A 144,179-nucleotide genomic window follows, 5' to 3' on the forward strand; every position below is an offset into this window, starting at 1 on the left:
ATGTGTTAAAGATGGTTTTACAATGTGTATGAAAAACATCAGTCAGCATTCCTCTTACTGGTAGTTTGCATTTGCTTTCATGGTCATTGTATCGATCATAGAAGTAACTTTGAACAAGACTATGAATTAATATTCTTGAGTTGAAAACTTAATAAGTATCATTAGATAAATCAATATAAAAAATAAATGTATGTGTTTTCTTTCGGATCCCGAAGGCAGTCGTTTGAAATATTTTGTTTTATTGAAAAGGAATTTTCAACATTGTGATTTATCCTGAGCTAAAATATTTTTAATAAAACAAAGTCTAAATGGATATATGGTTTCATGGTGTAGTGGTTATCACGTCTGCTTTACACGCAGAAGGTCGCGAGTTCGAGCCTCGCTGGAACCTTTCATTTTTAGCTCTACTGGTCAGAGACCAGAAGAGCTTATGCGATAGTAATGCGTCGGTCGTCCGTCCGTCTGTCTGTCTGTCTGTAAACAATTTTTCAAAATGCTACTCCTCCTACAGTTTTGGTCCGATTTCAATATAACTTGGCACACAAGTAGACTACACTAAGGTACATAATTCTGTGAATCGGTTTTTGATTTCGATGAATGGTGTTGCCATGGTTACTAAAAATAGAAATTTCTGTGAAATTCTTTCAAAATGCTACTCCTCCTACAGTTTTTCTGATTTCAATATAACTTGGCACACAAGTAGACTACACTAAGATACATAATTCTGTGCATCGGTTTTTGATTTCGATGAACGGTGTTGCCGTGGTTACTAAAAATAGAAATTTCTGTGAAATTCTTTCAAAATGCTACTCCTCCTACAGTTTTGTGAAATTCTTTCAAAATGCTACTCCTCCTACAGTTTTGGTCTGATTTCAATTTAACTTAACACACAAGTAGACTACACTAAGAAATATAATTCTGTGAATCGGTTTTTGATTTCGTTGAACGGTGTTGCCGTGGTTACTAAAAATAGAAATTTCTGTGAAATTCTTTCAAAATGCTACTCCTCCTACAGTTTTGGTCCGATTTCAATATAACTTGGCACACAAGTAGACTATACTAAGATACATAATTCTGTGCATAGGTTTTTATTTTGATGAGTGGCAAGGATCTTATTTTTTTATTTATTGCTATTTTAAAGTCTCAAGTCCCAACTGCTGCTTTTCTCTTCCATTGTTTTAAGTATAAAACAGTAGAGCTACAGTCTCGACAGAGACTTCTGGTTTACATCCTGTTGTAAATGATGGAAGAATCATGGTAACATTATATAGATGCATGCAGCGTCTTTATACTATTTATTAAATTTTAACATTAATTGTGACACACGCACAAACAAAAAGTCATTTTAAAGGTCAATATGATGGGTTAAAGAAGAGGATGTTCAGAACTTTGGTACATGGACTCTTTAGTGGGAAAGATTTAGACGAAGTGTTCATGGTACAGATGAGGAATAGTATGGTGAAACATGAAATGGATTTTTGTGTACTATCGTTGTGTCAAATGCTGACCGACTTTCTTCTTACTTATTATTGGTCCATTATTTACTTGTCGATTTCTATGGATTTTCCCTTTATCCGATCACGACAAGGAGCAGACGACTGATGAAACCTGTCGGTAGGAAACACCCACTCCTCCGTGGGTCCTGATTCCTCCTCTGTTGTTTTTTGAGACACGTGTTTGCTCTACTTTGTATTGTATAACGGTTGTGATCTATGAAATATATCATATTTTTAGTTTCCTTTAAGTCATTGAAGAAGAATTACTTATATTCCTATATGTATATTAATAGTTCAATAAGAGGCGTTAATTAATCATCTTGAATTCAGTCTAGCGATGGTTTAAAAATCAGTAAAAATAAAGTACAGATTTCGTTTAATTTTATTTTGTAAGAATATCTAGTGATGGTTTACAAATCAGTAAAAATAAAGTACAGATTTTGTTTAACTTTATTTGTAAGAATATGAAAAAAGTACTTATTCCCTAGTAATATATATCCCGATAAGTGATAACTAGATTTCTAATTACACTGTGTGATATTCACAAGAAAGTAGATTGCATTACAAAGTTTAAAAATAAAATAAAGTTTTTGGAAATAGAATATTGGTTACAGGATAGAGACAACATAAATAAAGGTTTGGTATTTATTAGTACTCCAACGGCGAAAGAACAATAAAATTGTTCTTACTATCCTTTGTCAAACACTATAATTTAATAGTAGAAAATCATTTCTACTTCTGTAACACATAAAAAGAGTTAAAGCGAGGCTCTGCAAATAAGTAGATACTGTTATAGTACAGACAGTATAGAAAAAATAAAACAGTTTTAAAAATAAATTGTTTTCAGCCAAATAAAAATCTATGCTTTAGATTCAAAACAGTTACGGCGCACTTTTAATTATTGTTTGATATAATAATGGTCCTTCAGATCGTAAACAATATTTGGTTGACAAAATTTATTGAAATATCATTGTGAAATAATGTTAATAATTTTTTTTAAAAAAAAATTAATTAATACATGTACGTCGTATGTCAGTCGTGCTATATTTTTGTACAGTCCAATTGTCATTTTATTTCCCTATCGTGATCAGAACCACACAAAATAATTGAAAAAAAAGGTTCCAGCGAGGCTCGAACTCGCGACCTTCTGCGTGTTAAGCAGACGTGATAACCACTACACCATGGAACCGATGACTTCACATATTGTATTAAAGATTAATAAGCTGAGACATACATGTGAGAGTATTTCCTGAGGGAAAATGATTTTTGATTTTTTTGACAAAAATGAAGAAAATTCTAACTGAATTAAATTGATTATATTTTTAAAAAGCTTAGAGATGTTTATGTAAGAAGGAAAACACCGGATAACAGAACAAAAACCCACATAAATATTAATCATTATATGATTGTAGGATTCCTTGAAATGTGATTCATTAATGAAATATAAAAAAAACAGTAATTAAGCTCAAAAGTCCTATATAAAAACGATACAATTTGGGAGAAGAGAGCAAACACAAACCTATAAAAACATAGAGTGGGATCAAATGCCATGTAGGAGTAAGCATTCCCTGTCAAACTTCAGATCAGCAGTATGCTCCTTATCATGATCTGATTGTACAGAAGCAAAAACCCGTAGACAATTCAGTGTGTTAATGATGGTTTAACAAAGTGTACATGTATGAAAAACGTCAGGCAGAAGTCGACCTACTGATAGACTGTATTTGTTTACATGGTATTGTATCGATCATATAGTTAACTTAAAAACAAGACTGTTAATATTTTTGAATTAAAAACTATAAAAAGTTTTATTTAATAACCCAGATAGTTAATACATGTTTTTGCTTTCCTTTTTAGATAAATTTTCAAAACTGTGAGATAAGAAATCATTGACTTTTGTCCCAGATATGAAGTTACCTAAATCAATTAATAAAACATTGAAAAAGTCTGAATGGTAAATCATTTATAAAATTGTGATAATTATCTTTTTTGCACCAGATAAACTTATTCAGGTGTTTCATGACAAGGAAGAAAAGGCTACTGAAGGCAGCCGTTTAAGGTGTTTTTGAAAAGGAATTTTTAACAATGAAATTTATTCTGAGCTAAAATACCTTCTATTCAAATAAGGACTACAATGATACATAAGGTTTCATGATGAACTAGTTAACATGCAAGGAATTTATCAACATTGTAATTTATTCTGAGCTAAAATATCTTATAAAATTAACAATATTACATTATATGGTTCCATGGTGTAGTGGTTATCACGTCTGCTTTACACGCAGAAGGTCGCGAGTTCGAGCCTCGCTGGAACCTTTCAACATTTTTTTTTATGTCGAGTAGTAAAGAAAGGAACTTTCATGGTACCACGTAACCATGTAAATTGCACATAGCATCTTAATATGAATTATTAATATTTTAACATTAATCTTGACTCATGCACATACAAAATTCATTCAAAAGGTCAATATGATGGCGTTACAAACAAGTACATGTATATTTAGAATTTTGGATGTATGGACTCCTGAATTAAAATGAATTGGACGAAGTGTATGTGTTACATATGAGGATTATATGGGGAAATATGAACATCATCTTATTCATTGTACTGAATTTTAAGAAACAAACAGAAAATGAATAAAATTAAAATTTAATATAAAATTGATTTCATTTAAGGAAGTTAAAAATTCAATCCATGTTGTTAAAGTTTATAAATTAAAAAAAAAATAAATAAATAAACATGTGAAAAAAAATAAAAAAAAGAATATTTCGTGGCATCTACATCAACTGACGTGTCATACATGAGAGTGCTTTTCAAATCACAATCTTACTGCGTATGATATGTATGATATGAATTGAAATAAATGGATTATACCGCTTACATGGTTAAACACAACTGGGATAATTTAAAATTTGAATTAAATGATTTCAATATCATTAAAATTCTAACAGTTAAGCACCTATTTTTACAATTCCAAAACAAAAAATAATAATACAAGAGTAGGAAAAAAACATTTTCCCGAAATCAAAATTAAATATCCACTTCTCGGTGTTTTTTAGAACCATTAATTATAATTAAGAATAAATGAGAAGGTTTTTACCATTTGCCTCCTCAATAAAAATGGAACTTGTTTGTAAATTTGCAAATACAGTAAATTGTTGGTTCTAAGTTTGATTTGCATGATTCAAAATCGTCAGAAAAGGCTTACCACTAAATTAAAGTGTTTTCTTGCCTAGTTCACAATTCTTATTGTTTATAGGATTTAAGAGATCGGACTACTTTTTTAAAAATAAACTTTGAAAAGAGCGTTGCATAAATTAATTGTAATAAGCATAAACAATAAATTTCCTTTTCAACTATAAAAAATGTTTCAACTAAGGAGTTAGCAAACAAAAATTAATCTCGATTCTGATACTTACACTAGGATAACATAAGGAGTCCAGTCTTTATTAGGAATGGGATTTATGTTATATTTTATGCATATTTACTTTACTTAGGAATGGGTACCTCTCACCTATGTACATGTAACCTGTATTGGTGATCCCCCTTAATGATTTGTTTTACATTTTACTTTATGTCATTGAAAAAAATATCATATCTGTGTTTGGTTGTTTTTCACTGCACTATCAGGCTGATATTTCTCTTGAATATTAAACACACCCTGATTTGTCTATAATTTTAATATTTAGTTTGGTTTGAGGTTTTGATTTTTTTCTTTCTGTTATCAAAGTAAACTTCTATTCTTTGACTTTGGATAAAAGTTTGCATATTTGCTACAAATGTTAGATCTTCCATCAGTTTTTGGCAAACATTTTCAAAACTTTATCATATAGAAAACTATTGTTTACTATTATTGTAAATAACTAGAGTAAACAACTTAAAACAGGTTTACTGTGGAACTTTCCTTAGAACTTTTTGAGAGATTTTCAAAATTTGATTTTTGTAGGGTATAGTGATAGACATTTACCTGTTAAAATCTTTACTGTACTTATTATATATTAATGAAATGTCATTGAACAAAAACATAGTTTTATAAATCATGTAACTATGTTTTTGTTCAATGACATTTCATTGTTTTAGGAAGCTTCGGCAATGTTGCGAACCTGACAATTTTAAAATTCTTACATCTGTATATATGGAAATTAACTGTATTTACATAATGCACTCACGTATTGTATATGATTGTCCACATGTGCACAATTAAAGTGTGAGAATTTATTGAATTCTAAGAAAATGCATATGAAAAATATTATACATCCATCTAACATTCAAATGCAGTCTCAAATGATGTTGCTTGTCACATCAACATAAATCGTTAGACCTAAATATTTTTCTAGGAAGTACGTCATAAAAAATATTCTTAATATGTTTTCTAAGAGACGAACAAAATCTATCCATTCGCTTCTGGATGTTGACCCGTTTGATTTGTGTTCTAATTCACGCGGCCGCCTGCTCTGCAAATGATAAACTTGAACGTTGCGATTAATAAAGATACGGAAAGACGTACACATGTTCATAACTAGAGCTTCAGAGCCTAAACTAGTACGATGCTGTATAATAAGAATTTTACGTGTTATTTGGAAAATGGATGAATCATTTTAAGATTTTGACAATAAATAGCTTCCGAGAACTAGTCGATATTGAGTGACGTAGGTCTTTGTTATGAGTCAATATCATGTCTTGGAGATACCCCAAAATAATTCACTGAAGTGTAATTAATCTCTGTGATATTAAGCAGATCTCTTGTATAAAACACGATTTTATAGCGCAATTCAATTGCAAAATAATAAAAGTTGAAAGTGGAGACGACGGAGAGAAAAAGAAAAGTAATGATGACTATCTATTGGTCTTCTAATTCTGGGAACCTAATCGGCCAGTGATTGGTAATCAAAACATGAACAATGACGTCACTATCGATTACCAGTGCACAATTAGTCCGCGCCCGCCAAAGCCTTGACGTCTGCGGGCTTATTCAACCTTTATCTGGATACTCTTTATGCATTTGTATTCAATTAATTTGGTAAAAACTGTGACTTACTGGTCAATACTTTTTCCTGTTTCAAAGTAAGTAGTCGAATTTGAAGCCCTAAGTCAAAGCACTTTGCCAGTGATTAGCAACAGCTTTGGGGTTCTAATTGACAGGGTAAAAGGCAACTTTGACTTCATGTTATCTACGTCATATATATCGACAGATTAATCCATGGAAAGATTTTTTCTTGCACGGGAGCTTTCTGGAAATCCGCTATCTATTTATTACATAGTAATATTCTTCAAAGAAATTGGATTTCGATATTTTAGTCCGATTAAATGCTGATGATGACTTTGCAAAAATACGAGACTAAAGGATAAGAACAAGAAGAAATTGCACGTCACAACTGCAGGAAAAGGGGTTTATTTAATATCAATTAAATTACTATCTCAAAGAAAAGCTCCAACCTTTTAAAATGTTCTTAACAAAATAAGACTTAATTGATGCTAATAAAGCTTTCTTTCCAATATTCTAACAGATAAACTTCATCACTCGAACTATGATTTCTCTGTATTTGCTTGCATATTTCCTGACAATCAGCTCTATTGCATGGAATTCTGCTCCTCTTTTTTGCTTCAACCCTATTTTATTTGGAAAATCCAATCTTTTTTTATAATTACCTTAACATTTAAGGTGCCATGAAGGAGTGAGTGTCACCTGCCGTCCAATCACACCCGCCGTGTGCTCCTTGTCATGATCGTAAAAATAACGGAAAAATCCGTCGACAATTCAGTGTTTAAATAATGACATAACAATTATGAAAAACGCCAGTCAACATTTGACTCAAAGATAAATTGTATTTGCTGACAAGGTCATTGTATCGACGATAGAACTTACAAAATGATGACTTTAAATGAAACTGCTGATATTCCTGTTTCATCAACTTGTTTGTCAATAAGTTTGTTTATTTGAAAAGCTGTATTCTTTTTCAAGAGAAAATATTTTAGAACTAGTGAATGTTTGGTGGCATCTTTTAAATGTCTACTTCTCAAGAACCACTGAACAAAATATCATACCCACAGGGGTGGGGTAACAGGGCAATGGGAGATCAAAGAAATATAGGGACAATTTTCAAAAATCTCCTTCTCAAGAAAAGCAAAGTCATGTTTTGTCATATTAGTCATGATCGATATGAAAACATACTCAGATTGCGATATTCAATTTTGTTTAAATCGAAACACCTCGAAGTAGACTGGGATCACAAGGGGGGATAAATGTTTTACATGTATTAGGAAAATGTTTGCGAAAATCTTCTTCACAAGAACATTGAAGCTATGTTTGGTCAAAATGTATGGAATATTTTTAGGTAAACTAGTGTAGATTTTAGTTTGTTCAAATCATGATTTCCTGAGGTAGAACTGAGCCACAATGCACTATCAAAATTAAATACAGTATATGTATATACAGAAAAAATCTTCTCAAGAACGGGAAACATACATTTAGTCATTCTGATATGAAATTATCTTGACGTTCTGAAGGTTCAAGCTTGCTTAAAATATAATCTTTATGGGTAGATCTATAAAAATCTTATAAAAAAATAATGACGGTTGGGGTAGGGTTGGATAACAATAGGAATAAAATAATACGTACATAGGTATTAGAAAACAAACATGCTAAAAAAAAAACAACACAGGGGCATATTGACTCAGATGAACGTTGTGGCCCATGGGCCTCTTGTTCATATATCCACTCACCAGTAATTTTGTTCTCAACGTAAGGACAAAAATTTTTAATCGCATAAGTAAAATTGTCGTAGATGTTCTGTGACTGTAAACCTTGTAACAGTATTACCACGCGGAATTCACTACCTCTACAAATTCAATATCCAGCTTTCAGCCATGCTTTCTCATCTTTCTTCCGCAACATGGAAAAAGCAATATTTTCCTCTCTTTTCAGTCTGGAATCCTTACAGTCCAAAGACACCAATATTTTTTTAAAAAAAAACTAATTTTTATTTAGCTCTCTCTCTCTCTCTCTCTCCCTCTCTCTCTCTCTCTCTCTCTCTCTCTCTCTCTCTGTGTGTGTGTGTGTGTGTTAGGAAATCGACGTTCATGTGATTTATACGTAGGAAAAGATAACCCCTGCATGGCTATTGTTTTACTCCTAGAAAGATACATGTAGGGTACATGAACCTGAATAGTTAACATTGAAGCAACCTTCAGATTATTTTATTAATTACTTTACGCATATATTTACATTTGCTAACTGGTGCTTTTCGATACAATTGTATTTGTCAATGATATATAACAGCTGCATTTTTATCTCTCTCAAATAAATGTTTAGAAATTGAGACGCATATAGATTAATTAAAATATATAATAAGTTAATTATGAAAAAGGTGAAAATAACGAACAGTGATCGATATCAAAAAGTACATAAACAATATAAATATTCAAAGGGGACATTAAACACAGACCCCTTTCCAGAAGTGGGTTAGTTGCCAAGGACGAATGAGCATCTATTGTTTTAACCCACTCCCTTGAGCCCTCTTCCCAGAAATGATAAATATTTCTCAGACATTCCTTCACTATCGATGGCAGTTGTATGTCAATGACAACAACCTATTGCTGTTTGTTTCCCAGAACTCTTCAAAAGAAACCCTGCTGTAATGACGTAAATGGAGTTAAATAATCAAATGACACACATATTTTAAACTAATAATTATCATTTTCTTTTATTCGGATTAAAAAATTGAAGTAAGATTACTGGAAATTACGCATTGATTAGTACAGAACAATACATTTAATCATTATAAAGTGTAGTCCAACGTATGTGGATATATGCATATACGTCATTTCAAGGTTTTTTTTGTTTCATTAATCCCCGCTTTATGCACAATTTAAGAAAAGCATTTAGAGCACGGACACCTTGACATTGCAATCTGGATATTAGATTTATAATATATTTTAACGCTTTCGTCAAACCAAATTCTTATATTATGAAATATTTGGAGATAACGATCGGTATTCAAGCTCAAAATTCCACTTAACGATACAAATTTTTTGGGTCAGAGCAAACAGTGGACCTCTAAAACATCAAAGGTGGGATCAGGTGTCATGGAGGAGTGAGCATCCTCTGCCGACCGGTCACACCCGACATGTGCTCCTTGTCATGATTGAGAAATGACGGAACGGATTTATCAAAGTTTTCATTTCATCATCATCTTGAATTCATTTATACTTTATTTCCATTTAACAGTGATTATTGGATATTATCCTACAATATTCAAAAAGAATAACATACAAAATACATATTAACCACATACATACATACAAATTCGTACACATCTGAAAGTGAAATACATGTGTACATTCATAGAAAATGAAATACATGTATTTACAAAGGCTGTGACTATGCACAAACTAGTGGTCGTTATTTATATATACACTTCATACCCATATTCCTCTATGTGATATCACAAAAAGATCACAGATATAAATTGAGAAGACATTTAAACTATGGATTGGGGTTGGAAGGAATCCCTCACCGGAAGTGAGGCGTCCTTATAAGCAATTCTTTTTTATTTTTATAAAGTTTATTCTATTATTATAAAGAAAAATTCTATAAGAAAGTAAGTCCCTTACTATGGTTTAATATTATCAATTAATATTATCAAATTTTCAGAAATAATAATTCTATCTTATTGTCTTCACTTCCTTCTCTGAGGTGCACAACAGAATTTAACGAATTCACCTCAGAAAAAGTCCCTAAAGGTTTTTTTTTCGTTTTCTTTCTTCTTGATCAAACATAGACTTCCTTAACAATAAATTCTCAGATTGAATCGAACGGTGTATTTTAGAGCATATGCGGTTGTTAATGTAAACATGAAAGAAGTCTGTACTGAAGAGAGTAATTTTTTTTAAAGAAAATGGTTCAGTAATTAATATTTAGGAATATTGTTTTCCTCTTTTAATTAGTTGTTAAACTGATATTATTATAATTGGTTTTACACATTTTGTAATATGAACTTTTATATTTGTTGGAGACAAGAACGTAAGTGTCAAAATCTAAATCTTTTGTCTAATTAATAAAGCGGTTTAATTGACTTTTGCATTGGTCCACTCGTGACTATATGGACTATAAGGTATTCACTAACCACTGCCTTCAATCTCGGTAAACCAATACTTGACGTGGACCATCTAGTCAGGAGTAGACCTATTCAAAAGGAAATTATTGTATAATATTCACTTTTTCTAACACTTTGATTTCATATTTCCCTCGGGAAAAAAGTGACATTTTCTTCTGCTCATTATTTCTTTTTTATATTGGATTTAAGAGCATGATAACTGTTGTATCTTCCTATGATATCGCTCTAAATATTTTGTGTATTCTTTCAAGATTGTCGATCTGTACAATGTGTGAATTATCCAACATTTACTGAAAATGTATCAAAATTGTGAAAAAAAAATGTGTAGAGGATGACTGCATGCGTTTGACTTCAAATATTTTTATATTTAAACATGTCAATATAATTCTATATAAATATTTTTTATATATGTCACTAGTAAGCTTTTGAGAAAAACTCAGAGCCTCTGATAAAAACAAGATGTGTTTGTAAAATACTGATTCCCCCGTATGGCAACATAGCGGAGAATAAACTTTTCTTAAATGCAAATTAAATATGTTGGTACACATGGTCAAGAATCTCACAAGAAATACAATTGTGAAATATGAGAGCCCTAGCACCACATGTTCATAATCATGGCCAAGGGTAAGTTTTTAAAAATGTTGATTAACGCCGGGGTAAAGGTCGAAGGGTTAAAGTTGCTGGTTACCAAGGAAGATCTTGTTACAAGAATTACATATGTGAAGTATGAAAGCTCTAGCCTCAACCCTTCAAAAGTTGTGGCCAAGGTTAAATTAAAAAAAATTGATTAAACTCCAAGGCCAAGGTCAAAGGGTCAAAGTTGTTGGTATGTTGGTATCCAATAAAAGGTCTTCTCACAAGCATCACATATGTGAAGTATGAAATCCTTAGTCCTTACCGTTCAAAAATTATGGCCGAAAATAAAGATTTTTTGTATGTGAATCACAAAGGTTAAAATGTCAAAGTTGTTGGCGTCCAATGGAAGTCTTGGCACAAAGAATACATATGTGAATTATGAATGAAGTCCTAGTATCAAAAGTTCAAAAGTGTGTCAAACTTCAAGGTCAAATTGAAAAGGTCAAGTTTGGTGGTACCGAAAGAAAGGCATTGTCACAAGGAATGCACATGTAAAATATGAAAGTCATAGCGCCACTTAATCATAAGTTATGGGCAAGGTTTAAGTTTTTTTTGCGGATAAACAAACAGACAGACAGACGGATATGACAAAAAATTATATACCCCCGAATCTTCGATTATTGGGGCATAAAAAATTAATAACATATTTGAAGAAACAATGCAAATTATAAAATGTACATTATAAATATTTAATTTGGTGCCACTTTATTAGTGCAAAAAGGTCTCATACCAATAATTTTCACGCATCGATTTGCAACACTATAGATTACACCAGGCTTAAATCAAGAAAACTCTGACGTTGGATAGAGTGATTCACCTTAAATGTTACAGATTAATTGCTAAAAAGGGTCATATACATGTAAATGACACCCTTCTTCAGTAATTATATCCATACTGACAATAAATGCAATGAGTAGATATTTAAACTGTGAGGCATGTGATTGTTACCTGTAATCAGTCAATGAGCTTCTTATTAAACTATCACATTATCATAATGAAATTCTCTACAAACAATAAATTATATCACGAAATTATTTGGTATCAAATGTTATTTTTAAAAAATGCTGAAAGAATACATGCAACTGTTATCATAATTAATTAATGCACAAGCAATAGAACAACTATTGTTCATATGAGGGAGAAAAAAGGGCGTATCCAATTCTGCTCGTATTAACTTGAATTTTATAAAGAAGAATATATGTTTATGTAAACGAATTAGGCGTTAAAATATTTCCTCGACCCGGGGTGTTGATGAACAAAAGTCGAATAATAAATACATCCCTAGAACAAATACAAATCATACGATTGCACGTTGTAAGTATGCGTGCATCAGTATCAGGTGTAAGACATTTAATTTTATATGATTCATGTCACTGTATTCATGATGTCTGGGGAAATTAATTCAATTTCATTGGTTGGAAATGAGTTAAAAAGATTTTCAGGGTATCAAACTTTTTACATAATAACTATTAGGAAAGAAAAAAAAATATACACTGTAAAAAAAAAAAACCGTGACATATCCTACACGTTTTGTGAGGAAAAATTATGACATTCATTGTCATTGGTGAAAATTATACCAATATATAGTGTTCGACATTATCGTTTTTAAAAGTCACGAAATAAGAAATATCAGGATTATTACCTGCCTGGTGGTATTTTGTCTTACTTACTTATATCCCACAGAATGTTAAAGAGCAACGTTGATAATTACTTTATTTTGTTGATAACAAAGAATAGTTTCTCCATGTTTTATCTTTAAAGTACAAATATTAAATTTAATTGAAAGCACAAAAATACCAACCAACCAACCAACCAAACAAACAAAAACAAAAAAAAAAGAAAAAAGATAATTTATAAGTAAAATCAGATTTGATGTCATGAAGACCTATGTGGCCTTTAATCTACATTTAGATATATAAACGTATTATAAATTAACAATTATAATTAAGGTAGGATTCTTCTCTGGTTTCTGATTAAATGAAACATTCAAAGTAAATATGCTTATATGTCTTATATATTTAGGTGTAAAGGATTTAAAAGACCATATTTTTCTTTCCTCATCACAATTGTACAACTTTAAATAGAAATGGTAAACTGCGTTTGAAAACTAGCAGGGACTATATTTTTGGCGGAATGGTGGCGTATGAAAATATCTCCTTTTCTCCCTCTCAGAATTGTAATAGAACAATGAATTAAGTTATAATTTTTACACAATCAAAGACTTGAAGAAATTTTCAAATGTTAGTTAAATTATTCATAAGGGACTAAACTTTCAAAATATATCAAATAAATATGATTTTTAAACAAACTAGAACTATGCTAGCTTTTAAACACTTCCAATCAAAGTACAGATATGAGCCAAAAAATCCATAAAAAGTATTTTTTCTCTCTTAGTAAACGATCAAAACTTTTCGTTTTTGTATCATTTTGTACATTTATAAGACTACTTTATTATATATGAAAATAAGAAAAAGTTATATAGGAAGCATATGAAAATAACTAATATATCCTCAAAAATTAAGAAAAACAGAGAAAATTAGGATTAGCCAATATCCAGTTTAGTTAAATCATTTATGTTAATTTGGTAATATCATGCTATAGACCCGATATAGTAATATTGTTTTATGCAAAAAGAACAATCTTTAAACTTTTGACCTTGCCTCTAATATAAAACGGTCAAATTTAATCTCACTAATACCATATCACTTACTGATATTGTCTTCTTGATTTTGTAAAAATGTCATTGATTTTTAAATACAAGAAATATGAGAAGAATCCTACCTTAAGTCATTGTCATTCATATATCGACAAGATAAATCATACTGATCTTTAAAAAAAAAGATTCCACAGAGTCTGGCACATCTGTTTCATATTTAGATATTTTACTAGAAAAAGACGCTAATGGTTATCTCACAACTTAGGTGTATGATTAATGAGATTTTAGCTTTGGCTTTTCAATCGTCAACTTCCCTTACTAATGCAGCAATATACTCAGTACCCTTATAACCTGCATACGGGGTTTATATCTCTCAGTTAATTCCATATAAAAAGAGGAAGCTCTACCTATGGAAATTTCTAAAACGCAGTTATTTATTGACAAACAAGTTGACGAAAAGAATATCAACAGTATCGTTTATAATCATCACTTTGTAAGTTCGATTGTATGGTCGATACAATGGCCTTTAAGCAAATTCAATCTATCAGTAAGTCAAATACTGACCAACGTTTTTCATTTAACTGTTAGACCATAGTTTACACCCCAAGTTGTAGACGGATTTTTCCATTATTTGGCGGTCATGACCAGGAGCACACAGGGCGTCTGACCGGTCGGCAGAGTATGCTTCGACCTCCATGACACCTGATCCCATCTTCGCTAGCCAAGGGTTTCCGATCCGATACCTACTCTACTGTAGAGTAGGTATCGGATCAGAAACCCTTGGCTAGCGAAGATGTCTGTTCATGTTCTTGAAAAAGACTTTCATATCATCAAGTACACCGTATTCAAATTTTTGTGTAGCATTTTGAAAATGTCTCAATGGTTTTTCTGGATATATCGAACACTTGAAATCATTTTGAAAAACAACAAAGAAAGGACGACGGAAAAAACTCCCCCCCCCCAAAAAAAAAAATTGTAAAAATTTAGATTATGAAAACTCTATCATTAATATTTGTATATGTACTTATCTAAAAAAAAAAGGAGAGAGTCAACTACGTTTTTTTTTCCAGAGCCGGGCAGAACCGGACGGCCCGCGGACACACCGAAGAGGATCAGGTGCCTACAAGTAGAGAGCTTTCCATATCCACCGGTCACACACTCCGTGAACCTGTGTATCTATTAGGTAGACAGAATAATTCGTAGTCTTTTTAGTTTTCAAAAAAGGTCAAATTATTGGTATGAAATAAGTAAGTGAACATAGGACACAAAGATAGGTATATTCGCAAACAATTCATCCTAAAGTTTTCAGTAAAGAAAAGATGATCAAGGACTTTATGGTCCCAACCGATCGACCTTGTTTGTTCATTATTTTGATTGTATCTTAGAAAAACCTAGTTTTAAGAACAAAGAAACTTTTGTGATATTTTAAAAAATACAAAAATACATTGTAACAGATGTATTCCAGCCGAACTGTAAAATGAAGTTAAAGTTAACTGCAAACATTTTAACATTTTGAATAAAAAATAGAAATAAATGCGGTTAAACTGTCACAATAATAGAAATTTTAGTGGAAAAAAATTTGATTGTTGCAGAAAGGTTGAATTTTGAACATCATAAAAAGTTTAAGATTTATATACTTTTTAGAAATGATAAAATATGCTAAAAGACCATTTTGGCCTCCTGTTTTGGGTGTATTTTAGAATAGTGCAACAGTCTTTCAATAAAAACCTGTTGTCACCCATGTCACAAAATCAGTATGGGTGTTAAGTTTTGGGATACTAAAAGGTTACAGAAAGGTCGGAAATTTTCCAATTTTCGAATTTTCTAAGTTTTACATATTTTAAACGGTTTTACAGCATATTTTGTTTCAGAAAACATACAACAGAAGCTTGCCTTTCTACCTTTAGATATTTCTTATTCTAGCTTAAGATGCGTCTTAATTGTATATTTAAAAAGTCAAGCTTGTGCCCTATGTTTCCCGAAGTAAAAAGTATCTAAAATTTGACAAGACTCCACAAGAATGGAGGAAAATTAAATTTCTTTGTCTTTAATTTATCGTGAGAAATATTTTTATAACATCTTAAAAATGCTTTAAAATGTGAATAGTTCTACACCTTTACTATTATTTTACTTCTTTTTTTCTTTTTTATTTTAAACCTTTACAGATGAAACGCAATAGATGAACTCAGTACAAGAGCCGTGCACTAATCGTATTATCATGTCGTATTGATAGCATTAACAAGTTCTTTATTTCGGTAAATAGGAGCTGCAGAAAACTTCAGTTTCCTTTCTCACGTGATAGTATCGTCTGTTCCTCGACCATCATGAGACAGTGTGAAAACACTTCCTGCAAATAGAACTTCAAAGGGAAGGCTACTAGGGCTAACAGGAATTTCATTGCTTAGCAGAAGATACAAGTTGCAGTGTAGTACAAGACACAGAGCCGTTATTTATAGACTACTACAATGATAGACGTCAACACTTCGCTGTAAACAACGTGATACTAAAACCAAATTCTCCCTGTCTATAAGAATGACAATTTGAAGGTTCAGTGAATAATTATTGCAAGGGATCAATTTTTGTTTAGGTCTTCTTTATCTTTGGAAAAAAATATCCAATTCAAATTATTACCAAACCTTAAATTTCACCTAAAAAAAAATAAAAAATAATGAATTCATTTTATTTTAATACTACAAAAACTACAGAAAAATAAATAAGTAAGGATTTTTCTAAAGGTGATCAGGTACAGGTTTCAAAATTGGAAATAAAGGACCAGATTAGAAATACTAGTATATAGATCTGAATCATATATGAAGAGCTGTATTCAAGTTAAACAGACTTGCCAAACATTGTTTTATTTTAAGAATTTTTTCTCAGATAAACATTTAAGGCAAACTAAGAGCTAAACTTTATGAAGATATAGATAACTTATGCCTCCTAGGCTCTGTTTATATCCTGTTTACAGACTTGTAGTGTATGTAGTTTAAAAAAAAAAACAATTCCTTTTCTTCACCTTTTCGGTTTGTTTTTCTTTTGTCATCTTTATTCATATATCAACATATCATTTCCAACTATCTATGGAGTTAACATTTCCAAATTCGATATGAAAAAGCATGTGCTATGCATTTGTTTTTCTTTTTAAATCAAGATTCTACATATTATTCTTTAATTTCCATGTAAAGAAATGCAATATGTCGTTGATTTAATTATTACTGACACTTTTCAAACAGTTTATAGTGTTGTTGTTTATATTTAATCTTTCTCTTTTATTTCGCAGTTACCTGAACAAGTCAAAGAGCACATGGCGGGTGTGACAGGGGTATTTCTCTTCCATGGCCCTTTATTCAATGACTTATGTCCGACATTTAAACCGTCCGTTTGTCAAGTTTTAATTATTTGATGAAATATATGGAGATAACAAACAGTATGCAAGCTCAAAAGTCCATAAAACAATACAAGAGAGGAGTAGAGCAAACACGAACCTCTAAAACATCAGAGATATGATCAGGTGCTATGGAGGAGTGAGCATCCCTTGCCAACCAGGGGATGCCCGCCGTGTGATCCTTGTCATGACCGGGAAATAACGGGAAAATCCGTCGTCAATTCATTGACTTACAATTAATAAGAAAAACATCAGTCTGCATTTGACTCAATGATAAATTGTATTTGCTGACAAGGTCGTTATATCGACCATAGAACTTACGAAATGATGACTTTAAACGAGACTGCTGATATTCTTGTTTCATCACCTCACTCCTCCGTGACAGCTGATCCCACCTCTAATGTTTTGGAGGTCCGTGTTGCTCTGCTCGTATTGTGATTTTTTGGTACTTTTGAGCTTGAATACTATTCGTTATCTCCATATATTTCATTTTAAATTCAGATGTGTATGGCAACGAGTGATCCTCTTGAAGAAGTCTTTTTATATGAATACTTTTGAATAAATTATAATAAGCAACGGATTTGAATAGAAGCATTTTGAAATGTTTACTGAATTTTTATGAATATCTTTATTTTAAAAAATCGAAATTTCAAGGATAATGTAATCTGTAAGTGACCAAACACATTGAAGCAATGATATATGATAGAAGAATTGCAGTACTGCAATTTCAATCTTGTTTGCATAAACAAAACGTGTGTCTTTCGTGTTGTCATATTGAATATATGTATTCCCGTCTTCTCCGCAGTTCCAGTTTGAAAATGTGTCCGTCAACTTGATTTGTTTATAAAATAATTGATATTCCATTGTCATCAGCAGATAGTTTTTATGTCTCCCATCTTATTCGGTACACAAGAGCATGCTCTAAGGACGATAATTTTTTAAATTTTAGTAGGCTACTGCAAATAATATCATGTTACAATCAATGGCAACATCTTAAAAATCAATGTGCTTGTAATTACCTTTTTTACAAAATACAACCTATCACTTCTTCGCATTTTGATTGACCTATTTCACAGAGTTCATAGCTTTTATACTATATTATGCTGAAACTTACAACGGAATATTCAGTATTCCTGGTCAATACTTAAGGTTCACGGATTGTGTGACTGATCTTCAGGGGACTCTGACTCCGACTAGGCAACTGATCCCGTTTCAGAAATTTCAAGGGTCCGATCTTTATCCTCTTTCACGAATTCGCATTGCTTAAAATACAAGTGAGTTCGATATCTGTTCGTTTTCTTCGCCTTTTTATAACTGAAGAATAACTAGTGCAAACTTTTTTCAGATTAAGAAAACAAACTTCAGACAAGAGGAGCAGCAAAAACAAATGGTGGTAATTATGATCTAAAGGGAATTTGCATATTAAGTCTTTTAAAAAATCCACCCTTTGTGCATGATAATGAATTTGCATATTAAGTCTTTTAAAAAATCCACCCTTTGTGCATGATAATGAGCGAATTTTTTCTCAGTAAGCTCTATACCAAAATCAATTACAGAATATAAATAGATGGCAACATTTAGAATAAAATAACATTTTATGAATTTTCTTTTGAATTGACAAGTTCGTTGTTTACAAATCTCGATCTAAATGAACTCCCTCAAATTGAAAATCTTAATAAGAGATTATAACAATCATTGCGGTTTAATTAAAAGAACGAAAATAATGTTTATCAAAAGGCAATATTTTTTTTTCAATAAACATGTTCCTATTTACATTTTAAAAGTTTTCAAATACTTTATGGTGAAAAGTTCTTAATGATCACAGTTCTGTAGACGGTGGAAGACAGTGACTGTTATATATAGACTTAAAAGTGTAAATCTCTTTTTTCCACGTCATCTACATTTGATGATAAGCTCTGCTTAAAAAATTAAATGATAACGTATCCATGAGTTTGTATAATTATGTGATCTAAAAAAATGTCTACGTAAACGTTTGACAGAAACTTGAAGACAGATAACTGCAGCGTCAGAGTAGGTGAAATGATACAAGATTTTATGATATTCTATACATAATCAATGTCATCACATTATGAAACTGTTATCTAGTTGTAAGACAAACATAGATGTAGAAATCTAACACACTTTCTAACACCCGATTTATATTTCACGTATTGAAATATTTACATTTCATTTTCATAGTTAATACATATTTAGTTCAAAACTATTCAAAATTGCTCAAAGTCCCTTTCTTATACTTCGAATACCTCAAAACATGATTTGTACAACAGATTCTAAAATATTCAGTTCTACATACATTTGGTCTGCGCCTTTTGTTTTTTCGTTACATGAATCCATATTAAACTCCAATGATTAACTAGAATCTAGATTTTTGAAATAAGACTTACACAATACAAAAGTTTTAAATATTCAAAAAATGTTTTCCCTCACCTTATCAAATCTTTTTCAACTTTGAATGAAAGCATAACATTGTTGTTATACCGATAATTTTCTACCATCATTAATGTCTTTATTTCTGTGATGTCAACACATGACGTAATAAATAAGTGGTGGTGTAGAAAATGATCTTCTTAGACTAATTGGCAAAGTAGTCTTAATATAGCAATTTTTCTCCTAGGATTAATATTTTTGGCGGCAATTTGCACATTACTTACCTCCCACACGAGGACTTGGAAAATTGTCTGCTAAAATGATATCATTAACGCTAATGATATAAATCGTCTATAATTTAATATAATAACTGTTTATGAAAATGTAGGTCAGCATGTGAAATCCTGTAAAATCACATTTGAGAATAAACCCGCTCCATTTTCATCGATTGCCAAAATAATTTTCTTGCACATTATTTGCGTTTTTATGTATTGTGCAGGTTTATTCCAATGAGTAAACACATTTATAGCTACATGTAGCAATATATCCTTTTCATCTGTATATTGTGTTTATGTCTTCCAGTTAATTATAAAAAATGAGAGAGAAAAACAAAGCAAGCTTTTCACAAACAAGTTGACGAAACAAGACTATCAACAATCTCGTTTATAGTCATCATTTTGCAAGTTCTATGTTTGACACAATGATCTTATCAGCAAAATCAATTTGCCGAATGCTGGTAGATAATTTTATACAGTTAGGTTCTTTATTTTAACACTGAATTTTCTAGAGAATGTTTTTTTTTGCTTTCCCAATCATGACAAGGAGCACACGGCACGTCTGAACTATCGACAGGAGATCCTTACTCCTCTACGGCACCTGATTCCAATTCTGATGTATTTTAGAGTTCCGTGTTTGCTTTGCTCCAGATATACATGTATATTGTTTCAACGGGCTTTTGAGTTTTATTACTTTTCGATATATCTATATTTCTTCATAATTCATCATAGACATTTATGGCAAACTAAGAACTAATCTACATACGTATATATGACAAACTTTATAACAGCTATTCCACCAAATTGATCATACCTATATAACTACTTTTTCACTATCACTACATTATTTTTCTCATCCAATACATTAGAAAAAAGAAGAGCACGTTCTAGGTACAATAAAATTTAAAACCGGGTAGGTCAGAAAAAAACCCTTAAATTTAAGAGCATTTATTTATCTTTCTTAAAGTCGGTGTTTCTGAAATTCTGTAACTGCTATATTGACCTTGTTTGCAGATAAACCTATCGTTGGATCGTATTTGGACTGGCATTTGTAACCAAATGTTTCTACTATTCCAATATGGAGACAAAATAATTCCGGGGCTATAGACTAATGGGTTCAATAGCGAAGACGTGCTTTTTTCACTGAGGCATTTGATCCCATCTCTGGTGTTTCAAACAGTGTATATATATTTATCCCTATTCACTTTTAGTATTTATTATTGCATTATGAGAGAGAGAGAGAGAGATTCTAAATTTATGAGCAATTACGAGTTGTAAACCTTTCAATGATGTGAGTTCTCAAATTTCATGTTATCAGTGTTTTATTATAATGTCTCATGCCATGGATTATTTAGGTACAAACCTCTTGAAAAACGTCTTCCACGTACACACCGGATTAGCGTACTTCTTAGTACTCACTATCGCTTTATCAAAGGAAACTGAGTACTGGCTACAGGAAAAGTGAACACATTGATGTTCTTTTATAATACCTACCAACCGTGGCCATTCATGAAATAAAAATATGAAGTCACTATTTATTACAAAACTTAATTAGAAATCTTAATTAATAATCTGATACTTCATAAGTCTTAACATAATGGAATTAATTCAACAGAAATTACAGTAAGAAAAATTAGACATTTGAACACTCAAGAAATTAACTGTTTTTATATTTTAAAAAATCGTCCATATTCCTTTTAGACATCTGGGAAAGTAAAAAAACTGTTATACACCTTATTTCTTCCGGTGGCTATCCTTAAAGTACAGAAAAAATGTAGATCGATTTGTCGTAAGAACACAAGTCCATACTTTGACGTAAAAAAACTTTAGACCTTAACCACTATAGCCCTGATTACGTCATAGGTGCTGCGCTACCTCAACATTGAGTCACTGAGTGTTAAAATCTCTCTGATTCAGACGGGTAACGCAACCCAAACGAAACCAATACACAATCAAATTCATAACAGTATTATGGTATTAAAAATATCCTACATTCTTTACTCCTTGAACTGTTCTACTTATAAATTTCATTCAGTTCTGTTTTACATTAACCTTTCTTTTGCCCTTAACAAACTTAATCGGCATAAAGGAACACTTGCTTGGCGTTAAAACTGGTCTTGAAATCCAAATGATTATATATGTTCTATCATTATTTGTTTTAAATTGCAAAAGATATATTTTTTCCCTGAATTTTTAAAATATTTTTTTTCTAATTGGATTTACGGAGAGCATGATAACAAAGTCCTAAATGTAAGCAGAAATTGAAAAACTAACCTACAATAGAAAAAATTTGATTAAGTGTGCTACATTTTAAATTCGTTGCTGTACCATTTCATGGACTCTTTGAGTACAATTAATATATCTTTTAAATAAAAAAGAAAGAAAAAATACAAGAGAAAACGCGATAAAAAGGAAAATTTCGTACCCCTATCTTAATTCATTCATTAAAAATGAATTTTCAACGTATTGCGAAATCTATATAGATTTTGAAATAGATAATTTCTCAATCCATGAACATACTTTCTGAATTTCAAATTCACAGACGCTGTTAGGCATCGCTTGTTTACACATTTACGTCACTTTTTAATATTGACAACTAATAGTAAATTTCTGACAACTTATTCAGCGCAAATTTATTGCAAACTCTAACACTAGTACTAGGGCTAGTAATTAAAAATATTGCGCACGTAAATTGATGTGATGCATGCATTCATTAAATTAGTGCTCTCATCAACTTAAATGATGCTTGCATTATCTCAACATTATATGAAATTTGGTTGAAAAAAAATTGATTTAGACCTATTGTACAATAATTTGTTGATCTCTTATTTTTCAAGTGAACATATCTTTAATTATTTCACAAAGATTTGCAAAATAATCCATTAGTATTGAATTATTGTGCGCATTACTTTGCACAATTGTTGATATACCAGTATCACATTAATTTGGATAGCAGCGATTCAATTTCTGCTAGAATATAAAATCATGATATCAACAAATCGAATGTGCGCGCTCAATTAATTCAATATGATAAAGATTTTCCATGTTTAATAATTTCATATGATGTATCCAACAAGTTTTTTAATCCTAAGTCCGGCCATTGATGGGATGGGGAAAAACGGGTTGTGGGAAAAATCGTATCAAATCATAAACCATTAGAGATTCTTTTCTTTGCATGCTTTACACGTAGCTTACAGATATCTGTTACAGTCTTCATAAAAAGTCTTCTAGATTTGTTTATGAATTTTATTTTAAAAAAAAACTATTGTGAAGTCACAACCCTGAAATCATAAGTGCTAAATGAAAGGTTCCTAAGGATTTTTCAAGTTTGATTTAAAAATTCCTTCCTTTAATATTGCTTTGTAACCAAAGCTTGGTCTAATAAGATGTTTCGTGGCATAAATTTTAAGTAAACAAGACGAAAAATCATATTTATGCTGCCTTTTCAGTGAAAATTTCAGTAACTAGTTATGAATATGGGACAAATTGTTCCCTTAAAATCTGAAAACTGTATAATTGTGTTCTTTTAACCTTTTAACTGTGTTCTTTTTCCTGAAAGGAGGAAAATGCGTTTTACAAGTAGAATTCGAACAAGGATGAGGAAAATATTTTGCGTTATACTGAACCTTTTTTTTAAAGTGTATAAGCAACGACGAAACAATTTACATTGTATGTATTCAACAAGTAAAATGACGTCTTTTAAAACTTGCTGTAAGTCGATATTTTATCATTTTCATCTAAGAATAATGTTGGTCTTAGCCCAACCTTTCCAAAAATAATTTCTAAAAAAAAAAAAACTTTCTGAAACTTCCAAAGCCAAACCTGTATCAAGGACTCTGCTCCTATTTTGTATTGTTTTACGGACTCTGATATTGAATACTGTTCGTCATCTCCACATCCTTCATATCTTGATCGAACGCTCTTTAAAATTCAGACCTAATTGACAAGAACTAGTTTCAAATTAATTAACACAGAAATTAACACATTTTGCACTTCTAGCTTGAAAGTAGTTTTCAACTATGTTTTACGTCTTTTTCAAATTTCTTAGAATGTTTTTGTACGTCCGTTCATTAGAATTGGGAGTACCCATCTCTTATGATGGCAATTGATCCCGTCTTTATTGTTTTGGAGGTTCGTGTTTGCTCCTCCTATTTTGTATTATTTTATGGACTTTTGATCTTGACTACTGTTTTTTATCCCCATATGTCTCACACAAGTCCTCCTAAACCAATGAATGAAACATATGGAGATAACGAACAGCTTTCAAGATCAAATGTCCAAAAAAACAATACAAAATAGGATCAGAGCAAACACGGACCTCCAAAACATCAGAGGTGCGATCAGGTGCCATGGAAGAGTGAGCATCCCCTGCTGACCGGGCGGTCACACCCGCTGAGTGCTCCTTGTCATGATCGGGAAATAACGGAAAAATCCGTCGTCAATTCATTGTATAAATAATGGACAAACAATAGGTATGAAAAACGTCAGTCAGCATTTGATTCAATGATATATTGTATTTGCTGACAAGGCCGTTTTATCGACCTAGAACTGATAACTTTAAACGAGACTGTTCATATTCTTGTTTTATCAACGTGTTTTTTTTTATAGTAAAAAAATTCAAATCTTGCGAAACATGTTTCACCATTATTTTGAATAGTTTAATGGGATTGAACATTGTTTAAATAAAAATACGATTATTAATGAAAAAGTAATTCTAGTCATTAGAGTTACCACTGTAATAGTTTAATGTTTTCTCATGAGAAATTACAGGGATGTGGTTTTTTTCCAGCTGCAATCGTAAGGAAATATCACTGAAATACATGTACTTAAAGTGAAAATTGACCTTAAACTAAATACCAAGCCTGATATACATTGTATGTGCGATAGTGTCAACCATGAGCAAATAAAATAAAAATGATGTGAATCGGTTGAATAAAAAAAGTGAGAATTCAGATTACGCGTAGGTGCTAGACTTGCTGGAAAGAGTCAAATACATGCAGCTTTTATTAAACAAAAAGTAAGAGCAATATTCAATTAAAAATTTATTTTAAAAAAGGAAGAACAATAAAGGTTCGGTTTTCTTTGAATTCAAGTGTCTTCCATCTTCTTGTTCAGAAAGATCTTTAAGAATTGAATACAAGTACCAGGATTCGTAACATATTTTAATTTCAATGTATATTATTGCTCTGAAATAGCATGAAAGACACATGGTTTACTTCCAGAATTGACAATCAAAATCATGTGGTCGGTCAAAAAAATTCAATAAGCCATGTCGTTGTTGATAGCGTTAGCAACAAAAATATATATGTAAAATTCTCATTGACATTAATGCAACATATTGTTATTTACCCTTTTGAACTTGGTAACATACACGGGTACAACTAAGTCATAAAAGTCAAAACTTTCATCACCGAACCTTGCGTGGATTTAATATTTCATAACATATATTAGATATCGCATATTTACTCAAGATTTTTTTTGGTTTGTTTTCATGAAGGACCAATTTGTTTTGGATAATTTTACCAAAAACTATTTTTAGCAATGTATCCGCTTAATAAATGCAAGCAAAGATCGTGAAAAGGACTTTCATATCTATTCATCTATAAATGCTTTAAAGTCATGATTAACAGTTTCTATCCTGGGATTTTGCAACATCCAGAATTACAGTCATCAAAATAATAGAAAGTCACGACATTTTATATCTTATTCATGATAAACTTTATTATAAAAATATGACATTTTACAAGAGAAAGATGAGGAACAGTAATCAAGTTCAAAAGTCCATTAAAACAGTACAAATAAAGGGAAGAGCCAACACAATCAATTCACCAGAGGTTAGATCAGGTGCCATGGGGAAGTGAGAATCCATTGTCAATCGGTCGCATCCACGGATGCTCCATAACATATCGGTCAAACGGAAAAAATCCGTGGACAACTCAGTGAGTAGATAATAGCATAATAAAGAGCATGACAAAGTCAGTCAGCACTCGACTTAATTAATGATAGATTTTATTTCCTGACAAGGTCATTGCATCAACCATAGAACTTGATAAATGATGGCTTTTGATATCCTTGTGTCATCAACTTGTTGATCAATAGCTTGCCTCAATTGATACATTGTTCGTACTTAAGCATGCTTTGCGTATCGAATCAACTGGGAGAGACAAGCTCCAATTAAATATTGCAGGTGATAAGGAGTAATTGCAATATAAATTAGGGAAGTTAACGATAGAAAAGTTAAAGTTATATTGCTTATCATCAAGTTTTGTTGGTATATTATTATTAACGTATTATTAATATATTATTATTTTCTAGTAAAATATCCAAATATGTCAATAGATGTGTCAAACTATCAAGTCTACCTAATGAATGAAAGTATCTATAGTTAACTGATAATACGTCGGTATATCTAAATGATGAGTTGAAAGCCTCAACAAGTATTTTCTTTTTCTCATGTTTAGATATTTTAATATAAATTCTGATTCATATGAATACAAAAAAGGCCTGCTAATAGTAGGGCATATTTGGTACCCATCGGAATTCCAACAGATTGTTGGATGGCATGATCTCCAAAACTACACACATACTGTCATTTAAAATCTCAAATATTTTAAAATATCAATCTCAGAGTATTTATGTGTACAACCACAATGTTTAAAGAAAATAATTTTAAAATTAACAAGATTAGTAAATTTACAAAATCCATCTTTATTGAGAAATCATCTGTTTTTATTTGAACTTATCTTATTGTCTATAAACTTCACAAATGGGATCGGGCAAAAGTTCTAAAAAGCTAATATGTCCTTTCCTTAAACATAAATTATACCAAACATATTTACATGTACTGGTCTGAGCTTCTGTTCTGAGAAGTAGTGCTTTGTTTTGATAATTCAAACAGCCATGCTGGCAAAATTTCATCATGTGCTGAGGCGCGTTTTTGTCAGCATACTCTACCATATAATAACGTAACTATATGCACACTTTTAAGCATAAATTTTATTTTCTCCAAACTTCACGACAAGAAACGTTAATTAGAAAAAAATGTGGGGGGAAAACATGTTGTTATGACAAATAATATACCAATTTAATTTTCGTTATTATTTTAAGCAATGAATCAAGATCTAGTAAATGAAAGGTGCCTACAGATTTATCAAATTTAAGATACAATTCCTTTGATGATGCTTTATAACTTTAACTTGGTCGTATAAGGTGTTTCGGGGCATAATTTATAATTAAACCAGATGAAAAATCATATTTTAAACTGTCATTTTCCTTGCAAAATTAAGGAAACCAGTCATGAATATGGGAGAGTTGTTTTTCATATCAGACAAAGAACATTTATCCAGAATGCCTATACAATCTCTCAGAAAACGTAAATCTGTATGATCTTGGCCTCTTCTTTAAAATAATATCAAATTTAATATAGGTATTGGGGTTACTTTTCATATGATTTCAAATTGAATTCCACGAAAATACTTTATTTTCTACATTATTCTATCAAAGAGCCGCAAAGTACGGGAAAAAGAAAGTTGAAATTGGTTATGACGTCATAAAGCATCTAGCACCAAAAGTCATTTAGATCTTGACCTTTTAAAAGTGCTAGCTCCATTATGACGTCATAATTGATTTAAACTCAATTTTTTCCACACTTTACGAGTACCATAATTATATAGAAAATGAAGCATTTTCATGGCATTCAATTCCAAATTATATCAAAAGTAACCCGGCTACTTATGTTCATGTTAATATCAATTTAAAGAAGAAGTCAAGAAGACATGAAAAACCGTTTTCTGAGAGTCTGTAGACAATACTAATTCGTTTCCTTCATCTGAAATTGAAAAATTCCCGTATTTATCCAAGATTTTTTTAAATTGAAATTGGCAGTTTGAAATATATATTTTCATTGATTTCCCTAAAAATTAAGTCCCCTTACATCTTACTTTACCTTGCTACATTTTTAAAGGATCATTAGAAAAATTTGTTTCTCATTTTTGAGAAATTTGTATGCACCCTTCATTTACTAGATCTTGACCTTAACCTCTTGACCCCCTTTCCGTGTTATGGAGTTTTTTTTTAAATTTTATTTTATACTATAGATTTCCACACTCTTTATATGCAAAATATATACATGCATGTGTAAATATAAAGAATTAAAATGATTAAAAGGATTTTTTTTTTTTTTAAAAAATTGCAATTCTGATATTATTTGACAATTGCTAAATTGTGGAAAAACTGCGGTATTTTTTTTTATTAATCATTTTTTTTTTAATTCAAAGATGAAGATTTCAGTTTTATTCAAATATTTCTATGTTAAAAAAAATCATTTCAAATCTTCAGTCGAAATAATTATGAAAGTGTATGGATATCAAATATGAAGCGTGACTCCATAGAACATGCAAAAAAAAAAAAATAAATAAAAAATCCAAACCCTTTTAATTACACAATTTACGCCCTTATTTACACCCTTAAACTTTTAGAAAGTAACGAATCCTGCCGCAGACAGAAACATAAATATTATTGATTTATTTAATTATTCTATTTATTTATACGTGTATCTACTCGCTCACAATAAACTTAAAATCTCAAAATAAAAACAAATAAAATTATTAACGGGGAAAAAATTATGTATGCTTAATCATTTTTTTTTATTTCAAATTGTAATGTTTCAATAGTGCAAGGCACATAAAAAATCAAAAAAAATTTTTACGAGTAAACATGCATGCTTATAAATATACTAACAACTATGCAATTTTTTTTTTTAAGTTACGAAAAATATCAGTATGATGGATGCTATGAAGAAGAAGTCGTTTTCTTTGATCAGGCTTATTTTTGCTTATTATGATTTGTGTATGCATGCATTATCAGCATGATCAGAATGCATTTTGTGAACTAATTTACAAATAGAACAAAGTATTAATCTTGATATTGCAATAAATTTACGAAAACTGATTAATGAAAATTAAAAATGCCATGTTTACATACATCATTTATATTGTGAAATATGCTTGCTCAGCTTTAAAGATAGCACAGGGTAAATATATTTATACCAGTGCGTTTACACAGACGCTAAATGTATTCTATTTATAACTGTGTATTCCTTGTTCCTAAAAGCTCGTCTTTGTTTTATCGAGAGTGTGCATATCATTAAACAAACTGTGAATTTACGTACCGGTAAACAAGAAGAAACTGTAATGTAATTGATTGACATATCAACCAAAATACGTCATAAAAAATTCTCTCCCTAGCAACCGTGGATACGAAACTTTCGGTAGGAATAACTAGTCAATATCTTGCTTGAGGTTTGACGTCACAATTAACGTCATAAACCGGGTCGCACTAAAACTCCGCCATGAAAACAAGAAAGAAAAGACCATTTGACTTTTGGAAAGGTGTTTTAAAGTTGTCGGAAGTCGGGAAGAGTTACAAGGATTTTAAATATTAATTATAAACAATGGTCATGGCGGATAGACCAACGAAGACCCCAGTTCGGGTGGGATTTTACGATATCGAAAGAACAATTGGGAAAGGAAACTTTGCAGTAGTGAAATTAGGCAGGCATAGGATTACCAAAACAGAGGTAAGCTCAATGTTTATTTTATTTTAATTTTAAATGCTATGTGCAGCATTTATGTATGACTGTTTATCTTTATTCGTGCACATTGTATATTGTGCAGCATGTCAATTAATTGGGGCAGCGAGGTGACAAGCCATTCACGCACCTGTCTTTCGCTGACCGGTGCACGTCTAGCCCCGGGCACTGCTCTACATGTGCAAAGTATGGTGTTACAGGCTCATTGTTTAGAGTTTTGTAGGGTAACATTCCACGAGGAAAGTCGGCATGCCTGCGTCACCCCACACTTCCTGTTTGCACATTCTTTTGATAAATACACAAACTGTGTGGATTCACATAGCGTATGTTTGAATGCATTGTAGAGAAACACCATTCCGTATGATTCACAACAATTTGCAATATACATCATCACTCAGTAAGAGTTAAAAGGGAAAAAAAGACAAATTAATAAATTTTGCAGCTGTAAAAAAAATCAATGATGCTTATATATTGTATTCTTACAATTCTTGTTGAATTGAGGCTAAATTATAGAACTCGTAAAAATAATATGCAGCAGGTTGTACATCTGTGTATCTTAACATGCTTATTTAACATTTATGATGCATGAATACGACAGACAAAAAGACATTGCAGTCAAAGAATTTCATCATGTTCATTAGCGTTAACAAGAGTGCTACCAGGTTATCAGGTTATGGGGTGTTATCTACAGTAAACAAAAATTATTACATTGCAAATTGAATTAATTCCCCCAAATGTTTTGATTTAAACATTACAACTAAAAGTTGAGGCATTTTCTAACCATATTTTATGTATGTTGTAAACAACTTCCCTAGCCTGCTCTTCATATAAGCTTAATATGTGAAAATTCAACACATTCACATAAATAATTTTCCAGGAATGCTATTTTAGATACTCTAGCTCTTTGTAACCGCTATGATAGATTGAGTATGTCCCTAGAAATAAACATTGTAGAAATGTTGTAAATCAAGTCAATACTGATCAGGATGGACTGGTAACATGATGCATGTTACATGAACCTGTTTATACCTACATTCATAACAAAGGAAGAAAACAAGCTGACATGCTCTGCATGTACTTATAACAAGCTAAGTCATGGTTTAAGGACATCAACAAGGCTGTATGATGTAAATACAAAAAAACGTGGGATAATGAATTGGGCAACAGCTGCCTCTGTGAGTAATTTCTTCCTCCCTGGTTACTGGTGGGGAAGACTGGTGACTTACAGCTCCACATACTTGTGTGTGAGATCACCAGTGTGGGACGTCAACAGAACGACCACCATCTACAGAACCAACCACAAACATCTCGAACTGCATTGTTTAAATTAGTTTGTTTTTTTTTAAGTCAAAAACTAAAGATGAGTAGATACACACTGATAGAATGATAAATTGAAGTATGCTTTGCATGTTGTACAATACACAATCTGCTTCAGAATGATTCATCATAGTTTTAAAAAATGGAAACGATAATTGTAAAAAAGGGAATTAATCATTTAGAGAATTCTTAATAATATTAGAGTATAAACGTTGTAGTGTACATCTCGTTAACTCGCAGTTTATGATGTAATTTTATTTAGACTAATGAAGATAATCACTTCACTATTTGACAATTAATGTTGTGTTGTCTAACACTACACAGAATTATGTCGCAGATAATTTCAGAGAAAGCAACATAAATATAAGCTGTTATGCTTAAAGCTTGCTCTAAAAAGATTCATCATAGAGAATTCAACCTAACATGCTTAATGTTTAAACAAATCAAAAATATTTTTATAATGTGCTTTGTATGTTAAACCTGCATTTCCCTCCAATCCATTGTTTTAAGAGCTAGAAAAACAAATTGCGTAGTAATGTTGTGGTTTGGCCTTTTCTAATGTGAGTTTGGTCAACACTATTGGGTCATATGGTCAAGGTAACAAGTGACTGATGATAGCTATATGTCAGGGAGTTAAGATGGATAGAAGCATATTTTACTAACAGTACTTGAAATTTATAAAATTTATACCAGATCTGAACCCAAAAAATGCATATAGATAGAAAATATTTTCCTTAATCTGGACTGGGGAAATAATATTTGTATGATGTTTTATTTTATAACAATTTACAACACGTGTACAAATATATAGATATTGTGATGACATCATTAAATTAATAAATATCATTTTTGTTCCCTATTTGACCTTGTAGTCATGTTAAGGCTGTGTGATTCATTATGTTACTGAAATGTCTGGACTGTCTTTGAATATGTAATACATGTACTTACATGCCTAGTGATATGCACTTGCACTTGTAGTAGCCCAAGTAATTACTCTTTAGTTGTTAAAGTAGTACTTGTGGGTTAATGTCAGATGTTCCTTCACACACCCTGGTTCAAACTTGAATATTACTTGCTTAGCATTTACTGATCTAATACCTTAGCTAGTAATAAACATCAAGCCAGTGTGAACATTTAATTAACTGTTAAACATTTAGTACCCTGGTAATCTTCAAGTCAGTGCAAACATCGAGTTGTTCAGCATTTAGTACCCTAACTGGTAAGCTTCAACCAAAATATGAACCCTGAGTCTGCAGTAGTATTGGGACACCACCCTCAGATTTTGTTTTGATTTGTTTAGTTACTGATGGTATCATTAGCTTAATGATCAGCATGGTTCCTTTTGATTCATGGTGGAACATTACATGGTCTCAACAACAGTAAAAGGAATGTGTCTGCCATATTCAATCGGACTCTCGCTATGTCTGAGGACCCCAATATAAAGCGGCTGACTTATTTACTCTTCAGTGTAATCAGTCGTCACCAGTATAGCGGGATGTATGCTATACAGCACTCTGTAATAACAAAAAAATAACTGTATACTTCATCTCGTGCTGGAAAGTAAGATACCAAAGAAACTAACAATAGTTGCACAGGTCAGTGCAGTATGCAAAGCAATAAAATATAAACAAAGATAATGTGAGATAACCAGCATGTCACAATTTTCCTATTTATTCCTCGATCTCATCTCGTCAACAAATTTGTTGAAATTTTATGGAAAAAAGATTTTCCCACATACCTATCACCCCAATAATTTTACCCTGAGTTGGGAGAGGGCAAGCAAACATTATTTTAAAGATCGCCTAATTGAATTACTTTACCACTAGAATTTTAGAATTTGACTATTTATCAGATTACTGGAATATAACCATTTGAATTAATTTACCACTGTGGTATTCTACATGCACTACTTATCTGAATTACTTTACCACTAGAATATCATGGTAATTTATCTGAATTACTTAGGCAGATGCATACTTTGTCCACCTGTTACTTTTATTAATTTATATTTATTTTCCCTTTTTTCACCTTCCAGGTTGCCATAAAAATCATAGATAAAACCCATTTAGATGAAAACAACTTGAAGAAGATTTACAGGGAAGTGAATATAATGAAACTGCTGAACCATCCTAACATTGTAAAACTCTACCAGGTAAATAGCCAATCAAATATCTTATCTGAAAAAATTATCCAATCAAAAGCAATTACTTGTAATAGTAAGATATCACCCAATCAAACACCATCATGTAGGTTGCAGATAGGATGTTAATTAGAAAGGGAAATGTGACTTGTTTGGAATTAAAGTTGACAGAATGCATGTTCCAGTCTAGGTAGATGTTAATGAATTCCTTAATAAGACCTTGTCACTGGCATTCTTCACTGCATATCACGGACGTGTTATAACCAATGACATGCAATCTTGTAGTTTCTTAAAGAGGAATAGAAAAAATGATATTAAAACTCAGCCTTTTATTAGTTAAATCTAATTTAAGGAACTTTAACAAAAGGATTATTGTAATATTGCATGTAGAATTAGAAGTATCCAGGCAGTAGGAAAAGGGGACATATTTCCTATACTTTTGCCCCTTTTTCTTGATCAATTTATCAATTAATTTACAAAGGGATCTTATCCTTTCAAGTATATTTGGAAACTGAGTATAATCACACTCCAGTGAATATATTGTGCAGTATCAGATGATACATAAAGCTAATTAAAGCAGTTCCTATGGTGATGGAATTGATTTTTCTACCGTTTTCTTGGGAATTATTTTTGTACAGTTTAGACTAGCTGTTTTTCGAAAAAGTGTAGGAGGAGCTTTATAAATTAAGGAAATACCAGATAACTGACAGTCAGCTTTGTATAGATTACTCAGCAGGCTTACAGAGTGCCTATGACGTTTATTTATGCTCACTTCAAAGGTGTGCAAGGGGCTATACAAACAGATCTATCTATCTGGTACCAATAAAATTTATTGCAAGTCAATTTTAGTACACTCTCAAGACACATTTTAAACATCCAAGTTTGTGAACTTTATCTAATATGTAGGCTGTTAACATTTATTATACTCTTAAACTCTGAAAAAATTACTTGTCATTTAGTCATGTGAACATATTACTAGAAGGAATGAAAAGCTTTGTCAGGCCCTAGTTAAAAGTTCGACCTGAAACAAAAGAAAATGAAATAAAGAAGAAATATATGTCAAGTAACAGTTGACGTAATTTGCATGTATTAATTTAAATGAAGTTATGATAATTAACTTAATGGCTGTGTTTTGCGGTAGGTTTTCTCATTTAGATGATTATGTACATGTACCTATCTCTGGGACAGTGTATGGACACTATAGGTGTATGGTGACTAAATGAACCACTGTGCGTCATATGTGATGCTTCTGACCTTTATACAAGATCTCTACAAACATTGAGGGAATTTGATTTCATTCAGTATTTGAACAAAATTTCTCTAAAGGTCAATTGCCTGACTAAAAGGATTATATGATATCTTTATATAGACATGCTCATTTCTTAAGTATTGATTAAAAAACAGGGGAGGGGGTCAATTTTCTTTTAATGGGCATCTTGAATTTTTTTTGTTTGTATTCCATAGTTTTGATGCCCTCATTGTCATTTAGCCCCCAAAGTAAGTGGAATGTAAATGGAGCCCTGTAAGAATATCTTAGCTAGTCCCGATTGTTTTATTGTAACATAAGGACATTTATTATCATCAGACAAGATTTCTTCAATCAATAGTCCCTGTTTCTAAGTGCCAAATTACATCTTCATGATCAGGTCGGGGGAAATTTGTTCAGGTAAAATGATCTTTTCACAGAAATCAGGATGTATCTTAGGTAAATAAATAAATGAATTTGAAAGGTTAGAATATATATTAAAAAGAAAGTGTTTTGCTCTTTATTTGGTATCCTTGTGTTAACCATTTACCTGTCCATGTACAAATGGCATTTTACCTGACTAATTGACGTGACATGTTTGGTTCTCGGAGTTTTTCCAGATCAGTGACCTGTTCCACATGACTTACCCCTAATTTCTTTTTGTCTGAATGATGAACGAGATCTTGTTTTCACGTCTTTCATTGACTAGACAGATTTTTAAAAAAAATGTCTTCTTATTTTGTCATTAATATGATAATGAACAAAAACATCATTCAAAGGGTGCAAGAACTCACATGTTTCAATGGATTATTGTTATATATTAAATTGTGCATTGTGCTCTATGGAGTCAAAATTTTCAGTAAAAAATAAACTTAACAAGGAGTTTCCCTAATAATTTCTGTTTCAATATGTTATACATGCAGAGATAAAGACTGAAAATATACAATTCTGAAAGTTTGAAAATTAAGGAATTTAGTTTACTGCTATATAAAATGAAAGTACAAATAGTATATAATTTTAGTATTTAGTCCCTCTAAAAGAGGTAGTCTATACAGGAGCATTTTATGGGAAATGGTACCCTATTCATTGATATAAATTGATATTTGTACTCTATTCATCATGTTCATAGATATATTGGTATTACATATGTAGTACCCTATTCATAGATAAATTGGTATAAGCATCCTATTCATTGATATATATATTGATATCTGTACTCTATTCATAGATATATATATTGGTATTTGTACCCTATTCATAGATAAATTGGTATAAGCATCCTATTCATTGATATATATTGATATCTGTACTTTATTCATAAGATATATTGGTATTTGTACCCTATTCATAGATAAATTGGTGTAAGCATCCTATATATTCATTAATATTTGTAGGGCCATATTTGTACCCTATTCATTGATACATTGGTATTTGTACCCTATAGATAAATTGGTATAAACATCTTATTCATTGATATTTGTACCCTATTCATTGATATTTTGATATTTGTACCCTATTCATAGATACAGTCAATTCTCGAATTATCGCCATTCGATTCATCGCCATTTTCGCTATACCGCCATGATTTCCCAAGAACGTTTTTCCTGCTATATATATAACGCCAAATTCGCATACCGCCATCCGCCACCCTGTTTTCACAACAAACGTCCATTTTTAAGTGTCAATTATCTCGATATACCGCCACAGGTGCATGTGGTCAGTGAAGCGCGGCTAATTGGTTGACACTATCCCTGTTGTAAAGCATGCAAAGGCAGACAAGGTACATGCAATTAAGTAATTAAATAAGAACAAAATAAACAATAATTTTAACATGAACTATTATAATAATTTTGTTTTCTGTTTAATAAAAATATTTAGTCACGGTTTCGCCACGAAAGCGGTCGTTGTTAAAGTACGCCGATAACGATAATATTTTGATGATCTCTACTTTTAACAATGAAAAGTTTGCTGAAAAAATAATTATACGGTATTATATACCGTATAAAATGTGAACGTTTCACAATAATGCCATAAACAGTGAATTTATTCAAGAATGCATTTTACATACTATCGGCAATATATCACGACGATCGACCCAGCATGTTTTTTTTTCAATATCAGGCGTGCAGATTTACATGCATACACATGTACATGTACTTGTTTTTATTTCATAACTGCACGTTTTATTTTAGCGAAATTTTACATTAAAAAAAATTACTTGAAGTATTTTCAACCAGAAATATGTTTTTATATACATGTATATGTATTATTAAGAATAGAAACGCTAAATGGTATTTCTAAGAACGGTAACTCTACTTGTTTTCTAAAAGATGGGAAATTCAATTCATCGCCAAATTCGTTATACCGCCATGATTTCTAACTTACAAAAGGTGGCGGTTTATCGAGAATTAACTGTATATTGGTGTACACATCTGATTCTTTGATATTTTGTAGGTGATGGAGACCAAAAACATGTTGTACCTTGTATCAGAGTATGCTCCTAACGGGGAAATATTTGGTAGGTGTCATTTCTATTATGTTTTCAAATAGCTACTCATTCAATAAGGAAACAGGACTTGTTACTTAATCTAGATTTGTATTTTTCACAAAGGAAGTTTTTTTTTCAAATTAAGGAAAAATACAACAATTATTTTGTGGTTACAAAACCATTAATGTATGATTTGCTGATATTAACACAAGCTTGTTTGAGATTGGAGGTTGTTAACCTGTTTATTGTATTATTTGTATTACGTCTATATATTTATTGTCAGATTACATTCGTACACACGGTCGAATGACGGAGCCTGATGCCAGGAAGAAGTTTTGGCAGATCTTGTTAGCTGTGGAGTACTGTCACTCTCACCATGTCGTTCACAGGGACCTGAAGGTAAAACACCCCGACTTCCCATACACACATCATCAGCTCCCCTCTCTAATTCATTCTGAAGACTTGGGGAATCCAAAATAGTTTTGCAATACTCTGTCAGGAATTTTTTGGTGCATTTGTATGATGGATGGGGGTTGATAAAAAGTGGAGTAATGGTACAGTGAGTTTTATGTTTCTTTCTCTCTGTGAAGTGAGCAAGAGGAAGCTCTCTGGATTTGCTTATGATGTAATTATTTCACCTACACAACAGGTTGTTGAGAGAGATCTTTGTTCTACATTGTTGTTCATGCAAATGAATTGCATATTTGAAAAGACATGGTTCTCAAGAAAAAAAAATGCCAAAAAATTGCATATGTAAAACATGACATTAATTATACAGTTTTGTTAAATTAAATCCATACACTGTATTTTGCTTAATACACCCTGTCCTCTAAAAGTCCAGTAATATCCACTTAGTAAATCAATGTTGCACAGACTTCGATTTGTTTCCTTTTTCCAAAGTCTTTGCAGGCTTCAACAATTTAATCCTGCATTGAACCAAATACCAAATAATAAAAACAGGAGGAAAATTGATTGCACTGTTTATAAAAGGTACACATTTGTTTAATTGCCACAAACCCTTCTCTGACGTAAAAGTTAACCTTCTTAGGATCATAAACATACACTGGAGGGAGGCCGGGAAAGGGTGATTATGGAATGCAGTAGAACAAGCTTTGGTGTGATTAAAATCGTGATAAGACAGGGGGTCATTGTTCTCGCACCTACAATAGTTCTTCTTTATCTGGCATGCCTCTAACCTGTCAAATTCACAACTTCAGCTATGTAAAGAATGGATTTTTAAAAGTTGAGTTCAGGACTGTGTACATAGAAGTGCTTCCTGATATTGGAGTAACCATTGATTTTTCAGACCTTTAAATGTATACTAATTCTGATTTCCCAGTGCAAGCAGGGGGTTTTCTTTTTATCATATGACTTCCAATATGTCCTTAAGATCAGTAAATGTTAAGCACGCAGTTTGTTCTGCTCAGCGTTCTAGAAATGGGTCAAATTCCCGACCTCCAGCAGACTTAGTTTAATGCGTTCTAAGTATTAACGCTGTGACGTCATAGGAACTTGTCCCTGATTTATATGCAATACAGGAGACTTCCTCACATAATTTGATTTCAAAAGCCACAAAACTCTATATCAGACTCATTTCATAATCAGGCAATATATATACTGTCCAAATAGGTAATTAATTATCGCTTGTTTGATCTCCTCAATTGGAAATGCCTCATTGTCTTTGAACTGCTAGAAGTGGCCAAAAGTGGCAGTACTAAAACAAACTATTGATGCAGGCTATCATGAGCTGAGGAATAAAAATTACAATGGGCAAATTTAATCTCCTGGCTGTCATATCTTTCCTGTTTCCCATTGTTTCCAGAAAAGGGAAAGTGTAAAGAATAAAAAGATAAAATAAATTAATCTCTCCAGAAAAGAAACGCAGTTAGCGTTGAATAAAATTAGTTTAAAAAAGTTATTTTATCGATGTTTTATTATTAGATGCTGAAAATCAACTACTGTTAGTTTTTAACAGAGAACTGATTCATAGGTTTTGATTTATAAGGTTGATTACAATTTCTATGAATAATATTTTGAAGTCATATCTGATTGCACTGAAACACGTGTTAATATTAAAGACGAGATTTCTCTCCTATTACCCTGTGCTGTAACAAGGGTCATTTGAGTGTACAGAATCCATTAGGATTTCTGTAAGAAGCATTTTGAGGCATTGGAAGCAGTTTTACTTGCGCTGAGTTGATATATTTATCACAAAGGCATTCATAATTGAATTTACACTTAACATATGTACACTGTTGATTTTAAATGTAATGAAATCTGTTAGGGATAATGTTTGTTGGCAGAAACAGAGTTTTTCCTTAGACCAAAAATAAAAACCATGATGATATATATTATAGATAACCTTGTTTTATATATTAACCTAATTAAATAAGTTTTATTAAAAAATTAATTAAACTTTATTAAATTTTGTATTCCATTTAGGCGGAGAATCTTCTCATGGACGCCAACATGAATATTAAGATTGCTGACTTTGGGTTTGGAAATTTCTTTAAAACAAATGAACACCTAGCAACATTCTGTGGCAGTCCACCCTATGCAGCGCCAGAAGTGTTCGAGGGCAAGAAATACCTCGGTCCGCAGATTGACATCTGGGTAATGGTTAACTCCGATTTTGTTATTGTGATGTACATGTATCAAGTTAGGAATAAAAGCCATTTTGAATGCAAATTCTCAAATATGATGATAAAATTCCTGCATAAATTTACTTTTTGCAAGACATTTAGATGTGAAGTATGTATTATGTTTCAAAAACATTTGCAAAATTTGATGAATGATGTAATTAATATAACATAATATGTGTGTATTATGTAAATGTGTCTTTGTGGTAGATGATAAACATTAAGGTTGCCTGTTTCAGAGTTTAGGGGTGTATAACGTAATGTGTCTTTGAGGTAGATGATAAACATTAAAGTTGCCTGTATCAGAGTTTAGGGGTGTATAACATTAATGTGTCTTGGTGGTAGATGATAAACATTAAGGTTGCCTGTTTCAGAGTTTAGGAGTGGTGCTGTACGTCCTGGTGTGTGGTGCTCTGCCCTTTGACGGCTCCAATCTACAGATGTTGAGAGACCGAGTCCTACAGGGCCGATTCCGAATCCCTTTCTTCATGACAGAAGGTAGCCACTCATAATCCCTCAATCTCCTGACAGTAAACATACAGCAGAGAAAGAGGGGGATCAATTAAATCCTGTTTTTTTGGTTGTTCATAATGATTTTTCTGAATTATTCCGTGGTATCAGCACCTGCACTTTGTTTGAATTAAAACAACTTTTATTTCCATAATGTCTTTGAAAAGCAGTCTAAGTAGTTTTAATGACAAAGCTTTATCTGATAAAAACTGGGGACAATTTAAGCTGATGAAATATCAGTGGAAGCTTACTATCGGTTGACGTGTGTCGTTAAGTAAGCAGATAGATACCTGTAATTACTGATCTGCTGCAGTTACATTTCTACCTGGACTTACTTGGGGCTCAATTTAATACCTCCTAGAGTTAATACAGTTGCTTCTTGATCAATATTATGTCATACTTCAGCAACTAAATTTAAATTGTACATTAAGCTGTAACAAAATGTTAACACAAAGATTATTAAAGTTCATGCAGTCAAGAATGGCATAACACAGAGATTTATTGTGTAAATTTTCTATTTTGGGGTCTGTTTACAGTCTCCTAAAACTTCACAGAAAGTAAAATAATGATTAAATCTTAGATTCATCTTAAGTGCATGTACATAAAAGAAGGCTATTAAATTAATAGAATATGTCTATGTGATATATTAATAGTTTAAAATAATTATCTTGATATTCAAGAGATAAAAATAGAATCAATGATATGTTTATATTAATTTTCACAGCATGTGAGAAATTGATAAGGAAGATGTTAGTACTAGACCCATCCAAAAGGTACACCATCAACATGATCAAAAAACACCCCTGGATGCAGGAGGACGGGGGAGCCCCAAAACAGGCCCCTCCCAGCCCCGTCATTGGTCAGAATGCTAAGATGGGAGAATATAATGAACAGATACTCCGGCTCATGCAGGGAATGAAGATAGATAGGAATAAAACTATAGAGGTAGACAGCTCAGTAATTTCACGTCAATTTTATTAGTAAACATTGTTGACATTGGTCAGTGCAATCACAAATATTTTGAATTTGGATTCTGTCTTGTGCTAATCCACAAAAGATGTAAGGATTAGCCATGATAGAATCAACTGTCTCTTACTTTTCTTTTGCTGTCATACAGATCAGAGCTTACCTTGCAAAGAAATTACTGAACTTTATTCAGCAGTCGTTATTTTTTCTAAATTTATTTTCAAGTATGTCAATAAAGAATAAGGTAAAGTTATATATTTTCCATTTTTCAGGCCCTACAGAAGGATGCCTATGATCACTACACAGCCATATACTACCTTTTAGTGGAACGATTACGGCAACATCGCAGCAGTTTTCCTCCCGAGACACGAATCGATATACGTAAAAGACGCCCTAGCACTATAGCCGATCAGGCCATGATGCACATGAACTCTAGTCAAGCAACCCCAGCTCAGGGGCAGCAACGCACAGCATTAGTCAACGTAAAACAAGGCAATTCAATGTTCAGCCATACCACGGACTGTGTAACAAGTACCAGTGCTAACACTAGTAATTTATACCAGTTATTTAACGACAGTGACGTTCAGACGCCCTGTGGTGTTACAGGGTGTCTCCCTGACATAATGCCCAGCCCTGTCAAACCCCCCATCCCCACTAACAATCTTCACATGATCACCACCTCCATCGACGAGGGGGTGGAAGCAGACATGACAGACTCCGAAAGTGAAAGTGGAAGTAACGGTAAAAATAATGTTCAATTCGTCAGGGATGGGTATGGTATTGGATTAATTCCCAGTTGTGCTTTTGGTGACTTTTCTCAGTTGAATAGGAATACAAATAATAGTTCTTCATCTATAAACACTGCCTCTCCGTTTACTAGTTTTGACTCCAGTTTGGAACCTGACTTTTCTTCTACTGTTTTAACTTCATCACAGATGAACTTTTCTGGTGTAGAAAGTCCATCTTTTTCATCCATATCCAATACATTTACATCATCAGCAGGTGCTAATTATTCCATGGGACAAACAAACCCAGAGTCAGAAAATGAAGAAGACCCTGTGAGAGATCGCAGTCAAACAAGATCACCGGTGAATTTCAGGGAGGGACGCAGAGCATCAGATGGGCTGGTCACCCATGGGATCATTGCTTTCCGTCAGAGATTAAAAGAAAACATGCGCGCCCCTGGAATGACAGAATTACGCAAAGAACATGACACATTACAACAAATGTTCTCACCCAATATGACTCCAGAACAAATTCAAGTTTTTCAACAGCAGCATACAGCATACATGGAATCAAGTGGGCATCAGTGGCCAACAGAAGAGCAGAATCAAAAACCTAGACCTCGACCGTTTCTGAAACGGATGAGTTTACCATCAGAAAACTTCGATATTCAACCACATAAACTGTTAGCTTTGAAGCAAAGCATGCAGGTCGAGCGGGCCATGGATCGCGTATCTAGTCACGAGGAAGTCGCCAATGATCCAAATTCATTTGAATACATGAATAAACCACTTCAACAGGCTCTTCTTCAAAGAAATCTTCAGCAAAAACGGCAAAGCTGGCAACAAAAACATCATTGCCCTCTAAACCAACAATTTCAAAAACTTCAGATTGATCAAAATACATTTCAACCTTATCCTAGTCCAAATATTCAAATGCTTCCTGAGCAGGCAAGTCAGCCTATGTATGGAAATCAATTTGCTTTGGGTGCCAACATCGGAAACCAACGAATTAGTGGGCAGTGTGAGGATCTCAATTCCATGGGTCGACCACCAGTCATACGAAAAGTTTCATATAAGTTAGCCCAACAACAGCCAGTGATGCCCCCTTATCTAGAGGAAGGAAACAAAAATTTACCTTTCAGCATTGGCCAGCTGCAAGGGAACCAGCAACTGATCAATTTTGGTGGAACACCAGTCTCATTTCCCCAAGTTTCCTTGCAGTCGGACACACCTGTCGTCCAAACAACACCTGGAAGAAAAAATGCATTTATCCCCCGTGGGATGGACCTGTTAATTCTACAGCAGCAGATCGCATATCAGCAACAACAACAGCAGAAGACACTGCCAAGCATGCCCGGGATGGACGAATCCGACCAGGAGAATGAACTGTGTGAGTTGACGGCTCCGTCAGAATATCAGACGGAGTGTTACCAGGAAAACAATCCCCCGACAACGGAGATACAGAACGGGGAGTATCAGGAAAACTTTGTCAACAACCAGGCGGTTCAACCCGAGACGTGTCAGACAGTGAACGAGGAGCAAATGGACTTCTCGTGACCGAGTTTGTTTGTTTTACCCTCGTGATTCAGTGTGTAGATCTGTTTTTTTTTCTTCTTTTTGTTTTGTTTTTATTAATATTTCTGAATTCAGAGTAAGATTGAATTTTTTGAATAATGTTTCAGATCAAATGTTTGAGTGAATATTCTTTTTATGAATTCAGAACTGAACAGTCAGTTGTTGCTTTAAACATGTTAAAGGGTAAAAATCTCAGAAATTATGAAATTTGTTATGAAATTCTTTCTGGAAGTAATTCTGTCAGAAATTTTGATGGGAAGTTTGAAAAGAGAAATACAAGTCTAATGTTGACATTAGAAATGTTGATTGTTTTTTTTTGATTCTCAGCAAGTTTGTGTGTGGGTTCTGAAAAGTGACTGTTGTTTGAAGTCGTTACCATTAACAATAATCTGTTTTGTTCTCATGCACACATGTAACTAAGTGCTTATCAACTGAGAATTGATGTCTTTCAGGCAAAGGGGATTTTTGAGTTTGTGCATGTATACATGTGTTTTATAGTAATGTCTTTCACTAAAAAGTGACCATGATCATCTGTTGTACATTATTTAAGGAGTTTTCTCTATGCATCATAATCAATTTTTGTCATTTTCCAAGAGTATTGGAGAAACCATTTGTTTATAAACCAAGAGATTTTGTGACTTGTATGTTTAGAGCTCTTGAGAGTTTTTATTATAACTTTTAGAGTTTTTCTCTGTACCCTATTTGTTCAAGATCTTTTACTCAAAATATTCAATCAGTAACTTGTAAAAGATGTCCATGGGATTTAAAGCTTGACAGCATATTGATTTGTGGATTATTTTTCTTTTTTTCCCCAAAATTATTAATGAATTTGAAGAGATAAGTCAAGGTCATCATATCTTTCAAGGTCAATACATATTTTATCCTCCCTTTATAGATTTACTTCTAGGAAATATATTTCTATTGAAAAACTTTTGGACCAAACTCTACTTTTGCCCCCTTTATAATATAGCATAGTTTTTCTTTTACATTAAAAAAAAAAATTCTAAGTAACTCAAATAACTTAAAGTTCTCCAGGAAAAAGATTTTTTTTGGGGGGGGGGGTCCATTGATGAAAGTTTAGGACTTGAAATAAAGTGTAAAATGGATTTGTATTCAGTACTGGTATGATCAAAGATAAACTTGCCAAAGCACAGAAAATCTTTAAAATATTTTTGTTAACACTAACAGTGCTGAATGGAGTGACTGAATAAGTGTATTATGTATGGTTGTATGTGAGTGAAATGTTATTAAGTGTTGTGGTGCTATGTAGATTGTACAAATATCATTCATTGTACACTGGGCAGGACTCAGTCAGTCCAAGTTTCCTCTGACACAATTACAAGGGACATGTATTTGTTAGAAGTCTTGTGTGAATGTAGCAAATGTCAGATTACTTCAGGATTTATGTGTATTAAAGGCAAGTGGGGGCTTAATGAAATCATATCAATATAAAATGGGCATATGACGGAGAAGTGAATGATTTTATTGAGTTAATTTGGTTAGATGTTTTACATGTAATATGATTACACCCACAACAGTAGATTATCATTGAATTCTCAGACAGGTTATATCAGTATTGCTCGTCAGTTATAACAACACACAGAAAAACTCATCTTTGTAGGAATAGAATCAGTTCATTTAAAACAGCTAGACATTCTGCTAATCAATTTTTTAAGAGTTCTAACCGTTCTTCACAAAGATTGTTAACATAAAATGACTCAGCTTTACATTTTATAAAGTTAGGAAATGGTAATAAATTGAAATCTTGCGTGTCTAAAAAAAAATATTTATTATTTGTAACAAATCTAATTTTGAAATATAATTATAAACTTGATCAAGACATAATGGGGTCCATAAATGTTGACTGGAAGTTGTTTTCTGTGTACAAACGGATTGCTATAACTTGATGCTAGGAATCAGGTTAGGGCTTGGTTGATGCATTTTAACCTGACTACATGTACATTGTGCAGCCCAAAGGGCAAAAACTCTGTTAGTTATTTTTGACATGAACTTGTTATTGTATGAATGTATAGATAACTTTATCAGTCATTAAATTGTTATAAATAATTTAATACTTTGTTTTCTTTCATTGTTTAGTGTTTATTTGAAACATTGGAATGGAATTGAAGATCTTCACCTTTGCATTACTTATGCTTAATATGCTGTGCAAATACTCAGTTATAGGTCTGTTATTAGATGAATAGGTTCTGCTACAATAGTAAGACAGGTACAATGTCTCATTGGCAGATTCTTAAAGCCGATTCCTTGGAATCGGGTTCAAAGTAGGAACACTCTCAAGTCAGCATTTAAATTTTATGTATCTTAATTTTCAGTTTACGGATATGATTAATTGACAGGTTTATAAAAAATGTCAATAGCAATTAATGTGAAATATTTTGTTTTATTTTCAAAATCACTTTTACATTTTTAGCTCACCTCAACGAAGTTGGGGGAGCATATGTAATACCCTCGGCGTCAGCGTCCCAGGTTAAGGCTAATTTTTTTGGAGCAGTTTTCTTTTTAAGTACTTCTATGTCCTATATTGATTAGACATGCATGGAAGATGCTTCTAGTGTGTTTCATTGTACCAAAGTTTCAGATGCTGCAATTTCAGCAAAGGAATGACCAGGTTAATGTTTTTGGAGCAGGTTAACATTTCTGGTGCAGTTTTTGGTGTATGTCTCATTTTCCAAGGAACTATAAGCCCTATGTTGACCAAACTTGCACGGATGAGATATCTAAGGATGTACACTACCACACTTGCTTCGGATGCTGAATCTGACCTACATTTTCCGGTTGAGTGAACAGGTTAATGTTTTTGGTGTAGGTCTCATTTCCAAGTAACTACGAGGGCTGTTCAATAAATAATGTCCTGAACTGTATGACATACAATACCGAAATCATATGACATTAAACTTCACTTTCTCTGATTATTGAATCTTTACTGAATTTATAACAGTTTATGTGACCACTTTTCATCACATAGTTTCATCGTGAGAAGGTGGGAACCAAGGGCTGTTCGAGACACTGCATTATAAATGAATGGTAAAGAATCGGTAAACTAGAGTGAAAATATAAGGTACATTAAAGCTGCTGTAAAACTTGTTAAAATCCCGAAGAAATATTCACTGAAATATGTGACATTTGCAGCAACCAATGCCTGTTTTATAGATAAATGAGCAGATGGATTTCAATGATGAGAATTTATATAGTGGGCATCAAAGATGGGTACCCTCCTTGCCAACAAAAATTATAACAACTTATGTACTATTGGCCAAATTTCAACAAATAATATTTTATGATGTATGATTGGCTTTAAGACACATAGCAAATTTGATAGACATCATATCGGGAGTAGTTTACACTGTTTTTAAGAAATGTTTGACAGTAAAAAAAGCTTGGTACTCAAAGGTCACCCTATATTTTGAAAAATAAGTGAAAACGACAGCGTGTTCGAAAGACTTAACAATTATTTTAAAATATCAGTAATTGTAGTTATCCACGTTTGTTTTATATTCAAACAGATATTGGAACATGAATCTATTGCTTAAAACCATCAAAACAAAATTTACCATAAGATGTACATGATAAAAACGGCGAAGGTCGGACAAGAGCAAAGGTATGCAAGAGCACAAAGACAGATTAATATGCAATGTTCTTAAATATTGGTGGTATAGTTGTTCAAATTCGTATTTGGGGAGACAGTTTAATATCTGGAGGAGTCTAGAAAGCAATTTTTTTGCAAAAAAATCAATAGTTTTATTAGAGGAAGGACCTTAATCAGGAATCCACTACACTGAATTTCTTCACGACAGCGTCCAAACCCGCATGTTCTGAAAAGTAAAGGGGTTTTCGGGATAAACAGAAAGTTAATGTTTATTCACATTAACAATATTTGCCAGATCTTGAACCTTTTGACTTGTTTCTATTCCCAAACTTTAAAAAACACCTTTCAGAAGGAAAAAAAAACCAGTCCAGGAAATCATTGGATCTGCCATTTTCCAGTATACTAAGGGTCATTCCCAAAAATGAGTTCTAAAAACGATCAGAAATTGGATAAAAAAATGTTAAGGACATGTGTTTGAATTAAAAGAGATTAATAAGTAAAATCATAAAGACTAAATCATTGAAAAGCGTCGTTTGCTTCTTTCTGAGCACTGAGGACATTATTTATTGAACAGCCCTCGTATAAGCCCTATGTTGACCAAACTTACATGGATGATACATCTAAGGAAGTGCACTACCAGACTTGCTTCGGATGCTGAATCTGACCTACATTTTCCGGTTGAGTGAACAGGTTAATGTTTTTGGTGCAGGTCTCATTTCCAAGTAACTATAAGCCCTATGTTGACCAAACTTGCATGGATGATACATCTAAGGATGCATATACTACCAAACTTGATTCTGATGCTGAATCTGACCTACTTTTTCCAGATGACTGAACATGCTAAAAGTTCTTGGTGCAGGTTTCATTTCCAAGTTACAATGAGCCGTATAATAACTAAACTTGCATGGATGATACATCTTAGGATGCATACTACCAGACTTGCTTGGGATGCTGAATCTGACATATTTTTTTTTCTGGATGAGTGAAGAGGTTAAACTTTTATGCAGATTTTATTTCTAAGTAACTGTTAGCCGTATGTTGTGCAAACTCGCAAAGATGATACATCTTAGGATGCACACTGATGGACTTGCTTCAGATGCTGAATTCGACATACATTTTCCAGATAATGAACCAGGTAAAAGTTTTGGGTGCAGGTCTATTACCAAGAAACTATAAAGCTTATATAAACCAAACTTGCCCAAATGCATCAAGGGATGAGAGCTCTCAAACTTGCTTTAGATGCTGGATTTTAATCACATTTTCATGATGAAAAACTAGTTTGAAGTTTTTTAAAGGTCTGTTCCAAAGTATCAGATCAAAATTGCATAAATTTTGCATTTTTTGATGTACAGATTTTGTTGGGTAATTGTCTGACTTTGCCTTACTTAAAGACAACATTCGTTGAGGTGAGCTCTGTAATCTCTGATTACCTATGTTTGTTCCAAGTGGTCAGAATTCATCAGAATTACAATACCCAGGAAGAAAACACTTGCAATGGCCTTCAACTCGCCATTCAATAGATTTATCCAAGTGGACTTGAAATAAAAGATGCTATAGAGTCTGCCGCATCTGTGTCATATTTGGATGTATTACTGACTATTTAAAGACGACCAAGGCCAGCTAACAAATGGCTTCAACTTACCCATCGTCAACTTTCTTTATTTTTGTAGTAATATTTTGCTATCACCTGTTTATATATTGTTACTTAAGAGCATGCTCTGAGTACGGTTTTTAACCGAGGAAGGCTACTGACACATAAGCAGATGTTACAGGGATTTCAACAACCTCGTATGAAGCTATCATTTCCTAAACCTACATTCTGTCGTTATCATGACCTATACAACCTTTCACTGGGTCGTATTTTGACTGACTTGTTTTTACCATACTGTTAGGTCTTTATTTTTATACCCACTCTTGAAAAGCGGGAGGGTATATAGTAATCAGGATGTCCGTCCTTCTTTTAAGCTTTGTGGTACCCATCTCTTATCCGCAACTCCTCTCATAACCATTGAATGAAATTTGATGAGACTTTCACAGAATCTTTATTACATATTGCCATTGTGCAACTCCTATTTTACTTTTTGAGCCGACACTTATTTTGGGTTTCCCATAGCAAAACATGGACACTGCCATTATATTCATATGGGAGGCGGGGGTATCATTTAGTGAGCTTATTGCTCACAGTACCTCTAATTTGTATTATACTTTACGGAATGTTCCATACATATTTAAGGCACCAAACGGTGGATGTGAACAGTCAGCGGATCCCACATCTGATGTTTTGGAAGTCCGTGTTTGTTCTGCTCCTTTTTTGTATCTTTATATCAACAGTATTTGAGCTTGAATACTGTTCGTTATCTCCGTATATTTCATTTAAGAGAAGATATCTTATTCACCTAAAATGAATAATCACACAAATAATGTAATTGATAGACCAGTATATATACTAAAATCATACATTAATCTATGCATATGTATGAAAATGGTTTTACAGTCTTTAATTGGCACACTTTCAATTGATATTGAATGTAATTAATTTTGTGATGAGATTAATGGCTATAATTTTCTTTCAAAAGAACAGGCATAGAATTGAAGTTATTAATTTTTTTTATAGAATTTACACATAGGATTGTTTCCGACGGACATATATATATATATATATATATATATATATATATATATATATATATATATATATATATATATATATATATATATATATATATATCCTAGCATGTAAAACTATGTTTAGAACGAGGGCATTTGTCGTACATTGTCGCACTTTCATATACTAAAATTATACTTTATATTAAAGAAGGGGAATCTGCAAAGTACATTAAAAAAATAAACTGAAGTTGAAGAAAAATAAAATTTGAAAACGTTTAAATTGTTTATGTCTGTTGATTTGTGTACACTCTGCAATTAAAACACAAAATTAATATTAAAGCCTTAATCATAAAATATAACGGGGATTGTTTACAAACACCGCGGTACAGGTGTTAATTGTCAGATGTGAAAAATATGTCATTATTTTAAGATGAAATTTTTATTATTCATCAGTTCTCAGGCAATTAAGTAAATCAATTTTCTGAGTACAAGATAAACAAGTTTGTTGATGTTTGATCGCACTTTTCACCGTGTTTGTGAGCAACATACTTCTATCTTCCCCCATACATTTATTTTGCTATGAAACATCCCCCCCAAAAAACAACAACAACAAATCAAGCTCAAAAGTCCACAGAAACAATACGTAAACACAGACCTTTACAAACATCTGAGGTGGGATCCAGCGCCGTAGAGGAGTAAAAGTACCGGGGTATCCCCTGACGACCGATCATGCTTGCAGTATGCTTCTTGTCACTTGTGACAAAGTCATTGTTTATACCATAGATTTTTTCGGGATGTTGACTTTAAATGAGACTTATACCGCTGATATCCTTGTATCAACAAATTATTTTTAAAAGGAATCACTGTCTAGTTAGTATAGTATGCTAGGGCTCCAACGATAGTGGGAAACATGAGAATTTGCATAACGGGCGAAGCCCATTATGCATAAATTATCCCATTTTTCCCACTATCGTTGATGTCCCTGGCATACTATTTAGACTTCAAAAATGTAGACATAGATTTAAAGTACACGAGGAAACCCATACCAATTTCAATAGTTCTCGCCCACTGAGGTCAAACACAAAGGCAACCGCACAAGATTTACATGCATATTTGGCCTCCTTAGCGTCAGACACAGAGACAGATACGCACGAGATTTGCATGCATATCAGGCCTCCTTAGCTCCTGACCTATCGACCTGCCTAATTTACATTCCGGTAGAATTATCAAGGAATCAACTCCGCTAACTTTCAAAGAGTTATCACAGAGAAAAAAAAAATTAGAAATGGAAATATTTGTCAATAGCCGGCCTAATTTTAAAATTCATTCGTATATACAGCATGTTAATGCATATAGAATATTAATTCCATATGAATATGATGTTGTTACATGTATATTGCTACATGTACATGTACATAAATAGGGGAAGTCGACGATCGAAAAGTCGAAATCATCACTTTATAAGTTTTCGTTGTTAGGTTGCCATAAACATTACACGTCTTTTCGAAGTAAAATATCCGAAAAAAAAATTTCAACAGATGTGTTAGATTCCGTATTGTATCGTATTTTAAGATCAAATGGATACATCTAATAATTAAAGGTTAAGGGAAAATGAATATTGTCGATAATCTAAATGTTGAATTCAGGGACGTAGCAACAGGGGGGGCCAATGGGGGGGTAGCCTGCCTGCCCCCCCCCCCCCACTTTTTTTGCCAACATTACTTTTACTTTTGGAAATGTTCATTGAAAGGCTGGTTGCCCCCCCCCCCCCCCCACTTTATACTAAAGTAAAGTAATATGAATGAAATATAGTATTGTAAGCTTCAAAATGGAATATTGAAAGGAATTGGTAGTGAAAAAAGTTTACCTTTACCCCCCCCCCACCCCACCCCACCCCCCACCACGAAATAGGATTTTTGAGTTTGGGCAATTTTTTTTTTTTTTTTTTTTGCTTGTGAACTTTTTCAGGTAATTAAAAAAAATTTTCTGTGGCTGCCCCCCCCCCCACTTTCAAAATCGGTGCTACGTGCCTGGAATTGGAGATTACATCAAGGGACATGTGGAAATTCTGAATACTAGTACATTCTTCTGTTAATGAAGGGGCGTACAATGTAATTATTACCCAGAGAAAATCAAATATTTATTGGAAGACGAATACTCGAAAATGTCAATCAGAAACTCAAGCATCATTTTGATATCAGCTTCAGAGTACTTTTGTATGCAATCAGAATGTATATGTATATTTTTAAAATCATCTTCGGATCTTTTGAATTCTATAAAATCCTTTCGAGGGTTGTGTCCGTTTAAACCCCCTGGGGCTCTTGTTAAGTCTTGTGCGTCGTAACTTCTCCCTGTTACATACTAAGGATTTCAATACTAATGCAATAATAAAGTAACATTAGTACACTATGTACTTTCAGTGCCTGACAGGTGAACAAATTTGCCATGGAATGAGCTTGGAAGGATGTCTAAGGTGGAGATGATTGTTTTTAGAACTCATTTACAGAATCTAAAGGGACCAGCGTCGACTCTTGAAAATCTGACATGTCTCACTTTCCCTTTGTCCTTGCTTCTTGTGTGTATAAAAGCATTAAGGACAGATGATACAAACAAAAAAATGGATGCCTGGATTGGTATACATTTTTTGGCCTAATTTCATTGCAAATGATGCAAATGATAAATTTCTAGAAAATTAAGAAATTGTAAACCTTCTGTGATGTTCAAAAGTATGCCCATCTGAAACCATCCTTATTAATCTATACAAATGTTTTTCACTTCAAATTCCATTTTTGTGCAAATTTGAATAAAAAATTAAAAACTATACGCGGTGAAAGTTATTCATGTTACTCGTTTAAACATGACCCAACTTGTTATTTTCAAATTCTTTGACAAAATTTTGTTTGTATCATCTGTCCTTAAGCTAGACCAGACAGATAAAAATGCCTATTGTGTGAAAAACAAAAATTTTTTTTTTAAATGTGATAATTTTTTGTCTGATATTTAATTGATAAATACTTTATATTAAATCTCCGCAATTTGCAACAAAAAGGATTGAAATTATTTGTCTACAGTATGAAGTAGCTTGTTCAAGATCAATGAGTATAGATGTTGGTAACGAATATGAAGTATGAGCACTGTCCCCCAGAAGCTCATCAAAACACGACCTCAGGATCGAAGTGGTGGAAGTCCTATGTGGAAGATGTCAGACACCAGACACACGTTTCCTTTTCTTTTTATGAAAGACTATACTAGAAATAATCCTAAAATAAGTGATAGTATATTTAAGTCAAGAGTCGAAACACACGCGATTTAACGTTTTCAATAGCCTAAAAAAGTAATATACAACATTTTTATCGTAAAAGTTCGGACCCAAAGAATAATATGTGCTTCTTTAAAGAAAATCAAAGAATAAGTTTTGCTGAAAGGTTAGAATTTTCTGAAAAGTTTTGTTTGTCATAGGTATAAATCTTTCAAAATTGAGAATATTTTAATTTCATCAATTGAATATGACTTTTGTGCATTCGAAGCTATAAACATTCTGCACCCTTATTCGCCCTCCTCCTTTGTTCGCCGCGGTGGATACAACATATGCGAAACAACTCTTGCTTTTTCTTGGAATATTTATTAATTGTCTTACTTACCTTTCTTTCTATATTTAATAAAGATATTACAACTGGATTATTCCGTTAGGAACAGAATATTAATATCTTAATCTATACTTAAATATACACGTGTACGGGAGTGTACATTTAAATTATTATATAATAATTTTTTCAAATTGACAATTCTTATTATAAATCGTGACTTCTTAAAGCCATATAATGTTGAAAATTATATAATAATTTTGTATCATTAAATTGACGTAAATTACAAAATCTAAGTCAATTGGGTTATAAATCGTGAAAATACAAAAGATTTAATAACACATTACAGAGAAGATAAAATCGTATTATTAGATGAAACGAGGTGTTCTCCGTGTTCAGAATTGTATGAAAAGCTTTAATTTAAATGTACTAACTATATTTCTTTACTCAATTTTGTATTTTTCAAAAATATATTTTTTGATCAGTTACGCCATATATGGCTTTAATCCTACCTATATCGTGACTTTACCAACTTTATAGTTGGCAATTCCAACTGATTTTATCTTTGTTTTCTCAACAATAAAGTTGATTTTCGATTGTAACCTTGGCTTTTCCGCTTTTAATTTTTATTTTTCTAAACCTATTCAGTGTCGTCATCTTGTCATCATCAATCAACCTTTTAGTTTCTCATCAACGATGTTCACACGTCTCATGCTCATTTGGAGCGACGAAGATTGTTTGTTTGTTTATTTATTAGTAAGTACCTCTCGAGATTTTTTCGATTACGTGGAGAAGCCACCATTGTCCTGTCAAGGGCTTCACATGTGTACCTATACTAGGCCTCAGGACCATTTAGCACTAAGGAGTCTTTTTCGTGTCAGCAACTACATGTACTTCGACACGGGACCAAGTTTACTAGTATACGGTCTCATTCGAGAAACCTGTCTTCCCGTCCCGAAGTTGATTCGAACTTGCGACGTTAGGATCAGCTCCTTACTTCGCGACTCAAGAGCAGACGCTTTTACTACCGTTCCATACAAGTCATTTTCGCACTGTTGAGATGTAGTGCTCAAGGACCTCACCCTTGAAATATCCACTGGTTCGCAATAAGTGACATCATCAAGCCAGTCAACACACGTGCCTCACCTGTCCATGTCTAGTTTTGACCTTTTTGTACATTGCTTGGGGGACTCCTCAGGACTATTCCACGAAGAAATGTGACCTCTTGGGCGTACAGTATTCGCTCGGGTGGCACCGTGGTTAGAGTGTCTGCTCTAGAGTCGCGAAGTAAGGAATCGATCCTTACGTCGCGGGTTTGAATCCCACTGTGGAAAGTGTGTACGCCCAGGATTGATTGATTGTATATTTTTAACGTCCCTCTCGAGAATTTTTCACTCATATGGAGACGCCACCACTTGCCGGTGGAGAGCTGCAAATTTTGTCTTTTACAGCGAGGGACCGTTTTCGTACGGACGTGTCTGAAATCCATCTTTTACTTACTAGTGTTTAACTTTCAAATCCCCTATCATCATTTCAACAGCTCTCCGAGTGTTGTCGAATAATCGACATACCCAGCGCACACTTGTGTATCACAGACCATGATGTTCCTTGTAGCTTCCTTTTTGTCATTTGCTCCCTCTCTTTCAGATCAGATTACACCATTAGCAAGGTAACAGTACTGTATTCTTCTCCATATTCTAATCTGGTCTACGATGTGACTGACATCTTCTACATAGGTCACTTCCCGAGATCGCGTTTTGATGAGCTGTTATTGGTTGCTGAAAAAATCCGTATCATAAGGACGAAGCAAAATGGCAGGTTACAGTGTATACCAGTAAAGAATAGGAAAATAAAAGGAAAACTACAAATATCAGAAATATTCTGTGTTAAGGTGAAGACAAAGAGAGTAAAGGAGAAAACTGCAAAATGTCAGAAATACTCTGTCGATAGGTAAAAACTAGGAGAATAAGGAAAACTGCAAAATGTCAGGCATACTCTGTCTACATATATATGTAAAGACAGAGAGAAAGGAGAAAACTACAAAATTTCAGGAATAATCTGTTTAATCATAGATAAAGACAATGATTGATTGATTGTTTGTTGTTTAATGTCCCTCTTGAGAATTTTCAACTCATATGGAGACGTAACCAATTGCCGGAGGAAAGCTGAAAATTTGTCCTATACTCGGCACGTACGGCCATTGAGCAGCGAAGAATTTTTAATTTTCGTGCCAGCATCTACCGGGACTTGGTTTATACAGTCTTATCTGTAAGAACCGGTACCCACGTCCATGCACAGTGGGATTTGAACCGGGAAAAAAGAATCAAGTCCTTAATTACTTTGCGACTCTAGAGCAGACGCTCTAACTAGTGCGCCACGCGGGTGACTAAAGACAAGGAGTATAAGAGGATAACTACAAAATGTCAGGAATACTCTGTCTATAGATAAAGAAAAGGAGAGAAGAAGGATAACTACAAAATGTCAGGAATACTCTGTCTGTAGATAAAGAAAAGGAGAGAAGAAGGATAACTACAAAATGTCAGGAATACTCTGTCTGTAGATAAAGAAAAGGAGAGAAGAAGGATAACTACAAAATGTCAGGAATACTCTGTCTATAGATAAAGAAAAGGAGAGAAGAAGGATAACTACAAAATGTCAGGAATACTCTGTCTATAGATAAAGAAAAGGAGAGAAGAAGGATAACTACAAAATGTCAGGAATACTCTGTCTGTAGATAAAGAAAAGGAGAGAAGAAGGATAACTACAAAATGTCAGGAATACTCTGTCTATAGATAAAGAAAAGGAGAGAAGAAGGATAACTACAAAATGTCAGGAATACTCTGTCTATAGATAAAGAAAAGGAGAGAAGAAGGATAACTACAAAATGTCAGGAATACTCTGTCTGTAGATAAAGAAAAGGAGAGAAGAAGGATAACTACAAAATGTCAGGAATACTCTGTCTATAGATAAAGACAAGAAAAGACAGAGGATTACTAAAAGTATCAGGAATACTCTGTCTGTAGATAAAGACAAAGAAGAATAAAAGGATAACTACAAAATGTCAGGAATACTCTGTCTGTAGATAAAGAAAAGGAGAGAAGAAGGATAACTACAAAATGTCAGGAATACTCTGTCTGTAGATAAAGAAAAGGAGAGAAGAAGGATAACTACAAAATGTCAGGAATACTCTGTCTGTAGATAAAGAAAAGGAGAGAAGAAGGATAACTACAAAATGTCAGGAATACTCTGTCTGTAGATAAAGAAAAGGAGAGAAGAAGGATAACTACAAAATGTCGGGAATACTCTGTATATAGATAAAGAAAAGGAGAGAAGAAGGATAACTACAAAATGTCAGGAATACTCTGTCTGTAGATAAAGAAAAGGAGAGAAGAAGGATAACTACAAAATGTCAGGAATACTCTGTCTATAGATAAAGAAAAGGAGAGAAGAAGGATAACTACAAAATGTCAGGAATACTCTGTCTGTAGATAAAGAAAAGGAGAGAAGAAGGATAACTACAAAATGTCAGGAATACTCTGTCTATAGATAAAGAAAAGGAGAGAAGAAGGATAACTACAAAATGTCAGGAATACTCTGTCTGTAGATAAAGAAAAGGAGAGAAGAAGGATAACTACAAAATGTCAGGAATACTCTGTCTATAGATAAAGAAAAGGAGAGAAGAAGGATAACTACAAAATGTCAGGAATACTCTGTCTGTAGATAAAGAAAAGGAGAGAAGAAGGATAACTACAAAATGTCAGGAATACTCTGTCTGTAGATAAAGAAAAGGAGAGAAGAAGGATAACTACAAAATGTCAGGAATACTCTGTCTATAGATAAAGAAAAGGAGAGTATAAGGATAACTGAGAAATATCGGGAATACTCTGTATATAGATAAAGAAAAGGAGAGTAATAAGATAAATACAAAATAATAGGAAAACTCTGTCTATAGGTAAAGACAAAGGGATTAAGAGGATAACTACGAAAAGTAAGGGATACTGTGTCTATAGGTTAAGACCGGAAGAGATAAAGGATAACTACAAAATGTAAGGAATACTTTGTCTATAGATAAAGACAAAGGGGGTAAGAGGATAATTACAGTGTAAGAGGATAACTGCAGTGTAAGAAGATAGCTATAAAATGTCAGGAATACTCTGTATATGGGTAAAGACAAGCAAGGAAAGATATCGGATAACTTTGAAATGTCAGGAATACTCTTGTCTATAGGTTAAAACAGAGAGTGTAAGAGGATAACTACAAATCATCAGGAATACTCCGTATATAGGTAAAGACAAGGAGAAAAAGAGAATAAATATCACATTTCAGGAATACTCTTGTCTGTAGGTAAAGACAAGGCGAACAGGAGGAGAACTACAAAATGTCAGAATCGCCCTTTCCGTTGTGGCTAGAGCGTCTGCTCTCTAGTCGCGAAGTAAGGAATTGATCCTTATGTCGCGTGTTTGAAGCTACTGTGGGACGTGAAGACCGGTCCTTTGGATTCGACCGTATAAACCGAGGTCCCGTGTCGCAGTGGATGCTAGCACGAAAAATTGCTCAATGGCTCTGAGTACCAAGTATAGGTCAAAATTTGCAGCCCTCCACCAGCAAGTGGTGGCGTCTCCCTATGAGTGAAAGATTCTCGAGAGGGACATTAACAACAAAACAAACATAACAAACAAGCAACCAAGAATTTCAAATTTCACATTTAACCAGTTTAAACCATATCTTGTCATTAAACTATTACTTTTCTTGGATTATGAAATTGCCCACTGCACCTTTATTTGTCACATTACGAGGAACACGCACCTCTCAAATTTATGTTATACAGGTACTTACAACCAACGAAATTGAATATCGGTGATATCTGGAAAAGGTAGGGAATTTAAAATCCCCCCAAAAGAAAGGGAATTCGTGTAAAGTTAATCTTTATATTCCAAATTCTAGTTACTTCCAGCCATCAATCTTATCGGTCAGGGTAAACACATGCCTTCATTTGGCGAGGACCAATACCATTAACTGGAGAAGTCAATGCTTTATCAAACCCGTTTGGCCACCATGTATGTATGTCAGATCACGTGATTTCTATTCCTCCTTTTGCGTTGAATGAAGAAATAGCAGATAAAACTAATGATGGATTAAGAAGTTAGTTTTTGTAAGTACTTTTCTTTGAGGTGTCAAATTTTGAATTCTTTGATTCATAATCTATATGACAGTAAACGCCGAGGAAAAATAGTTTGTATCCCATTTAAGTCATTTTCCTATATCGTTACATATTTTTGTCATTTAGAATTTAGAACTTGTTTTTACTTCATTAAAGAAGGTATTTTCTTCATAAAATTACCACTTAGATGTTTGATTTCTACTTCGATACCTAAATGTTCAACTAAAGTTCGAAATCCAGAGAAAACTTGTATCATTTTTCGTGAAATGAAATACAATAATCGCAAAACAATAATTTTTGTAAAGTTAATTGTTTTTAGCTTTTTATGAATTTAAGATTTTGCTTTTTGGCACATTTCTGGAAAATATATATGGACATATTTTTAATCCCCATTCTTGGTTGAATGCAGAAAATTGGAAGGAACATATACATGTAAAATAAATTTAAGAATCTTAAAGTTGCTTTAGGAAAAAAACTTAATCGTTAAATAAAAAAAAAACCCAGAAAGATACAGTTACAGAACCATAAAGTATTTTCTCTTTTTAATAAGGATTTTTTTTACGTAAATATAACTGACGTTCCGAGTTACAACATACATACACCTCAGCCAAAGGACCAAAACAACCCCGAAAGTACAGCATCACAATTTTCGAGCTCTGAATTTGGCATGCTTTTTCTCAATATGAAATACCCACAATAATGTCTCAAGTAGTGTATTTTTCTTCATACTGCTGAAACTGACCGAAAAAAGAAAGTTTTCTTAGACCACCAGAAATAAAATAATCTTTTTATATATATTTGGGTACAGAGTAAACATAAAGTAAAATATGACAAAATTGGTATTGGAGGGAGGGTATAGCTACATGTATAATGAATCGGAGCATAAGCAACTGTATATGTATTGCTATTGCAATATACTCTATCTAATTGAACATCAAGGAGTGCTAATACTACTGGATGTATTGTACAACGGTTGCTGCCTTTTTAAAAATATTTTATTTTTATTGCTGATAACTTTTAAATTCTTATTCTTGTGCCCCACACTGTCCTACAATATGCTAGTTAATATTCATTCTCTCTTAATTAAAACTAGAATTTTATAAATTAAGAAAATATCCCCCTGTCTCTATATTGTATATTTTGTAGCTTTACCCCGTCAAATATGAGTTTCTACAATACTGAATATTGCTTTGTTATTTATGCTTCGATAAATTGTATAAATGGACATTTTTTTAAACAAAGTACTTAAACAATAACAAGCAGAAAAACACGGCCAAGATAAATTTGCATGTTAACATTTTTATCTATAAATTTCCTCTCTTTGAGACTTTGGCAGGGGAGCGATTTGGGTTAAAAATTACTATCGACCACTTCAACAGGTAAATTGTTTTGTTTGCATTAATTGACAAATTCCACGACTTGTTGACTTTCAATTCTACAGATCATAATAAAGAAGGCTAATTCTATGGGTTTATAAAACTTAGTCCGCATTTTCACGTTGTTAGTTGGACGGAATCGTAACAAAGTTTTTCTGTAACAAACAGCTGTTAAACTTTTAGGAAGATTAAAATACATCAGTTTTATATCTCTATACAATTTTAATAAAGTGTTTCATTATAAAATCACATTTCTTACTTAATTTTTTTTCTATTTGTTTTCCTTGAATACTAGCTATTTTTGGGGGATATCTTCAAATTCAAATAAATCGTTAAATGTGCTAACCAAGTAAAATCAAAAGTAGTGTGACAATTAATAAAGTCTGTTTTGGCCAAACTATTTTCTTTCAAATGCAAATGGTCTGCTGTTGGCAAGAGGACCTATCCTCATTAATAAAACTGTCTACAAGAATTAAATATACCCCCCCCCTAAGTTTGACATTATATTAATGATTAGACCGTAAAAATTGTAACTATTCAAGTTCAAATTATGATCCCCTTGGGGGTTCAAGCCTCCCCCCCCCCCCCCCCCCCAACTGATAGATCAATATATTTCCATTTTATATAATATGAAAATGTCAGATAGAAACTGAGGATATTGCATGAAAAGAATAATAAAAGTAAGAGGAATCATAAAAAAACGATAAAATAGAAACAATGTTGATAATTGGGTTATAAATTGTAACTATTATTGCTTTTTTACTTAAATATAAAATAAAAGATACAGTCATAGTAATTAACTTCTTCCTAATATTAATTTTTTAAAAATATTTTTTTAATTTTGACTCTAAATCTAGTGAAAAACCGAGATAATTAACGATCAATTGAATTGAATTAATCAGTAATCAGGCTCACATTCACTAAAACAATACAAGTAAGGAGTAGAAGAAACACGGACCTCTGAGAACATTAATGGTGGGATCAGGTGCTATGGATGAGTAAGAATCCCCTCTCGACCGATCACACCTATCGTGCGCTCTTTGTCATGATCGGGAAACGAAAAAATCCTCAGTTTTTTGTGAACATATAAATTGCGAAATGATGACTTGATATCCTTGTTTCTTCAACTTGTTTAGAACATGATTTTGTGTATCGAATCAACGGGGAGACATTGAGACTGCATGTAGGTGATGATGTTATATCGCATAAATAAGGGACATTGATGATAGAAAAGTTAGACTCATCATTTTATCTTAAAGTTTTGTGGTTAGATTATATATCCCATTAACGTCTTTTTCTAGTAAAATAGGGACAGATGTGTCAAATAAATTGTAATGCGGTATCTTTATAAAATATATTTCAAACATGTGTTTAAGGTTTATTCAACGACTGTCTTAAACTTAGATTTTTAGAATTCCTTTTTAAAGATATTAGAGGTGTTTGGTTGGTGGTCTCTGAAACAATCCAAACGTGACGTATGCGAGTAGCTTTATCATCATTCATATATTCATTCTGACGTATTAGAAGAAAATGTTTTAGGTCCACTCGAAAATTAAATGGAATCTACATTTAATGAGCACGCACCTGTCTAAAAAATTGCATCTCTTGTCACTGTTGACAGATTTTAGAGATTAGATCTACAAAGCCCCTTCGTGTCTCAAGTACCTTGTATCAATATTGGAACCATTAACCATCTTGTAATAAAATGTTAAAGTATGGGAGAATTCTACAGTCGCCTCGTTTTTTCTTGATCTCATAATGAAACACTAAACCCATCTTTGAGAATAATTTTGATAATAAAAGTGAATAGTTCTGTCATATACTGCTTTTGAGATCATTTTATATTGTAATCCTTTGGCATTATGGGAGTAGAAGTAAATATTTAGTCATACGGTAATAGATTAAAATAACGATTGATGATTTTCAATATGCTTTCGTTTTCCACTGGTAAAGCACGAGTGTATGCTTACCTGATCCCACCTCTGATGTTTAAGAGGTCCGTGTTTGCTCTGCTCCTGATTTGTATTGTTAAACTTGAATACTGTTCGTTATCTCTATATATTTCATGTTCCTTACTGCTTAATTTTGTTGACCTTGGTGTCTTTTCGTTACAACACTGTACAATAGCAAGATTTTGTGCTTCAATTCGCGGGGTGTAAAAATTTTACTAGTGTATCGTTGAATATCTCCGAAGACAAAATATACAATCTGTTATAGAAAATTGACTTTGTTGCTTCCAAAATAGCATGTAAATATTGCGATATTTGATGAGTTCCATTTGTATTTTGATTTTTTTTTTTGATTTGAGTTATATGATTTCATTTACATGGTATGATTTTCTAAATGTATATGTATTCGATAATTTTCCATTGTATTGTACAATTTTCAATTGTAAATATTGTCATCCGTATTTTACAAATTTTTCATTTGCATTTTATAATTTTTCAGATAAATAAAAAAATAAATAGAAATTAAGAATATAAATGGAAAATCGAATAATACAAATGGAAAATTCTATATTACAAATGGAAATTACACAATGCAAATTTAAGAAAAAATATGAAAAATGAAAAAAAATGAGAAAAAAATACAATACAAAAATATATACTCGGGTAACTAAAATAAAAAAAAATGTAAATTACGTAGTAAAATTAAACAAGTCTACAATAAGTTCATTTTTTTAAACTAAAGATTGAAGATGTTCACACATCGCTTTGATATATATGAAGATTTAATTCCTTCATCAATATTGAAGGTTGTCACTTCTCCAGATAAGATCAATCTGAGGAAGAAAAGTAACATTTTAATGAAATTGACGTCTTGGAATAGTTTTTTCCCATTAAATTGCACCGGAGGAGATCTAATTTTGTTTGCATCATTGCCTTTTCCATGCTGTTAGAAGATGTTCATATAAATCTAAATTTCAAATGACTGAATATCGAACTTGTTAATTTTATTACAAGAGACTCAGAGCAGTTGGACTAATACCTGACTACAATGGCGGAGAAGTCTAAACTGCGGTACACAGAAATAGACGGCGTGGAAACCACCGACATAGAGAACTTCCCCTACTCCGCCATTAAAGCCCTGGGGGCCGTACAGATCGGCCTGGGTGTCACGTGTCTGGTCCTGGGGCTGCTGGATATATTCCTGTATCTCTTTCTTGACGACGAGCTGGTAATGGCGGGAGATACCACGCTGATGACGCTAACAATAACCTCCTCCCCGATCTGGTGCGGCCTCTGGGTAAGAAAGTTTTGTGTCTAAATTTTATTTGATACTTTTCTATGGCAAAAGAATGCTAAAGATAATAGGAGATATTTTATGTTAGAATCGATAACATATTTCAAAATATGCTATACAATCAACAGCTTATTAGCTTTGAATAATTTGTATATGCTTCTCAGAGAATAAAATCTTTCTTGCAGTTCAGCGTTGCTGGTTGTATGGCAGCTTGTATGAATAAAAGAAATAAGTCCAATTTAAACTATTTTGTAAGTATTTGTAAGATACATTTTATGCATATTTTGGTTCATCAAATTTTATTTAATTTAAACAACTAAATCCTACAACAGGTTGTGTATGTATTTGTATGATATGTGTATTCCCTTTATTTGATGCAAAGAAATTGGAATTTCTAGTCTCTGTCTCCCGATTATGCAAGATTGTATGATAAGCAACCTGAATGGGCTTCAAATTGCATGAAGTGAACATTATCGAAATTACTTTCGAAATTGCACAACATATCCATATCGATCTCGTTTAAATTCCTACCAAACTCCAGAGATAAATTTCTGCAGGTTTTATTAAATTTAGCTTTATTGCTATAACAATCTCGTTCTTGTTTCCACAGAGATCATCCTTAATCTATTCCACTTTATCAGGTGTGACAAATTACAACGTCTTTGAACGGTTTCCTTAAATGAGAAAATTCTATCATAGCAATTCCTTTTTCATTTTGAATTGTCCAGTTGCATTTAATAAAATTTGATAGCATTGTTTATGCTCAAATCTTGACTGTTTCCTGCAATAAATAGGTCTGTCAGTTTAGTATAAGATCACTACATATTATCTGGGAATTTTTCTTTTATAGAAAATATTGTGTTTATCAATGAAATATAGGGTTATTTAAAAAACCTTATGCATATAAAAGGCAGTTTTTTCTTGCAATGGTTGAAAAACACATGTTTAAAATAAAGATAAAACAGGTTTTGTGGTGACACTGTCCTCAGTTTACGAGTTAAATGTTGGAATTAGAGTACAATTGACCGTTACAAGTAACTTTAAATTGATTTCCAATCATATTCATGCTACTAAAAGATTATATGTAATCTTAGTAAAACCCACTGACGCCTCAAAGGGGATAAAATTATTTACAAACTCCAGTGTAAAACATCAGATATGGCAGAAATATGCTTACATTATACGTACTTTATAACTGATTCAGCAAACACCCGTATTAAAAGCGGCAAAGCTGGTAAATATGAAATGTATTTTATTTCCAGAAAATGACGTTTTTGGTGCTTAGCATCCTTTGTTCCGCGTTGTTTGCCCCCGTGTGTTGTATCCTTAATATCGTCATGGCCATCCTGGTAAGAATTAAATCATGTCGCAATATCAGAATTATACAAAAAACTGTGGGCCAATACAAAAATACTAGTAATGTATAATAGACGAGTAAATATTTCTCTCTACATGTATTCTAATAGTAATTGAACATACGGATTTATTTTTAAATACATATTCACAGTAGAATCTTTTTTAGGCTTTAAATTTGTCTCTTTTCTGATTTTAGCGTCACGAATTAGAGCCTGATTCCTATCGCTGGATGGTGCCTATTCTTATTGCTTTCTTTTCCTTCAATGAGCTGATCTTCGCCATTGCTTCTGCTTCCATTTGTTGCTGCTGCGCTCCAATCAGGACCACACAGGCAAGTATATAAGTCCCCTCCTTGAAAAACCCTCATAACATCAAAAGGGCATAGCAGGTACAAAGCAAACATGAAAAAGTATACAAGTTAATTTTGGGCATACATGGTTACTCAAACAAATGTCAACTCTAAGTGTTACCACATAAAACAAATATACACGTCAACTGCTACCGCAGGAACAATTAAGAATACAAGTTTCAAATGTTGCCACATGTATTCATATGAAGCAGAGTTTGTCCAAAATCTTATGCATGAAAAGAAGAAAACACTTGCTGTGGCCTTCAACTCGACTTTCAGATATACCGATGACGTATTGTCAATAAACAATGGTAATTTCCATTATTATGTCGATAAGATATATCCTGGTGAGCTTGAGATAAAAGATACCACAGTGTCTGACATATCTTTTTCATATTTTACTTTAAAAAGGCGCCAATGGTAATCTAACAACCAAGCTCTATGATAAACGTGATGATTTTAACTTTTTAATTGTCAGCTTCCCTTACTTATATGGAGCAATGTACCTTCATCACCTGCATACAGAGTTTATATATCTCAGTTAATTCGATACGCAAGAGCATGATCTACGTATGAACACTTTCTAAAACGAGGTAAATTATTGACAAACAAGTTGATGAAACAAGAATATCAGCAGTCTTGTTTAAAGTCATCATTTCATCATGGTCGATACAATGACCTTGACAGCAAATACAGTTTGTCATTGAGTCAAATACTGACTGACGTTTTTCATACTAATTATCAGTTCATTTTTATACACTGAATTGAGGACGGATTTTCCTGTTATTTCCCATCATGACAAGGAGCACAGGTGTGACCGGTCAGCAGGGGATGCTCACTCCTCCATGGCACCTGATTCCACCTCTGATGTTTTGGAGGTCGGTGTTTGCTCTGCTCCTATTTTGTAATGTTTTTTTTTATCATGAATACTGTTCGTTATCTGCATATTTTTCATAAATAAGTATACAAGTTTTTGTTACGACAAAAAACAAGTAAAAATCTCAGGTTTACAACGAGTGTACACGTCAAGTGTAACCACATTTAAAAAATTATACACACCAACTGTTACCACCCAAATACGAATACGTGTTAATTGTAATCACCTAAACAAGCATACACTTAAACTTTAACCATATCTACAAGTATAATGTTAACTGTAACCAGGCAGGCAATTATACACTTCCATAACTACCATACAGACAACTACATTATTGAAATTAAATACCGTTCGTTATCTCCATATACTTCATCAGCTTTAATCATACACGATACTACACTTCAGCTGATATATCACGGGCTGAAATTGCACGTCAGCTAATATCACACTAGCTACTGATACATAACATCAATACAACATGTAATAAAATACATGTATTATACAGTTAAAGTATATCGTTGAGGAACTTAGCAAGATTCCAGTTCCCCAAGTCCAGGACTTTCCCGGAAATAGACCTGGTCGAGAGGAATTGGAATCTTGCTAACTCCCTCAATGATAGCCTTTTTAACTGCTTTATTATACCGATACATAAGTAAAAAAAAGAGAGTTTCAAAAGTCGGGGGAAAAGATTTTCAGAGCGGGGATTAGCTCACTTGGCTAAAGCACGGGGATTAGTCCATTAACATATTATACCGATAAAAAAGTAAAATCTAGAGAATACAGATAATTGGGAATTAGCTTCCAAAGCAGGGATTAGCTCATATGACTAGCGCAAGGGGATTAATTCATTAACAGTGATTTCAAGGGAATTATTCTCATTTACTACCTAATTTTTATATAGGAAAAAAATCAGTAGAGGTATAATAAATGAGATAACGAATGTTATTAAAGTCCATTCAAACAATCGGGAGCATACTAACAGACTCAATGGTATCATTAATTTCAAACTCGCTTAATGTCATCACATATCACATGTTATTGCTATCTGTCAGATATCTGTCAGATGTCAATACAAACTGATTCATCCCCTGTTGACTGGTCACACCCGCCGTAAGTCCTATGTATCAACCGAGTAGACGGAACATTCCTTAGTCATATTTAGTACAAAAACAAAAGTTTAACAAGTGATATGATACAGGTCAGCCGAAATACGACCCAATGATAGATTATATTACTAACAAAGTCAATATCGACTATAGATTTCACTAAATGCCGACTTTAAACGAGATTGTTGAAATCTCTGTAACATCAACTTATCTGTCAGTAGCCATACAGAATTTGACTGCAGCAATAAGGATGAAAATTTTTGCAAGTTAAGAACTTAATGGAATCAATTAGTTACTTATACTCATTTTCATTCACTTTTTTATTACATGTAGTTTGAAGATTTATAATTTATATTCTTACAAACTCCAACTATGTCCTTTTATTTTACAACAGATTCGAGTCGTAATGGCCAGACAAGTCACGGACGCTAAGATGAATTCAGTCGGGGCTTCAGGAAGAGAAAAGAGCAGCGACTCCTTGGAAATATTTACCACTACAGATCGGCATGGAAATCCACTAAAACCGCCCTTACCGAAGGACAAAAAAGAGGAACTTCACCCAGCAGATCCCCCAAACGTCGTCCTCCCCCCTAAAATCTCCAACAAAAAGCCACCCGACGAGAACGACTACAGACCCATTACCAAGGAGTCCAGCTACGAGAAGATGAAGAGACTGGTGTTACCGAGTGCCTCCATGCCGCGAACTGAGGAGATAGAGCCCAGAGATCAGTTCTGATAATGTACGCCAAGAGTCATATTTATTTAATATTTAAATTGGTATCTAATTTATTATCATCCGAGATTTACTTGATGTACAAGAAATACTGCTTTTGTGTCCCTTTACCATAAACCGCTTATACATTTACAGTGTCATGCTTTTCGTGGTAAACCAACATAGGTATACAGCTGTACATGTATGCAGCCAAAGTCTTCATACACACATACAAGCATATGTGTATTGTAATTGTATTGTAACTGAAAAATGCACATGTGATTTCTTTGATATTCTAGTAATTTCTCCCAAAAGCAATAGAAGCTGTCCATTCAGTCGTTTCTCAGTTGTAAAAAAAAATGCATAAATAATTGATTTAAGATCTGGATATGTATCCATCCATGTTATTTTTTAACTTATGCATGTTTTACAATGATCATCCTTCAGCAGTCCTGCATGAAATAAAGTTTTGATAAATCATGTCTTCTTATAACGACCATAGAATTTATGAAATGTCGACTTGAGTGCACTTTTCTATGACAACGAGAAGAATATTGGATTAGAAAACTAGATACAACCTTTCCCTATAGATGCAATGTGAATGTCGTTAGTGTTGGGAATATTTCCAGTCCACAGTGTAAGAATGTAAATATGATGGGACTTTTTAACCATACACATAGACGTAAGCGTAGTCATGGGCATCAGTCTTACAATAAACCTTTAATACACAATGTCTTTTTTGATTCATTATGTAAATGAAAATTTGGGTCTACATCGCATCAAACTTTATTCTGTGCCTATAAAACTTTTAAAAAGTCTACTTGAGCAGGTCAAAGAAAGTCCATTTTTAATATTTCGAAAATCAGAATACAGGCTCGGATCTGTGGTTGTGGATATTGCAAATCATAAGGTATCTAAACCGCCACGTTTAACAGAAGAAAATGCAGCTAAAGCAACCCGTTTTCCCCTTAAACTCCAATATATGCCAATCAAGGAATTGACGCGGTTAATATTGGCAATACATCTAATCACAAAAGAGTCCATCTGGAGGCCTGTTCAGCAGAGCGAACGTTCGCGAGCGCTCGCTAAAATTCCTTATACCTCCAATAGTAATTTTGGCGAGCGCTCGCGAACGTTCGCACTGCTGAACAGGCCTCAGTCTTGCATTCCACCATATTTCAAGTTAAAGACTACACCTTGTATTTCCTATAAATGTACATTGACTGTTACTTTCAAACTTTTTAATTACAAGAAAACTTAACAGACCTTGATATCGAATATCTGAAACACAATCCTCCTTCCTGTTTATGTTCTTCTTCACCGTACAATTATAGTCCTGCTGGTCATGTTATTACTGGGGACCTAAACATAGTTAATAACGAGGACATTAGATCATTCGTTTTAAACAGGCCAATTTTTTGGGAACCCCGATCTTTTCATTGGCGTCATAATTTCACAAATATAATGGATTCTGATGAAGATTACACCAGGCGATGGGCAAAACATGAAAAAGAAGACCATGAGAGGTTGTCAGAATGGATGAAATGTATCAGATGTATGTTAAAATCTCGCATTAAATGATTGAGGGGCGAAATGAAAACCAACTATTCTTCTCTGTTCAGTAATACAGAAGTGGAAAAAGAATTGGTTGAAACATATGGAGATAACGAACAGTATATATTCAAGATCAAAAGTCCATCAAACAATACAAAATAGGTGCAGAGCAACACGGACCTAAAACTTTATACGATCTGTAGATAGATAGATCATTGTATCAACTGCTGACAAAGCAGGTATCAACATTTTGTTTGTAAGGCTCATTATTCGAATAGTATTTTTAGAGGAACCGGGATATAATTCTACTACATACAGTGGTAATCCAAGTTATTCCATAGCTCTAAGGAGGATATTCTTCAAAATTATGATATCTAGTTTAATAAAAATTTGTGGGAAGGCAATTCCTTTTCCAAGGAAGAAATTCTTCAAAATCATATGTCAGTTTTGAAATATTTTTAATATTTCAAACAACCAGAATGAATTTGAATTACCATATTTTTATCAGTTTTGAATATTTTTAATATCCCTAACAACTAGAATGAATTTGAATTACCATATTTATATTGGATTCCAAAACTTCATAAAAATCACTACAAACAAAGATGCATAGCGGGTTCCAGTTAATGTTCTACCAAGCCTCTTTCTTTACTCCTCACTAAAATTTCAGGAGTACTGTGGAACAAATATTTGAGAAGTGGTCTAAATCAGATGTGAATACCAAAAAATATTCCAATAACTTTTGGAAAACTTGATACTAGTATCACGAAACTTTCCAAAATCAGCAACATTAAGACACGACTTCTCAACTTTAGGTCATCTTTCAAATAATGTTTCCTTACACTCTCCCGACTCAGAGTAAATTCATTGGGTCAGTAGGTAGGAGGGAAATTTTTTTCAGTTAATTTCAACATATTTGTTGACGGGATAAGAGGAATAAGCTGGAAAAAAATAAATAATTCGTGTCCTGGAATGCAAAGAAAAGTTTTGAGTCGGACCATTTTTAGTCTGTCGGTCAGGAGAGGGCAACTAAACAATTTTTGAAAGATGGCCTTATATACAACCATTCCCCGCGATATATTAAAGACCAGGTTTTTTTTATATCATTCACAGTTGCTTTTTCAATAAATAAGGAGCTCGTACATTTACTCACCTTGTCATTTGTCATTCTCAAAATTATTTTGTTAGAGAACATTTTAATTATAAACACAAATACTCTAAAGTTGATATTAAAAAGATGCTTGAGTTTCTTACTGACAATATCTATGTGGTTATTGGAGACCCAGGTTTTCCAACAGGCTATCGAATTACCATGGGTACCAATTGTGCCCCGTTATTTGCAGACATATTTTTGTAATTCATATGAAGCAGAATTTGTTCAAAATCTTTTTTGCGTCAAAAGAAGAAAACATTTGCTGTGGCCTTCGACTCGACATTCAGTCGACGACGTATTGTCAATTAAAAATGGCTATTTCCATTCTTATGTTAATAAGATATACAGTGTGTATCTTGGTGAGCTTGAAAGAAAACATACCACAGAGTCTGACACATATGTTTCATATTTAGATATTTTACTTGAAAAAGACGTTAATGGTATTCTAACAACCAAGCTTTAAGACAAAAGAGATTATTTGAGTTTTCAATGGTCAAATTCCCTTACTTATGCAGCAATCATACGCTGTTTATATCTCACAGCTGATTCGATACACAAGAGCATGCTCTACGTATGGCACGCCAAATTCACAAAAATGAGCTAAACATAGTTTTACAGTCGATAAACTAGGTTTATCGACTGTAAACTATAGTTTACAAACCGTGAACTATAGTTAACAATTCGTTAACTATAGTTTTTCATCTGTAAAACTATATTTAACGGTTGTTAACTATAGTTTAGGAATGCTAATCTAAGTTTATCTGTCTGTAAAACGTTAATATTAGATTTTGTTGATAAACATAGATTCACATCTGTAAACTATAATTTACAATCGTTAACTATAGTTAAGAGTTGTTAATCATAGTTTCACAAATCGTGAAACTATATTTATCAGATCGTTAACTATAGTTAAGAGTTGTAAACCATAGTTTACAAATCGTGAAACTGTATTTATCAGATAATCTATGTTTTACAATCGCAAATGATTGTTTTCAGTGTTAACTATGGCACGCCGAATTCACAAAAAAATGAGCTAAACCTAGTTTCACAATTGATAAACTAGGTTTATCGACTGTAAACTATAGTTTACAAACCGTGAACTATAGTTAACGATTCGTTAACTATAGTTTTCATCTGTAAAACTATATTGAACGGTTGTTAACTATAGTTTACGATTGCTAATCTAAGTTTATCTGTCTGTAATAAAACGTTAACAATAGATTTTGTTGATAAACATAGATTCGCGTCTGTAAACTATAATTCACGATCGTTAACTATAGTTAAGAGTTGTAAACCATAGTTTACGAATCGTGAAACTGTATTTATCAGATAATCTATGTTTTGCGATCGCAAATGATTGTTTTCGGTGTTAAGTATAGTTTACGGTTGTGAAACATAGATTATCGCGTTAACTATGGTTTACAAATGTAAAATATAGATTAACGTCGTTAACTACAGTTAACAGTCCGTTAACTATATAGTTTACAACCGATAAACCTAGTTTATCTTCTGTGAAACTATGATTAGCTCATTTTTGTGAATTTGGCGTGCTAAACCTAGTTTCACAATTGAAAAACTAGGTTTATCGACTGTAAACTATAGTTTACAAATCGTGAACTATAGTTTCAATTCGTTAAATATAGTTTTCATCTGTAAAACTATATTTAACGGTTGTAAACTATAATTTACGAATGATAATCGAAGTTTATCTGTCTGTAATAAAACGTTAACAATAGATTTTGTTGATAAACATAGATTCACGTCTGTAAACTATAATTTACGATCGTTAACTATATCTAAGAGTTGTAAACCATAGTTTACAAATCGTGAAACTGTATTTATCAGATAATCTATGTTTTGCAATCGCAAATGATTGTTTTCGGTGTTAAGTATAGTTTACGGTTGTGAAACATAGATTATCGCGTTAACTATGGTTTACAGATGTAAAATATAGATTAACGTTGTTAACTATAGTTTACAGTCCGTAAACTATAGTTTACAACCGATAAACCTAGTTTATCGATTGTGAAACTATGATTTTCTCATTTTTGTGAATTTGGCGTGCCATAGTTAACTATAGTTTACAGTCCGTAAACTATAGTTTACAACCGATAAACCTAGTTTATCGACTGTGAAACTATGTTTAACTCATTTTTGTGAATTTGGCGTGCCATATCTATGTATGAACAATTTCACTGACAAAAAAGTTAAAGTTACTGAAACAAGAATACAAGCTGTTTCGTATAAAATTATCGATCATTTCATAAGTTCTACCTATGGTCGATGCATACAATGACCTTGTCAAATACAATTTATTATCGTCAAATGCTGACTGACGGTTTTCATACTAATTATCAGGCCATTATACACACTGAATTGTCGACGGATTTTCCCGTTATTTCCCGATCATGACAAATTTTAAGAGAACACAGCGGGTGTGACGGGTCGGCAGGGGATATTCACTCGTCCATGGCACCTGATTCCACCTCTAATGTATTAGAGGCCCTCCGTATTTGGTCTGCTCCTATTTTGAAAAAAAAAATTGAACAAATTTTACTAACACATTGTATTTATTGGCGCAAACACAATACTGAACAATAATTGATAAAAGGCACAGCATATAAGAATCATAAATTGTTCAGGAATTTAAACAATATCCTAGTACAGAATGTGAGGTAACACTAAAATGAATGTGTTAATGTTTCAATATTTCTGGACACTGACAATTAAAGCAAAGTTAAGTCTTTTTAGCATAAGATATTTCTCAAATTTTTCCTTAACGGTACTTGGACACAGATTTGAAGTTAATATTTTCTCATTTTTTCTGTATAATATCACGAATTATATATTTTAATAACATTTCAAACAAAAATTAATTAAAAATCTTATTTCATTTAAAAGTTATTAAAACTTTTAATTTTTTGGCGGGTTTGATTGACACATCCTTGCACTTTCACAAATTTTAACTTTATTCTTAATCCTTAGGAAAAGTGGCAATTTTGATGTGTTTTAATGAGAAATATTAAAACTTTTATCAAGAAAAATAATTTTATTCAGAGTAGAAATGTTAGAAAGCAAAACACCTTCACAAGTATCGTCATTCTGAACTAAGAGATGCGTACAGAGTTTAGCAAATCGAGCACACTCGTGTTATGTACACAGTTTTTGTAAACAGGGCTCGAGTTCTGTTATTGTTTATATTTAGAATTCACCGGGTGCGTTCAATCGTCACAGTCTGCTTACCACAACTGCACGGACTGACAATATATTGTGTGTTTGTTTTGCTTTCGAACGTGTCTACTCTGAATTTTCTGGATTATAGTATTAATATTTTTCATTTATACAAAACGAGATTGCCACTTTTCCTAAGGATTAAGAATAAAATTAAATTTGTGAGAGTGCAAGGATATGTCAATCAAACCCGCCGAAAAATTTGAAATTTCAATATCTTTTAAACGAAATAAGATTTTTAATTAATTTTTGTGTGAAATGCTATTAAAATATATAAGTCGTAATATTATAGAGAAAATAATAACTTCAAATCTGTGTCCAAGTACCTTTAAAATTCAACCATGATTTTTGTATTTTTGATCTACTTGTATTTCTTGAGATTTTTTTCTGGGTTTAAATGCAAATTTGAGAAAATGGTTTTGCATTAGTTACAGTAATGAGAGAGAGAGAGAGAGAGAGAGAGAGAGAGAGAGAGAGAGAGAGAGAGAGAGAGAGAGAGAGAGAGACTCGTTTCGTAAACGGGACACGCCTACTTAAGTAGGGGTGCCGTTTTCGAAACAAGTGCCTGTGGATCGGGATCGATATTCGTAATTTGTTTGTTTCTTTAAAATACAAACCGAAAGTAGAAATCTAAAACAACGTAAAGAGGAAAATCCAATGTTCTTTTCATTTGAAGCATTGACAGGTGTTTTTATCCAGAGGACATAAATCCCGGAGACAAGAGAAAGTTGACCCCCACTGTCTTCACACAGATTTGTGTCTAGAAGCTCTATATTGCAATATGTCTTCTGCAACTCCAGAAGTTATTGATCTACAACAAAAAGAAAGAGAGATAAAATTGCTTGAGGAACGTTTAGAGGAATACTTTGTTCCAAAAAATGTTGCCATTATAGGACCATCGGGTGTCGGAAAATCGTCATTCATCAACTCTATCATAGCCAGTTTTTCCTCTAAGTGCTGGCGAGAGCGAACCAAGGTCGGGTTCACTGCTGGGGAAGGGGGGCAAGGAACGTGTCATCTTACGAAGTATGTTGTTAGTGGTTTATCAGTATTTAATACAACATATATGTATGTTTTATTTGTACAACAAACCACAAGCAGCTGGGATCGGTTACATATATTTTTGAAAATCTTCATACTCAGATTTTTGCCATGGTTTCTTTATAACATCTTCAATTTAAATGTAAAAATTCAACCATTACCTACACTGCATCATCTATATGGTTTTAAGCCATGTATATTGTTTTTTTAAAGAAAGGGGGGGTAGCAGTTACCAAGATAGGAATTCATTTACAGAACTTTAAAAAAAAAAATATTTTTTCTGAAAGGATAACAAAAGATGAGTACCTGGACTCAGGGAGACAGAAGGAGTATCCATATCCAACACTGATTGACATGAATGGGTTCGAGAACCAATCCACAGAGGATATAAAAGAACTACTCAGATACATTTTGTTTGGCTTGATTCCACATGAACACAAGTTAAAAGATGCTCTGAAGATATACACGTAAGTTTTCCTCTAAACTTGAGATTATACTTGGTAGATTTAGTTAAATTTATCAAAAGTGAATAAAAACCAAGAATGGCAAAGTCCATGTTTTGTTATGGGAAACCCTTAATACCGTTTAATCCCTATTAAGCGCCCCGTGCGCTTAGAAAATTGTAAAAAGGGGGTGGTTATTTTGGTACTCTATTTGTGATATTTAATGTCATATTTTAACTTAAAAAAAATCTTTTGAAAAAAAAATAAATACAAGATAATTGCCTAACTTTACTTAAATTAAAGATAATCCACCCAAATTATGCTAAATTATTCATTTTCCACTGAAAAATTATATGATAGACAAGTTTAATTTTCACTTTCTTCAATATTTTGATACAGTTCTTGTTGATTTTAATCACTGTACAGGGGGCCCTTATTTCCTGACAATTGGAAAAGACCTAAGGGGGCGCTTACACGGGCAGGGGCGTTTAATAGGGATTACACGGTATATCTATGATTGAAGTAAAAAGATAGATCATGCACAATGGCACTATGTAATTAAATTCTTTAAAATCTCATTAGATTTTTTTAGTCGTATTGGAGTTGCTGAGGTTTTTAGAAGGAATGACAGTGTCTTTTTTGCTATGGTTAATCCCCAAACTCCCGGCAATTCTACTACGATTATTGCCGAGATCAAAGAAATGCCGGGGACATTATTCTCCAATAAATCACGAACGTCATCACAAAATTATCAGATCAGAAACGTGTATCAGACCTGTGCAGTTGAAATGTACATTTGACTTAAGAATGAAATATACATATTTAGACCACATTGATGTGTCGTTCTTTGCAATTTAAAACACTGTATATTGCAGAAAGTAGCTGATGAATGTAGGTTTCAAAAGCCAAGCCGGGCTGTTTCACGAACCTCCGTGATTTTAGTGATAAAGTGGTAAAATAGGAAACTGATTTCGTTATTGTATATTCAAAAAGATTAATTTAAATAAGCTTTAAACATATTTATAATTAATAAAAGGCTAATTTTAATGCAGTGAAAGCACAAATGTCTGCATTCTATTCACAGGTAAACAAACAAATTTACACTCTGGTGTTAAATGGAACAGCATTACCGCAGCATGGTGACCTAATTCGTTTCTCTATAGAGAAACGATCAGTCATATTTTAGAGCTGCTAGCACATGTAGTAGAATAGAAATAAAGTCCTTGTTGTCGTGAATGTTGCAGAATAACCTCCTCTGTCTTGAAATGTTGTTTGAAATATCCTATAAATAGAATTTTTAGCGAGGATTTAATTTTGGCATTATAAGCAAGGGTACTGACATTGCTAAAATTGAATATTGCTAAAAATTAATCGCGTATTATTTGTAATAGCTTCTTTAGTTAGCATTTTAAAATCGCTAAAATTACTTCTCGCTACAAATAAGATACCAGATTTTAGGTAGAAATCGCTAAATTTGCGTCTTGCTAAAATTTCCACTTATACAGTATAAAAGCCTCTGCTTTTATCTTTCAAACAACATTTCTCGACTTCGGAGATTATTCTGCAACATTCATGGAAACGTGGACTTTATTTCTTAAATATGTGTCAGGTCAAAATGTAAAATATGAGATACACTATTACTATGTAATAAAGTGGAATTTTCGTTAAATCCCTAACTATCATATATATTTAAAACCAGGCAGGCTATTGACAAATTAGTTAAAGTTACAGGAGTTTTGGCAATCTTGTTTAACTATGGATATTTAATTTACCTGAACAATGTAGACTGTGAGAAGGTTCAAAAGGGAGGGGGGGGGGGGGTGTTGACTGTTCAATAGGGGAAGCTTATTCCTTGTGATCCTGATCCCAACTTTGGTGTTAGAAAGTGTCTGTGTTTTTGCTCTGTACCTAATTTGGTTTCCTTACAGGATTTAGGAGGTGGATCACTGTTTATCCTCGGCTTTTTCATTCCATTTAATTCTTTGTTGTATGTATGGTATGATATTCAATAGTTGTGATTTTGTGGTAGGATAAAGTGAAAACATCAAACTTAATACGTATATTTAACATTGGTATGCTGAAAATCCTGCCTTAGAATTGTAGTTAGAGTTCCTTTTTTGGTAAACAAGATATTGTATTTTAATTGCTAAAAAATACATTGCATTAAAACCTTGACCATGGAATCTCTATAATTCACTAGGGGAAATAAAGATGGATTTCTAAAAGTTTTTCTTAAGTATTGGAAATCAGCCCACAATCTTACACAATAGCAAAGTCCTTTGAAAATCACTGATGAGTATTTTGACTTTCTTTCAGAGATGGAGGGCTGAAAGGAATGAAGGAAGAATATTATATGAACCAGGAGGCACTGAAAGTTGACTGCCTGATTTTTGTTACTTCAACAACTTCAGTCCTTCCAGAAAATCTTATGGATGCCGTGGTTCAGGTGGCACAGAAAGAGGAAAGAGGTAAAGGCTGATGAGATATGATGAGGTGCAGGAGATCTCTCAGTAAAGAAAACAAAATTTAGCAACCCTGAAACCAAATGACATTGTGTAAAAATCATTTTCAGAGTTTCTGTTATATTCTCTGAATTTAGTTCACCTGAGTCAGGGATGAGAATTTATTCTTAGTGAATTAACTGTTTTTTCCCACTTGTCCCATTCCTTATAATTAATCCTAAACTTTAAAAAAAATGTACTATATACATAAACTGGCTGATTTCTTTGGAACACTTGTCCACATAAGACAAGTCTTTGCTATATGTTAACCCTGTTAAATGTAATTTGCAGTCATTCCACTATTTGGCGTGCTAACACAGAAAGACAAAGTACATGATGAGGAAGCATACTTGACAAAGAAGAAAGATTTCTGTTCTAAGCTTGGCCTTCCAGAGAACCGTTTCCTTCTGTGTACAAACTACTGTGATGACTATGATAAAGAAAAGGGGCATTCTCGCTGGAATCAAGTGTACCCAGCACTAGATGTACCAATTCTGTCCTTTATGAGACAGGTATTATAACCTTAAGGCCTTATTCTCTGTCAGATATTGTATTTTTTTCCAAGCACTGTCAATAATATGTAATTGTAATAATTGTAAAGTATAAGCAATAAAATATGTTCAAATCAAATCAATAATATGTAAGTATGTAATGCAAAAATTAAGTATTGTTTAAAATTTCTAGGTTTGTGATGTTGGAATTAAAGTTCTACAAAACCATGCCACACTTCACAAAGGTCCCTCTACCACTCCCCAATCTCAGCAAGATCCACCCCTTGCTGCCGACCCCCCACTGAGAGTCCCTCCCCCACCTGTAGATAACTCCGTCATCAATGTCCTGGCCTTCGCTTGTAAGGGTTTGGTCATCGCTGTACTCCTATATTGGATTCTTACTCCACCTTTTGATGGACAACAGATGGTTGATGCCTGTGCCCAGTTTGAACACAAATCTCAGATGCTGAATTTCTCCATTCCTGGAATTAAGAACCTGTGTGACAGGATTGGAGATATAACACAGAGACAACTCATGACTCCACTGATGTCTTTTGTGGTGGTTATTATTGGAATAGATTTTGTGATGCCTCAGATTATCAGAATGTTACATAGGCTTGGAATTTAACTATACAGGCTGTGTTGTGGGAATCAAAGTGTTGTGCAAATATTTGATGAGATTTTTAATAAATTGGGATGTTGCAGCAACAAAAATAAATTTTTCATGTAAGATTATCAATTTAATTTTCCATTTTAAAAAAAAAAGTATTAATTGTAATGTTGAATTAGAAATGTAATAATATTTTATCAATAATATAATTATATTTCTAAGTGATTAGTGTTATTCTTTTAAAGTAATGCTAATATTCAGTGACCTAGAATGAAAAGGTTGTTTTGTTTCTTTTCTGACAAATTGGAAAAAAAAAAATCAATCTCTGATGTCTTTCTTTTATTAATTATATTTTTAAACTTAAAGATGTGGATTATAAGGATTTTACAGGTATACTCCAGTATTCCATTCCAATTAACACAAATTAATGTCCATTTGCTTCATGTGTCTTAAGAGTGAGTAGATGCATTTTATAAAATGATGTGTTGTTTCAAAATGTGATAATTATTTGTAACAAGAGGCCCAGGGGCCACAGCGCTCACCTGAGCACATCAGCTAGGAAAAAGCACATATCATGATTTGGACAAACTTGAATCTACACTACCTGAGGATAATTCTACATAAATATTACTAATCATGGCTTTGAAGTACTTGAAAAGAAGATTTTAAAAGGTTTCCCTATATATTCCTATGAGAATTAATTTTTGGTCGGCCATTTTGGTCCCAACCTACCCCCAGGGGTCATGATTTGAACAAACTTGAAACTACACTACCTGAGGATAATTTCACATGAGTTACATTTTTCCTGTCTAAATGGTTCTTGAGAAGAAAATTTTTAAAGATTTTTCCTATATACTCCTAGGTAAAGGTTTGATCAGCCATTTTGGCCCTACCCTACCAGTAGTATAAGGCGTCTAGCCGGGGGGTTCAACTGAGTGCACTTTTTATGCAAATGAGGTCAAAAATACTGGATTCTGATTGGCTGAGCCTCTGGGTGGGTCAAGGGAGTGCACTTTTTGGGGCTGGGGGATAGGTGGGTCAACAGAGTGCAGCCCCTGTGGGGGAAATAGGGGGTCAAGGGAGTGCAGCCCCTGTGGGGGATAGGTGGGTCAAGAGAGTGCAGGTTAGGGGGGTCTGTGGGGATAGCCTGGTCAATTCATTACATATAGCCCCACTATATACGGGGTGTGTTTACACTGTGTTTACATCGTTACGCTGCTACTACGACCTGTTGCATCATTTTTTTATAGCTGTTGCATCATCTTTTTTTATACCTGTTGCATCATCTTTTTTATACCTGTTGCATCATCTTATTATACCTGTTGCATCATCTTTCAAACTGGATTTCCTCAAAACACTAACAAATAACACAGATTTTTGATTTTTTTTTTTTTCAATTTTTTATTCACAATGAAAAAATACATACAACAATTTTACCAGGCTGTCTTTTAATCTAAAATACCCTCCAAATTAATCATCCAGTCCAACACATTCGAAATTAATCGTCCAGGCCGAATCATCATAAAACTTCAAATCATCATCATCATCATTACCATAGTCTCGTGTCCACCAAGGAATATCTTTTTCATTTGGAAAATAAGGAATTATTCCATGGAGATACTGTGCAAAAGGACCCCTAAATCCCGGTCTCTTTAAGGGTTTTCCATCTCTCGTTTTTCCTTCTCTCATTGTCTGGAGTAAATCTTCAATACACTTTTCTAAATTGGAGGTAAAGTAATTAGTTCCAATCAAAAAATCATCATAATCATCCTCAGCTGTGATCTCCCATTTGTAGAGATGATAACCCTTCATTTCCCCCTCAAAAGAGCAGTGCTTTCTTTTCACGACATAATTTTCAGGAAATTTCACTCTTTTTTCCAACCATATTTTTTGTTTAGTTTCTTCAACTTTTTCTTTAGATTGTTCCGGAATCATCATATCCAAGTCCCACATTTGTTTAGAGTATTCCCAATAAGTCCATGGTTTTTGATTAGATTCCTCTGAATGGGTTTTATGGTAATCCTCCCTGGCTTCTTCTAGGGTTTCCATCCAGGGTCCATTCTTGTCAGTATTCTCAATAAGCCACCGATACCTTGGTTCCATACCTCTGACTTGACCACTGAAACTTTTTTTTTTACCTGTGTTCACTTCCTAGTACTCACACACAATGATCGTCCATGTCCAGCTCCGCTTTATATACCTTTACTGTTGCATCATCTTTTTTTATAGCTGTTGCATCATCTTTTTATAGCTGTTGCATCATCTTTTTATAGCTGTTGCATCATCTTTTTTATAGCTGTTGCATCATCTTTTTTTTTTATACCTGTTGCATCATCTTATTATACCTGTTGCTTAGAAGCTTTGTTAGTTTTTAAGAAATAAAATTAAAAAATCATGTAATACTACATCAGTGTTATGTTATTTTTATGACTTCATCTTTATACAGTCGGGTTCGGGTTCAGCGGCCATGGCGAATCTCGGCAAAGATTTTACCCCAGTGAAAAAGGCTTGTAATCCACCTTGTAGGACGTTTAAAGTTGTTTCACATTGTTTATGATTGTGATTATGTTATCCCTCACCTATATGTTTAATGTCAGCTATGCTAAATAACCCATTTCTGTGTAATTTGAGAGAATGTTTTTGTCATGTGCTTAAAGTATGGCCTACTATTCATGTCATCATTTAAAAAGTCTATCCTAAATAAATCTGTCTTTAAAAATAATACATTTTACAAATGACATTTAATATGATTAGAGTATAGGAATCCATATATATATGAGATATTATTTTTGCATTACATTTATAAGAGGCATTGTCTCATGTAATTTAATAATAACAAAAAATGGGTTTTATTTTCTGTACAGTCCTCAAACCTGGAAGATATGTTTTGTTCCTAACCATCTATATTCCATTATTCCATTATTACATTAAGTGAAGCGTGCTGGCTGCTGGTCTTCCTTTGGGAAATACACAGTGAGTCAATTATGATAAAAACAAAACTTGAATCTAAAAAGTTTTCAATGAGATATCATTTTAATTTATTTAATTATTATTATTAAGATAATTATTTTAAATGTTTAAATTTTAAAAATGGATAAAAAAAGATAAATCTGATAATGAAAAATCAATACCATAAAGATAGCAAGTTTTGACTCCAATTACTGATAAATTTTTGAATTTTCCATTAAATTTTGACATTATATCACAGGGGAAAGAAAAAAAAGGGATCTGCTTATGAGTGCATGGGGATTACAGTGGACTTTCATCTCCTGTTTAAAACAGACTTTAGAGTATGACAGATAAAAAGGTACTTTTTTTTTTCTTCTTTATTTTTACATCACATGAAAAACACACAATTAATGATGATGATGAAGAATGTACACATGTTTTTCATAAGTGTGTACAAATTGTTCAATATAATGTCTATAATGAATCCAATTTCCTTGGGCTAGTCCACAGCCAATCTTGTAAGGAAAAGCATAAGTCTGGTAAGGTAAACTTTCCCCCATTTCTTGTAAACAAGTTTGAAACCATTGCTCTCTGTTTTGTGGGGTATCCTGATAAGTGGAAATTCTTTTAGGTCGGTGACTTGCTTTTCCATAATCCCATTGAGCTAGTAAACAAATGACCACAGGGGTTTGTGAGGGAAACACCTTAATAGTGCCTGGAATTCCTCTATCTTCTTCTACGGCTAAATTTCTAGTCCCTAGAGGTCTGCGAGTGGCATAGAGATTAGCTTGTGGGAATTTCTCTGCAATACTTTGACTCAATCCATGAGCTTTTACAGTTAAACAATTACATTGATGAACAATAGCTTCTACCTCACAGTTGAGTAAATCACCTTGTATCTCCTGGAGACTCATGATGTAAAATGAATCTATTTTTTAAAACACCCTTGTTTTTATAGAACAACAACAAAAATTTTTAAAAAACAAGTTTTTTTATTCAGGTAAATCTACAATCTCTTGGAACTAATTCTTTGTTTCTCACATCAGGTTTTAGAACTCCATATTCTTCATAGTCACCTTGTCTATAAAAAGTTCTTTCCAATGCTGGGGTGCTGTGAGACATCTCAAAACAGGTTAATTTATGAATCTTTCTGTACATGTATCTCCCTTGAACTCTGTTTTTCATTTGAATGAATCCTCTCACATGATGAAGTTTTCCAGTTTCTGGATGCCTTTCTTTTTGTAAGATCAAGTATTGATAATCACTTCCAATGATTTGATCTACATCTTCCTGTCTGCACCCAGTTAAATTAAATATCCAATTATTGGATATTCTACCTCTGTCTTGTTTTAAGTAAGCAATATATCCATTGCCTGTATTTTCTTTCTGTTTGTTTTGATAATGAGCCTTAATATCCTCCAAGAGTTTGTTTGGTCTTATGTTTTCTTTTTCCTCCTCCTGAGGTTTATATTCTACAGGATGTTCTTCCATCAAGGGAGGTGGTATAAATACTGCAGGATGTTCTACCATCAAGGGAGGTGGTATGATATCTTTTCCTCCCTCCTGTATAAGTAACCATTCAGTTTCCTTTAATCTAGTGTTCTGACTCATTTCTTTGCTGGATGTGTTACCCATAATGAAGCCAGTCCACAACTGAGGTGTGTTTTGTACCATGTTTACTATTTATACTTTTTTTTAATTAATTGTATCTATTCCCCCCCCCCCAATCTTTAAAAAACCCTCAACACTTTTTGTTTTGGTGTTTTGAAAAAATCTATGGTTAAAGGGAGATAACCTATTTTTTAAAAATGACAAAAAACCCACAATTTTTTTTCTTTTCTTTTTTATTGAGATCTAACAATAAATAACAGTTCAAATTTTTTTTTTTTTTATTCACATCTTGACCAGCTCACATTCTTTAAGAACTGTTTCTTCCTAGCTTCTCTAGCTGCAATAGCTTCAGGTTTCTTCCAAGCTCCTATTTCCCATTCTATCCAATCTCTGGGCTCCAATTCCTTGTTTCTCTCCTCCGGTTTCAGAACACCATATTCTTCATAGTCACCTCCTTGCTTGTAAAACATACTTTCCAATTCTGGAGTACTGTGAGACATGGCAAAATTGGCAGCGATATGAAGTCTGCACATAGTCAGTCCTCCTTCTGGTTCCTTCATTTGAATGAATCCCCTGATTTGATGCAGTTCTCCTGTCCAGGGATGTCTTTCCTTTTGTATAATCAAATACTGGAAACCGAAGAAGAAATCATCTTGGTTGCTCAGAAACATGTCTATATCTTCTTCTTCTTTAGGCTCTTTAATGGTGAAAGTCCAATTAATGGCTACCCTGTAACATCTGTCTGGATCATTAGGATCCTTCACAGGCTCATGCAGGGGTAAATATTCATTCTTAGGTTCCGGATCCAAGGTTTTCAACTCCATTCTTCTTTGTTGAGGAGCGTTGTGATCCCCCATAGGTTCCGAGGTCTGCGGGTGGCATAGTGGACATTTAGGATCCTCATGCATGGGTAAATATTCATTCTTAGGTTCCGGATCCAGGGTTTTCAACTCTATTCTTCTTTTTGTTTGAGGAGCTTCGTGATCCCCCTCCATAGGTTCCGTCATTCTCTTTTCTAATAAGGCAAATTTATCTTTGTCCATCTCCATGTCTTCTAATATTCTTGGAATTCGCTTGCCAAACTGTCGTTTACTCAACCACATGCCCCCAACTGATGAGGATCGTCTTTAACACCTTGTTTTTATACCCCCACCTTGAATTGCATCATCTTTTTATACCTGTTGCATCATCTTTTTATATCTGTTGCATCATCTTTTTTATACCTGTTGCATCATCTGTAAGGGGGCCGTGTGCAAAAAAAATTAGGACCTGTTGACTATACAGGTAAATACTTGGCAGCGATTCAAGATTATGACGTCACGCTTCACAGTCAAAAGCTCAGTCTAGCCTAACCAGTTCAAAACTGGATTTTTTAACTGAAAACACTAACACATAAATAATAAGAACACAGATTTTGATTTTTTTTTTTTTCATTCTTTATTAACAACAACAACAACAAACAACAACAACAAACAACTCATTTACAATACATTTTGATAAAAACATTGACACTTTTGTCCATGACCCGTAGGTAATTTATGATAAGTGTTTTTAAACCAATTCGCCACGTATCTGTCCCTTTGTAAAGCCGTACTCTGGTCAAAGGGGAATAGCCACTCGTCGGTTTTCTTTCTTTTCTTGTCTCTTTGATGTAAATAATACACGCAATATTGTCCACACACATCGGTATTCCAGTCTTGATAGCGATACGGATTATAAATCCATTGCTGAGCATGACGCTGGATAAAATCTTGAATTTCTTTTTGTAAGGGAGGAAATCCATAAGAATCGAAATATTCCACCACGGGATTGCTCACATATAGACACACCCAATGTTCTCCAGGTCGATCTTGAGGATCCGTATTGACCACGACAGCTTTTTCTCCAGGTCTTAATTGATCCGGTAATAAATCTACAGGATACACGCCTCCAAAAGAACTCTTGAATTCTCTGGATAAGACTTCTCTCAATTGTCCCGTATCCATTTTTTTTTAGTAATCAATGCTCACTTCTCTCTGTTTGTTAATTTCTAATAAGTTATCGAATTCTGCATACACCACACAATTGATGGTGGTAGCCGTATTGTTGGTAAACTGCACTTCTACTCTCAGATTTCCTGTTTCTATGATGTGGAATTTATCCGATTGCGCTTCTTGATCTTTAGTGAAATCCCAGCCCCATAGAGTGTAGCCGCTTTTATACTCTTCTAGGGTGATGTCTGGAGCCCAATCTTCTCCTAATTTCCCCAGAGCTTGATACAGACTGAGATATGATCTCAGATATAAATCGTCGTTGAAATTAGGCTCAAAACAACGAGTACTCATGGTCTCTCCGTTGATACTGACATCTAATTTCTTGATCCCAAAGTTTTGGAAATGAAAGGGATTTTTAGTTTTATCTCCGTTAAAGGCCGCATTCTCCACAAAGCCTAAAATGAGACGTTTAGGCATCTGACCTTGAAACAGATGATCCGTAATCTTAGACTGAGTTCCTGAGCCAATGGTAAAGGTTTTCACTTCCACTCTTCTCAAGGGATATTTGGCTCTGTGGGTATTCAAACTCTGATTAATGGTATTCATCATGACTGCTGTGGGTTTGACTTTTCTCACCCACAAGATCATACTCAATATTTTCACTTTTCCTGTACTTCCTCCTTTGATCATCATGTAGAAAGAGGGTCTAGCTCGATTAAATCGCAAACGGACGTCCACTCCATTGGGTAGAAATCGATCTTGTTGAAACAAATCCAAATGTAAAGTATCCAGCAAACTGATTTTCTTACTGTCAGCAATAGCTTGGTGTCTTTTTCGGAATCCTTCGTTTTTAGAATTGGCCGGTAACGCTGTGAGGATGGGTTTGTTAATGGTCACTGTGTCGGCACCACCATTTTGACCCGGAGTTACATTAAAGGTTTTATTTTCAGCTAGACCAAGGTCCTCTAACCCCACTTCGTCCATGTGTCCTGCCGTATCTTTTTCCCACAGACTACAGGCCCTGGTCTGTGTCTTTAAAGTTCTGGGTTGGTATGACAATAATTTCTCCAGATAAGCTTTGTAAGGATAAGTATCCGTCCCCGGGGTGACTATTTTGCCATTCAGACTGACATCGATTTCCGTAAACATGGAATGTAAGATATTATTCACTGGACTGGAAGTGCTGTTCGCCCCAGTCAGATTACTTCCATCGTCTTTGGTAAATTTACATACCATTTGAAGATAAGTTTGAGATAAATCCAGATAGTGATCTCCTTGTCCTTTGATTTCAAATTCGATGGGAGCGGTGTCGGAATCTAAAGTACTGGAAATGGGGTAATATTCTTCCCATTTCGAGTCTTCTAAAGCAATATTAGTCGGAGGGACTTGGAACAATTGTAAATTGTTCATCCCACACGCACAGGAATCGGGCTGTAACATGATGTGTCTACTAGGATTCAGTTTTCACAAATGAACCTTCTGTTCCCTGGACTGGTCTATTTATACTCTCTCTCTCTCTCTCAGTCAAACACATCTAAAGGACGTTTTCTTTTAGGAATTCCTCCTTGTTTTTTCCTTTTTCTCTTAGGACCTCCTCGGGCTAACATAGGGGTCTTTTTTCTTCTGTTGTTACTACTTCCTAGATTCATTCTTTGTTTCACCATTCCCGAAGTATTTTTCAAGGCTTTTACGCCGTGAGTTTTGACTGCGTCTTTTAAAGATCTCTTATTTTCTAATACGTCTAATCCCGTTCTAGCAGCGGCAGTCAAGGCGTGTTTAGCTCCCGTTTTCAGTAAATCAGTAAAAAATCCTCGGCCTCTCTGTCGTCTTCTTTTTCTTCTTGCTATTTTAATCACCATTCCCGATCCCCTCTGTTTTTTCATTCTCTTTCTTCTTCTTCTGTTCTTAGTACCTCCTAGATTCATTCTTTGTTTCACCATTCCCGAAGTATTTTTGAGGGCTCTTACGCTGTGAGTTTTGACTGCGTCTTTTAAAGATCTCTTATTTTCTAATACGTCTAATCCCGTTCTAGCAGCAGCAGTCAAGGCGTGTTTAGCTCCCGTTTTCAGTAAATCAGTAAAAAATCCTTCCCCTCTTTGATAGTTTTGGGGTGGATAATAGGCTGGTGGTGGTGGTGGTGGGGGTTGTTGTTGACCCAATAATCCTCCTACTAGATTGCTGACTAAGGGAGCTGCTACTTTAAATAGGGATCCTAAAAAACCGTGTCCTTTTTGACGTAATAATCCTTTATGATAGACAAACTGTCCGTGTCCTCTTTGTCTCAGTAATCCGGGATGATACTGCATGGTTCATGTCTCTTGTTTAACTGACCTTTCTGTCATCAGGGACTTCCTTTTATACCTTTACGGCTGAATACAATACAGACAGCAGACCAGGCAAGCCACCACGCCCAATAAGATGGAACACAATAACGGTACATTCATCTCAGTATACTTTTCTGAAATGAAGTTTCACCACTGATTTACCACTTACAAAGGGCATGGGAGTCCCTAAAGGAGTCATGATGTGAATCTCAATGGTATCGAAATGTTTTTTACTTAGTTTCAAATATTCCGCTCGAATGGGTTCCCATTTGGCTTGTTTTGAATCCTCCAAATGAAATGTACAAGGCACCACTCTTAAGAGTTTCAAGGCATTGGAGCCTACCGTCTGGGGTTGAATCAAGTCACAATAGACATACATGGATTTCAGATTTTCATATAAATCCACAGTTTTGTTTCCCAAGTAACTAATGTTGATCCATTTGGTCATGTTTTCTGTATCGTTCTGAAGAATGACTTTCTGACTGTCCATGCCTAGCTTATAAGCTAGGGATGTGGGGAAACGAATGCATAAGGGAGTAAGATTTTTTCCATTAATTTGATACATCACTCGATCATAGGTCTCGTAATATACTAATTTCATAGAATTTTCTTCATCTGGATGACCAACGGTTTTCCATATTTTTCTCAATGATCTCTGTAGTCCTAGACTTATTTCCTCTGTTAAAGCCTTGGGGTGAACGTAAGGCCCGGGTCTGAAGTGAATTCGTCTAATTTCCATCTTGCCATCTAGATCAATGAGTGAAGGTCGTTTATTATGGGCCCAATCTATCAGTACAGGACATTGACGTAATGGCATTGGGTCTAAGGTTTTCATTTTAAATCTGCCCGATTTAAAAACATTTGGGTCTTTGATATCTTTGTTATGGGGAGCAAAAGACTGAGGGATCAGGATGTCAAAATAAGCCTCCTTTTCTGTAATGTTTTTCAATGAATTGGGATACAACATTTCTGTTAAAGCCACCTCCCATTCTCCGTCGGTTAAATCCACTGTTTGTGGTAATAAGGTTTTAAACTGAGCGGCCGTATTGCTAGAAAAAGAGGTCATAGACCCATCACTGGGTAAAGTCATGTAAAACCCACTGCTCTCGGCCATGTTCAATCTAAGACTGAGACCCTAGACCTTAAGACCTTTGTATTTATAACAACACTTTTTTTTAAAATTCAAAAAATTTATTCAAAAATTTACACATCTATTTCTTCTTCTTCTTCGTCTTCTGATGATCGGTCCTCAATCAGTCGCTTCTACACCCCAAGTCCTTTCTTTTCCATCCAGTCTTTAATCCGGGTAAAGGGGATGCGACAATACAGGTACTGTGTATAAGTGTCTGGAAGAACTCTTTTTAAGGCTTCTTCTTCTTTCTTGGTCCTCATTAAATCTTCAATACACGCTTTTAAATGCATGTACCAGAGACCTTTAGCTAGAGTTCCAAGATCATCGTGGATCTCCCATTTGTATTGCTGATAATGTTGGTTGGTTTTTACCCTCACTCTATATCCTTTGAGGGGGCAAGGGATTTTGACTCTTTTTTTCCAACCACACTTTTTTTTCTGGAAATATTTTTGCAAGAAATCCCTGGTCAGCCCATGATTCTTTCCTGAAATCCTTCATGAATTGTCCTGGATGATGTTCAAAATAATCCATCACCGCTCCCAGTTTAGTTTTCATCCAAGGCCCAAAAGTTTCTTCGTCAATAGACCAGCGATACTGCATCTTTGAAACAAAAACACGTCTGACTTGTTCCGTGTCCTTTTTCAAAATTGGGTACAATGAGCGCAGGGTACTCCCAGCTCCGCTTTATATACATATCTGTTGCATCATCTGTTTATATCTATTGCATCATCTTTTTTATACTTGTTGCATCCTCATGTACAAATATTCTGTTTCACAAGCACAGTCCATGATATCGTATCCTTTTACGACCACTTCTTTCAAATAGTCTTTTATACAATCTCCAGCTTTTTTCATCCATTTTCCTTGAATCAAAGTGCTTTCAGGTCCCTCTCTTCGGTGAGCCAAGACGTAATTGACTTTCCATTTAAATTCTCCATATTTAGGTGATCTGGGTCCTATTAAGAGCATGGTTTTTATACTTTGGCGGTCTGGTAACTTGAATCTCTTATACAGATAGATTTCATTGAGACCTGTTTGTCCTGGATTCTTATCAAAGAAATCTTGAATACATGTCTCTTTGTTTTTCATCCATTCTCCTTTGTGACTAGAACCTACAGGTACTACTATTTTCCAACGATACTCTGAGCTTAAAAAATCCATGATATGTGCTCTGTCCCTCACTCAGATCAAAAATGATCCTCTTGGGGTTATGGTGTCTCCTTTTTATATAGAGGGGTGTATCTATTTTTAGATTCCGGGATTAACTGGGTGAATTGGTCTTCTTGACCCTATGGGTATGATGTATCATGGTAGGACTAGGCATGATGTAACCGACCGAAGAACTCACACAGACCATCCAATATTCTCGATTAGAATCGTGTAAAGCTAACATGACCACACTGGTGATGATGAGGGAAATACAAATGAATAATTGTGCAAAATACACAATTTCTTGTCGAGGAATATTCTCTCCACAACATTTCCAATGAGGTGTTATTTGATGAGATCCGTTTGGGGAATCCATGAATCGAAACTAGGGGGATATCCTTTCCACCGGACTTTGACTTCTTGAATGATTTTCTTCCCGACTCGTCGCTTTTTATACCCCAAGATTTCCTCTACTTCGTACACGTCGTCTTTTTTAATGATCTGTTGTAATTCTTTCTCGTAAAAAGTCCCTTCTAATTCCTCTTGGTTGTAATCTTGTACTCGATACACGTAAGGATACCGACCGGGGACTCGTTGAGCAATGGTAAATATTTCCGTGGTCCAGTTCGGTAAATATCCTTTTTCAAAAGTGCGTTTAGCTTTATTGATGCGCACTTTATCTCCTGTTTTAAACTTGGGGGGTTTTGGTTTTAGGTGATGATTCTTCCCCATATAAAGTTTTCCAGACTTTTAACACATTCGAGGGCTTCACTTGAGCTGGGGATCTTTGGATACTGCGATGATAGGTATGATTGTAAGCATACACTAAATCCGGTAAGATCTCTAAATACCGTCTGGTTTTATTCCGAGTGAAATATCGCCACATGCGTGCTTTGAGGGTTCTCTGAAATCGTTCCACGATACTGGCTTTGGTGTCCGTATTGCGAGTGGTAAAGAAATGAATGGATTTAAACGCCTGTAAGAATTCTCGATTGGTAAATTCTTTGCCTTGATCCGATTGAATGCGGACGGGACGTCGACCTTCTTGTCGGAAAATCTCTTGTAATCCTCGAATCATTTCTTTCCCCGTTTTCTGTTTTAAAGGCACCACCCATGCATATTTAGATAAGACGTCAATGGCACACAATAAAAAGGTATAACCGTCATTGTGTTTCTTTAAACTGGACACATTCGCTAAATTTAATTGCCATTGTTCGTCTATATCCGTCACTCTGGTCTGTTGTCTCCGGAATTTTCGGTGAATGGGTTTATGTAAGGTATAGGTATCTTGCTCTTTTAACCATTCTCGTATGGTGTTCAAAGAAATCTTATGTCCCAGACTTTTGACCTGACGATACAAAGTCTGTATGCCTCCATACCCTCTCTTGGGATCGTAATAAATCTCTGTTAAAATGTCCCCCACTTCCTTCTTCTTCTTCTTCTTCTTCTTCATGTCTTAGGCAAATGAAGCCAATTTTCCTCGATTTGTTCTAATTTCTTCTTATTATTGGCTTCTTCTTCTTGGGTTTTTAATTGCTTTTGGGCTCGATAGGGACTATATTTAGGTGTGAATTTTTTTAACACCCTTGATCTTGCCTCTACAGGTCGACTAATAGGGGTCAGAAAAGAAGAGGAAGCATCCTGAAATCCGCTCTCTTCGTCGTCGTCGTCACTCAAAGCCCCTTTAGGAGTACTGATTTTTCCTGGTTTCTGCATGGCTTTTATAAGGTCTCGATTTTGCAAGTAAACCATGGGAGTACGGGTCTCTTTTAAAGCTTGAGCAAATTCATCTAATCCTTTAGGCACCGGACGATTTTTCAAGGATCTGGTTCTCATGTTTTCGGCCATTAAATGTTAGAATCGGGTACTTTTTGACCTCGATAACTGATTTCTCCGTCTTTATTCCAAGTCAAGACGTTGGTTTTCTTTAAATGATTTAATAATAATTCAGCTTTCCTTTGCATGGGTTTATTCACACTTTGAATGATTTGTTGATCGATCTCGGGGTCTGGAGCTGCTGCTGCTGCTGCTGCTGCTGGGGCTACGGGTGCAGGGTTTTTTTGGTAGTCGTTGGTTCTCTCGCTTGTTGTAAATAATTCCTATACCGATGAAGTTCTTGACCGTATAAAGCCACTTTTTCTTCTGGGGTTAAATCTTCACGTCTGGTAATCTGGTCCATTTCTTGACCTATACTCAGAGTAGATTGAAATTCCGGAGGTTTGGGGAGTTTTCCTTTGAGTTCATTCAACAGAACTTCAGGTACTAACACCATTTTACGACTCATTTTAGGAGGTTCAAAAGTAAAGGAGCAGCTGCTGAGATTAAAAAAGGAAAAAAAACACCTTTTTGTTGTACTAATAAAGCTCTTCGTCTCTGGACAGATTGAGGTCGGACCAGTCTCCTTAAGATGTGTTTCTTAGGAGCTAGTTTTCGTTTCTGAGCCGAATTGAGAGGTAACACTCCTTTTAATAGGTTGTAGACGATCTCACAAATTTTCAGAATACAATCTCCAGAACAATGTTTTAAAATCCCCGTTTTTAAAGACGAGGAATAGTGAGGGTCTGATAACACTCTTAAAAGAGGAGCATGCGCTCTTAATCGCGTACAACATCCCTTTTTCTTCTTGGCCATCTTTGAAAACAATGAAGAGAAGTCTCCCATGTCACTCCCTTTTATAGTGTCTCTCTTAAGGAGGGGCATATCCTCCGTGTTTGTCGCTCTCGTGTTTATCTCTCGCTTTCTCCCTGACATAAATTTTTCCGCAATATCGACATTTATATCTCAGGCCTTTAGGTAGTTGAGGTGTCGAGGCCGTCAAGGGTTGAAAACGTGTGATTTTAGGGACATGAATGGGAACTTTAATTCCAGGGGAAGAGGAGGAGGGAATGCCCACATTCACTCGAGGAAACACTTCTAAATCACTGGCTCTTTGACTGCCTATGGGTCCCATAGCACGATCCATTCTCAGTTCTGCTTGTTTCTTGAGCAACTCTCCTATGGTCTTTTGTCTTTGTTCCTTATAATACTGATTGATTTCGTTTTTTAAACTTTCGGGCATGGCTTTACGTTGAGCTAGAGTTTGAGGAGCAGATTTTCGCCTTTTCGCTGTTTTCTTGGGTGGGGCTTTTTTCTTCTTAGGAGGGGCTTTTCTCTTCTTCTTTTTTCTGCTCTTTTGAGCTGCTCCTCCGACACGGACCATCCAATCCGGAAACACTCTTTGTTTCTTATTATCGACTCTTAATACTACACTCTTTAAACGACGAACCCGCCGTTTTTTAGGACTATTCCATTTAAATAAATGACGAATGATGACTCCACCTAGAAATCCAGCTCCTCCGCGTTTTAAAATAGCTGTTTTTCTGTCTTGATCACTGGCCGATTGATCGGCAATGATCTTTAAATCTTGACGATGATTATTAATAAACTTTTGGGTCTGTTTATTGATAGGTAAGACCCCTTTCATTAAATTGCGAGCTCCCATGGCAAACCAATTCAATAAGGCTTTACGCCCTAATTCGATTAAATGGGCTCGCTTCGCGGGATCTCGTTCCCGCTGTAAACGTCGTAAGGTTCTCACTAATTTACTCTTGGCTGATAGAGCCATGATGAGAGTGAAATGAACAATGACCCAGAAGAGTGTGAAACACTTTTATTTATACTCTTGAGGCATGTGTACAGTCAACATTTCAAACATTCGACTTCTCAATCGGTATTGGTCTGGGGTATGGGGACTCAAGTCCACGAGAAGATATCCGTGAGGTATCTGGGTGGCTTCTTGATAAGCAGACATCAAATGAGGTAAAGCTAGCTGACGACTCAACACATTGATCTGAGATTTGTCTCTGGGATTTTTGAATAAGACTAAATAATGAGCATTCAAACTAATGGTGCGATGAGAAGCAGCTCGATCAAATAAATTCTGAGTGATGTAAATCACACTGGTATTCCGATGATGGGCTTTACGGTAAACCAATCCACAATAGATTCGATGGCTTTTCCTCCCATCATGTCGTCAAAAATGAGTAAATGGGGCACACTCAAATTGGCTACTAATTCCTCGTCGTCTTCTGGAATATTTCGGATGAAAGATACTTTATCTTTTAAAGAAGTGTAAGCGGGTTGCCATTCCCGATATCACCAGACGATCTTTTCGGGCATGGGGGTGATCCAGTCTAGATTGTTCACTAATGTCTTGACGAATTCTGTTTTGCCTGATTTCGAGGATCCAGCAACCACCATGGTAAACTCGTGTTTTAATTGAAAAGAAGGGAGGGGTGTCTCCTCGGAATACATGTTGATCAATGAAAGAAAAGTTGGGTTCAGGGTCTTATTTATACTTAACACAGAAATAGGCGTTTGGACTGATGAATCTCGCCTCGACAGATGGGGCAAAACTTAAAGGAAGGAGCACACAAAGCACAGCAGCATACGTGTCCGCAAGGTAGAAAAACGATTTGTAATTCCTCGTCTAAACAAATGTGACATTTTCCTCGAGCCTGGACGTCTGGTTCTGGGTTCAGTAGAGGTTTAATCTCAGGTAAAGGTTTATATCCCTGCTGATCTAAACCCGCAATAAACACATTCATTACCCACCCTCGTCCCTTATACAGATTGATGTAAGGACAATTGGGGTTCCAATAAGCATGTTCTACACAAGGATCGTCCTCGGGATCCCAATTACTAAAAATCATTCCACAATGAAAACAGGTAGCGTTATCTTTTACTCCCTTGTAGTAAAACCCGGCTCGAGCTAGGTCTGGTATTTTTCCTAAGAGAGGTTCTGGCCATCCCTGCTCAAAAGTAGCTTCTCTCTTTGTGAGCCGAGCATACTGGGGATAACGCATGGGTTGATCTAGCAATTTGTCAGTCATCACTGAACTTTTGATTTGTATTGCCCCCCTTTTTATAGAGAATAGGAAGAAGAAAAACAACAACACATAAAACATCAATTCAATTTTTTTTATTTGTAATAACAAACAAACAAACATATCAACATATTAATAACCATAAGGAAAAGTGTTATAATTCTCTACAATTTGTCTCTTATCATATACAATTCTATACGTTTTCTCTGAAGGTTTGTTCAAGAGTTCATGATCACGGGTCCTCTGGATTTTGTCGGGATAAGGGACTGTCACTTCCTCTATTTCTCCCTTGAGCATTTTTTCTAAAGTGTCTGGGCACACCAACTGAGAGGTTCGATGGTTGAGAGTGATCCCTTTGCATTTAAGGGTCTCGGTTCCTTTGTCCGTCCGAAAACCATAATTTTTAGGACCTGCCGACATGAATTTGGTGATGTGATCCCCGTCTAATTCGTCGGTCCATTCTCCTAAACTATGACCCAAGGTAGGATTAAAAGCTCCTTCCCTATGTTGGTAAATGATACTGTCCGTATCGAAATAAAGGCCTCGTTCTTCTAAAGGTTGTAAAGTCTCGTAGAGATGTAAGCGGGCATAGGCGGTGGTAAAACAAGCCAGGATCACGTTTCCAAAGGGACATTCTTCGACGAATTCCTCTTTGTCTTGAAAATTCACTAGAATCTTGTCTTCATTGGAATCTTCTTTATTGACTAAGAGTCGCACACCCTTGATGTTGAGAGTCGAATTTTGTAAGAGTTGGTGTAATTCCTCTACTTCGTCCAAGTATCTGACTTTGGGTAATAACAACCGTTGAGCAAATTTTCCCCACAGACAATTTAAAAAGAGTTTAGCAATGGTTCTTCTCACTGGATTCTTCTCGATACTGATCCTATCCATCATGAATCCTTCTTTGTCGAAGATTTGTCGAATGTAATTTTGTTCTTGTTCTGAGGTCTTACAGTCGGGGGGAAATCCGGACGCTTCCTGTTTGATCTTGAGGAAGGTATTGATGTAGTTTTTAAATAAGTCTTGACTGCTTTCTTTGAAATGCCACACTTCGTAAATTCGTGGTAAGACCCGACAGTGAATGAGACCGAAATAATTTCTCACGTCCTGGAAGTCGTCTGTGATGATCTCGGGATGCCCTAGGGGAAAGGGTCTGTGTTTCAACACGTAAGGGTATAAGGAACAGACGTCCACGTATCTCATGTCCCCTTCTTCACAATATAATTTAGTGGCATTGGTCCGGCCTCCGTACAGCCCTTCTCGAGGTTTCAAAGGATCCGGAATGTCCAGATCTCGTACAAATTGTTGTAAACTCTCATCTTGTTGCACTTGTTGATCGAAATCGTGCTCCCAGATACTACACACGGTGTACCCCATGTCCTCTAAATCCGCAGTCCTTCTGAGGGTTTTCTCGTGTAATTGTTGGTAAGTAAATTGGGTCCGGTGAGGATGAGTTTCCGTCTGTAAACTGGGATAGCAAGTGGGGCATCCGTGCCAATAACACCCGTAAAATTCGTAGACGGTACGAGTCGCTTCCTGGTATCCGTCGACGGTATAATTTCCGATCGGGACTTCGCCTCCGTTTCTGGCATGTCGTATGTGACATCCACTCTGATGACTCATCCAGGTGAGCCACCGACAGGCTTTGGCCGAATATTGTCGTGCCGGTTCATACCCGAGGTTCGGAATGATGGCAATGGTGTCTTTAGGCATGAAATTTCGACGGTAGGCTAAATTAGCAGCACTGGCAAACGTGATGGATTCCTGAAAAGGGTCCACGTTGACCAACTTCTTGAGGGTGCTTCTAAACTGTGCACAGCATTGGCGTAAAATGTCGACGTCCGAGATACAATACCCTACAAACTCTTTCTGGAAATCAAACACTTTTCCCCTCTGTTGGTCGTACCATTAGAAAAAAGCTTGTCGTCCGCTGGTAGACATTTCCTCCGGTTTGTAGAAAGCTGCCGGTGGATAAGGTCCCACGTAATTCTGGTTCTGTTCCGTATTAAAAAAGTGAGGGAAATAACCTTTCTTCAATTCGTTCAATCCGAAAGCGGAGGGCATCTTGGCCAAAGGAAACGTTAAGAAACTATACGAGTCGATGAATTTGAGTCCAGATATTTCCATGTACAAGATCTTACTGCCGTTCATGATCACGTTAGGTTTCAGGGGGGCAGAATGCACTATGTAATTCAAAATGAATTGTCCGTCGTATCCTTTGAAGTTATGGGCGATGACGATGGCCTCGTCGTGTACTAAAGTGGAATTCTTAGTACCTGTAGTGGGTTGGAATAACCAGTCCATGAACTTCTTTAAGGTGTCTGGTCCTTGAAATAGGTGCTGACGGGGTCCCATGTGTTGACAATGAGGACAGGGTTGGTCTATGGGTAAGTCATCGCAATGTTGACAGACGCGATGTGCCACACACAGATTAGGAACGTGAATGCCCGATTCCTGAGTGCATTCGAAATCGAAATAAATGTAAAACTCTAAGGTGTCTTTTCCCTTCTTCTTCTTCTTCTTGGGCTTCAGTTGTACGTAGCACCGATGATCGGCATCGACGATTTTCTTACAGATCTTACACTGTTTCTGATCTCCGCATTTGTGATGAGGTAATAATTTCTTAGGTATCCAGGACTGACACTTCTCGCATAGCCCCATTAAATTGCAGACAGTAGTGGTGGTCTTCTTACTATGAGGTCTTAAATGATTTTCGTAGCAGGTCCTGTTCTTAAACATTCCTTGGCATTCCCGACATTTAATGTCGATCCCTTCATCGGGACATTTAGGGTGTTGTCCTAAACAATAGGGACAGCGATGAGGGCATTTGGACTGATGGTCTGTGACATGACTGTACCCCACTTCGCAATGATCACAGTAATAGGGGTTCCCCGTTACTCCCGGCATCGATATGATGGCATCGTAATGACGGTTGTCTAACAAAATGTTCAAACAAGTTCCATCTCCCCAGCCTTTGAAGATGCGCTCTAAACAGAGTTTAGTGGAAGTAGATTTGAACTGAAATATTTTCAGTCGATACTGAGGAGCTAATACCTGTTGTAATTTCGGCCACTCTAGGGCTCCACAGGCTTGAGTGATATCACATCCGGCTTGTTCCATGAGGGCTATGGCTTCTCGTTTCTGGTCTAAGGATTCCTTATCTCCCTTCCGCATACGGCGCCAACGTTTTTCCCATTCGGGGTCTGGATGTTCGGGTTTTTGACTGTGTAATCGAGTGACGACGATGGCTCTAGCCAAACAAAATTTATCCCAGGGATTGACGATCCGAACGATGGATTGTTTATTGTTCTTGAAAGTTTCTTTATTCACTTGTAGATGTTTGGTTCTGTCTCCACTACTCCCCTGGGGATTCTCGATATGAAGCACTTGGAATTCCGTGGAGCCGTCGCCCAGTTTGAACTCCTTTTTGGATTGTTGCACGTCTTGTATTTTTTTTTAAAATGACGTCTTCGTTTAAATCTTTACATTGGGTAAACTCGTACGAAATGTCTGATTCCAGAGAATCGTGATGAAGGTTCAGGCGGAGGTAATCGTTAGGATTACACTGCATTTCAGATTTGGTCTTGTAACATGTTTCTGAATAATCGCCGAACGAATCCTGTGTTTTCTTCTTCTTCTGGAAATTCATCGAAATGAACGACATATCTATTTTCATGCGCTTTAAATTTTGGAGAGGTCCTTTCTTGAGCTAGTCTCATATGATAATACTCAGAAATGGGTTTAGGTGGTAAATCTATTTCTTTCTCGGTACTTTTTCGTTTCAATATTCGTTGAGCCTGTACCTGTTTTTCTCTAGTAGAATCCATGACCCAAATAGGAGCTGGCTCTGACTGTAGAATGAGCCGAAAGTCGGAGAAAACCTGTATTTATACAGTGGATGACGTCACAATGCATAGGTAAGTCTATGGTATTTTTGCACACGGCCCCCCTTACAGATGATGCAACAGGTATAAAAAAGATGATGCAACAAGTATAAAAAAGATGATGCAACAAGTATAAAAAGATGATGCAACAGCTATAAAAAGATGATGCAACAGCTATAAAAAGATGATGCAACAGGTATAAAAAAGATGATGCAACAGTAAAGGTATATAAAGCGGAGCTGGACATGGACGATCAGTCTTTGTGAGTACTTGGAATTGGACACAGGTAAAAAAAATGGAGCAGACAAAAAATATGACAGAGGAAACGGAGTATTGTTGGTCTATTAACGGAGAACATTTTGGAAAATGGATGAAAACTAAAGAAGAAGCCATCCAGAATTTTTATGAAAGCAACAGAAATTATTTAAAATGGCCACCGAATTTAAAGTACAAAAAATTTTGGTTGGTAAAAAGAGTGGAATTGGATCCTGAAGATTATGAAAAAAATCATGACACCAGAGAGGAAAAATACTGTCTGAAGGAGAGAAAAAATGGATATTACGGTTATCAAAAATACCAATTGGAGATCATGAGTGGACCTTATTGTGGGGAGAAGAGTTCCTGGAAAATTCAACTTGGATTGTGTTTTCATCAATTGATAGAAAAGAGGTTTCGAGAAGAAAAGAAGCTTATAGGAATTTTTACAGATAGGCCTATTTATAAGGTGTATGTATATTGTCGCATCCCTTTATCGCCTGAAGAAAAACAATCTCAAGAAAAAGGAGAGGTAAAACAAGAGGAAACTATCCCTGATGACTGATAAGGGACAGAAGAAAAAGAAAATGTAATTGGATGTATGTATTTTTTCATTGTGAATAAAAATTGAAAAAAAAATCAAAAATCTGTGTTATTTGTTAGTGTTTTGAGGAAATCCAGTCTGAAAGATGATGCAACAGGTATAATAAGATGATGCAACAGGTATAAAAAAGATGATGCAACAGATATAAAAAGATGATGCAACAGGTATAAAAAAGATGATGCAACAGCTATAAAAGATGATGCAACAGGTCGTAGTATCAGCGTAACGATGTAAACACAGTGTAAACACACCCCGTATATAGTGGGGCTATATGTAATGAATTGACCAGGCTATCCCCACAGACCCCCCTAATCTGCACTCTCTTGACCCACCTATCCCCCACAGGGGCTGCACTCCCTTGACCCCCTATTTCCCCCACAGGGGCTGCACTCTGTTGACCCACCTATCCCCCAGCCCCAAAAAGTGCACTCCCTTGACCCACCCAGAGGCTCAGCCAATCAGAATCCAGTATTTTTGACCTCATTTGCATAAAAAGTGCACTCAGTTGAACCCCCCCCCCCCCCGGCTAGACGCCTCGGGTCATGATTTGAACAAACTTGAATCTACACTATCTGAGGATGATTCCACATGAGTTTCATCTTTCCTGGCCCAGTGATTCTTGAGAAGAAGATTTTTCCTATACACTCCTATGTAAAACTGTGATCGGTCATTTTGGCCCAACCCTACCCCCGGGGGTCATGATTTGAACAAACTTGAATCTACACTATCTGAGGATGATTTCACATGAGTTTCATCTTTCCTGGCCCAGTGGTTCTTGAAAAGAAGATTTTTAAAGTTTTTTCCTATATACTCCTATGTAAAACTTTGATCAGCCATTTTGGCCCTAACCTACCCTCGGGGGTCATGATTTGAACAAACTTGCATCTACACTCTCTGAGGATGATTCCACCTGAGTTTCATCTTTCCTGGCCCAGTGGTTCTTGAGAAGAAGATTTTTAAAGATTTTTCCTATATACAGTCAAACTTGTCTTAGCGGCCACCCGAAATCAACGGCCACTCGCGGTCAGCGGCCACTTTCAGTTCCCCCCGACGATTTTTCCTATATATTTTAACTGGAATAAACGGCCACCTGTGTAACGCGGCCAGCGGCCACTCAAATCCTCCCCCCACAGCCTTATTGACACTGTAATAGGCGGCCATTTCGTCACTTGTTGCGATCCTATCACATCTTTTAAACGCATTGGCTTGGGTAATTATTTCCTTGATAGTCAATTTAACCTATTAATGCAATTAAACAAATTGCTTTTAGATACGCTGAACTCTGTTTGTGTTTATGAAAAAAAAATTTGTCCTGTTAGATCAATTTGTAATTATTTTTTAAGATCGCCGATTGAAAAATTAAAAGAATTTAATTACAATTGATACTTTTCTCTAGCTAAAAAAATTCACACCTTTTAGATTTTGATTCCATGTAGAAGCCCTAATTGCTACTCTTGTGAAAACAAAGTGCTTCATATGCCATGATCATCTCGTGAATTTCACTATCAAGAGACGATCGATAGGGATTAGTTACGCTCTACTGCACTTGACACCTGTGTTATGGTATGATTTTCAACTGCGTAAATACATCTCTCTGGTCAGCTGGTTAATTTTATTTGTGTGTCTGTGTATGTTACATAAAAATTCTTTTTTAAAGCTTTATAAACAATAAAATTAATAAGACTTTAAAAACATCAGCAAGTAAGTTAATTACCGATTAATTAAGTTGGGGGGGGGGGGTTATACTGCTGACCATTTTTTTAATTCATGAAAGTGAACATATTCTTAATTTCTATGCTTTATTTTATTTACCATTAAACTGTATTTTTGTGTATTTTTTTTCTTTATAAAAAGGATAATAGTCGGGCACTGTATGTATTTCTTCAAATGAAAATTAAAAGAATTTTATATTTTTATGTAACAAATGCACACTGATGAATGCAAGAATTTTAACTATTATGTAGGAATAGAAACATGCACAAAACCTAAACATTTGGAATTCTTTAATATTCTTTTTAAAATTCTTTTTAAATGAGCTTGAATTATTATATATACACATAAAAAGCTGTTGTGAAATTGACCTGTTTAATTATGATTGATCAATTTAACTGTAGTGCTTAATGTTGTTTATTTATTGACCGAATGTCCTTTTTGAGGACAAACTGGAATAAGAGATCACCTGTCTTAAGTGGCCAGTTTCCAGACTTCCCAAAGGTGGCCTCTTAAAACAAGTTTGACTGTATTCCTATGTAAAACTTTGATCGGCCATTTTGGCCCCACCCTACTCCCGGGGGTCATGATTTGAACGAACATGCATCTACATGATCTGAGGATGATTCCACTTGAGTTTCATCTTTCCTGGCCCAGTGGTTCTTGAGAAGAAGATTTTTAAAGATATTTCCTATATATTCCTATGAAAAACTTTGATCGGCCATTTTGGCCCCACCCTACCTTTGGGGGTCATGATATGAACAAACTTGAATCTACACTACCTGCGGATGAATCCACATGAGTTTCATCTTTCCTGACCTAATGGTTCTTGAAAAGAAGATTTTTTAAAAATGGCATTAATTTTTCTAAATTCATAATTATCTCCCCTTGGAAAAGGGCGTGGCCCTTCATTTGAACAAATTTGAATTCCCTTTACTCAAGGATACTTTGTAGCAAGTTTGGTTGAAATTGGCCCAGTGGTTCTTGAGAAGAAGATGAAAATGTGAAAAGTTTACGACGACAACAACGACAACGACGACGACAGACAACGGACAAATTTTGATCAGAAAAGCTCACTTGAGCCTTCGGCTCAGGTGAGCTAAAAAAAAAACAAACTAATTACCAAAAAAAAAACAACATTTAAAAATGGCCAGTGATATTGTAAGAGATATGCAACACAACATTATAATGTATATTTCTTTTATTTCAAAAATGGAATGCCTTTTTGTATCCTACATATTGTTTAGGAGTAATAAAATTGTTATGTTAGAATGAAAAAGAAAGTCTGTCATATTTTGGTATTCAGTAATAAATGCTGTATTTCCTCATACATGAGTTCTTAATTCTACAATTCACCTGTCTTTAAAAGAAAAGAAATTGTGTATGATGTAAGAAATATCCCCTTAATTTCTTATTTCAAAGGTTATTCAAACCAAATACGTACACATATAATGTAAAAATACATCTATATAATTAAGCAATTCTTTGTTCTTGTTTATCAACAAGGTACTTTATTCAAAGTCAAAAGACGTTTAGTCCATTGAACAATATTTATAAATATATATATAAATGTTTTTAATCCTGTCAGGTCTAAATAGTAGTTCAATCTCCTTTTAAGAACTATTGTCTGTGCTGCAAATACTGTAGAAAAAGGGAAACGTAACACTTTAATTTATTAAAATATATCATACATGTATAAATGAATTCGTTATATAAAATTAAAATAATGGTTTGATAAATTAAATTTGTTAAGACCTGTGGCATGCACAATCTCAAAAATTGGAAATATGTGGCCACAGGATTAATGGTTCCTGTGGGGCGGGGTGCCCAACTGGATATAAAGTGAGAAAGTACCCGGTACACTTGTATGTAGATTCCTAAAATTTTAATGATTGATACTTAATGACCAACAAACCCGACTTTCAGTTTTAACTACCACTCAATCTAACTGGATGAAAGAAGCTGGTACAAAGTGTTTAATATTGATAAAAAGTATTTTTTAAAAATCAATAAATTCTCTTCTTGGTAACCATAGCAACAGTGTCGTTTTCTTCATCAAATTTTATCAGTATATGATACTCAACTTTAGGTTTATGCGATAAGTACTCAAGGTGAGTCAGATAATATTTTTCTTAATTAAAAGGTAAGTAAATTTGTAAAGCAGCAAAAAGTTATCACTTTAAGCACTTGTACAGTGTTTCCATGCCTACCATGCAAAGAAGCAATCTTTTTTTTCTAAAGTTGCCGGTGTTGCAAAGTCCTAAGGATATATATTTGCCAGTCCTGACTTTTTATGTTTCTCCCAAAGATGCTTACTTACTTATCCTCTCCGCGCTCCGGAGGACGCATGAGGCCGTTCAACAACGTACGCCACTTACGGCGGTAATTGGCAACAACTTGCCCCTCTTTCCAACTCTTCCAGCCCAGCTCTTCCCTTTCTCTCTCAACAGAGCGTCGCCAGGTGTTCTTTGGCCGTCCTCTTCGTCTTTTTCCCTCAGGGGTCCATGTAAGACCTGTTCTAACATGTGACTTCTTTTCCCTTCGGAGGATGTGGCCTATACATCTCCATCTTTTTCTTTTGATAGTGCTTGATAGAGGTATGGATCTTGTTCTTTCATATAGTTGTTGGTTAGATATCTTTTCTGGCCAGTGTATTTTAAGGATCCTCCTAAGGCATTTTAGGTGGAATGTATCAAGATTTTCATCATCGTTTTCTGTTGTTCTCCATAGCTCAGCACAATACAGCAACACAGATAGAACGTTCGTGTTGAAGATCTTAAGTTTGGTCTTTGTGCTGTATTGTGCTGACTTCCATACCTTGGCAAGGGATGCAAAGGCGGTCCTGGCTAAGCTAGCCTTCTCCAAATATCTGCCGCGGTTCCTCCGGTCTTGTCCATTGTGGCACCCAGGTTGGGAAATGTTTGAACCTCTTCTATTTCTTTATCATTCAACCTGATGGCATCCTTCTTCTTTACATTTATTCTCATGCTTTTTGTTTTATCGACGTTAATTTTTAGGCCTGTATATCCTGCGACAGCATGTAATCTCCTGGTCTTCACCTGAATGTCGCTGTTTTTGCTGGAAATACTTAAGTGCAAGGTCGTCTGCATAATCCAGGTCTTCTAAAGTGGACATAATTTTCCAACGTATGCCTCTCTTCATATTGTTGGTATTTCTCATTTTTCAGCATTTTCCAGTCTACCACAATGATGAACAGGAACCCAGACAAAACACAACCTTGTCTCACTCCTGTCTGTTCTTTGAACCAGTCTGTTGTTCTTCCATTCTCTACGACACAACTAGAACTACCGTCGTATAATTATACCCGCACTTTCTAAAGAAAGTTCGGGTATATTGTTGTTACTCATGTCCGTCCGTCCGTCCGTCTGTCACACTTTTCTTCCCTGAACTCCTCCTACATTTTACACAGTAGCTTAATCATCTTTTGGGAGATGGTTTGTGGGGTCATGTAGATGTGCAGTAAGGTTTTGGAATTTCGATTTTGCCCCGGGGGGTCAAATGGGGGTCGAAAAATGACGTTTTTTGTCCAAAAAGCCCCGTCTTCCCTGAACTCCTTCTACATTTTACTCAGTAGCCTAACCAGCTTTTGGGAGATGGTTGGTGGGGTCATGTAGATGTGCAGTAAGCTTTCGGAATTTTGATTTTGCCCCAGGGGGTCAAATGGGGGTCGAAAAATGACGTTTTTTAAGCAAAAAGCTCCGTCTTCCCTGAACTCCTCTTACATTTTACTTAGTAGCCTAATCATCTTTTGGGAGATGGTTGGTGGGGTCATGTAGATGTGCAGTAAGGTTTTGGAATTTCGATTTTGCCCCGGGGAGTCAAATGGGGGTCGAAAAATGACGTTTTTTGTCCAAAAAGCCCCGTCTTCCCTGAACTCCTTCTACATTTTACTCAGTAGCCTAACCAGCTTTTGGGAGATGGTTGGTGGTGTCATGTAGATGTGCAGTAAGCTTTTGGAATTTTGATTTTGCCCCAGGGGGTCAAATGGGGGTCGAAAAATGACGTTTTTTAAGCAAAAAGCTCCGTCTTCCCTGAACTCCTCTTACATTTTACTCAGTAGCCTAATCATCTTTTGGGAGATGGTTGGTGGGGTCATGTAGATGTGCAGTTAGGTTTCGGAATTTTGATTTTGCCCGGGGGGTCAAATGAGGGTTGAAAAATGACGTTTTTTATGGAAAAAGCCCAGTCTTCCCTAAACTCCTTTTTTGTTTTAAACAGTGGTCTTATCATCTTTTGGGAGAGTTCACTCTTTTGAAATTTTGTTAAAACATCAAGGTCAAGGGGTAAAAAATCATAGCATGTTGGGAGCCTCTTGTTATGGGTAATGTTCACTTGAAATGTCAAATCTCTTCTCAATGAAAAGGAAATACAACATTAATGAAAACTAAGTTAAACTTCAAGGTCAAGGTCACAGAGTCAAAAAGTCATGATACATTTTGGAAGGTCTTATCACAGGTAATATGAATGCCCTTTCATTTATCTTTCAAAATGATCAATTCAAAGCAATTAATTTTTTAAGGAAATTAGGTCAAACTTCAAGATCATGGGTAATGAAAATCATAGTGTATGTAGAATGGTATTGTCCCATTTAATACTAATACACATGTTTAATATAAAAGTCCTATCTCTTCTCATTCAAAATATACGACCATGATGACCAAGGTTAAATTTATTGTGACAGATGGGCAGATTGACAAACAAATGAGATTTAATGTACCCTACCTTTAGCAAAAATGGGGACAATAAATGTCTTTGCTGTTCTTGAGAAGAAGATTTATGTTGGAACAAGATGTGTTTGTGAAACACTACGCGCCCGGCGGCAACAAAGTTAAAAAAATCTTCTTTTAGCATATTGATCACAGTCAAGGTCACAAGGTCATTGACCATGGTGTCATTCGAAAGAACTTAATCAGTGGAGTATGCGTACTAAATATGAAGTCCCTATCTCCTATGGTTCAAAAGTTGTGGCAAAAAGTGTAAAGAGCTATTTTTAGCATATCCGTCACAGTCAAGGTCACAAGATCATTGACCTTGCCGTCGTTTGAAAGGACTTTATCGGTGGAGTATGCATATCAAATATGAAGTCCCTATCTCCTATGGTTCAAAAGTTATGACAAACAGTGGAAAAAGCTATTTTTAGAATATAGGTCACAGTCAAAGCCACAAAGTCATTGACCATGGTGTCATTTGAAAGAACTTAATCGGTGGAGTATGCATACCAAATATGAAGTCCTTATCTCTGATGGTTCAAAAGTTATGGCAAAAAGTGTAAAAAGCTATTTTTAGCATATAGGTCACAGTCAAAGTCACAAGATCATTGACCTTAATGTCATTTGAAAGGACTCTATTAGTGGAGTATGCATACCAAATATGAAGTCCCTATCTGCTATGGTTCAAAAGTTATGACAAACAGTGGAAAAAGCTATTTTTAGCAAATGTCTTAGTCAAGGTCACAAGGTCATTGACCGTGAAGTCATTTGAAAGGACTTTATTAGTGGAGTATGCTTACCAAATATGAAGTCTCTATCCCTTATTGTTCAAAAGTTATGGCCAAGGTTAAAGTTGACAAACAGACAAACAGATAAACAGACAAACAGACAAACAGACAGGACAAAAACAATATACACCCGGGATCTATCGATCCGGGCGCTTAAAAAGTACCCTGCACTTTTAAATGTAAATTGGTTGAAATTAGCCCAGTGGTTCTTAAGAAGTTAATGTGAAAAGTTTGCAGATAAACAGATGGACAACAGAAATCAGTACATTTCAGAAGACAGTATGCTTATAAATAGTTAATCAAGGTGCTTTGGGTAGCAAAATAAAGCTAAACTGGTATATCTAATTCATCCACAGAGCTTAGTATATTTCAATATGCACAACCTTTTCAACTCTTATAATTATTTTTTAAAATTTATATCACCATGTCTCATTCAAGGGAGAACTAGAGATATGACCAGATGTATATCTGTTGAATATAAAATATGTACATGTATTCTGTGTTTTTTTTTAGTAATTTGTTTGTTTGTTGTGACAGCAACTGTTATGGCAGCTTTTGGCAAAGGTTGAAGTTTCTCAAATGTAAGTCAAACTCCAAGGTCAAGGTCAAAGGGTCTAAATTGTTGACTGAGGTGTGACACCCCCCCCCCCTTTCTGAAAAAAATTCTGGATCTGCGTCTGTTATATACTGAATGTCCGCAACGGGAGATAACTTGACAATGTGAAATTTGTCGACTGTGGCATGCGATGATCTTTGACCATGTTGAACCTTTTTGAACTTCAACCTAACCATTTGCATTTATTTATTTTTATGCAATCTATACTAAATCTTGTACTTACCGAATGTCATAGGTCGTGACAACGAATTCATGAAATATAATCCATATAATCCAATTAAAACACAAATGATTTTAACTGACCACACTGCATCGTCAGCATACATGTGCTAAATAATCTCATTCGACAAACCTTTGCTGATTCCGTTGCCAGTATGAATTGGCCGAGGTGTGCCGAGAGGTGATATCTATAAATATGATAATGGGTGACGCAAACCCAATGTGAATGTAAAAAATAAAACTGTTTAGTACAAGAACAAATTTCAAACTATCATAATAAACTAAACTATGTTTTTTAAAAAAAGTGAGAGTGAGAGAGAGAGAGTGTGTGTGTGGGGGGGGGGGGGGGAGATAGGCATTGACAAATTAATCGGGTTGTATTTTCAATGGGTTTTTTTCCCGACCAAATACTAAAATCAGTTTGCACATTTTGATAAATTCATCAAAAACGCTTTGTACTAAAATAATATTTTATGTCTTTGAGAAAGTAAATTTAAAAAGTTCCAAATTATGGGAAAATTATTTATTTGAATCTAATTAAGTAATTTACTTCAATCATTAATTAAATTCTGTTATTTCAGACTGGTTATGAATTAAGTATTTTAAAATACATATGTGAGGCTCAGAGTTGATATGGTCATCTGAAAATTTTATGTTCAATTTGACGAATACATGTACGGTGATAATTATAGAATTATTTTGACTTCTTCCTTGGAAAGTCCAATATGAATGAGTGTATATTTAGAGGCAAACACCATAGTGCGGGTATTACTGTCTCATGACAGCATCTAGTTTCTTGATGATATCCACGTACACGCCCGGAATTCCATACTGCCTTAGTATATCCCACAGTTTCTCTCTTATTATGCTGTCAAAGGCTTTTTTTTTTAAAAATCTATGAAACTTATGTACAATGGTGCTTGCCACTCTATAGATTGTATATCCCACACTTTCTCTCTTATTATGCTGTCAAAGGCTTTTTTTAAAAATCTATGAAACAATGGTGCTTGCCACTCTATAGATTGTTCTAAAATATTTCTTAGAATGTAAATCTGTTCTGATGTTCCTATTCCTCGTCTATATGCAGCTTGCTCTGGTCTTAGTCTGTCCTCTAATCCATCTCTAATTCTGTCAATCACTATTCTGCAGAACACTTTAGATGGCACTGATAGTAGTGATATTCCTCTATAGTTGTCACATATTGTCAGATATCCTTTCTTGGGTATTTTGACAATGAGCGATCTCTTCCAGTCTGTTGGTATTTCCTGCTCACTGATGATTCTGTTGAATAAATTTGTTAGCTCTGAGTTGAATATGATACGCTTTCCTTTAGTAGCTCCGCATTGATGTTATCTATGCCTGGACTCTTTCCCCTCTTCATTTTTTGGATTGCCTTTTTAACCTCTTCCTCTCTAATTGATGTTGTATCAATTTCTTCAATTTCATTCTCTTGATGGTGCATCCTTCAGGTAAATCTGTTGTTTCTGTTGGGACATTAAGGACCTCTTCATCTCTCCAATCTTTCCATCTCTCCAATATTTTTCTATCCTCAATGATAAGTTCACCATTCTTGGACCTTATGCCACTTGTCCTGTTTCTTTTTCTCCCACAAAGCTGCTTGGTCTGTTGGTAAACTTCACTCAGACGGTTTGTGTTTGCTGCATTCTCTGCTTGATTAGCTACATTCCAGATTTTTCCTTTTATCAGCTCTTGCTCTTCTTTTCACTTCTTCGTCTTTGGTCTTTTATTTTTCTCTCTTAATTTCCTTTCATTCTCTCCGAATTTGATCTTCCTATTTTTTCCTTTAGTTTTCTCCTCTCATCTATGACTCTGTAAGTTTCTGCAGTTAGCCAGTCTTTGTGCTTCCTTTTCTTCTGGCCCAGGATCTTTTCTGCTGTTTCATTATATGCTTCTTTTACAAGAGTCCATTTTTCATTAATTGTGCTTTCGTCATCGACCAGTTGTTGAAACCTATTCCTTAGTTCAAGTTGGAATCCTTTGCTTATTTTTGGATCTTTCAGCTTGTTGACATCATACATCTTCCTTTTGCTTTCCTTTGGCTTTAAGTTTCTGCAGAGCTTCATCTTTACTTTAGCCAATACTAGATGGTGATATGAATTGGCATCTGCACCACGCATAACTCTTACATCACATACAGACTTCTTGTATCTGCCGTTCACCATTACATGGTCAATGTGGTTCCTATCTCTTCCATTCCCATATAAGCTTGTGTATGTCGATGTGCTTAAAGAGGGTTCCACAGATGATTAAGTTGTTAAGAGCGTACATTTCTGCTAACCTCATGCCGTTTTCATTCATAATCCCAATGCCCTCTTGTCCCATGACTCTTTCCCATCCTTCATTTGACTTTCCCACTTTTGCATTTGCATCACCCATTACCATCAGTATGTCATATTTTGGCACTTTTGCAATCTCTCTTTGAAGCTGCTCATAGAAGGTGTCTTTATCCGCTTCGTCTGCTTCGTTTGTTGGGCTGTATAATTGTATTATTGTTAGCTTAGCAAAGCGAAGAGAAGGCGTGCGCTGATGATTCTGTCATTAACAGGATTCCATTCCATCAAGCTTTACCGGCTTTTTCTGCTAAGTATAAATCCTACTCCTCTATGATGCTCTTCAGCTCCCGAGTACAAGATGGTCTCTGCATAGGTTGTATTAAGTTCACAAAAGCCTGTCCATCTCACTTCGCTCAGTCCCATTATATCCAGCTTATATCTGTTAAACTCTCTTACGATGTTAACTGTTTTTTCCAATCTGGAACATTGTTCTTACGTTCCAACATCCGATCTTGGTGATGTTTTTAGTTGTTGTTTATATGACATCTGCGTTCCTTTCAGGCCTTTAGGGACCTCTCGGATTTTCCTAATTGTCGTCATTCTCTCGAATTCCCAAAGAAGGTAATCCTCATCCGGAATCTCGCATGTCGCACTTGCCCTTCCTTCAGTGCAACTAATTGTTGCAACGGTTTCCGTAATCAATTGTTTTTTATGGAAGGAGGTGATTAGCCTCAAGTCCAACCCCCAATTTTATGTCTTGGGATCAACAAAGTAGTTGCTAACGGTCTCGTACTAAATCCGGATTGTAATCAGAGTTTTTTCTCCTAGAAAAGTTGCCGACCAAGGCTTTCGAGCCTCATTATCCCGTGTGCCCTTGCATAGTTAGCCTGGGGCCGAAAGGTGCCAAGTATCCGTCTGCTTCCACATGGAGGCATCGCATAGGACTTGTTGTGGAGAGGCTATGTACTGGCAGAGGAAAACTTACAAATTGCTTCCTTTTATGCATAGCTGCCAGCCAGCGGTGAGGGCTGAAAGCGAGAGGTGACAAGCACACAGACACCAACACACTAGAGGCATCACACAAGATTTAGCAGACTGTGTTACCATGGCAACCATGAAAGTTATCTATAGAATAATATTGCTTCTACCTTATGATTTAAGGTAAGATATATTTATTGTTTTTCTTAATTTTGTTTTTGAGTTTGATTATGTAACACCTATCATGAGTGAATACGATCGTATTTCAGTATATTTCTGCATTTAAAATGTATTCCAAACGTACCCATGGTTACCACTTAATTAGAGATGAATTCTCAATCGTATCTTTATAGCATAAGTGGCAACAAGGTGTCATGTTTTTGTGAGAATGTTTTTTTTAACAAGTCTTTATTAAGGCTAAGCAGAAATAACTGCGAACGATAGTTTTGTTCTCCCGCCAACCTCAACCTCAATTTTCAAAAGTTAACATATTCGATGAATTTTTAATATTTTTTTTTATAAATAATTATATGGATTTTCATAAAACTACGGAAGCCCGTTGAGGCCAGTTCAGAGAGAGAAATATTTTTTGTTGCGTTTAATCGCAAAACTTTGCGTTTAATCGCAATAATTATTGCGTTTAATTGCGTTTAATCGCAATAATTGTTGCGTTTAAACGCAAAACTTTGCGTTTAATCACAATAATCATTGCGTTTAAACGCAATAATATTGCGATTAAACGCAATAATTATTGCGTTTAAACGCAATAATTATTGCGTTTAAATACAATAATATTTTTGCGATTAAACGCAATAATTATTGCGTTTAATCGCAATAATTCTTGCGTTTAATCGCAATAATTTTTTGTGTTTAATCGCAATAATTTTTTGCGTTTAATCGCAATAATTTAAATGCAATACTCTCTGCATTTTATCGCAATCATCCTTCCTTTTAAGGATTTATTTTGAATTTAAACACAATGATTCAGTGCTGTAGTTTGAAATCAAACATCGACTAGCCAAAAATTATCATGAATACTACGGTCTGATTCTTCAAAGAAGAACCGTTTGGTTCTGTGTCTTGTTGCTCAATGTTGCAGTTTGTGAGATTTTAAGTTTAACAATGGCATCCCAAGTGAAAAAAGTTTCTTAAACCTATTAAAACCCAACACTTTTAACACATTAATAAATTCCGTGGGTATCACAGCAAATTAAAAATGTTTCAGTGGTATTAATAGCCATATCAATTTTGTAGTACACATCGATCAATCCGTTTTCATTTGATTTATTTTTGATTTCATATGATTCCATCTCCTAAATTCTCGTGTTCTCGTGTTTACTGTATGTGATCAAAGGAAAGGTTGTGAATATACATATACTTTTTTTTCTCTTTTATTGATAACAAACAATGATATAAATAACACACAGATAGACTACATTACACATTGACATTTGATGATTCTTTTCACACAGAATAAAGAAAAAAAGAAAAGCATTGACATTAAAATTTGGATGATTCTTTTCACATAGAATAAAGAAAAAAGAAAAGCTATATATAATACGTACACAGATAAACTGATTCTTTTCACGTAGAGTAAAGAAAAAAGAAAAGCTATAATCAATTTGAGACAATAATTAAAATGATAATTATACTAATGATGATGATAATAATAGATAAGATATGAGAAGCTATGACAAATGTGTAAATACTTGTATAATGGAATTATAAAGAATATAGTACGTTCCTATGTTAGCATGATAGGCCACCTTCCACACTTTCAAGAGAATATACATATACTTAATATGTACATGTACATATACATAAGTCTAAACATTTTATCAGTTGTTTCCCAAAGCCCTTTATAAAGGTACATGGTGTAAACTATGTGACCACAACGTGGAGTGATAGTTTTTCCATCATTATTTCTTCTCTAGTCTTTTATTCTGAAATTCCTTTAAAATTGTTTGCATAGTTTTGCATGCTAAAGCTTTGTTTCTTTCTAAGGTTGTCTGTTTTTACAGACCGACACTTCCTTCTCCTCTTTAAATCCATACCATGATTTAACCATTCAGAAAGTGCTTGTTCAGAAGAATCTGATTCTATGAAGCTTAACAATACATAATTCTCATCATAGATTAATGTACAAAAGAAAAAAGAAACAAATATCAGCGTGGATCCATTGCCCTCAAAGACCAATAGAAATACTTGCTTTTAAATACAAAGATTATTGCGTTTAAATGCAAAAAAATTATTGCGTTTAAACGCAATATTATTGCGATTAAACGCAAAATTATTGCGTTTAATCGCAATATTATTGCGATTAAACGCAAAATTTATTGCGATTAAACGCAAAAATATTATTGCGTTTAAACGCAATAATTATTGTGTTTTATCGCAATATTATTGCGTTTAATCGCAAAAGATTGCGTTTAATCGCAATCTTTTGCGATTAAATGCAAAATGTTTTGCGTTTAAACGCAATGATTATTGCGATAAAACGCAAAGTTTTGCGTTTAAACGCAATGATTATTGCGATAAAACGCAAAGTTTTGCGTTTAAACGCAATAATTATTGCGATTAAACGCAATAATTATTGCATTTAATCGCAAAAGTATTGCGTTTAATCGCAATATTATTGCGATTAAACGCAAAATTTATTGCGATTAAACGCAAAAATATTATTGCGTTTAAACGCAATAATTATTGTGTTTTATCGAAATATTATTGCGTTCAATCGCAAAAGATTGCGTTTAATCGCAATCTTTTGCGATTAAACGCAAAGTGTTTTGCGTTTAAACGCAATGATTATTGCGATAAAACGCAAAGTTTTGCGTTTAAACGCAATGATTATTGCGATAAAACGCAAAGTTTTGCGTTTAAACGCAATAATTATTGCGATTAAACGCAAAGTTTTGCGATTAAACGCAATAATTATAGCGTTTAAACGCAATAGAAAATATTTCTTTCCCTGGATTGGCCTCAACGGACTTCCGTATAAAACATTACTTAACTTTAAAATTTTGGTAAACCTTGTGTTTTTTTTACTATAGAAATAAACGGAAAACGTAAAATATTTTTAACCCCCCCCCAACACACACACACCCTGTGACACAAAAATTCCTTTTTTACAGGTAATGTGGACTGTTATTTCACAAATTTATACCAATGCTTTTTGTGTGTCATCGGAAGGGGGGGGGTATATTTATTGACAAAAAACGACAAAAATGCTTATTTTCCACCAGTTACAAAGCGATTTACAACTGAAATATTAGATTCTATTAATATATTTTATTTATTTGCCTAAAACATAAGAAAAAATATAAGGATAATTTAATCATATCCAAGGCTGTTTCAAAGTATGGTGATGCTTGAAACTCCGATTTCAATATGAAATATAGTCTACCCCCTTTCTCAAAAGCTGGAATTATGAACAATTTACTATCTAGCGCTGGTATTAAGACAATTCATCAATTATCACTGAACTGTTCTTTGTATTAAATGAATTAAATGGTTCCAAAATGCGGCGGGAGTTAGCGGGCGTATTTCTTGAAAGTAGCTAATATTCTCAATTTTCAAACTTTTCTAGCTGTTACCATGGCAACAAAACACATAGCAACCAAATCTTATTTCATATTTGTTTCCAGTGACAGGTTGTAACAATGGGCAACGTTTTATCAAAATCGGTGATCATGCGTGCCAAGGAAGTTTAAGTGGACTGAATAAAAATTGATTGACTAATATAGCTAATTACATTTACTGTATTTAGAAATGGTGAAGCTAAAAATTTCCTTAATATATTAGAGAGTACGGGTTTTTTCCGAGTTTATTTTAATGTTACAATGATCTTTCCGCAATTATAGACAGAAGGATAAAACGTACGCTCAACTAGGACCTTAGGTCCCCTGCTCTGAGGTCCTAGTTGAGCGTACGTTTTATCCTTCTGCCAATTATAGCATATAATTTGACACGTGATATCAAACAAACCAATCATAAAGGTCATTACAAAGTATGAAAAAAATACAGTGTACTATAAAAAGACTCCAAATATGAAGAGATGTATATTTATTGACTAATTGTAAAGAATTTATAGCGCATGCGTCATATTCATTGTTGTCAATGACTTCACAACCTTAAGATGTCATTTGGTGAGTACATGTACATTTATTTATCCAGAGTGAAGATGTGCTTGACCGCTTTTTCAATCTAAGGAAATTTTTCCATATATCTATTTATGAAATGCCTTTCAAATCCCCTGTTTAAAAAAATAAATTTAAGTAAGCCAGGCGATTTAATTTTTTTATTGAGGAAGTTTCAAAGCTACGATGTTTGCACAACATAGTACGAGGTTTTTTTCGATTACAGTATGAGCTTAGGCGAGTTAAATATGTAATTTATAACCTATTTGTATATATCTTATTTAATGATTGTTCACGTAGCTCAAAAATAGCTTAGAGAAAGACCTTTGAACATGCGGAACAAATATATTGTTGCATGTCATGCCAAAATGCACGGAGCACCATTTTTTGTGAGCCCCTAGTTGGCCCCAAGGGTGATAGTGCAATTTCGAAAACATTGCACATTCATACGAGGGTTGTCCCGTAAAATCGTGGACAAAACGTTTTTCTCGAAAAATAATGGGCGCACTAAGCTGAAAATTTCAGTAAATGTTTATTTATCATATTTAAGTGCATGATAAATTTTTTGATAAAATATGGGCAAAAATAAAGATTTTATTATGCTTGAATGTGCACGGGGTATTGTCCTAGGGCGCACGGACAAAAAACCAAGGTTTTATTGAAGAATACACAAGTTTGAATTCAAAATAAAAGTTTTAAATACATAAGATTTGGATTAAAATTATCCTAATTCAATTCCACAATCAATTTTGTAGTCTTTGTAAAAATTTTAAGGCATTTGGTTAATTTTTGGCAGTTTCTCGAGCATTCGAAATGGGAAAGTGGTAAACACAACACACGAAAAATGGCGACGTTTTATGACGTTACGGCGCACCGGAGAGCAGTCCCGTTTTAATTCGATGTTGTAATGACACCTTTAGAGATTGAAATGACCATAGAAGAAAAAAGATTATAAAAATATCACCATATCTTAAGTATACAAATGAAATAGGAGTTTTCTTAGCGAAGTCTTATTTGATCGAGTCCCTGGGGAGTACAAAACATACGGACAACTCCTAATGTAATAGCAAAAGACGCTGTCACAGTAGACCGCCGATATGAGATTTTCTATTAATGAATGATGGCGAGAATATTGTCCGTAACTTACTGATTAATCTTCAGAAGATCTCATTAGGGTGCCAATAGGTTCTTCGACTGTTTATGGAGACTAAAGAATGTGTATCAATGAAATTCGTAAATTTAAGTCGGACTCATCCAACTTCATTTTCAGCAAAGATAAAACGTGACGCTGTTTTAGACACTTTGACGTTATAATCCATGCGCCGTAAGGTGATACAATACATAGCATAAAATCACATAATTTGTTTATTTATGCATATATTTATCTGAAATTTGCTGTGTATATTACTAAAATATCTACTAAATAATAGTGAAAATTTCAGAACGCAGTGATGTTTATTTTTTACACTAGACAACTTGTCCACGATTTTACGGGACAACCCTCGTATTTGCCAAAATTCATTCCAATACCTGATCGGACTTCTGCCTAAAATGTAAGATGAGTTCTAGGAACCGGGTTTCTGTATTTAAAAAATACTATTTTTGACCCCATTTGACATTTAGGGTAAAATTAAAAATTACACAAAGTTCTTCATATCTACAGGAAAGCCTTTATCATTTCCAAAATTTTATTTGGTTACTGCTATAAATAAAAGGTGAGGTTAGGGAAGAATAAAGATTTGACAAAGGGACGAACGAAGAAGACTAACAACAATATACGGTTTGATATATATTTCATTTTGCAAATAGGATGTTGTCGTACTTTTGCATGTCAGTAAAAATCTAATGGATGATGATAATTTTTAAAGTACTAGGCTAGTAAAAATTTACTTCTGAAATTTCAGATACTTTAACCGATGACATCGATTACCAAAGTCTTAAATTTGAAGAAATACAAAGACTTGAGGAACGTTTAAATGAATACAAAGTGCCAAAAAATGTAGCTATCATAGGACCTCCAAGAGTTGGAAAATCTTCCCTTATGAACTCGATTATAGCAAGTTTTTCCTCCAAATGCTGGCGAGAGCGGACTAGGGAAGGATTCGTTGATCAGCCAGGGGAACAAGTGACGCATCATCTTATCAAGTATATAACAATAAGCCCTAAAACTGAACGTTGACTTCTCTCACATTTTCAATATGCTTAGCTTATGAGTTCTATCTGATTTCAAAATGAAAGGAAACTTATGCTAGTGTCCGTGGGTTTACATCAGTTAAAGCAAATTACAAAATACCGGTAAAGTTTTTAACAACTTTTACATTTTTATTTATTTAATAAAGGTAGTATTATCCACACTTCAGCTGCCTTTTCTTTAACATGTTGAAATTATGAATATTTTGCTCTTGGTGTGTCTGTCAGTTCTATCGTTTTTAAACCTGTCACACTATCGCTTAATTTTACAACTTTGCATTGCTGCTAATAAATATGCTAAAATTTGGCTTAATTTTTCAACTTTGCATTGATGCTATTATTAAATAAAACTTAAAGCAAAATTATTCTCTATAAAGAATTACAAAGAATGAATATCTGGGTTCTGAGAGACAGAAGAGTTATCCATATCCAACTCTGATTGACATGGATGGGTTCGATGACGAGTCCTCTGATGAAGTAAAGGAACAACTCAGATACGTTTTGTTTGGCGTGGTACCAAATGAGGAAAACATAAAAGATACTATTAGGGTCCATACGTGAGTATACTACTTTGATTATAATGGTTACGATGAGGCAAACGAATACTGGTAATTAATATATTAACTAACCGACATGAATAATCCTACAGTACGAGGGTTGCCCGAAAAGTTCGAAGACGATATCAATCTTCGTTATACTTCTTTTAAAAAATTTAAAATAAGCGTAATATCATGTGTAAAAATTTTTGCTTTGTTGTAGTGTGGTTTCTTTTCATTCAGAAATCATTTTTTTACCTGCAATGCAGCGTCAAAAACATAGAGTCGAGAAATTAAAAAAAATACTATCCCTATACATATTACAAAATCTAATCCAACACCCACTCATTTAAACTTTTTTCTTTAAATTTTTATTTCACAGAATGTCCTCGTCAGATACAAAGTGTCACATGAATACTGCCTGTACCTTTTTACACATGTCAGTACCACTCGGTTGTGACATATGTTTGATTCATCCAACATATTTAGAGTTTATTCAGGATTTTTACCGAGTATAAGACGAAAATGCTTCGTTATCTACCGGGCTCCAAGACATTCTACGTACAACGTCATCGATACTTTTTGAAGACATTTTTCATGAAAATCAAAGAATTGTAATGTCAGATTTTACATATTTCATTTATAAAGACCTCTTTATAGTCAACTCAGTCGAATCTGTTTTACCGTACAAATGCTGTTCTCTAGTTTCTATTGCCAATATCTTCATTAATCATTTGTAATAGTCTTAAGAACATTTATACTCAGCTCCTTTAAACGGTATAAATTCAGATATTTCCATCTCATAGGCGTTGGAACCAGGGGGCTAGGGGAGGGGGGGGGGGCTCAACCCTCCCCACTTTTTTTTTCCAAAGATAGACTTAGGATAGACACTGAACACTGCTGCGTAGGTTTAGCCCCCCTCCCCCACTTTTCACAGACACGTTGCAGTATAGGTTTAAAATAAAAATTTCGGTACCGAAGTTCACCTACCCCTCCCCCCCCCCCCCCCCCCAAGAAATAGGATTTTCGTGTTTGGACAATGGACATCCTTTTTTTGGCTTGTCATGTTTTTTTGGGAGGTCTAAAAAAATTCTTACCCTTACCCCCCCCCCCCCCCCCCCACACAAACACTCTTAATTTGCTTCCGACGCCAATGCATCTCTTAACGTGTAAGTTTCTTTTTTATATTTTAAACAATTTATTTCCCAGACCCTACTCAAAAACAACATATAAACTAACATCACTAGATAAAAATAAGGCAGCTGCCAGGGATGCGGCCCTGACTAAGCTCCCCCTAAACACTGATAATTATATCCCTATGACATCACGCAGGATGTTATAAATTAAATAGTAAAAGTTCTGAGTATATTTAATTATTTTCAAAAAAATATTTATTGTCAACTGAGGGAGCCATAATTAATCTTAATGTGTACGTAAGTTATTTAATTGTTACAGAAATTTCAGATGCAGAATTCTTTATAAACTTTTAATATTTTGTTTCACTAATAAGTAAAAAATATTTTCAAGGGCGATGATAGAAAGATAACTCTTGTTGATGGATGCGTATTATTTTACAAGGGCATAAAACAATTTGATATTCTCATTTAAAAAGCAACGCTTCAGTATGTTTTCTAATGAAAATTAGATAGGTATGAGAGTAAATATTATGTTCATATTTAAACTTAATATTTCTAATTTTATTGTGAGATAAAAAATAATTGATCTTTCCATTTACTATATCTCCACAATGTCATCATATTTGAGATATCATTCATTACTGAAAAAGTTAGCAACGCTTCATACTTCAAACTATTTTCCATTTGAATCTAATGGTATTATTGTTGATGAAAACCATTGTTTGAAATTAAACTAGAGGTACTGTGAGCAATGAGCTCACTAAATGATACCCCCCGCCTCCCATATGAATAAAATGGCAGTGTCCATGTTTAGCTCTGGAAAATCCAAAATATATGTCAGATCAAAAAGTAAAATAGGAGGTGCACAATGGCAATATGTAATAAAGATTCTGTGAAAGTTTCATCAAATTTCATTCAGTGGTATGAGAGGAGTTGCGGATAAGAGATGGGTACCCCAAAGCGTAACAGACGGACGGACGGAAGACAGACGGACGGACGGACAGACGTACAGACGGACGGAATTAACGATTACTATATACCCCCCCGCTTTTCAAGCGGGGGGTATAAAAAATGGTGAATTTTGAAACAGAGGGATATTTCACCTTAATTGCTGTTTTTATATTTGCACGGAAATACAAATATAGTTCACGAATCTTATCACAGATAACAGTTATATTTTGATAAATTAATCCTTATAATTTTTTAAAAGAATGATTTGCTGTATATTGAATTCGCGGAATCTCTATTTTCGCGAATATAGCAAATGTTAACTCCGCTAGTTATTAATTTCCTGCTGTATAATAAACGTGCAATGTCTCTATAACATATACTACAAATAATTTGACGATTTTATTTTATTAAGATCTGAAGGAGTAAGGGGATTAAGGGAAATTTGTGAACAAGAGCAGGAGCATCAAAGGATGGACTGTCTCATTTTTGTGGCATCATCAGTAGATTTACTACCATGTAATCTGATGGAAGCAATCAAACAGATAACACTAGAGGAGGAAAGAGGTATAAAATGAATTCATTGAACTTTTGTTTAGGTTAACCTGTATATTATGAAAAATATGTATCGTCTTTTAAAAACTTTCCATAAAACTCAGCTACTCAACATTTTCATCTAATTCTAACTGAGACTTTCAAGGGTAATTCTGGAATAAATGTGTTTCAATATATCATTGATTTGAGTATGTAGTCTGACGTTTTCCTGTCCTTTTTTTACGATTTTTATAAGACAAGAAAAAGTCAGGTATTTTCGACTATTGAGTAGGAAGCAAGGTATAGACTTAAACAATTAAATCGGGTTTAGAAATACTATTTACTTAGGGACTAAGCAATTGGATATATTGCGTAAGGCTATTTCATCTTCAGAATTAAATCCTTTTGTTGCAGATGTACCAGTATTTGGTGTGCTAACAAAGAAAGACAAATGTAATCCTGATGAGACAGATTCAAAAAAGAAAGAATTCTGTTCTAAACTTGGCATTTCAGAAACCCGCTCTCTTCTTTGCACAAATTACTGTGGTGATTATGACAACTACAAAGGACAGTCTCGCGTTAATCGACTTTATCCAGAGCTTGATGTACCCATCCTAACCTTTATGACACAGGTTTAATAATGATCAAATCAACATTCTTCTTTATATATATACATGTATATTTCTAAGCTGACCTGGGTTGAAATCTTTGTTTGCGCTTTTCTGATCAAAGAAAGTCCGTCGTCTGTCTGTCTGTATTTTAACTTTTCATATTTTTTTACTTCTTTTCAAGAACCACGGGATCAATTTCAACAAAACTTGCCATAAAGCATCCTTAGGTAAAGGGGATTTAAGTTTTGTTTTTTTTTAAATGAAGAGCTATACTCTCTTTCAAGGAGAAATCTAAAAAAAATCTTCTTCTCAAGAACAATTTAGTCGTATTTGAATGGAAGCATCATTTGGAAGTGTAGATTTGTTCAAATAATGACCCCAGGGATACGATCATAGACAGTGTTATGATAAATCTCTACACTAATTTCATTTCAACATATGCAACCTCTTCTAAGAAAATGAACGGAAACTACTGCAGTACAAATAATTGGAATTTTTCTAAGTCCAAGGGGCATAACTCTGTACGAAATGGTCCGATCGTACCCAAAACAAAACATGATCTAGATATTCTTATTATTAACCTATTTTACAAATTTCAAAAGAAAATGAACGGAAACCGATAATGGACTGACAGAAAGACAGACAGACAGCAGCAAAGCAATATGCCCTCTCTTCTTAATTCGAAGGGGGGCATAAAAATTAAGAAACACGTAGGAATAAAAATTTTCTTCTCAAGAACACTGCCACAATTGGTTTTGTCTATTTGGAACTTGTATCTTCTGGTATTTTAGAATCAAGTCAAAATTTGACTATAGTGATTGGGTTGGGCTACAATTCATTCGCGGAGTTCTACAAAAAATACGTGGTAATTATTTAAAAATCTTGTAGAATCAAATTTGTGCAAATCATTGCCCAAGTAGGTAGGTGGGGGTCAAAGTTATGCAAAGTAATATAAGGGATATATCAATAAAGAAATCTTCTTAAGAATAGCACACCCGTGATTGTTAGTAAAATTAATTCAGAAGCATTCTCAGGTATGCAGATACAGGTGTGTTCAAATCATGTCTGTTTGGTAGGCAAGATCTCAAAAGAATACAAAATGACGGAACAACTTTTATATTTGAAATTTTCAATGATGAATCAATTTTTGCTTTTTTGAAGTCAGAATGCCCAGATGATCGATGTGGGTCCTCTTTTTTTTTGAAATTATGTATATATGTAAATAATTAAATGGAGCATTACTTTGTTGGTATATACATTTGTGTTATTGTGTTATTGTGCATATTTGTTTTCAAGGTGTGTGATCCTTGGATCAAGGTTATTCGCGACAAAGCTTTGCCTGTGAGATCTAAATCTAAATTTTCTGCAAAGACTGACTCCGTTTCCACAGGATCTAGATGGAAAGTCGTTGGATGTGGATTGATCATCATGGGGGTTGTCATTTTTACCATGTACAAGTATGTTAAGATACGATGACTTATTCTTTTACAAAGTTTATTCATAAACTATGAATTTTTCCATCCCTGGAGTAAAGAATTCGTGGTGTAACACAAAGATAACTCTTGTTTGTTGTGATTATCATAGGCATGGACTTAGTGATGCCTCAGATTATCAGAATGTTACTGTAGCAGCAATCAAAATAGTATTATTCTTGCAAAATGTCTTAATTTTTTCACATTTTCTTTTAACAAACAAACATTTTTTTAAGTATTTTCAAGTAATGTAAGATTTTTTGATACAACAGTTATTTACACAATTTAATGAAAAGTTTAAATATTTGAATAGAACACATGTACAAATCATGCTACTACTGAGTGAGGCTACTACTCAGTGACCTAAAATGAAAAGATGTCCTGCTTGTTTTCTTACAAATTGAAAAAAGTGAATCAATTTCCAATGTTTTTTATCGTTATTTTATCTTTATTTACTATTTAATTTAACTTATAAATACAGATTATGCTGAAAAGGTAGGTATTTTGCATTGCAAGCAACACATTTAATGTACTTTTGCCTAATATGTTTATACAGTGAAAAATTATGTTTTGTTTTGATATGTGATCCCAATTATATGTATTCGTGAAATACATCAAATATAAAAATATATTTCAAAACTGTTTTAAAATAAATAAAGTTTTTCAGGTTTTGATATCCAGTACTGAATGCTGCATTTCCCCATGCTTGAGTTCCTAATTTTACAATTTTTCAGTTTATTCGAATGAAAGAATTTTGTATGATGCGAGATATAGATCTCTCTTTTTCCCATGATAAGATGTTTAAAACATATGCACAATACACTCTCCGATGGAGCATCTACAAATGCTTAGTTTCACGCACGTTTTAGATGCTGCATCTGACGCTGATTTCATTCTTGAGTAAATTTTTAATTTGGTTGTTATGTGGTAGACGAAATTTACTATTATAATTTTTTTATTTCTTAGGTATTAATTCGTTTTGGGATCATTCTAGCTATTTTTCGTCCATCTAAAGTAATCTTAAATATTTTCATAATATCTTCAATTTCATTGGTTCATTTAATATTATCCTTATAGTATAAGTAACCGTTCAAAGTAAGCAAAATTATGCAGCGTTACATTTTAAAGAAGAAATTATATCCAGCTGATATCCGATGCATCTTGTGGTATGTAACTTTTACATTTAATTATTTGTTACTTTACTATCAAAGATTTGGGTATAACATTTTATTTAAATTGCGAAGTTTATACTTTATCGTATTTTTGCAATTAAAGTTGTCTGAGTAAATTCTTAGTTTAAAGTTCATTTTGCTATAGAACATTTTTCTTTCTTAAATATGTATGCTGAATAAACGGTAACTTATTGTCAATGCTTATGAAACTATATGTAAATATGTATTTTTTTCTAATGTATTATTTATATTTGTTATAGGTCAATGTCTTTTTTTCCCATATACTCAATAAATAAAATGGATACTACCATCTTATTCAACATTTTCCTTAACTGCTCGGTTACAGTTAGGCTCTGCAATTTTTTCTTGTTCTGGTGCAAAGTACTTACTTCAAAATCCATTTTTATATATACAAAGAAACACGCTTATAGTTCGATTCATATTAGTTTTAACAGTTACTCTCAAGACCTTTCAATTCTGTCTCTAAACCTAAAAAAAAAGTTTGGGTTTATTCCTTTGAGTTCAAGAGGAACTCTTGTCAGTGTGACATGTGCTATTAAAATAGGTTCACCATTCATATTTACTCAAATCATCCATTTAGTTAAAATTTAGTGCCATTTCTTGCATTCTTTTACTGATATATCTCACTGAAGTATCCTTTTGATTGCACATGTTAACAAAGTATTGGGTGGTAGTATTGATATTTCAAAACTACCATTAAAAATTATTTTTAGATCAAGTTGAGACAAGTCACTTCTTGTCATTTGCATCGTGTCTTATTTAACATGAACATCCGTTATTCATCAAATCACAGAAAGTAGACGTGAGAAAGAGTGAGAAATAAAGTGACCAGTTTCATTTTCTTACCGTCAATAATTGTTCTCTGGAGTCAAGATATAATTTTAAAGGAAATATATGGAGAAAGCATGCAGCATTCATACAAGTCCATTAAACAATACAGGTCAGGAGCATAGCAAACACGGACCTATTTAATATCAGAGGTGGGATCAGGTGCCATAAAGGAGTTAGCATCCCCGGTCGACCGGTCACACCCGCCGTGTCTTTTTAGTCGCAATCGGGAAACAAAGGAAAAATCCGTCGACAATTCAATGTGTAAGTGATGGTCTATAAATTAGTATGAAAAACATCAGTCATTAATTGTATTAATGATAGATTCATCAAAATGTCAAGAACTCTTTCTTTTAAGGAGAGTGGGAACTAATTCATAATGCACTTACTATGATCCATGCAAGAATAGGCCTATATATTAAATATTTCTTCCAGAAGCAGATGTTTTAGAAGCTCTTGAAAAATGTTTTGTCTTACTAAGTTGCATGCATCTTATGGTGGAAGGAAATTTTAAACTTTTACTAGGAATTATGTTCTTGGATTGCTGCAGACCCGTCTTGGACTTTTAAGAGAAGCGCTGATTTTTACCTTCAACGGCTTATTTTTTCACCAGGAAAATATAGGGAAGATTTTTTACTGTATAAATGATTAGCTAATAATTAATAAAACAATAATTATGAGCAATTTCAAGGCCCATATAGAGTTATCAAGGAATACTCCTATCCTCAACCCCCCCCCCCTTTCAACCTTCACCTCCATGGCACCTGATCCCACATCTGATGTTTTAGAGGTCTGTTTGCTATGCTCCAAAATTTGTATTGTTTAATGCACTTTTATGCATGAATACTGTTCGTTTTCTCCAAATATTTCACCTATAATATTATCAACTGCATTTATGTCTCTCATTTGATTTGATACAAAAGTATGGCACGCAAAAATTCACAAAAATGAGCAAAACATAGTTTCACAGTCGATAAACTAGGTTTATCGGTTGTAAACTATAGTTTACAGACTGTAAACTATAGTTAACAACGTTAATTTATATTTTACATCTGTAAACTATAGTTAACGCGATAATCTATGTTTCACAACCGTAAACTATACTTAACACTGAAAAAAATCATTTGCGATTGCAAAACATAGATTATCTGATAAATACAGTTTCACGATTTGTAAACTATAGTTTACAAACCGTTAACTATAGTTAAAGATCACGATTTGTGAAACTATGATTAACAACTCTTAACTATAGTTGACGATTGTAAACTATAGTTTACAAACGTGAATCTATGTTGATCAACAAAATATATTGTTAACGCTTATTACAGACAGATAAACTTAGATTATCATTCGTAAACTATAGTTAACAACCGTTAAATATAGTTTTACAGATGAAAACTATACTTAACGAATCGTTAACTATAGTTTACGGTTTGTAAACTATAGTTTACAGTCGATAAACCAAGTTTATCAATTGTGAAACTAGGTTTATCTCATTTTTGTGAATTTGGCGTGCCATACAAAAGAGCAAATATTACGAAACAGTTTCTAAATCGTATATATAGAACGGATGTGACAGGAATTCGTACACCCTCATGGCATCTGATCTCATCTCTGATGTTTTACATGTAGCTACAGTGCATGCCTGCTCTTTTCCCAAATTCTGAATTTCATCCTTTCTGGTCTTATTATCTACATGTATCAATTTCACATCTTTTATAAAGACGTTTTTTTTTTTTAAAAAATTTGATGCATGCAATCATTGGTGCAAAAATGTATATTTTTCCATAAATGACCTTAACCATTTTGAACACTTCTGTCAGTTCATTAGCTTTGATCTGAAATCAAGCATTGATTATTTTCAATTTGTATCTGATACACATCGCATGAACAAAATTGAATGTTCAATATTTTACAGCGAATTACGAAATAGCGGTAAAGTTTTCAATAGCCTGCTGGATAGCTCAATAGGGTATTCAATTTGGTCTAACAAGTATCACATTAGGTTTGAATCTAGGTCATGAGGTTACTCAGATGTATCATTGGAATTTAAAGGTACAATGAAGCGCATTGAAGCGGTAAAATTTTCCGTTTGGATGAAACGTTCTGACTCATGTTTTGAACGTCAATTATAACATAACGACACGCCCAATTCTTTAGAAACGAGAAAAGAAAACAAAGAAATGTTCGTCGTAATGTTTTAAGGCACCCTACTTTCCGCGACAAGCAACATGAGTTACACTGAAATGAAGATTTGTAAATAAGAAAGAACTATATATAGAGTCCCCGCTTATGTAAAATACGCTTTGCAACGATTTTGTACATAATTATGATTTTATTATGTTTATTGGAGTTAGCATAACACATGTATCAGTCGAACACGTGCTTACTCTGTGTTTATGTAGACCGTCAATTTGATTGGCTATTATATTTATGGAATACCTGTTCTACAGGTATTCGATTGAATCATTTGACCGATTTTTCCTTTCTAAAGAAATGGGCGTATCTTAAGATAGCTCAAAACGCTCCATCCAAACGGAAATTTTTACCACTTCAATGCGCTTCATTGTACATGTGAGTGGATTTCAATGTTGTACGAAGCCACATGTAGTGCCAAAATGTTCTGCTGTAAAATAAATACAATATTTTTCTTTAATTGCAAATATTTTTGTAATAAATTTGTATTCTAGTAGCTCATTTAGTAATGTATAAATCTTCTGCATACTATTCTTCCTAATTGCTTCCATTGCAAAGTATTGTCACTTTGAACATAAAAACCCCTCATTGACATTGTACTCTATTTTCATGACTTACAAGCAATTTTATATTAGAGGGTAAAATTTCTCTTTTGGACAAAAGTTTCATTATTGTAAGTAAACAATAGCACCAGCCTGATGTTTTAGATTAAACTGTCTAACATTGCTCAATTCAGCATTCAAATACATTTGTATCTCCAAAACTGTTAGTATTCTATGTGTTTTACTTCAAAATCTCATCGTCCTTTACTCATAAGTTATTTTGTAAAACAAGTTCTTAATCAATTCAAATTTCAGAATTTTCAGAAAGTAACGGAAATGAATAGAGAAATTCGCTGGGTGTGTAGATGTTCATCATAAATTAATTAAATACATGTTATGTGTTCTTTATATTTTTATTTGCAATACATGTATTATTTTATTTATGTGACTGTTTATTTATAATTCATAAGGTGGGAATAAACTGGAGTTGGGAGCTAACTTCCTCGCTTTGTTAAACAATACCTTTTGCAAGAATGGAAGGGGGAGGGGCTGTCATTCATTAATGCTGCAAAAAATATTTACAATTAAAGAAATCTATTGTATTTATTTACAGCAGAGCACTTTGGCACTACATGTGGCTTCATACAACATTGAAATTCACTCACATTTAACTGTAAAATCTAACGTTACACCTGAGTAATTTCATGACCTAGATTCAAACCTAATGTGATACTTGTTAGACCAAACTGAATACCCTATTGAGCTATCCAGCAGGCAATTGAAAACTTTACCACTATTTCGTAATTTGCTGTAATGAATATTGTATGACACATTGTGTAGCCATGCTAATTGACTTGGCGCTTTAGAGTCAGCTGTGCCGAAGAATTGGGTCATCAGATTTGTTTTCACAATAGAACAATGTTAGGTTTCCTTCATAAGATTTAAAGGATATTAGCAGCAAATAAAGTGCATGGCTGCATATGATTATTTGAGATACATGTATATTGTTTTCACATTTGTAACTATTTAATGACATATAGTCGGGATCGGAATTAAAAATAACGCCACCTGTTTTCCCGTTAATATACGCAGAAGGATAAAACGTACGCTCAACTAGTACCTTAGGTCCCCTGCTCAGTTCACGTCTATCGAGCCTGTTTACTCCGCTACAAAATGTAGTGCGTTGCATACGTAAAGTGAAAATAGAATAAATCTTAATACTGTGAAGCCTTTACAGTGTTAAAAAAAAACAGGAAAATTATTTTTGTAAAGGGAATAACCATCTGATGGGTATTAGAAAAGAAAGAGGAACATTAACTGTAATATTATAAGATATATGATGTATTAGAGTTTAACATTAATGAAGTATGTTGGGTGACCTGTGGTCTCCCCTATGATTTTATTATTGCATGTGTGACAGGATTTGGTTTTACCCTCAAACTAGGTACCACTCACGGCACCAATGTAACCGGAATTAGCTACATGGTATCAATGCAATTTAGGAAATTACACGAAACCAGTGTAGCGAAAATGACCGTATGAAAATACCTCTTTAATATCACACACTAAATCTTTATTAATAATAGTACTTCGCGTTTTATTCCAATTTCTTAGTAACCAATAAACCTCTTGATTTTCAAATAGTCACAAAAGTGACTTACTAACCCAAGAATTTTAATAACAAGAGTTTGCAAATTAACAAATATTTATTATGACCACAAATGTATTTTATTAACAGCACAAAAATATTTACATTAATATATTTACAACGAAAACTGATGTACTAACGACCTTATACTTATGAGCCTCAATAAAAATAGTGCCTACCTAACAAATGTACAAAGTCCAGAGCCCGTCCTACCCAACGCTAAATCCGAATGAAAGTGACCCATCCCTGCACGAAAAATCTACTATGCCTAACCTAACCGGTTTACCAAAAATAGAAATAAGGAACTGGAAAATGGACGTAAAAATAAGGAAAACAAAAAGGATAATGATGAACGAATGAACGAGACAGAGACAGGGACCGGGATCCACCCCTCTAATCAAAAAGTGAGCTGGTACGAACCTTTGAGAAGGTTCCAGACCAACTGAAGTATAAGTAAAATAGTGGACTTTAAATACACCGCGATACGGAGGTGTGTCTCTCTTATCCAATCAAAATCTGCATTTTATGTATAACCCAGACAAGGGCGTTACCCAAATAACTGTATAAAGCTAGAAAGTTTCCGAATGTAAAACAAACGATCGTAACCAATAAGAATTATCGTTATTTACTAAGTCTGTAAAATCCAATCCTACCACACTCCCCCCACCTCAAAACCGAAATATCTTAAAAAGATATTGAGGGTAAAATGTGTAGATAAATTTCAGAAATATTCTTGTAGTATATAAACAATTGTTCAACATTTCAAATTTCTTCACTTTAAATTCACATTTAATAAACTTTATTCAAAAATTTCAATTAACAGTTAATAAGATAAATGTTCACTGGTTTCACTGTTCATCTGGATGGAATCATCATGGAATCCCAGGCGGTTCATCAATGCACAACATAAGGAACATCTTAATTTAAATATTTCAGAACACTTTTACATAAATATTCACATCATTTTTCGACTGATTTCTCATCACATCTCATCACTTCACATGACATCACATATCTTACACATAATTAATCTCACAAGTCGAACACGACGACCATCCTCCATGAATCACTGACGTGCCGAAGACTCCAAGGCTCCTCCAATATTGAACAATGATGCGTTGATTCCTTTTCAGAACAATGTGTTACTCTTTAACTCTTGGACTTCCTCCTGTAGATATTTGTTACCAGTTTCACTGGAGATCATTAACTTCACTACAAGTATATATACTTGTCCAAAACGTCCATACTAAATAGAGAAAAGAAAAGAGTGAGTAATATGCATAAAATCCAAGAAAATGTGTTTTAATACTAAAGCAGACTACTGATGCTGTCAACAGAAATCATGAAACCCGTCGAGTTGCAGCCCCAGTCCCTACAGCAGAGTTTGCAGAAAGAAATTAACCTCGCTACACTTCCGTACTGGATACCTTGCAATAAGTGTACCCCTGTAGTTCGGCAGAGCCACAACCCCCTCTAACAGCAGGAACCTAACCCCACTGCCCTTTGGCATCTCGAATCGAGAATCATGACCCTGGGGCGAATATAGATTCTAAATAATAAAAGCTTGTCAGAACACGACCGACAAGGGTAGTACAATATTTAAACACAATAAAACCCCAATCCCGCAGTATTGGCAGCTAATCCCGCAGTATTAGCCTAATATTGTACTTTCACCTATTTACAGGCCAATTCACAGCTCATGAAATGACTCGAACCATATTCTAGTAAAATTTATCATTATTAATTCATCGAGAACATAAAGCAACAGTATTGAATACTGCCTTGTCAAACCTTAAAATTTCTCTCATTAATCCTGACAAATTTCATTGATTTTGTAATTTTAACTAATAAATAAACAAACCAAAAATATATGTATAAACCAGTTTTATAAAAAGTAGTCGGTGCTTTCTAAGTTATTAAAGAAATCGGCAAACAATGAAAGCTTACTTTTACTACAACAAATTCAAAGTAATCTTAGTGCCAAAGTACTACATATAGCTGGGTTAACAAACGAGAATATCCTTTGCTGCACCAGGCAGTAAGCGTGACTGATGTTAAGCTAAACTATATGCAATAAAATAAATTACATTTACTTAGGGGACACAAAAAGTCTTTGATGTAAAATAACTTTTAAATTACATATATTTAAGTTAACGTCTGAATTCCTTTTCAGCATGACAGCGAACGTTAAGTTAAACATAAATAATCATTTAAAATCATGGAGAATATTTTTCTGGTAATCTTATTTTTCTCCCAAAGAATGAAAACGTTTCGAAATTTTGAGGCAATAAGGTCTTATAATAATCACCGGGCCAGGTTTGAAATATTACCCCGGGTGATATGTCACACCAAAGATCTAAAAGTGGCGGACTTAAGGGATGATCACCGGCTCTGCCCCCGTCTCGTTCAAAACCTAACTCACAAACAACCAAAGAAAAGATCCTAAGATTGAAAAACAAAATATAGTAGGCTTCACACAATGAAGTCTCTCAAAAATATGTCTCAACTTGAGAAAATCTAAGTCAAGGTGTTCATGAAAAAATATGCTACACAATCTTCTCGAATAGAACAAACCATATCACTGCTTCAAGATTAATCCAATAACCGGTATCATGGACCATCAAGCCTAAAATGGAATGTCTTATTCAAAAATATGTAGCACATGCGTACTGATATAACCTTCTGAACTTATCAAAAAAAAAATAATTCGCCTATAGATCTATCATATGCTTATATACTATAGTAAACTTCCAAACTCATCTTCAAAATAACTTGTCTATCATTTAATTGTCTAAATTTATTAAAGAAAAATGCCCAGTGTATTGAGATACACTCTGGTTTCTACATTTTTCTTAAACACACACAGAATGTTCTGAATTTCCTATTTACGGTGACTGCCGTTCAGTTCTATTTATAACTTGTCAAACCAGTGTAAAACTATTCAAGGACACGCATGAGTGCTACGTGTACTACTTAAAGTAAAACAGGTTTTGTAAACACCGTATGAGACTGTAGAGCATGGTGTAAAAATGTCGTTCAAAAACTTATGTATGAAAACAAAAATTCTAATGTGCAAAATGAAGAAATAAAGGTACTTCACACCAAATATATATCAAACTGTATACATAAGCTACTAGTGACAACAATTTACCTGTAAGATAGAAATAGAATGAAGTCAATCGAGTGTTCGATTTCAATGAACCTTCGCTCGTGCGTGGCTGACTATTGTGAGGAATGTGTTTATTTTATAGTGGTGTTTCAATATTGTAATTGTAAACAGATCTATACTCAAACCAAAAAAATTGTACTGTGTAAAAATTGAGCGCATAAATTTATTTTAGTTATCACTAACCCAGGTTCACCCCTGGAAGGTCTATGCCTCTCTTATCTTACAAAGTAACCACATTTGACAGGACATTAACCTCCACGCCCAGGGACCGTCACGGCACCAATGTGACAGGATTTGGTTTTACCCTCAAACTAGGTACCACTCACGGCACCAATGTAACCGGAATTAGCTACATGGTATCAATGCAATTTAGGAAATTACACGAAACCACTGTATACAAAGTGCTAATCGAAAATCTACTTGATTTGGATCACTTGCTATATTGATTTGGGTACTCTGATGCATTACGGGTAAAAAAGAAAATTCTGCAGGCAAAATAAGGGTAAAAGTAACTTTAAGAAACTAGAAAACTTTTTAAACCTTTATAGAATCAATGTGAATTTATTTGAGAAAAGTTTTAAGTTGAAACATGTTAGAAATTCGATACCATTCTCATTTACTAAGTTAAAATGGGATTTTCGCTCATTTTGAATTATTTCAATTGTTCTTAATTTTTTCAAACTATATTCTGTTGTGAAAGTTATTGTATCTTAGTTTTCGCCTCAATTCACCAAGGAAACATCATCTGATTTCTATAATTTACGCTTTTTAGAGTAATTGGGCTATTCTTGTTTTGAGTGAATGCTATACTATGTTTGCAACATATTTTTTCGATGGCTATACTTTTTTTCGGATCCCTTGTGTGATTTGCATGAAATGAAGATTTATTGTTTTCTGATAAAATTATCGCGATTTAAACAGTTTTGAAAAAAGTATTGGCATTTATTATCACAAGAGAAACATTTATCAGTCGAAAGAAGTTAAAGAGAAATAAATAAATATAGATTTTGATGAAATGTGCTATCATTGCTGGTGTTTGTGCGATACTTGATTTGCGTTTTTCCACGATTGATACAGAAATGCTATGTTTGATTTGAGTAGAATACTTCTTGAAGAATGAAGGCGTATATAGGGGGAGTATAATCCAAAGACACTGTCTCAAGTTTATGTCATTAAATAACTTATTGATAAATACACGTAATATATTTTCACTTATGTTTTAAAGGTATGTAAAACGGAAAAAAGGGCTTCACAAACTATTCGAATTTTTTCCAAAGCTCATAATAGGCGTAAGTCTGAATGCGTTACCCACAATATGATACGGTGTCTTCTTGATGTTTGTGTGTCAGTTTGCTTTAAAGAAACGAATTTGTTGAGACAAATAAGGTTTTTCAACCTATCATTTAATTTATCTTGGGTCGTTTTTTTTTTCGGCTTACTTCTTTTACCCAACTGTTATACCTTTGTTTTTATACCAAATTTGATTACGAAATGTTCCGTTTACTTGATCAAGACATAGGGCTCACAGCGAGTGTGACCGATCAACAAGGAATGTTTACTCCTCCTAGGCACCTGATCCCATCTCTGGTGTTCCGGGGCCGGGGGGGGGGGGGGGGTGGTGTCCGTATTTATGTCCTGTTCACATGTTTGTATTGTTTGTATATTTTTCGACATAAATCAATGCTCATTATCCTCATTTTTTTTTCAATTCAGAAATATTAGACTTTTAGATAGAATGGGTTCAGACGCCATTAAAAACACATTGCATTTACTTTTCCGTAATTTGAACACAAGACTTCGAATAGAAACCTGATCCGTTCATATTCAAAAATGAATCTTTATAGCTAGAATCATTTAATATAAACGTACCCATTTTCGACTAAATAAGTCTAAAAACAATTTTCAATCAATATGTCTTTCAGAACAATATATGAATCTAATATGTTGAAGATGACATTACCGACAACATAATCTTAGAAAAAATATAAAACTGTTCCCTCATAGAGCGAGTGATTGTCCTCGCCTTGTACACTTTTTTCTCTCTCTTATAAATCTATGATGAAGAGATTATAATACAACGTTTGTAATATTTCACCTATTTTCACACTATCATAAGACATCAGAACTTTAAACTAAGAATCTGAAACAGAATCTATGAAGATAAAAGTTTAATTCAAATTTGGCATTATATCCCCATAGATAGATCCAGAAAAGCGGCTATAGGTGCAGGGGATCAAGACCTGATAATTTTTTCAAATTCACTAAAATTTAAGAATGTTAAAGTAACCATATCAAAATAACTTTGCCCACCCCCTTCCCAAGAAACACAAACTCTTAAGAGTCAGTCTACGATAAAAGAAGTTCATTGATTTTCAGGGATATGTTCATATGATTTTTATAAAAAAGATCCATGTATTTCTTTGAGAAATGTGGTAACCGTTTGATTTCTTTTTATTACATGAACACTTTTTAAATATCCCATGCAATCTCTTCATAACGCTTATTTGGCTTAATTGAAATCAGTAAATGAACGGAGCGTCATTAAGATTTGAAGTTGAATGCGTTTTAATCATTATAATCAAATCAAAATTTTGAATGCATATATATACCACTAAATATTTATAAAACCATGTGTATATGTAAAGTCTAAGAGTTGAAATCGATCTTTAAAATTGTTTAAAATTTTACAATAGTACATCTAAATTGGTGAGCGACATGAAAATTCTTAATTTGGTATGTTTTTGTTGATGAATGACTGTCATAGGTTGATAGGAAAAATGAGAATATATATGGAAGAATGAAGCTTGTCCACCAATTAAGCCGACCCTATCCCCAACCATAAAATAGGATTTTTGTTTTGGGATCTTTTAGTGTTATGGACAGCAATGTAACCCCCTCCCGTTTCCCGAAGAAATTTATGCTTGGGCAATCCTTTATTCCGGGATGGAAAAATGGAACTAAACATATAAATTAACGAAATTAAACCGTCATTACAGTTGCTTTCATTAGAAATTAAAAAAAGATACTGTCAAGAAAGGTTCAAAGTGTTATTAGATAGAGTTATAATTTATTTTATTAAAAGAAAAATAAGTAACGTCAGGTGCCTGTGTGTTTGTACTATCCTTCGTACCTAAGTAACTTACTAAGAGGCCACACTACTTTTTCTATAATTTATATAAATACATATGTATCACACTCACCGATTGAACATAAAACGCTTAAGGTGAGCATATGACACATGGACCTCCTACGGACTGGGCCATTGTTGAAATGTAAGAGGAGTCTGGGGAAGAAAATATTGTACAGTACTGTTGCAAACACAAATAACGTAACAAGTAACGTCAATAGATTATTTTACTAATTGCACTAGGCCTAAATGCTATATGTATACTCGAAAAAAGTATAGCTGTCATGACAACAAAGATAGCTTTCTGGATATTTTCTACGCAAACCAAAAATAGCTCTGGAAAAGTTGGGTAGGTGCATATTTGATGTAATTGTTAAGTTAAAAAGAAGACCTTGTGGTCAAATTTGATAGCTTACGTTTGATAAAGATTCATATTAAACATTACAATAAATGTTTTATTGAAATAATGTCAACAGTCCATTCCAGTGGATGATAAGTCGAAAAATGACCATTAGATGCGTGAAAAACGCTTGCTACAGATGTTTATGGAGGGGTAGATGAAACAAAAATATGATAATCTTTAAATATACCAAAAAGAAGTCTCATATTGTTTGAAATAGTTTTATTAGTAGTAAGAACACGTATATAAAAGCACATTTTTTGTCCAAATGTGCAGAAAAAAACTTCGAATGATCCAAACAAATATAGCTAGTGATCCAAATCAAGTAGATTTTCGATTAGCACTTTGTATACAGTGGAAACCAGTGTAGCGAAAATGACCGTATGAAAATACCTCTTTAATATCACACACTAAATCTTTATTAATAATAGCACTTCGCGTTTTATTCCAATTTCTTAGTAACCAATAAACCTCTTGATTTTCAAATAGTCACAAAAGTGACTTACTAACCCAAGAATTTTAATAACAAGAGTTTGCAAATTAACAAATATTTATTATGACCACAAATGTATTTTATTAACAGCACAAAAATATTTACATTAATATATTTACAACGAAAACTGATGTACTAACGACCTTATACTTATGAGCCTCAATAAAAATAGTGCCTACCTAACAAATGTACAAAGTCCAGAGCCCGTCCTACCCAACGCTAAATCCGAATGAAAGTGACCCACCCCTGCACGAAAAATCTACTATGCCTAACCTAACCGGTTTACCAAAAATAGAAATAAGGAACTGGAAAATGGACGTAAAAATAAGGAAAACAAAAAGGATAATGATGAACGAATGAACGAGACAGAGACAGGGACCGGGATCCACCCCTCTAATCAAAAAGTGAGCTGGTACGAACCTTTGAGAAGGTTCCAGACCAACTGAAGTATAAGTAAAATAGTGGACTTTAAATACACCGCGATACGGAGGTGTGTCTCTCTTATCCAATCAAAATCTGCATTTTATGTATAACCCAGACAAGGGCGTTACCCAAATAACTGTATAAAGCTAGAAAGTTTCCGAATGTAAAACAAACGATCGTAACCAATAAGAATTATCGTTATTTACTAAGTCTGTATGTACTGTCTCTTACCCGCTTGTCTATCTCTAGCGTTGTTACTTCATGAAGATCACCTGTCCATCAGATTTTTCACAGACGCCTTTTGCCTTTTCAATCCTGTTGATAAACTTTGAGACCTTGTACGCTTGCTATCATTGTTCAAATTGTCACTGTCATTGTTTTTATAGTGATCTTTTTTGCGCTCTTTCTAACTTTGTTTTGTTGAACCTGAGATTCCATGATTCCTGGTAAATTGCACCGTTTTAAACGATGGTTTCCTCAATTCTATGCCCTTCATCGATTCTTTCTAATTGAAACCGTAATTGCCCAAGATTCTGGAATTCCGTCAAGTTTTTGGCCAATAAAATATAACCGCTTCTGAAGTTCTTTCTCTTCGATTGTACTGGACTTGTTAGCACCTCTGCTTCTTCTTCTTCTTGGCAAATCATACACAATTTCTTTGTTTGAGGGAAACCTTCTTTTGATGCAGAAGGGGGTAATGACCCAGAGTCAACAAGTTTAAAACCTTAAGTAGACATTTCCAAACTTTATGATATTGTCTTATGCATAAGGCAACTTGATGAAATCTAAATATATTTTGTCCCCCTCCACCCAAACAATGATGAATCCACAGAAGATTAATATGTCAATCAGTTATAGAGCTCTACCTGTCTAAAATGGGCAAAGTAAATCATCATTATTTTTCCATGAATTAAGACTTCTGATATGCAAAGTAAAATAATATTGTGCTAATTGCTATCATGATTTTATTACATGACGCTTGTTTAATAACAGATTTTAAATAAGTCTTGTAAAATTATCAATTACTTCGAACATAAATGTCTTTTATTTTAATGCAATAAGTATTTTGATACCCCGTTTACCCATCAACTGGTTGATTTCTTTCCATAATCCTTTCAAAGCTAGAACACCTTATCTTATCCTCCTTCAATGAGTAAAAGTCTGTAAAACAGTTTGTCGTGTGTTGCCACCTTTGTGACGTTTAATAATTTGTTTGAAATTCTCAAAAGTATTATTAATAATGACATATAATTTTTAGCAGACACAAGATATCAAGATGAGAAATAAAACCAATTTTGTAAAGGGAGATAATCCAAATTTACAGTAATTACCACTTAGATTTAACAGAAAAATCATGAAAATGGGTCTGAAAACGCTAAAACATAAATTTAAACAACAAAGAAATGGCGGAGGCGGGGCGGCAGGAGGTAAATAACAAACTTTGAAACAACGTCCGTCCTCCAAGGATGTAGATGGGAGAAAAGGCAGAGTAACGCACCGCATGGTCAGAATTTCATTTGTTAGATTTTAATTGGTCAGATTTTGATTGGTCAATCTCTGCCTCTCCTACCACGGTAAGACATGGAACAAAATTAACATTACAAAGCACAGCTATACAGTATTTCAGACTTTCACATTCAAGGAGGACACTTATTGATTACAATAAAAATTTTTAAGTAAACTTAAATTTATTTATTTTAATGCAATAAGTATTTTGATACCCCGTTTACCCATCAACTGCTTAATTTCTCTTCATATTCCTTTCAAAGCTAGAACACCTTATCGTATCCTCCTTCAATGAGTAAAAAGTCCATAAAACAGTTTGTCGTGTGTTGCCACCTTTGTGACGTTTAATAATTTGTTTGAAATTCTCAAAAGTATTATTAATAATGACATATAATTTTTAGCAGACACAAGATATCAAGATGAGAAATAAAACCAATTTTGTAAAGGGAGATAATCCAAATTTACAGTAATTACCACTTAGATTTAACAGAAAAATCATGAAAATGGGTCTGAAAACGCCACTGACTTGACCGAATTAGGGAAAGTTCAGACCCATAAAGGAAAAATAAATGGCAACACACCTCAAACATAAATCATACCAAAAGTGAGTAAAATTTACAAACATGGGAATAAACATATGTCCCGTAATGCAATAAAACAACAATTTGAATTCACAAGTGTCTTATGAGGGATAAACATATGCCCCCATCACAACCAAATGAGTTTACTATTCCTAGTGTATTATGTCTGTGGGTCCCAAGTATTAACGAATCACTATGTAGAATGTCCGATAAGGGATAAACATATGCCCTTATAGTCGCAAATCATCATCTTATTCGCTGTTTTTTACTAAGTTCACATGTATGTGGTATTCATTTAAGGACTGTCTCGAGCAATGTTTTAGATGAGGGATAGACATATGCCCCCATATTGGAAAATATTTCACACTGTAAGCTTAAGCTTCCGCACCATTTTAAATGTTTATATGCACGCGATCTTGTCACCTACCAGCCTAAGTATTAACAAATGACTTAGGCACTATTGTTCTGGATGAGGGATAAACATATGCCCCCATACGTTAATACTCTTGAAAATCACTTCAAAGTCGAGATCCTACACAAATAACAAAACAAATCTGCTCCGAGGATCCACTTCCACTCAAGCATATATCAACATGGTGTCACATGTCTTATGTAATATTTAAATGCATCCGATTTCCATCTACCCAGGAATCTAATCTGACTATCGCTCATCCCTCGTGATGCACAGTAAGAGGCCATTCCGATTCGAAAGGAATGTTCTTTGAATCTATTGACATCCAAATTACAAAACATGAGGCTTTGCTTTAATATGTTTGAAAATTCTTGCCTTGTGACTGCAGTGTTTTGGGGGTAGCAAAAAAGGGGCCCATCGGTCCTCCCTCTCATCTTAATGTAGTGTTCTAATGCCCCCACTGGACAATATTTTAAAGAGTTGCAAGAATTAATTGTAAGAGTAAAAACTTTACCATCAGAATGTTTATAATTTTGAAAGTGAATCAAAACTTTACTTTTTTGAAAAGTAATCTGTGAAACTTGTAAAACCTTATTAGCAGTGCCAACTGATGTTATCTCTCCTATTCTGAGGAAGCCATGAAAAGCCAATAAAAACATTGTTTGAAATAATGCTTTTTTATATATGTTCGATATTGTATGTTCTAAAGCATCACAAATTTTAGGCAGAACTACTATGGTTATGGGTAAACGAATATCCATTGAAGGTCTTGATTTGCGACAGGAACTTAATAGTTTCTGAATGAGAAAGCATGATGTATTGTCAGGCAAATTATTAATTTTATGTATATATGCTATTGATGAAATAAATGACATGATAGAGGAGGCTGCCTAACCTTCAGCAAATAAATAAGAGATAAACAAAGCCAAAGTTTCCTGAGACAACGGAAGATCATTACTCATATCAAATTTGTTTGCAAAATTTCTATAAATAGACCATGCCCGTTTATATGCTTGAGTGGAAGCTGGTGCCAATGTTGAAGTCAACAGGTTCCTCAAGACTGGTTCTAAGGAGGTAATGTTGGCAGATTGGGAATCACCGTTGGTTCTTTGTCCATCCAAGGAGCAAGTTGATGGAACTGCTGCACCTTCAAACGAGACAAGCAGTCACATAGAATATTTTCCTTGGTACCCAGATGCCTAGCTTTAAACAAAATGTTAGACTGCAAACAAATTAGCACTAACTCTCTAACCAAATACATTATACTTTTTATAGGTACACCTATGTCGGCGCAAACTGTTAAAAAATGCCACAAGTTTTTTGTGGCACTCTGTCGCAGATTTGTCAACAATTAGAAAATCATCTAATACATGAGTCATAAATTTAATTCCTAATTTTTCTTGTGCAATCCACTGAAGTGCTGTACTAAACCTTTCAAATATACAACAGGATGAACTGCAACCCATCTGAAGACGTGTCAAAATACCAATGACCTTGCCAAGTGAAACCAAAGTATTCAAACTGTGATGCATGTAGGTTGATAATTCGAAATGCATTAGAAATATCTGTTTTGCAACAATATGATCCTTTCCCACACTGCTTAATGTTTTGGATAGCATCCTCTACAGAAGAGTATTGAACAAATGACTCTCCCTCGGGTATGCCATCATTGACAGACTCACCTTCCGGATATGACAAATGATGGATCATACGGTACTCACCCTCTGTTTTCTTACTAACTAGACCTAAAGGGGAACAATTTAAAATTGGCAGTGGTTTCTCTTTGAAAGGACCCATAATTCTACCCAAATTTATCTCCTTTTCTAACTTTTTGCTAATAACTTCTGGTAAGTCCAGTGCCGATTTTAAATTTTTTGAAAGAGTATTTCTACTTTCCCCTGTGTAACCAATGTGGAACCCATATCAAAAAACCATTAACTAAAAATTCTGTTTCTACCTTGTCATACCCCACCAACCAGTACTCTAATCTACTGGGATTTACTGGAGTTGGACCCTTTTGTGGGATAGGTTGGCTTTGAGAATTTAGCATTACCTGTGTTGGTTGATGTGCCATTTCCTTGAAATGGTTTTTGGGTTCTGGATTTGTCCAAGAAACGAAATGGCCGTTGAATTGGTTTTTTACATATGTAGATTGGATGGAAGCCACCACAGTTATAACATCTGTGCTGGAATTTGCATGATGAACCAAGCCTACAATACCTTCCAGCTTTGTGATAGGCAAAGCATGACCCCTGAGGGACTTCCTCATACGCACCAAATGACGAACGGTCTGGTGTTATTTTGCTTGACTTCTTTTCTGATTGTTTGAGGCGAGCATTAACATATATCTCCATATGGACATCACCCCATTCTACCTCACCTTGTTCTATGAGTTCCCTGAACTCCTTATCATATTTTCTCCAGTCCCCCTTTTCCTCTGCAATTTGCCTTACTGATTCCATGTGTTTTGCAAGCTTTGGCTGTGCAAGTGTATCTTTAATGCAATATATTGTCACATACCTATTCCACGCAGTTACCCAGTCATGCAGGGATAACGAACCATCCCTAACTTCGTCGTCATCTGTGGATCGCATATTGTGGATTACCACCTTACCTGTCTGATCCTGTTCCTCTACCTTGATAGAATACTTACTTTTCCCCTTTTCCTTTTTTAACAACAGAGCCATATCAACATATTGTTTTGACCAAATTTTAGATTTTATTTTGTCAGAAACAGTTGCCTCTATCGGTACTGATGAGCTTACAAAACCTGATTTCTTACCGACATTTGCTGCAGGTGGAAGTTCAGTACCTACAATCTGTGAACTGTGTTCGATTACAGCGCCTGATACCAATCCTGAGATACTTGCATCTACTGACTTATTTGTTATTTGACAAACTGACCCAGAAGGACCTGCTGTTAAACTATTGCTTGATGTAGTGGAAGCATTATTTCCCCTTTCTCCCCCCATATTATGAACAGAGATACTCCCCTGATGTTGCAGTAATGGTTTTATCTCTGCTAACACCTTCTCCGTGACTGCCTTTGTTATGGTTTGGGTTAATGCAGCCAAGGCTTCAGGAGGAACATCAAGGGGTTGAGTGCTTGTATCGACAGCCACAGCATCATTGGTAGTGGACTTTCCAGTTCCGTTATGTGCACGTCGTGGTCTTTTCACCTGACTTGTTTTGGACTGTTGGGCTTTATTCCTTTTGCCTGGCATAATGCTGGTAAATATATACCTATATAAATTTAAAATTAAGGAAGAAGTATGTGTCCAATATATTATGTTATGTATAAATATAAACTGTAAAAGGCTTCGGCCTTAATTGACAATGAACAAGAATTGTAAGACCTCACTGTAGCCAGTGTAGGCCCCAACGTCAGAGTCAGTTAGCCTACATGACAACGTATTTGAGCATATTGATATTTAACATTACATTATATAACCACTTTCATCGCTCAGTACAATGTGTAAATCTAATACAACAATCTAGAAAGTGATGAACCTTTTCTTACAATTAATTTTTTACTTCATTGATTCTGCCGCTTTTCGATAAAACACCCTGTATCACCTACAGTTGTTGACAAAAATTTTCCGGAAATAGAGTAAATAGTAGAACCAAAAGTGTTTTGGAACAGATCTGTATTTCCCGAATTGCCGTAAGCCAATAAAAGCACCCATTGTGCGACTGCAAAAGCCATTAGTCAACATCACTAAGCCGATGCTGATCAGTAAGAACTATCAGCCACATAAAACGAAAAGTTGACATAAGTTATAAATCACCACCTTTGAAGCCGACAACCCTCGCACCGTGTCAAATTCCCAAGAAGGCTGTAGTGCCTTTCCCACAGATAACAACCTGTTCGGCTGTTGTTAATTGTTTTCATCACTACTACAAACGAGGTACTTGAAGGGCTTGTAATGTATCTAAGCGCAGTTGCAGAACAATAAAACCTTAATAAATGAATAATGAAAAACAACTATTTGTACAAGACTCAATATCATATAAAGGGGATAGCAAATACAAACAGTAAACTTGTACCTTCAAAAATGAAATGCGGATTTTTTTTTTTTTTTTTTTTTTTTTTTTTTTTTTTTATTATTATTTTTTTTTTATTATTATTTTAATTCCTCCATAATCTGGACCATTGAATCGAACATGATTAGGTAAATCAACTTGAAGTGAAATCGATATAAAAATCATCAAGGTAAAAGTGGGCCTAACATGAATTAAAAAACCAAAACGGCTAAATGTCAAGTACAAAATACTGCCTGAAACTTGTACCTAGGACTTGCCTAAAGTACTGTAAAAATTCACAATATTTTAGTAATCAACTAATACCGAAACAAACAAATTGGCAGATATTTTTCCAACAAATTGTTTTCTTTTTATACAGAAAAAGGATAAATCTGGAAGGCATCAACATGCACTTCTAGACTTATCAAATAAACAAGCGATGGAAAATAAATCGCCGGGGTAAAAGTTGAAACTAAAATGAAAAGACCCGCATGGGTACAAACTTGGCAAGTACAAAAGACTGCCTGAAACTTGTACTTAGGACTTGCCTAAAGTACTGTAGAATTTCACAATATTTTAGTAATCAACTCATACCGAAACAAACGAATTGGCAGACAATTTCCAACGATTTTCCTTCACAGAAAAAGGATAAGTCAATCTGGAATGCATTGAAATACATTCATAGACATCAAATAAAAACCGATGGAAAAAATCGCCATATGCATGGTAAAAGCTGAAACTAAAATGAAAAAACCCGAAAGGGTTTAAACTTGGCAAGTACAAAAGACTGCCTGAAACTTGTACTTAGGACTTGAATTGCCTAAAGTACTGTAAAAATTCACAATATTTTAGTAATCAACGAATACCGAAACAAACGAATTGGCAGACAATTTCCAACGATTTTCCTTCACAGAAAAAGGATAAGTCGATCTGGAATGCATTGAAATACATTCATAGACATCAAATAAAAACCGATGGAAAAAATCGCCATATGCATGGTAAAAGCTGAAACTAAAATGAAAAAACCCGAAAGGGTTTAAACTTGGCAAGTACAAAAGACTGCCTGAAACTTGTACTTAGGACTTGAATTGCCTAAAGTACTGTAAAAATTCACAATATTTTAGTAATCAACGAATACCGAAACAAACGAATTGGCAGACAATTTCCAACGATTTTCCTTCACAGAAAAAGGATAAGTCGATCTGGAATGCATTGAAATACATTCATAGACATCAAATAAAAACCGATGGAAAAAATCGCCATATGCATGGTAAAAGCTGAAACTAAAATGAAAAAACCCGAAAGGGTTTAAACTTGGCAAGTACAAAAGACTGCCTGAAACTTGTACTTAGGACTTGCCTAAAGTACTGTAAAAATTCACAATATTTTAGTAATCAACTAATACCGAAACAAACTAATTGGCAGACATTCTTCCAACGAATTTACTTCACAGAAAAAGGATAAATCTGGAATGCTTTAAAATACATTCCTAGATATCAAATAGAAAAACGATGGAAAAAATCGCCATCTGCATGGTAAAAGCCGAAACCAAAATGAAAAAACCCAAATGGGTTGAAACTTGGCAAGTACCAAAAAACTGCCTGAAACTTGTACTTAGTATCTGCCTAAAGTACTGTAAAAATTAAACCAACAACGAAACAATCAAATTTGCTGATACTTTTTCCAACCGAATTTTCTTCACAGAAAAAGGATAAATCCGTTTTACATTATTAGACATCCTAAATGCCTATCGTACTGTTAAAATAACAAAATGTTGTATAATTTCAAAGAATATCTATCTGAAAAATTGACGAACAATAAAAGTAACAAAATGGTGACAAACTTTTATG

At 34.2% G+C, this 144,179-nt stretch overlaps 7 protein-coding genes and 3 non-coding genes across 10 annotated transcripts; 6 read left to right on the forward strand and 4 right to left on the reverse strand.

Annotated features, from left to right (window-relative positions):
• The first annotated feature begins 318 nt into the window (after window positions 1-318).
• Trnav-uac (transfer RNA valine (anticodon UAC)) lies at window positions 319-391 on the forward strand. The gene has a single exon. It is a non-coding gene; the product is annotated as a tRNA-Val (tRNA).
• A 2,221-nt stretch (window positions 392-2,612) lies between these two features.
• Window positions 2,613-2,685, reverse strand: Trnav-aac (transfer RNA valine (anticodon AAC)). The gene has a single exon. It is a non-coding gene; the product is annotated as a tRNA-Val (tRNA).
• A 1,051-nt stretch (window positions 2,686-3,736) lies between these two features.
• On the forward strand, window positions 3,737-3,809 carry Trnav-uac (transfer RNA valine (anticodon UAC)). Its single transcript has one exon. It is a non-coding gene; the product is annotated as a tRNA-Val (tRNA).
• Window positions 3,810-29,234: 25,425 nt separating this feature from the next.
• Window positions 29,235-45,214, forward strand: LOC134270561 (serine/threonine-protein kinase SIK1-like). The gene is made up of 8 exons (XM_062752806.1): window positions 29,235-29,524; window positions 32,889-33,005; window positions 36,694-36,757; window positions 37,011-37,126; window positions 39,170-39,340; window positions 39,741-39,864; window positions 40,601-40,821; window positions 41,115-45,214. Exons 1-8 carry the CDS (start codon window positions 29,399-29,401, stop codon window positions 43,122-43,124), a joined length of 2,949 nt encoding a protein of 982 aa, XP_062608790.1. The 5' UTR covers window positions 29,235-29,398; the 3' UTR covers window positions 43,125-45,214.
• A 12,603-nt stretch (window positions 45,215-57,817) lies between these two features.
• Window positions 57,818-67,573, forward strand: LOC134270510 (uncharacterized). Its single transcript, XM_062752735.1, has 6 exons — window positions 57,818-58,086; window positions 62,441-62,723; window positions 62,906-62,971; window positions 63,983-64,069; window positions 64,273-64,407; window positions 66,803-67,573. The coding sequence occupies exons 2-6, from the start codon at window positions 62,475-62,477 to the stop codon at window positions 67,142-67,144; spliced, it is 879 nt and encodes a 292-aa protein (XP_062608719.1). The 5' UTR covers window positions 57,818-58,086; window positions 62,441-62,474; the 3' UTR covers window positions 67,145-67,573.
• A 6,104-nt stretch (window positions 67,574-73,677) lies between these two features.
• LOC134270562 (uncharacterized) lies at window positions 73,678-78,295 on the forward strand. Its single transcript, XM_062752807.1, has 5 exons — window positions 73,678-74,084; window positions 74,387-74,566; window positions 76,859-77,010; window positions 77,335-77,555; window positions 77,728-78,295. The coding sequence occupies exons 1-5, from the start codon at window positions 73,840-73,842 to the stop codon at window positions 78,160-78,162; spliced, it is 1,233 nt and encodes a 410-aa protein (XP_062608791.1). The 5' UTR covers window positions 73,678-73,839; the 3' UTR covers window positions 78,163-78,295.
• A 2,776-nt stretch (window positions 78,296-81,071) lies between these two features.
• Window positions 81,072-82,007, reverse strand: LOC134270492 (uncharacterized). The gene is made up of 2 exons (XM_062752714.1): window positions 81,549-82,007; window positions 81,072-81,101 (listed from the first exon to the last, which is right to left on the reverse strand). The coding sequence occupies exons 1-2, from the start codon at window positions 82,005-82,007 to the stop codon at window positions 81,072-81,074; spliced, it is 489 nt and encodes a 162-aa protein (XP_062608698.1).
• Window positions 82,008-89,627: 7,620 nt separating this feature from the next.
• LOC134270493 (uncharacterized) lies at window positions 89,628-90,735 on the reverse strand. The gene is made up of 2 exons (XM_062752715.1): window positions 90,078-90,735; window positions 89,628-89,965 (listed from the first exon to the last, which is right to left on the reverse strand). The coding sequence occupies exons 1-2, from the start codon at window positions 90,733-90,735 to the stop codon at window positions 89,628-89,630; spliced, it is 996 nt and encodes a 331-aa protein (XP_062608699.1).
• A 23,499-nt stretch (window positions 90,736-114,234) lies between these two features.
• Window positions 114,235-122,177, forward strand: LOC134270511 (uncharacterized). Its single transcript, XM_062752736.1, has 6 exons — window positions 114,235-114,370; window positions 116,266-116,506; window positions 116,929-117,108; window positions 119,587-119,738; window positions 120,120-120,337; window positions 121,613-122,177. The coding sequence occupies exons 1-6, from the start codon at window positions 114,361-114,363 to the stop codon at window positions 121,790-121,792; spliced, it is 981 nt and encodes a 326-aa protein (XP_062608720.1). The 5' UTR covers window positions 114,235-114,360; the 3' UTR covers window positions 121,793-122,177.
• Window positions 122,178-139,941: 17,764 nt separating this feature from the next.
• On the reverse strand, window positions 139,942-142,369 carry LOC134270563 (uncharacterized). The gene is made up of 2 exons (XM_062752808.1): window positions 141,827-142,369; window positions 139,942-141,534 (listed from the first exon to the last, which is right to left on the reverse strand). The coding sequence occupies exon 2, from the start codon at window positions 141,528-141,530 to the stop codon at window positions 140,295-140,297; it is 1,236 nt and encodes a 411-aa protein (XP_062608792.1). The 5' UTR covers window positions 141,531-141,534; window positions 141,827-142,369; the 3' UTR covers window positions 139,942-140,294.
• Window positions 142,370-144,179: the final 1,810 nt, after the last annotated feature.

Source organism: Saccostrea cucullata, unplaced genomic scaffold (genome assembly GCF_032062105.1).
Source record: "Saccostrea cucullata isolate Sc308-1 unplaced genomic scaffold, CSIRO_AGI_Scuc_v1 ctg281, whole genome shotgun sequence".
Classification (NCBI taxonomy): Eukaryota; Metazoa; Mollusca; class Bivalvia; order Ostreida; family Ostreidae; genus Saccostrea; species Saccostrea cuccullata.

Coding starts and splice junctions, on each gene's coding strand:
- LOC134270511 (XM_062752736.1), top strand. Junction 116,507..116,928: donor GTGACGCATCATCTTATCAA/GTATATAACAAT, acceptor TTCTCTATAAAG/AATTACAAAGAATGAATATC. Junction 120,338..121,612: donor TCCTAACCTTTATGACACAG/GTTTAATAATGA, acceptor TTTGTTTTCAAG/GTGTGTGATCCTTGGATCAA.
- LOC134270510 (XM_062752735.1), top strand. CDS start 62,475: ATGGCGGAGAAGTCTAAACTGCGGTACACAGAAATAGACGGCGTGGAA. Junction 64,070..64,272: donor ATATCGTCATGGCCATCCTG/GTAAGAATTAAA, acceptor TTCTGATTTTAG/CGTCACGAATTAGAGCCTGA. Junction 64,408..66,802: donor CTCCAATCAGGACCACACAG/GCAAGTATATAA, acceptor ATTTTACAACAG/ATTCGAGTCGTAATGGCCAG.
- LOC134270562 (XM_062752807.1), top strand. CDS start 73,840: ATGTCTTCTGCAACTCCAGAAGTTATTGATCTACAACAAAAAGAAAGA. Junction 74,085..74,386: donor GGAACGTGTCATCTTACGAA/GTATGTTGTTAG, acceptor TTTTTCTGAAAG/GATAACAAAAGATGAGTACC. Junction 77,011..77,334: donor GGCACAGAAAGAGGAAAGAG/GTAAAGGCTGAT, acceptor TGTAATTTGCAG/TCATTCCACTATTTGGCGTG.
- LOC134270492 (XM_062752714.1), bottom strand. CDS start 82,007: ATGAGTCTCCAGGAGATACAAGGTGATTTACTCAACTGTGAGGTAGAA. Junction 81,102..81,548: donor GACATTATATTGAACAATTT/GTACACACTTAT, acceptor TATTTCCCAAAG/GAAGACCAGCAGCCAGCACG.
- LOC134270493 (XM_062752715.1), bottom strand. CDS start 90,735: ATGAAGAAGAAGAAGAAGAAGAAGAAGGAAGTGGGGGACATTTTAACA. Junction 89,966..90,077: donor CAATCATACCTATCATCGCA/GTATCCAAAGAT, acceptor AGTTTAAAACAG/GAGATAAAGTGCGCATCAAT.
- LOC134270561 (XM_062752806.1), top strand. CDS start 29,399: ATGGTCATGGCGGATAGACCAACGAAGACCCCAGTTCGGGTGGGATTT. Junction 33,006..36,693: donor ACATTGTAAAACTCTACCAG/GTAAATAGCCAA, acceptor GATATTTTGTAG/GTGATGGAGACCAAAAACAT. Junction 39,341..39,740: donor GTCCGCAGATTGACATCTGG/GTAATGGTTAAC, acceptor TGCCTGTTTCAG/AGTTTAGGAGTGGTGCTGTA.
- LOC134270563 (XM_062752808.1), bottom strand. CDS start 141,530: ATGCCAGGCAAAAGGAATAAAGCCCAACAGTCCAAAACAAGTCAGGTG.